The 127,115-nt window shown below is 46.3% G+C and overlaps 1 protein-coding gene across 1 annotated transcript; it reads right to left on the bottom strand.

The window, feature by feature from the left end:
* Positions 1–27,223: 27,223 nt before the first annotated feature.
* MARCHF4 (membrane associated ring-CH-type finger 4) lies at positions 27,224–123,112 on the bottom strand. The gene is made up of 4 exons (XM_069021574.1): positions 122,654–123,112; positions 55,184–55,339; positions 46,071–46,263; positions 27,224–27,585 (listed from the first exon to the last, which is right to left on the bottom strand). Exons 1-4 carry the CDS (start codon positions 123,110–123,112, stop codon positions 27,224–27,226), a joined length of 1,170 nt encoding a protein of 389 aa, XP_068877675.1.
* Between the last annotated feature and the right edge of the window lie 4,003 nt (positions 123,113–127,115).

Below are 127,115 nucleotides of genomic sequence, written 5' to 3'. Positions count from 1 at the left end.
GGTTTGGGTTTGTTCAGCCTCACTGCCATCAGTGTGAAATAAGCAGTTAACTTCTGCTGTTGGTTTGTGACAGTGGAAAACACATTTCCACTAAACTTTCAGCTTTGCTTCCTTTCCACTTCCATCTTCATTCTGCTCTTCTTACTTTTACAGTAATGGAGCCCAGTGCTGGGAGCACTTGTGAATGTCACATGTAGGAAACCTCCAAGTTTTCTCGTGTCTCTTTTGAGATGCGGGTTACAAAGATTTTTTTAAAAAACCCAAAATGTTCTAGCAGGGGACTGGAGGCCCACCCGGGCTTGTGTTTCTAAAGGCTCTGAAGAACTACCACACAGAAAAAACAGTTCTTTCAGCAAGCCCTCACTGCTTAAAGGTGCTGGTAAAGGAAGGCAGCATTGACTTCTGCAAGAGATGATTTGCTTTTCTGGGGGCTGGAGTTCATGTATAGCATTTCTCTACACTGTTTTGAAGGCAGCTCTAGGAGAAGTTCTGCACCAGTTTGGACTCTTCTCTTCTTGTGATTACTGAACCTGAAAAGTTTAGAGGAATAGATTACCACATATTAAACAAAATAAAGGAAACCAGAATAGGTGAAGTTTTCTGTTGTAATACGGTCATAATCTGATACGAAGAACTAAAATAGATATATTTAAAAAGGAAAGGCTGTGGTTTAGTCTCTCTTACCTTTCCCAAAGGATCAAAAACCACATTGAACTCTGCATAAAAATTTGGTGTAGAGACAGAGATACTCTTTACAAGAAAATCACTTGGAAAACATTTGAACAAAGCTTAGCTTGATTATATTTCATGCAGCAAGTTTTGGTAACTGGAAAGATTAGTGTCCTGTCTTCCCCCTTTTACTGTTTTGGAATAGTGTTTGCACTTATGAAAATAAAAGAACTAAACAGGAACTAGAAAACCTCTCCAAACCAGACATAACTTTAGTGCATCTGTGAGATGAGTGCCTTAAAATAGAGTCTTTGCTCATCTGACTCTGCACATACTGTACTTTTATGACTTAAGCTGGATAGAAGTTAATCTGCTTCCTCCCAATAAACTTTGTGAAGACAGCATGACTAAGACATAGTAAAATTAATTCTGTTCCTTCTGATGCCTTGCCAGTACAAGTCTCAACAGTTGACCATCAAAAGCACCTCTTTTGCCAGCACACTGAAATACTTAGAGTACTTTTTGCTGTTACCAAATAATGAATTATTCCACAGCACTAAAAAGTACTCAGATTTGGTCACATATATATATTTACTGGTACATTAATTCTTAGGACCCCTCTATATGCACCAAGTCAGCTGTATTGACTGCTATGAAAGTTTGGGGAGCCTATAATGGAATTAGTAGGTTGACCATGGAAATATATTCACTGTTGCTTTAAATATATCAAACCAAAGGATTGTTTTTCTTCATGGTCTTACTGGGTTCCAACTCTGTCTCATCCTTTCTTCCTATTTTAACATGCAGTAATAGGCAGTAATAACTGTCATTTTCTTTTCCTCCAGAAGGGAGTGAATCTTGCAGCTTTCAAGATATTAACAAAAAGCAGAAATGCCTCCAGTGTAGGGTATAACTAGAAACATTTTCTATCTGCTGTCTGAGACAATGCATAAAGGGAGCACAAGCCCCTGAGGAGACCAACTGTGGTGCAGGTATTTTTGCCTGAAGCATGTGGATCAGACATAATGCTAGGTAAAGAAAAGTAAAATAGCTGTTAATACCTGATTGTTTGGGTTTTATCTGACTCGGATGTATGAGAATGCCTTTTCCAGCAAGTAGTCAAATGGCAAAGGTTCTCTCCCCATGGAGTGAGTACACCTACAATGTGAAGAAACGCCCCCCTGGACTATGCTGACTTTTCACAAGAGTTACAGGAGCTATATCAGGATGCTTAGGGACCCTTTGCTTACTCAGAAAGGAGGGAGTGGGGTGGAGAGAATTTTTTTCTGTGGTCCCAAGCAGTCAAGCATTGAAGGCCCTGATCTGAATGAGAGCCAGCCAAGGGCATTTCCCTGTGATGTCTTAACATTGTGCATGTGAGTCCTGTGTGAGTTTGATCTCCTAGTCCACAGCTGTCCTGAATGTTGAGAAGGTGTCATTTCTCTGCCTGCAAAGGATAAAAAATGGATCAGCAAAGGTGCACTGAGAAATCATATGATTTTTGTCTAGTGATTGTGATGTAGATTCCTCCCTATTACTCCTTGAGATCTTTCAGTAGTTACCACCTGTAGGATCTCTACATTTCAGTTTAACACCAAGGTTTAGAAGGCTGAATCCTCTCCAAGAAGAGCACAGCATAAGTGATAGTAATCCACCTTTCACGGAACTGTGCTAGGCACTTTACAAATTTGTGTATCATCTGAATCCCACCTTTAACTAACATCTGATCTTCTAGCAGCTCAACTTGCTGATTCGCTTCATTTTCTTGGGCAGGCTGGGGGGAATTTATCAAAGCTAACATCAGCCAGCAAGTATATCCTTTCTGTCCCTGAGTGAGAGGAATAAAGATTTTGGGAAGGAAAGTAGGTTTGGTGATAGGAAAATTGCATGTATTTAATGAACTTGCTTTTGTTTTATGTGCTATCACTTAAAGTACCAGGACTATCAGTGTGTTTTGTAGCTATTAAGCCATTGCTTATCTGGTATGGGTTGTGCTTTGCAGACAGTAACATTATCTTTAGATAAATGCACTTACTGCAGAAATGCCTTGAAGAGACAGAGATAGGGAAAGTTTCTGTCTTTAGTACTTTTGCTGGCTAACAAACAAGGAAAACTTGAGAGCACCTGCACTTACAGGGACTATAAGAATAGCTAAGATGGTTGGGTTTGCCGCATGTTGTTTGTAAGGGGTCTGTGGCTTTGTCACAAGGGGTGGTTCAAAACTCTGTGAGATCTGGTGTTCAGGCTTCTTGGGAGATAAAGGAGGTATTCTAGATGAGGTGTGTTCTATCACAGGTGAATCCTCAGTGATTCCATCTAAATCAGCCTGTAAATTAAACAGAGAAACAGGCTGTCCTCTGTAGCTGCATTAAAATTTTTTCATTGTCTTCTTTCCTAAGAATGTAAGAGAGCTAATATGGTTCACTAGAAGAGGATAGCAACAGTAGGGTTTTATTCCTCGTTCTGTTGAAGGCTTATTAGGGGCCATTTATTCACAGTTCCACAGAATATCCTGAGTTGGAAGGGACCCACAAGAATGATTGAGTCCAACTTTTAAGTGAATGGCCCATACAGGGATTGAACCCACAACCTTGGTGTTACTAGCACCATGCTCTGACCAAAAATTTCTCTGCCTCTTGATTATTCTCCCTCTGCAATTGTGTAAATTTGTTTAGTTATGATGTCTCCCAGGGAAGGCAATTTAAAGTTTTTTTGGTGGACTTTGGTTGGATGAGACTTCATACCCAGAGGGTATGTCAGTGCAAAAGTTTTATGACAGAAGATTTGGGGGATGGGAATAAATGAAGAAAAAAAAGTGAGTTATTGTGATGTTCCCTGGGCATGAGAACATCATCATTAGTCTTGAGGAGAAATGGAACAGTGGGAGTTCCATTAAGTGTCCCACAGGCACCAGGAATATGTGAGAGGCAGACATTAAACAGACAAAGACTCAGGTATTCTGGAGAAATGGAGAAGTTGTTATTCCACTTAATGACTTTGAAAGGCAAGGAGAGGAAACAGATGAGGTTTCAAAGCTTATTATTGAAAAGAACAGCCTTTCTGTATCTCTTTTCACATTCCAGAAAGAATGATCTGTTTTACATAATGATCATTTACTTACAGTTCTCCCAGACACACACACACTGACCTATTTAAAAATGCAAATGGTCGCAAAGTTCCCTTCAGGCAGCAGTGACAAAATCAATGTAGGAGGAAAAGGGTTAGTCCAGCAAGACAATCTGTAATTGGGTTGTAGCTTGTATGCAAGAGATTTCTCCACAGTCCTCAGGAAATGGGAGCAATACAGGCTTTAGCATTCGAATGACTCACAGCTCAAGGTTTACACATGAGATTGTGTATAACCCCTGTTAACCTAAAGCTGGTGATGATTCAGAAGTAAGAACTGTGATGAGACAGTGGACATGTGAAAAAGAACAAACAAACGTGATGAGAGAAAAACATGCAGGAATGACTTTTTGCTACTAACAGGTCACTGTAACTTAAAATACAAGAATGACACATACCCAAGGGGACCACTGGAAACCAAGGGAACCAAATTATGGGTATATGTTACAGACTGAGTGTGTGCTGGAAGGCAGGACCAGCTTCACCTTCTAGACAGTTGTATACTCCTCAAGGAAAGATTATTCTGTAGAATCTAGTTCTTCACAGAAAAGCTGTGGGCAGTTTCAGAGATTTACTGAGGGGTAAAAAGAATTGAAATGCCAAGTCGCAACTACATAGAGAAACCTATGTTAGGTATCCAAAGCAAATTATTTCCTTAAGTTTATCTGCTGGAGTTTTGTGCAGGAATTTCCTTGTGGTGGAATCTGGTCTTTAGGTTGCCAGTATCTGGTCTTGAAAAATTACTCTAGGCTGGCTGCAAATGATTTGTGACTGGTACAAAAACATCCTATGGGATGAGGACAACTGAAGAAAATACAGTTCTATCATTCACTCAGTCGCTGCAGAATGGCAAGAATTGTTGGGATGTAATTCTATATTTTGTTAGGCTTTAAGTCATAGAATAGTTTGGGTTGGAAGGGGCCTTGAAAAATCATCTCGTCCAGCCCCTGTGCAATGTTTCTTTAAAGAAACAATCAACCCCACTTTACAATTCCTAGAAGAGCAAATGCATCTGAAGATAATGTACCATTGGCTGTAGTCTTTGTTGTACAAAAATTTCCTAAAGTCTCTGAGGATTTCCTGTGCTCTCAGAGACAGCACAAAACCAGGCAATGGGGCAGAAGTTGATGTCTTCATTGCACTACAGTTTTCCTCTGGATAGCAGTGACTGCACAGATGATACTGAGGCAAAATCCCCAGGTACGCCTAGAACTGGCAACCTGGTTGCTCAGGTTCTAAATGCTCTGGTGGCAGGGTGCAGGGAAGCTTGCATGACTGTGGTGAATGCTCTTCCTCTACACTTTTGGGATTTGTTTGGTACCCAACAAGCCAGGCATGTCTGTGGAGCACAAATTGTTCCCTGCATGAATTAAAGGCATCAAGGGAGCTGAGAGAGGAAGAGAAGGGAAAGGCAACTCAAAAAGCATATACAGTTTGAGATCAGATGTTAGCTGAAAAAACAGTTCTGCTAGGTTGCAGCTCCAGCCATATAATTCCCCCTCCAGCCTGTTTTGCGGCTGTGCTTCATTCCCAGCTCTTACCTTCAGATAAAATCACCAATGTGTGCTACACTTCCAGGTTTGGGAGTCAAAACTCAAAATTCACCTCTCCAGAAAGTACCAGTGGGGTTCCAAGGCACCATTCTTTGGGGTCATAGCTATTTCTCCAATGCTGCATGGTAGACCTCCTGCCAATCTGTTGTGCTAGGCTGCTCCATTATAGTTTTTCTTGTTCCTGCTGTACAACTAATCTCTGCTTTCTGAGGCCAGTGCCAACCTGATGACCTACAATTATCTCTCCCTGAGTTTTCTTGTGATGACTAGTTCCTGAAAGTCATTTTGGATAAGGTGAGAAAACTTGCATTATGGTTCTGCTATATGAGCAATTATGGTGTTAAGCATATGTATTCAATTCATGTCCAGAAACTTCTATGAGTAATGAACCAAGGATTCAGGTTTCCCTGCTGCTGAATTTCTAGCATGTACAGGTGGTAGGGCTTTTTCAGTGAGAATCTGCTAAAAAGATTTCAGGACTTTGTGTGTTTATTAATAACTTAGTGGCACAGAGAGTGCTGTAACAGCTTACTTTCATCCTGAGGTTTTCAAAAGAACATTAAGTGTTGCTCCTATTTTTCAGCTGAGTGGTTTATAATGTAGAGAGGCAGTATGCACAGAGATAGGTCAGTATTGGTAGAAATGCAGATGTAGGCAGGGCAAGATTGTTCCTGTGGAGGATTTTGAAGATGCCCATTTTGGGCTGGGGCACAGTCAGTGGCAAAGGCTGTGCTCTGCCTGCATATTCTTTGTGCATGTTACAGTGTCCCAAGGCTGCATTGATTTCCATGCAAAATTAACAAAGAAACTGTTCTTTACCCACAGGCCTCAAGGGTAGGTGTCCTCAGATGATGTCTGCAAAAATAGGTTAGATCTGAAAAAAATCTAGTGGAGGCAGGCTGGTTGTGCTGTTCCCTTACCATTTTCTGCCCTACTCAGGAGGCTAAAGCATTTTCTAGCAATAACAGAGCTTCAAATTGAAATCCTTCCTCTACCTGATTCCTCTTGGATGTTTAATCTGTGTCTTTATCACTAAAGATGTGCTCTTGTATAAGGGTGTATTAACAGGGTGATCAGCTGGAAGCTGCATCTATGAGGTGACTATGAAGTACCAACCTAGAGCTGCATTTTCTGGGACACTCACAGCCTCCTTTGCAGGCCCCATCCCCTCTGTGCCACCAGCTGCTTAGAAAAGAGCCCCTTTGCTCTGAGGAGAGTGTTTGTTTGACCACACTATAAATAAACAAACCCTTTGTTTTGCACTGCAGGAGGGATGTGTAATAGGTAGGTGGAGGGAGGTGGACTAAATAAAACAGAACATCATTTTACAGTAAAGGAGAGCCAGACTCTACTCTGGGTTCTGCCACAGATACTCTGCACCTTACATTCAATGTACTCCTCATTTTCTCCCTGTACCTGACTGCAGAGTGCCCATTTATCTGTGCAGTGGATAGATCCTCCATCTGAATCATGGTGGAAGTGCTGTGTTTACTTAGTGACAGCTCCTCTTGCAGTTGCTCTTTGGAGCTGAACTGTGCTCCCTGGGTTACAGCGAGTCATCCAGCCTGGCAATTTTCATCATACAGTTTGTATGACAAAGGAGTGATTTTTTTAGCTCAGATAAGATCAAGCGTAGATGATCTTTAATGAAGTGATCTTTGTGCCTGATTGTATTAACATCACAGGGAGACAAATGAGCCTGAGCTGCAAAGAGCCCCCCTGCAGCTATAATTAGATGAATAAAGAGGTTCATATTGATCTATACATGGGCAAGAGGAAGGAAAGAGCATCACCCATATATGCTTTCAAGACCAAAAGCTGGTGCAGGCTGCAGAGATGTCAACTTAAAATCGTGATCCTAAAGCAAAAGCTTCAACCTGCTTGTATGACACTGCTCCACCTATTCTGCAAAAGAAATGGCCTGGAGCAGAATCCATGCCACTGGAGCTTTTGGGGTCACTGTTGCCTGGGGGGAGCTGGGTCTGAATTTGTGTAGTGTGACTAAGAGAGCAGCTGCCCTTTCTAGCAGAGTGTGGTGGTGGTCTGGTATCCTAAGAAAACTCATTGTAGGACTTTCCTTCTTTGTTGGCACTGAGTTGGCTTGTGCACTACTCAGTGCCCAGTAGTTCCTGACCACTGATCAGTGCCTTCTGGCCAATTCCCCCAGTTTATATACTGAGCATGAGGTTCTGTGGTATGGAATATCCCTTCTGTCAGTTTGGGTCAGCTGTTCTGACCATGCTTTCTCCTGGCTTCTTGTGCACCTGCTCGCTGGCAGAGCATCAGAAACTTAGAAGTCCTTGATTTAGGGTAAGCGCTACTTAGCAACAGCTAAGACATCAGTGTGCTATAAACATTATTCTTATAGTAAATCCAAATCACAGCCATGTGCCAGCTACTAAGAAAAAAGTTAACTCTCTCCCAGCCAAAACCAGGACACTGCTGTAGCCCAGTGTGTAGTGTTTGCTGTCTCATGCAGCTGCCTGAGATCCTTGCTCCAAAGGGAACATAATCCCTTTAAACTAGGCCTTCACTCCCTTGATTGCTTTTCAAAATGTCTCAAAAAACATTTTCAAAGCTATCAAAGGAAGCTAATCATCTGTTTATGCTTAATTCCGTAAGAGTTTGCAAGAGGGCTCCAGACACAATTGCTTCAATTCAGGGGGTTGTTCATGCGCTCTTTGCTGTCAGCTGCAGCTTGGCTGATGGAGGAGACAATGCAAGAATGTGTCATTGGAGCTGGTGTTGCTCTCTGCTTGGCAAAACAAAGCATATAAAGGTATTTCAAAGATCTTACGTGCTAGCAAACATCCTTATGTGCTGGTGGCTAATTGGTGATACTTGTGATTAGGGCTTATGGGATTTACTTGTAATTTTGCTGATTTTAACCCTCAGGGGAGGTGGTTTACGTCAATTCTCTGAGCAGAGCTTTGAGCAGGACTTTAACCTCAGTTTTCAGTGCTGCTTATCACATAAACTCGTCTTTCAGTGCTGGTACACCCTTGGCTTTGCTCAGTTTTCATGCTGGAGGGACAGTGCCCTTTCAGTGCAGCTTTGCTTGAGAGCAACTTACTGGGCAGTTCTTGAACCCTTTGGTAGATTCAACAAATCTTTTACAGTTTCTTGGACAGCCATCCTTTCCCTTTCTGTGCCTCAGAAGGAATACCTGGCTCAGAGGCCACCTGTGAAGGAACTGTGAAAATGCAGTGTTAAGTACATGAGATGGAAAGGCCTGAGAAAAGTATGATAATTTTATTGAAGAGGAACATATTAAAAAGTATTTCCCCTCACATGAATGAAGGGAAGATCAGGTCAAGTTAGAGTTGAGCTTGAATAAAAAATTATCTCTAATTCCTTCAAACCTAAATGGTATTTTTGTCTCTTGAACCAATTTTTTATCAGCTGAACCAGACCAAACTGCTCAACTCCAGCCATATGTGGATGGTCTGAGACATCAGTTGTAATTGCAGATCTCAGATCAAGATAAAAATGCTAGAAGCAGTGTGTTGTGTTTTGATTTTATTTCTGCTGGTTTGCATACCAATACAGTTTCATTGACTTCATCAGAGAGATGCTTATTTTGTATATTCTTGTGGATAAAATAAGTCCCTGTGCATATCCAGATGCATACATGGGTCTATGACAAAAATAAGGCAGCTACACTGCAGTAACAAGTTAGTCAAGAGCTATGCTTCATCAGAGGAGTTGGTTTTGCTTTCCCCTCTTCCTCCTCACACAGTTTCTAAAGGTACAAATGAGGCATTCTCCTGACACTGAGAACCGAGAATGTAATTAACAAGTGTCTATTGTGCCAGTCTAATTAGCGCTTCTCTCGACTGTCCATGACAATAATGCTGTGTAACTGAAGGTATTAGCTGATTTATAAAATAGGAGTTAGAATGTGATTTTTTTTTATTACACTTCTATTACATGCCTGCTTGTGGAAGAACAGGACAGAAGTGTAGTAGAGAATCACTAATTCAATATGACACTTGTTTTGCAGTGTGGCAGGTTACACCAAGTTCTTCTGTAGCACCTGATCTATACAGTGGATAAAAATAACATTGGGGCTTACCTTGAACTGACAGTGGTAAGAAAGAAATTTGAAGCTAATGTTATACCCACATTCCCATCTTACCTTGTAATGGCCAAATGCTGCAGGGAGCCTGGAACGATGGTTCTGTTTTCAGTGTGCAGTAAGGTTTTAATGTTGTTATGAGAAGTGTTTCTTCTAACTTGATTTTTTGGAGGGAGCTAAGGCTTTTAATGTTAAAGTCAATATGTGAAATGGGCTTAAACCTAAAACTGGGAAAAAGGAAAAAGAATCCCTGCCCTTGGAGCATGGTTTCTCCTACATTTCCTGAATGTGCAGTCTTTAGGGGCTGGACAACAAGGGAAGGGCTCTTGGAGAGTTCAATGAGTTAAATATGTGATACTTGGAAGGGGTAGAAAGCAAAAAGATGTGAAAAACCCAAATCCCCACCCCATCCTTGCTCTCTGGTTTTTTGAGTGGTCTTTAGTTGAGTTGCAGGTGGAGTCAGAAAATCTGACCCAAATCTTAGGCTGAGTAATGGATTCAGTCCACAGTGGATGCACATGTCTGTACCTATCTGTCACGTCAGCTGATCTGCAGAGACATGCCACATTATCTGCTTCCTGAAGATGGCTTAAAATGCACCGGTGGAAGATTAACCTCCTCTTGCCCTTAGGGCTCAGGGGAGCACAGTGTTCTGAGGAGATACTTACATGGCTCTGACCTAGCTGGCTTTTTTGAGATGCCTAGGGCACTTCTGCATGCTTCTGTTCTGCATGATACAGACATACCTTGAGGCAGCTGGGGCTCACCTGAGCAGTAACAGCTCCTTGTGTGTTTCAGTTACTCTTCAAAATTTTTTTAATCCTTGAACATCTGGTCTGTCCTAATTTCTCTTCCATTCTTCTCCTGAGAAATACAGGTATGCATGTGGCATCTGTTGCTCACCCTCCTTTGTTTAGATGGAGATAAGAGTGTCATTACTATTTGCAAATGGCCATGGCATCTGTTGGAAAGTGCCTTCCCCCTTTCAGATCTGTTTCTTTCCTTGACTATTTTCCTCTTTTTCTGTAACTGGAAAAGGGGCCTGTTGTTACTTTACTTGTATGTTAGAAGTTCCTTTCTGTAGCGAAACCTTTTGAAACACTATAAGAACCAGGTACTGTAATTTGAAACAAGAGCCCTGTGAGTAAACCTGCTTTGTTCTCCTCTGCTAACTGGATCATGTCTTACCCCTTGATATGTGGTTCCTTTTCAATTACTGAACTAAAGACCCAGCAATAAGCAAGAGCTATGCACCCTGGATATAACCACCCTCTCTCTAATGTGGGGGTGGCGAGTCACCGGAACAAGTTGCCTGTTGTGGATGCCCCATCCCCAAAAATGTTCAAAGCCAGGTTGGATGGGGCCTGGAAGGCAAAGAGGTTGAAATGAGATGATCTTTAAAGTCCCTTCCAACTCAAACCATTCTATGATCATAAAGCAATGGTCTCTGTGTTTACTTCAGCATGTCTAAACTCGCTGTTTCCTGTCCCATCCAGCCTGGGAAGCTATGGAAAGTTGCAGCTGCATCATGCTGAGCTGAGCTGGGGTGCTGCAGAGGACTGTTCTCTTGTCCTCAGGAGTGAGGCAGTGTTTAATGAGAGCAGCTGTCATGATCCAATGCACTGATACCTCCAATTGACTGACAGGCAGTGGGATTGTTGTATTATTATGGCCATATTAACTAATCACTGCTGATAATTGTTATTCATCATTGTCTTAGATCTGTAGTATGAAGAAGCTGTAGTTCCTCAATTATTACTGTTTGAGGTGAAATGCAAGAACTGCTTAACAGTGTGTAAGTAGGATAAAAATGAAAGGAAAGGCTCTTTGTCCCCATCTCTCTGAAAAAGCAGCACTTTTTGCAAGGTCTCCAAACCACATGTGTGAGCTGCACTGGCTTTGGAGATTATCTGGTATCCTCTAGCTCTGTTTGTTGCACAAGAAAGTGGTCTTTTGTGGTGTTCCCTCAAAATCCCGTTGTGTTGTAGTTGTGCTTAGTCTGTAAAACTTCTGTGCAGACAGAAGACAAAAAGTGAAAAGCACTAATTCCTCCCCTCTGGCTGTGGGCATTTTCTCTGCAGTACAGTGACAACATTTTTTGTGTTTAAATGATTGTGCACTAGGACCCTCCTCTTTTCCCTTCTTCGGAAAGTGATTCTGGAGTCTAGGATTTCTCACAGTAGAAAGTGCCTTGATCAGCTTCATCTTGTTGGACTTGATGATCCTTGTGGGTCCCTTCCAGCACAGAGTATTCTATGGTTCTGTCATGCCATCTTTGCTCTGATGGAATCAGGACACATGGTTTGTGTCTGGTTTCTCAGAGTCTTTCCATGACCTGCCCACAGGTGCCCAATTTGCCACCACTTTCTGAGCAACTGCTGCTGATTGTTGTCATTCTTTGATTGGCCAACACAGGAAGCATTGGAAGAGTTTGGCTTCTCCAAAGTTCTGCATTTCCAAAATCCCTCTTTGTCAGGACTGGTTACAACTAGTCCAAGGAGAACAGACACTCAAGAGCAAAAATGTAATCCATTCATTACAGCTTGGAGAATCTGGACAAAGGACAAAAAGAGCCAAAACCTCCTTAATTTCCTCAGCAATTCATCTCCTTTACTTAGACTACCCCTTCTGATGTTGAGAAGAAAGAAAAGGGGAGAGAGGTGATTAAACAATAAGTTAAAATTACTAGGTCCCAGCTCCCAGCGACACCAAAAGATTAATGCATCATGTTGGGGACGCTTCAAACTCCATGCTATGCTCTGCTGCCTCTGTTCTGGGGCTGTTCAAAGTGGACTCTTCTGCCAGTTCAGTCAGTGATGCTGTTAGATTTATTGAGGACTTTGGCAACTAAGTGCTTTCAGACCTGAGAAAGGCTTCATTGTTGTCCATCAGAATTTTAATTAATCAAAGTGGCAGATGGGTAGTATCAGCCTCAAATGCTGGTGTAATTAACTCATTCATTATCATGTCCTCTAGCTCTGTGACGGTTTATAAAGGACATCTTTAATCTAGCTGTCATGATGCTGTCCCCATAGTAGGAGTTAAATGATTTTCATCAGTCTTTACTGTAATTACTCTGTGTCCAGCATCCCATTAGGCAAAAAAGCTGATTTTTGCCAATAAATACGGAGGTTCTCCTTGGCTTTAGACAGGTGAGTAGAGTTTGGCCTGCAAAAATGAGCAGGGCTGGTGAAATTAGAGATCCCTTTGAAAGTGTCCAGAACACACCTTTTTAGGCCCTCAAAACTGGATGTGCAAATTGCTTCAGGAGGGTTTTGCTTGCAGCTGACCACTCCTTGTTGGGGTATAGTGCCAGCTTGGTAGGAATTTCTTGGATCTTTCTGAATATGCCCTGCCAAGGTCATTTGAGATGTCCTCATCTCGAATGGACGCCCAGGAAATGCTCCCAGGCTCATCTTGGTAAGTTGTTAACACAGCTTTTGACAGGCTTTTGGCCCAGGCTGTCTGCATGAGGGTACCCAGCAAGGTTCAGGAGTTAACACAGATCAGGAGCAATAGACAGTTTGGATGGGGCCACCCTTTGGCCTTTTTTGCCCTGAGGAATAAGTTTGGGCTTGGCTGAGTCTGTACCAATTGACATTGACACCAGCAGAAGGTCCTGAGCACACTGGAGTAAGTGTTGCTATAGATATACTTATCATGCATGACATTAAGAGTTTGAAGTAGAACCAGAAGTAAAAGAACAAAGAACTTAAATTCTGTGTATCTGAAATATAACCAGTACTCCTCCTCAATCATCACGTGATGCCTGGGAGGATTTCTGACTGCCTTGTGATGGCATCTGCTTCAGGAACTTTGGAGTGGCCTGTACAAATGCCTACTTGCAGCCTGGTATGGCTGAAATGGTATTTCCCAGATTGCCTGAAAGGGATGTAAAAAAGCAGAGACTTTGGCCTACTGAGGAAACCTTTTGTCCTGGATGCTCTTCCTAAGAAGTGGAGGGAAGGTCACAGCTTTATCTCAACTGTGGCCCCTTACATGAGGATGGAGGCAATCTCTCCATGGCACTGTCCATCCCAGCTGTGAAGCCAGTGCTTCTCCCCAGCACTGAGGCATCCTAAATAATGAGATCATTCACCTTTAATGTGGTGTTAAGAATGCAAAGTAAAGAGTTTGTATCTCTGACTGTTGTGTGAAGACTTTACTGCTGCCTGCATGGTTGCTTTCAAAACATTTGTTAGGAACAAAAAACCCATTACAATTTAGACCAAAAATCTCAGCCAAACCAATACTGTGACTTTATTAAGCAAAAGGTTTGGGAAAAGAACAGCTTGGCTGTTCTTAATTAAGATTGTCTTTCCCTGGCAGATTAATTACCCAGAATTCATTGCAGATTCCTGGCACCATGGATGTTATTGATCCAGTCAGGCTGCTAGTTTGTGCTTGCAGGGATCTGCCTGTGATCCTCCTTCCATGGGAATTTGGAGAGGGAGGGATGGAGGGAGCTGGCTGGTAGTTATTAATAGAATTTGGAGCAGGTTTTTTTCCCGTAGCTGATTAAATCAAAATGCTAGACAGTTGCATAATCTCGTGTATCTCAGTAACAGCAGCAAATACCACCACCACCACAAGGCAGAGAAAAGTGTGGAGACAGATGCCAAAAGCAACAGTGGATTTTTTTTTTCTGGAGAGGTAAAGTAATGGGATTTTTTACACATGTTCAGAAACAGAGTGCTGAGAGCATACTGTGGGTGTTTCAAATGCCTCCTAGGCTGTAGTTTTAGTGTAACATGATGTGCTCAAATCAAGTCCATGGCAAGGAACAGGGTTGCTGGTGCCCTTTGATGTGCACATGCAGGTCAGGGCTGATCCCACCAGTGCCAGTGCTTGTGAGCTCAGCCCATGGCTCACTTGCTGGGGGGAATGGGAAGTCAGTGACATTTGCTCCTGCCCTGCAGGAGAACAGCACATCTTGGCTTTCCAGACTGGCAGGCTGAGACAGGCTGCAGGTCAAGTGATGGGAGAGGAGCATTGCTGTTTGGGTAGCTGAGAAAGGCAGTCCAAGGAATGTCTCCTGGGTAGAGACATCAGTTCCTTGTTGTGTGAAATCATGAGTGATTCCCTTTCGCAGATTTGTTACTTTGGAAAATTTAATGGACACCAGCAGCTTTGGCTTGTTGAGCCTCTGATCTCCTTCAACCTTGCAAATAGTATTTTAAAGCCTCAACACACCTTCATGTGCCTCTTCTTGTTTGCTTTGGTTGTCAGGCAAATGCCTTAGTTAAACATTTTCAGGCATGATTTCTAATCCAGGGGCTATCCTTTAGCATGAGGCTGTGCTTTCCATCAGGCCAGCTTGTTGGCTGTGGTGGCTTTACTTGCTCCATTTTGCCTGGGTACTCAGCCTCTTTCTACCTTTCCTTTTCTGTTTTCTCAGGATTTTTTGCAGGCTTTAAGCAAGAAAACATCTGAAAGATGCTTTTGTTGCAAGATGTGCTGTAATGATGAGAGTCACAAATGGTGACAGGCATAGGACTATCTGCCTTGCTGTTTAGACAACAGCTTTTTGCCAGACTTCATCTACAGCCTTGAAGAATTTGCTGTTTAAAAATGCTGGGTTTCCCCTGAGAGTTTAGAAATTCAGGCCTGAATTTTCAGGAGGTAACAGTAATTTGAGGCCCTAAATTGGCCGAAAAAGCTTATTTTTTTTACTTTTAGGAAATGTTGAACAGTATTTTACTTAATGCTTTTCACAAATTCAGAACATAAGTTGAGAACAGGAGGCAAGTTGCAAGCAACAGATGTAATGAGCTGTGGACCCTAAGCACAATTAACTGCAGGGCTGAGAGGTTTGCTAGCTCAGGTCTCATACTGACTGTGGATGGTAGGAGAACCTCACAGCTGCCATAGGTTCCTTCTCCCTTTTTCAGTAAGATAAGTGAAGAAACAACTGCTTTGGGAACCACAGCTTGGGCAGCCTAACTTGCTCCCTCTGATTAATAAAGTCAGGGAAAAGATGACTGATGCAACTGCTGGATACCTGGTACATGCAGAAGAGGGGTGGGTGCTTTTTTCCCAACTTTAGAGATAAGTGTCAGTTTAAAATTGAGACAGTGGAGGCCAGTCAAGCATCTCAAATCATACTAGACAACTGTGTAGGCAGTTTGGTGCTGAATACAATTGGGATGAATAATCCCTAGGAGGCACCTATTTTTCTCTGATAATTACTGAGGAAGCTTAGAATTTGACAAGTGGCCTTTAGATGTATAAATTTGGGTGAGCTGTAGCTGTAGATGACTACATTAAATATGTACAAAGGCAGGTGGAAATAGATGGCCTTAAGCATTGCTCAGCTTGCAGAGGTGGTTACTGGAGATTGAGGACAGAGAGAGCTTTGAGGGTCACTCCATGTGCTGTTAACAGAGACAGCTCCAGATCTGGCATCTTTCACCACCAAGAAACCTTATCTGAATGGAAAAGAGAAACACATGGATTGTATGTTAAAGTAGCACTCCAGTGAAATGATTTTGCTTCTCTGTACACCAGCTGTAGCTTTGAAAATGATCCATTATGCTCTGACCTGAGACTGCTCCAAGGTTTGATAAAGCTTTAGTGATGCACTAAGGTTCACAGCATTCACAAATTAGAGAAGGCTTGGGCATTTAAAAAAAAGTATATAAAATAAGTGAGTTTATGGATGCCTGTTGTTATTTAATATAACATTATTTATTATTAAATAACCAGGGCACTGTTTACATTGAATAATCAGTGCTTGTTGCCCCAACTAAACCTGAAACGAGAGTGAGCGGAATATTTTAATTATTCTTTCTAAGGTGTGCAACTCTGTGACTGCCTCTTGCCTGGATGCATGGGGCTACTTTTGGCTATTTTTGAGGATGTAAGGCCTTGTTTACAAATGTAACTGACCTTGGTAAGAACTCACAACATTTCAGCTGATCTACTGTAACTGCCTGTCAACAGGGCCTTTTCCCCTGCAGATGCAGGTACCTAACTATGTTTCCACTTTGGCTGATGCCAGTTCATGGGGCAGTAAGACAATGCATGCTAGGAGTCATCTCAGGTGGCCTTGCACTGACTGTGTGTGCCTAAGCAGTGCCACCCCTCACAGGCACATCTTTACACACACTGGCATGACTGGACATAACTATGCCAATTCACACAAGTTGTTTTTGCAAACATGATGCTTTAAAATTAAAGGCTATTAATTAAATGGGAGGCATGGGGGGGGTTTTGTAGGTTGTATGGTAAAAATAATAATTTTTACAAATCCTGCAGCAAGACAGGCTCAGTTGACCTCACAGAGCTGATCCACTAACTGCTCTCCTGTGCTTTTGCTTAAGGATTGCAAAACCAGAAAAGTACTGAGTACTGAGGAACTGGGAGTACAAAATGCCCCAAGGGCACAGCCCTGATCTTATGTGCCCACTCAAGCCTGAGGAAAAATCCTGCTGATTTCAGTCAGGTTTATGTCAGCCCCTTAGGTGATCTCATTTAAAATTAATAAACTTGTTGTCTGATAGACTTACATTACATAGGGAATTTTATGACTTAATTGCACAGTTGTTTGCCACCTTCTTTAGAGATTGGCATTCTCTGGCCATTGAGTGGACAGCTGTTGTACTGCCTCTAGGAGTGGCCAGTAACTTCGGGATGGGAGGCACTGACTTGCTGCTTGAAATTCTCAAACCAGATTATTTCCTCTTTAAGATTCAGGTAAATATATTCCCATTCAGATTATACCTAAATTCATTGTAGTATAGGTTTTGAAATCTCCCCCCACTTCTAAACCAAAATACTTTCATATTTCCAGGGGTTAAAACATCACCTTGCCTCAAAGGCTTTTTACTCTTGAGCCTGTGATTTTTGCAATTCTGCTGTGAATTTTGCAGCTTTAGCTCAGATCCCAATGTTTTGGCAACACTGCTGCCTGTGTGTGAGGGAATCCAGGCTGCAATATCACTCAAACCTCTTAGTTTTACAGACTACCTTACATCTCTGTAGTGCAACCCAGTGTTTCAGTATCCCTCTTCTCTTGAAATCCACTGAGCTGGCAAAGACCACAGCGTGTAACAGCTGCGACAATTCACCAGAGCCGTGGTTGGCTGGTATAGGAAAATTACTTTTGGTTTGAGCAGGTGCAGGGCACACGATGGCTTTTAGCAATGTAGCTGTGTGCACTGAATAAAACTAGCCCTTGGAGGCCACCTTGAATTAGGAACAATACATTTTATTAAGAATCATTGGGTTAGAGGTAAGATGATGTGTGCAGTAATTTGTGTTTGTCTAGCCTGAGTGATGCAGGTTTTTGTTAATCAGGGGATATGATCTAGTAAGAAGGTTGTTTGTCAGGCTGCAGTCTGTGAAAGAACCAGTTTTGGTACTGGGCTCAGAGAAAGGCTGGTTGGAGAGGGCTCCTTGAAGTCCAGTCTGCCCGTGTTTCATGGCTTCCTCATTTCCCTGAGGATCCTCTAGGGCCTGTCTTGTCCTCTTTATTCCAAACCATCAGTGTTACTGCTGCAGTAATTGATAGCTGCCACCAGCCTCTTCACTCCACGTATCTTCCTTCTCTCTACCAGTCCTACCCATCTCCCACTGTCATATTCCTTCTTCTTCTGTTTAGTCCCCCATTTCTGATTAGCACAGCTGTTTCTTTACAGGCACCTCCTTGTCCTGCCTATTTCCTTTTCTCCATTTATTCCTTTCTCCCTCTCTGTCTCTCTCTGCATTTCAATAGACTTACTGAAATAGACCTGTATTTAAAAAAAAACCAAAAAAAAAAAAAAAAAAACACAAAAAAAAGTGAGAGAAGAAAAGGACTTATCTGGTTCCAGGGGAAGGATGAGGAACAGACTCTGCCTAACTCTCCAGAGTAGTATCCTCACATGTGCAAGCATGGGAAAGTTCTGTGATCTTTTGGCCCAAGTAGAGTTTTCAGAGCTTCTTGTGACCATCTTCTGGTGAAACATTGCCCCTGCTTTCCTCCTGAGATAGGAGGGCTGTGTGGCTGATGGCACTGGGCTTCTGGGCACATCACCTTGACAAGTGATGCTCTAGGCATTCACCTGGCATCTCAGAAACAAGGGGCAGCCTCAGAAGATGTCCTGGGGTACAGCTTGGCTGCCACATGCACTCAGGAGAGGAGCTGTGGATCTAGCCTAGCTCCTTACCATCCCCTTCCAACCTTGTCATTGGTGATTGCTTCCACTGTCCTCCCTTTCCCTGTGCACGCTTGCTCTGAGCATTCCCTATGTCCTGGTGTTCCCACAGCAATCTGTAGAAGATACAGCCCTGGAGCAGAAGCTGACTCCAGCACTGCTTGGACAGCAGATGTTCTCTGTTGAGGGCAGTTCTGTGCAGTCCCTGGGAAGGACACAGCACATCAGGGTGGGTACTCTGAAAATAGCTGCATGTACTTACCATGCTTGCCTCAAGCTTCTCTCTTGAACATTGAACATAGGGAAGACACTGCACAGGAACTTTACAGTGATGTTTGGTAAATGATTTTTGCTGTTTAATGCCATAAACAAATGGTAAGTCAAAGTGCTAACACATTGTGCAATGCATGCTGAGCCCTGGAATTTTGTTCAAATCTCCTATGTGAAGTCTTGGCCTCTGATGTGTAAAGAGAAGATGAAAGTTTACTATGTAAGACCCTGTGTGGATTGTGACCAGAAAGAAAGAGCTTTTATTTGTAGCAAACAAACGAGAAAGAAGGTGAGTTTCACAATGTGTTACAATGGAAGAGAGGAAAGGAAAAGATTACCAAGAGTCATGAATTTTATTTTTTTATTATGTATATTTTCATTAGAAAACAATCTTGAACACCCAGGAATAGTTTTCTAATAAACGAAAGCTCATGAAGAGCACTTGGAAGTTTCTGTTCTGGGTTCAGGAGAATGACGGGACAGTAACACAGTCGACATGGTCATTCCTCTTAGTCAACCCCTCCCTTGTGGCTAATTTTTTCTTACATTGCAGCCTTCCCTTCCCCGTGCTTCCTGCCCTGGAGAAAACCACCCCCTCCCTCCCAACCCCACAGACATCTCTGTAGTAGTCTCAAAGAGAGTATTTCTGCATGGACACACCACTGACTCATCTCAACCCTCAGTGAACATAGTGATTCTTGCAGGCCTGAATGAGGACCTCAGCAACAGACCTGGGGGATCCATGCAGAGACACTGCTTCCTCTCCTGGGCAGACCCTGTAGTAGTGAAGGAGGCCTTAGGAGTGATTTCAAAGGGGACTCACATGTAGAAATGCAAAATTTGCCCACTGGGGATGCAGATCCAGGGACGTGTTCTTGCCATCCCTGGTAGCTACCTCCATTCTTGCACTCAGCCTCTCATGGGCAAAAGTCCTGAAGGGGTTGATGCATAGCTATGGGCTGGTTGTGCTTCTGGAAAGAGGAAGATTTCCTCCCCAGGCCTGGCCTGCATTGCCTACAAAAGGGTTTGTTTATAATGGAGAGCTGATGTATATGAGCTAAAAACACAAGGGAACAAGGCCATTTTGATTTGCTACTGTATAAAGCTGACAAAGATTCTTGCTCTCCTGTCATCAGAGCAAGCTTCACCCAGGTTTACCACCATCTAAAACACAAGTGCTTTGTCCTCACCGTGTTTTTGGCTCAGGTACATCATCCACTGTAGCTACCCTGAGGCTAAGAAACAAAGGATTCCTCATGCCATTATCCCACAGCTTGACAGCAGTGAAGGAGATGCTTGAAAGCAGCTGCTCTTCGGGATCAAGAAGCGAAACTCCATGAAAAAGGCTTCTGCTGGCCACATCAGTCTAGAGGGAAGGGAGGAAGGTTTGTGTGCCTATTAGCAAGGAGTAGAAGGGCTGTCCCATCTCAGAGAGATGTTCTACCATTTGGTAGCAATGAATCGCCCCTTTCCAAAGGAAAGAGAAGATTATGGAGCAGTGAGTGAAAGGGGAACGGGAATATAATCTTGTAAGAGCACAGGTACTGAGATCAGCTGGTCAGAGAACATTGGTTTTTGTCTCTCTAGCTGCAAAATAAGATCAGGTGGATTAGTTAGAAGTCTGTTCATCCTTACAGGAAAAAGAACCTCTGTAAAGTGTAGTAGAAAAACTCCCAGAGAAGTGTGACAGGCTGGATTTTAAAGAAAAGCTGTCCTGTGATGAAGGCCAAAGAGCAGAGTAGCTCTCTCACCAACTTGAGCTGTGAAAGGGTGAGACAGGTCACTTGCAGGGCCATGATGGGCATGTGCAATTTTTGTGATTCTTAGTATCATAACCTATATCAGCTGATCAAAGTTGCCCAACAGTGACTTGCTAACAACAGGTGGTGATCCTGCCACAGAGGAGTGCAGCTGGAGGCAAACAGCCTGATGCCAGCTATCCCATCCAGAAGGGAGTTCTGGTCCTCTGGAGAAGGCTACACTCTAGGAAGTCTCCTTGAGCAGACTCAGTCACTGAGACTTCCTTTGAGCAATCAGGGAACCGAATGTGATGTCCTAATTCTGTTCGGCAAAGCACATCTTGATGCATAATATAACATATAAAGGAGCATCTTCCCTTAGTACCTCTTCTCTACTGTTACTTACTTCTTTAAGACTTGGGTATCAGAACCCTCCTTTTTAATGTTTTTTTCTTCCTTTTTAAAATAAGAAATATGGGAAAAATACTGACAATGTGGCTTGGAAAAGAATTTCTGTCTGGGTTCTTGTCCCATTCAGAAATCCATCTCTTTTCAAACAGTTGTGATGGCAGGTGTTTGTGCTTTTGCATCATTGTGCTTGTTTGAGTATGGCTCAGATAAGTTTGAGGGGTCTTAAGTCTGTTTCCTGCTGCTGGAGCTGAGTGTCTGCTTTCCACATACTTCTGTCTTAATTAAATGCTACACTATAATGAGTGTGAACCAAAGATAGCCCAAAAGTAGCATAAAAGCATTTCCCTCTTCTGTCTCCTCTTTGCCTGAAGTAAAACCCTAAGTCGCATTTTCCACACAGCAACTCCCTAGCTCCTGTCAAGACTTATTAAAAAAAGTATTCTTTCGGGTTTATTTAGGTTTTTTTTCTCTTCTTTATGTTTTCAGGATAACATTTATAAATATATATGTATATGTTTACATATATTTTATCTTGCAATTCCAGTTCTGGAAGAAAAAAACATCATTCTTTCATCAAAGGAGAAATTCACCCACTGACCTGGAGGTAATTTGAATAATGAACTAAGATAGTGTTAGATGTTTGTGTAAACAGCACAGAACCGTCACATTCTGCTCTCCTTGCATCCAACATGATAGATGTGAGATCAAAGACTGCCTGCAGTAACTGCTGCATGTCAGATTTGCAATATTGAGGGAAATATTCCTAGAGCCACTGGTCCATTGCTGCCAAATGGAGGAAACCAATTGGTGTTTTCACCATATTTCCTTCAACATGTAAGAAATGGTGAAGGTCAATGCAACAGGCTCCTACACTTCCTTGTCCCCTCAGGATTCGAATGTCATTGTCTATCAGTGGAATGAATTTGCCTGTCTGGAAACATGAAGGATGTAGAAGACTTAAAAACTAGTCTGGGAGGAATTCTGTGTCTGCTCAGGAGATCTTCAGGGCCAGGAGTCTAGGGATGGCAGAGGGGATGAGGCATCTATTGCCTCAGGAATGAGAAGGAGCAGTCACAGGGGAGGTGATAGTGGAGGGGAGATCAGGACACTCAGCCAGTAGTCACTAAGGCAATTGCACTGCTGACTGTTCTCCTCCAAGTGCTTGACCAACATAAAAGAGTTAAGAGGAAGGAACAGATCTTCTGACCATGCGTTCTCACAAGGAGATGGGCAGGAATCCTGGTGGATGAACCACAGGCTGGAGGTAATAATGGTGCAGCCTCATCCTACACTGAAGAGCAGTAGTGCTTTGCTAAGTCAAAACAATCTTTTTCTCTCAAGGAAAGCAAAGAGAGGATGCTTGAATGACTGACCACCACTTGTGGACAGAGGATGGTCTTCAAAACTGGAAAGCCTTCAGAACTGTCCTCCAGCTACAGCCATTGGCTCTGGTGTTTTACTGCTGCCAGATCAAGGGCTTTGAGAAGGGCCAGAGACCTGGCAAGCATGAGTAGTATTTTCCTGTCTCCCTGAGTGAAAACAGGACAGCCGACACTTCTCTTGACTCAAATCTAAGGCTGCTGACTTCCTCTTTGGGTCGCCCATTTCATCATAGTAAGGTAAAACAAGGACCTCTTCACCATCTTGCTTGGGAAACCACAACAGGGAACACACCCAATTTGGTTGAAAAACAGCCCATAATTTCTTATATTTTAAATTGGAAATCAAGTGTTATCTGGGTTTATGGGTTTTGCCAGCATTAGTGGTTTGTTTGTAGCAACCAGTTAACAGCAGGCACTGAGATTGGCAAAGTAAATATATATCAAAGACTGAGAGTTATAGAGTTTGGCTTATTGATAAAGACTCTTAATGGTCCCTGTGTTCTCTGATGACCCTTGGGTTAGAGCATGTGCTTGACCCCTTGCAGGCACAGAGGAAGAGGGTTTGAACTTGGCAGTGAATATTTACCAAGAAACGGGATGGCAAGAATGGAAGAGCTGTGGAAGCTGGAGGCCAGCACTGATGTTTCGGTAGGCAAGAACAGCATTGGCAACTGACACAGAGCAAAACACCTCTGAAGAGCATAACTAGAAAAGCATTACCAGAAAGACCTGTCAAAGCTGACAGAAAATCAGGGGACTGGCAGAAATCACAAGATTGAGCAGGACCATACACACACAATTTCTGATGGCTGAACACAGTCCTCCACACTGACCACCCCCAAACAATGCTGGAGGACCACAAAGCCCAAGAACTGAGGGGTCTCCACAGTGATAGGACCCAGAATTTTCTCCACTGGGAGAAACAGCTGCCAAATTCTGCAAGCTTTGTTTGTCAGTGGAAGGTGATCTGACAGCTTTGTAACACAGTACAGAGAACGTCTCTTCAGGGACCCAGCAGACAAGACCAGAAGAAAGACATGGGGAAGAAGAGATGCCTCTGTAGCATGGCTCTGCCCCATCTCTTCTATCTGCTAGAATCACCAATACAGAACTTATTTTTCATGTCTCGGGAGCGTACTGTCTCCATTTGCACCTTTGAAAGTCCTGCATAGTAGCACAAAGGGGACGGCACAAGGAGATTGTGGGAGATGAGAGAACTGTGCTATGGAAGGAAGAGATCCTCATCAGTATTTCTGCCATCAAAACGTTGGGGAGGAAAGAAAAAGGGAATTCAAAACCCCAACCCCCACACTAAATTTGCACTTGTTCTCTCAGGCTGGCAGCCTAGAAGTTCGTAAACTCAGAAGTACCTTGTTCTGGAATAAACTGCTCTGAAAACAGTTTCCAATGGCTTCCCCGAGTTTGCTTTGCTGGTGGCAGCCCTTTGGCTCCATGCTGGCACATGTATGAAGCTCTTTGAACAAGTTTTGACCTTCCTTTAGCCCCTCTGCCCATCAAGCCAGCTAATGACATGCTTCGTATTGCACAGAACACATACAATTGACAAGTTCATAGTGTTGTTTAAATATTAAACAGTCTAGACAGGCTTTTGAGTCTTACGCCGCTGTGAAAAGGCTCAGACCATGCCCATCTCTGAAACTGGGCTGCGGGATCATTTGCACAGTAAGACAGACAATAAGACTTGTATACATTGCCATGCAACAGAATAGACCCCAAACCGCCAGCCCTAAGTGGAAAGTTTATTTCTAAGCACAATATATGGAAAAAACAAACCAACAAACCCCACAGATATAGAAAACGTTGTAGCAAATCCCTGGTCAAGTAGGACTTCATGTCTGTCACTACCCTGCACCTCACAGCCGCTTAAAATGTCATGCAATGGAGGAGAGGGCACTCGGACGACAGCCTCCGCTTCAGATCAAGGAGGGTCTCCAAGCAGGAGAAGGCCGATGGAACTCCCGCTGTGATTCAGACTGTAACCAGCAAAAGGGCAGCGCTGCTCACCCCCACCACACACTTCGTGGCTACCGGTGGTAGACTTAGCACTTCAACAGGCTTTACCAACGTGGATTCTCACAACACCCCTGTGAGGTAGGTACGTATTGTTATTCCCCCTTTGCGTGGAGGCGGGACTGAGCCAAACAGCCCAAGGCTACAGAGTCAGTGGCAGAGCTGGAGTGAGAGTATGCAGAGTCCTGTGTGCTCAGAGTACACCACTCTTCCACAGCAAGTTGTGCTTCTGACCTCATAAAATTTTATCTGTTAGCCAAATTAAAGGAATTTGACTTCTCCATTTTAAATGAGTGGAGGGCAGGGAGGGAAATGACATCATGGGTGACAGCTGTCCCTTCATCTGTGTATGCTTCCCCCTCCCCAAAAACACTATTATTACTCATCTCTTGGAATGAGGACAGCTTCCAGAACAGGCATAGGGGTGAGAGGCTGCTGTGATTGCTCACTTTGGCCAGGTTTCTCTCTACTGAAGCAGTTCTTCCAGAGATCACTCATTGTAACACCTTCCTTCTGGGGGTAGCTACTTTCAGAGATGACTGGAACTGCCCCTTCCCTCTCCCTCTGCCCACCACCATCTCTTTTCTCCCCTCTGCCAAAAGCACTCTTTGGTAGATAGTAAATCTGGTCAGATAAAGGTACAGTGGCCTCAGAAACCATGCTGTTTCCCATTGGTCCTCAGCAAGGTGACTTTCTTGGACGGTGTTTCACCTCCCACATTCTCTGCCAGAGAAGTACCTGTTCTGTTGCATTCTGATATTTAAAGGGACACTGTCAAGTAATCGAGGTGAAAAACATGACCTTGCCTTAAGCTGCTAACCTGCATCTTAAACGTTGCAGAATGGCTGCCGTGTTCAAACACAGAGGCTGAAGTCTGACACCTTCTCCGGTCCAGAAACACCTGACCTGTGACAGCCTGGCTGCCATAGGAGCTGGTAGCCCACATTTTCCCTGTCTCCACAGAAGCTGTGAGAGGTGCTGGTATGATGATGGAGGGCAGCTGCATTCAGCCATTGTGCAACGTTGCTTGGCACTGCTGCTAAATGGATGCAGTTTGGCTGAAGTCCTTATCTTGATTTTGGGGGGAGCTGGGTTCAGGCTTGATCACTATGGGGTCATTCTTTTGGGATAGCTGAGCTTTTGCTCCTCAATTAGCTAATCTCCATATTTTTAGGGGTCCTGCTCTTATACTTCCTTTGTGGCAGCTGCAAAATAACTCAACCCCGTAGAGTTGGGACATACCCTCCATAGAATGAGGACAGTCAGCAGGAAATCAGAAATATGGATTTCCTTCTGTCACAGAAGAAAGGTGGGGAGGAGGACAGGGATGGTGAAAGGAATGGGGTGAGTGGAGAGAACCATACGTGCCCAAATGGAAAAGGACAAAATCGGTAGGGAAAGAAATTTTATTTTCAAGCTTGTAAGAGAATATTACAAACAATGGAGAGTAAAAAAAGCCCAAACCCTAAAAACTATTTAAAAAGTACTTGACAGTGTCCCTTTAATATCCACAAATGATTCAGCCATTGTGCATTGAAAGAGAATGTTCCTGAAGAGCAACCGATACCTTCGAGGATATATCCCAGAGAAGGAGGCTTATTAGAAGTGCTACACAGTCAGTCAGCAACTGTGCTCCCTCTTCAGACTAACTCTCTTTTGGATGATTGAATGGAATAGACTCTGTAATAAACTAACAGACTGGATGTGAAAGGATCAGCCTACAAGACTGAGTGAGACTGTTGCAAATCGAGCAGCAGGGATACAGACACCAAAACAAAAAAGTACATCTCTAAATGCATGAGTGTCTGAATCAGCAAGGGAGCAGAAACCCACCAAAGATGGGTCAGCTTCTTGTGATTGGAGTAGAATGGAAGGAGATTAACCTGGAATGTCTGCATGGAAAATGATGTGTGTGGGTGGCAAGGTTTAGATGCTGGATTTGGGGTTACGAAGGCATGAATCACACCAGTACTTGTGCTTGAAACACCTGCGGAACGTTTGTACAAAATTTGCCAAAAATGCTTATACGTTGAATAAAGGTCATGGAGCACCCTCCCCCCTCCCAGTTCTACCCTCACAAACCCCTTGTCAGGAACATTATGAAAAAAACAGGCTTTTTGGTGAAATTTGGGTATGCCTGGATTTTGTTAGGATTTTCTTAGTGAGATGATTCAATCTCTCTTCTGTAAATCAATACTGAAAAATCCCCAGCCATTTCACTTCAGATACCCCATGGTAAATCAAACAAGGTTCCAGTGACTCATGAAACAAAACAACTCATAGCCCTGGTTAATCGGAGTCTGGAAAATAAAAACACTCCAAATATTTCGTTCCCTTCCACGTTTTCATAAATCTCACACTACGTGTGTGTTTGTGTGCGCGTGCGTGTGTGTACGGGGGGTGTGCACAGAGCGTTACCTATTCCAGGTAATAGGATTTGTAAGACATGCTAAACTGTCTGTTCCTCTGCTTCCCCAGAACTCTGCCTACTCAGTTTGTAGTCTGTATTGCACTTGTTTTGTTGGTTTTTTTGTGATTTGTGTTGTTATTTTTTTTTCTTTTTTTCTTTTTTTCTTTTTTTTTTAAACAGGCTGGAAAACATTAACCTCTTTAGCATGAGTGTGCAGCTCTCCCTCCACCTGCTTTTTTTCCTCAGCTGGCCAGGTGCCGCCTCTTATATCTTGTGCAGTTACTGAAAAAAGAAAAGGAGAGAAGAAAAAAAAGAAAAAAGAAAAGGAAAGAGAAAGAAAAAGGCACACCATGCTCCTCTGCTTTATGAGTTCTTTGTCTCCTCCGCTTCGTGTTAAGGCCTCCTGAATTCCTCGGCTCAGACCGTCGTGACTCTCATGACGAGCTCTCTGTTACTACTAGACTGACTCCTCTGTTCGTGAGGCCTCAGGTGGCTGAGTATATGCAGGATGGTATAAGCACAGTGGTGGTCAGAGAGGGTGCCTGTGGCATGGCCGGCAGCCCGTGCCCCGCTGTCGGCTGGAGCGGAGTTAGTGGCTGTACCACCAGTGGAGGACGAGTGGGTGGTTTGGGAGGAGGGGCGCTGATTTGTCCTGGTCCCTGTTTTTTGCTCCTCCATGTCCTTTGTTTTGTCATAGTTCAGCACTTTCCACTGCTGATTGACCGCCTGCCACCGTTTAAAAATCCGGTAAACCGAGGGCCCTTCGTGTATTATTAGACCTGGAGGGAAGGGGGGAAGAAATAAACATAAAACACAAACAAAACTTTAGAAAGAACCATAAATCTACCCCAGCATCTTCCCCCAGTTAGCTGGTTAAGCTCAGCTCTCCTTCAGCCAGTGCTTTTTCAATGATAAATCCTGTATTTTAATTACTTACAGGCAGAGCACTGGTGCTCCTCCTTTGCTGGATCCCCTTTTCCCTGAATTAAAGGGATTACAGTTTTATCTCAGCCATCGATAAATGGATCGTAAATGGAGCACAGTGAATTATGCTCTTACAGCAAAAGAGTATCTGTTTACCAACAAATGCCCAAGGTTTATCTCTCACTGGGCTAATTTTGCATGCTGCATAGGCATGATTCACTGAGCCCAGGCGTGTGTTTGGAGGGGGTGTAACTGGAGCTGACGTGGCAGTGACGGCTGCTGCACCCGTGCCGAGTGTGTGCACAGCCCATATCTCTCCCCACACATACAGCAGCAGAGCAGACACACACGTGGAGGCCAGAGGCAGCAACTGAGTGGAAAAAAAGTCTGTCTATACCCATAAGTAGTTTGTTACTCAAGAAGAAGTTTTGCTCACCTGCAGAGCAGGTACCTCATCAAACATCATTGCCTCCTTTCAAGGGGGAGCTCAGCACGCTTGACAGAAAGGGCAGAGGAGCTCCCAGTGTGTGCAGAGTGTGCAGGCAGTGCCTGTGTCCTGCTGCCCACCCAAATGCACAGAGCTGATGTCTGGGGATGGCTCTGGGCTGTGGGACACCGCAGTGCTAATGGTCTCTGTGTTCATAAGGGAAGGAGCAGCTCAGGCCCTTCAGCAACCCAGCAGTTACCTTGTCTCCCAGCTATCTCCCTCATCCTCCCCACCCTTGCAAGAGAGCTAAGGAATTGAATAATTTTAGTTGCTTGGATGATGACAGTACTTGAGTATTAAGCTCTGCTATTATTATTGGAGTTGCCAGACTGTGGCTAGACCCTTTGGAAGCACTAGTGGCTGCAACACAGGTCTTCTCCACTGGCTGGAGGAAGCTGGAACATCTGTAGACTGGCTTAGCTGGCACATTGTAATGTATCTCACAAGCTTTGCTAGAGAATGGGATTTATGTGCAATGAGGGGGGTCTGAGTGTCCTTGCTTTGCAGCCATCTGTCTCTTAGGAAAGTGCCTTTGTGTCCCACAGAACTGAAGCCAGACCAGAAGGTAGGACTGGGTGAGCTAGCACAGGGATGGCTTCATTGTCCTTCATGATGACGGTTTCACCATTGTGGGTCTGGATCATTATCAAAAACATTTCTAAGAAGAGTAGCTCTCTTGCCTTCCTGTTGCAAACATAAAAATACAAGAACAAAAGACTCACAAGAATCAAAACTGTGCCTAAACAAAGGGGCTGACTTGACCAACGACGTGTAGAGAGATGACGGGCACCACAGAATAAAGTGGTTTACAGCTATTTCTGATTAATCAAATGCTACAGATTCACCCATCACCTACCTTTTCCAGATAGTTCTAGTTTCTGGTGGCAGATAATTACTGGAATAAACCTGTGCTTCATCAGCACAGACCCCACAATATCTGAAGGTTATCTTACCCTTAGGGCTGATCTCCCCATCATTCACTGATGGGATGAAGCCACTTGGTTTCTTAGGGTCAGCGTCTGATGTTAGAGTGTTTAAATCACTGCTTCAGTACAGACTGAGTTTCCAGCCTCCCTGGTTTAAGGCATAACTAGGAGCCCTGCTGACCTGATCACAGATGAGCTTCGGGGGGACTCTCACATTCACTGAAATGGGGTGCTGAGCCTGCTCGCTGGCTGTAGAAGTAACTCCACTGGATAGCTTGTATGCAGATCTGACTATTTTGGGATAGGGAATGATGTAGGGCACTACAGTATGAGAGAGCTCTACTCTGTATCCTACAGGCCACTGAGATTGCACAGCTGTAACCCTGCAGTGGTGCTGGCTTTTCATAACCAAACCCTGTGATGTCATAACAGAAAAATGTGGGGTTTCCTCCCTGCTTTGAAACACGGTTGAGAATTCTGACGTGGTCTGATCAAAGCATCAACCATAAAAAGCAGGACTTAGAGAAAGCCTGTATGCAGATCCAGCCATGGAGACGGAGCTTTGAAGCAGGCCTGAAGCAGATCAGCCCATGACAAGGGACATTAGACATATATTTAAATGAGCTGTCTGATCTGTAATGAATGAAATTCCACTCTGATAATGACAGAGCCAGTGTTTCTCAGAGACCACTTTAAGCCTGGGATAAAAGAGCCGAAATCAAATGTTTTCTCTTTGGCTGTAGAACATTCTCCATAGAATCAAATCCATTCTACAAAGTATTAAACACCGAGCCAGGATTGTAAATCTATTCTTAATTACCTTATCACAAATATTTAACGCGCAGCCTGATTCAAGAGGGCTGTTTATAAAATTCTTGTTTGTTTGCCTTCTAATTATAAATGTTTATGATCTTATGCAATTAACTGTGTGATACTGATGGATGGGTTGCTGAGTCAACTGAGCAGCTGTTTTCTTAGATAGTTTTGGTTTCCAAATATTTATAAAAGTACAAAATAACTTGTTTTCATCAGTATTTACTGGGCTCTAAATTACTTATCGATTTCCCAGTGTCAAGCTCAGGAAGCTGTAAAATTAAGAAGGAACCAAGTGGAGGGGTGGGCATGGAAGCGGAAGTAACAGTGATTCATTTACAAGAGGAAGTGCCAAGAGCAAGCAAGAGTCTATCAGTTAATATCAAGCTTCAGGATGCTTAATGCTCTCATCAAAACAAATTTAGTCTGCCTCAGATAAATTAGATTGGAATTCCTACACTCAGCTCTGTGCATCCCCTAACAAAAACACCCCTCCCTCAAGAATCATTCTTGTTGACAGAGGTGAAGTTTTCAATTTAAAGGCCAGAATTCAGTGGGAAATCCTTCAGGAAGGACTGTATTCAACTCAAGGTGTCCATTTAGAAGCTATTATTCCATAAGCCAAATCCTCTGAGTGTGTAAGACTGCATGTTGGTGTGAACTTCTCTCTTTGTACAGTTCTAAACAGAGAAATGTCTATATCACAGCTTCAGATGAATACTGGGAGTGTCCTGGTCCTTTTCCACTCCTCTCCATTTTATCTCGCCCTCTTCTGCTTCAAAAAATCAGTTCTCAGTGGATCCTCTGTGAAAACCATCCTCTTCAGAAGGAAAATTTCTATGAGTTGTACACAAAACTTGTTAGTCCAGATTGTTGCCTCGTTCATGAAATCCCTAGTTTGTGGTGCTGGTGAAATGAAACTCCCATGGAATGTGGGCACTGATGATGTGCTGCCCTCATTCCCATCTTCTCATGTAGAGATCTGGCTGGACGAGCACTGGATGAAATTCCTTGATCTGAAAATTGCTAAAAGCTGCAATCTCTTGGGATTAGATGAGACAGAGGTGAATTGGGTCAGTGGGGTTGTAAGAAAACTGATCAAGAGAAAGGTCCTCAGCCCAAGGGCCAGAAGAGCTGTTGGAAGAACACTGGCAGATGTAACAAGGGAATTGGGTTCATGTCTCTGGATGGGGAAGCAGGGATCAGTTGCTGTACCACCATCCTGTGAGATTAACCCAGGGGGTTGTGAGCCTCTAATTTAAAGTAACTTTGGAGCAGCAGTTTCCCAGAAATGACATGCAGTGAACTCCTGAACATGGTCAGCCTATGCGGCCAAGTGATATTTCCCCCAGAACTTTCAGCCTCAAATTAACCTTCCTCTTATTCCAACACTTGCCATGCACTCTCTTGAAAGAAACAGGTAAATTCTTGGGGCAGGATCTGTTTCACCTGTTTGCCAGTAAAGAAAACCACCAAAACAGGGCTTCTGCTGACAGTGGGTGGCACATCACCCCTGCACTGACACTCATCTACAGGGGGAAAAATCACAGTCCATTCCAGCCAGTTACCTTCTCAAAAAGCCCCTGTCCTGTCACCTCGTTTCCACCTTCAGCAGGACTTTGCCTTTTTGTTTTCCTTTTCAAATGCAATTTCATCTCAGCCAGACAGCTGCCATGCTTCAGCCTGTTTCTGTTGCTTTCATTATTGGGTGTCAGGGGAAGATTATGGCAGCTGTGATCAAAGCTTAATGTTTGCTTCCACAGCAGTGGTGACTCAGGCCAAGGTAAACCAAGCTTTCTGGGAGATAATACTTTCATTGCCAGGCTTTCTCTCCATTGACATCATTGCATACACAAGCCCTTCCCTCCCTTTCTGTGAATTCTTTTATCTTCTGTGACAATCTCAAATTTCTCCACTTTTGTTTCCAAAGCTCCACCAGCTCAGCCCTCATTTATCTTTCTGCCTTAATCTTATCCTATTTGCTCCATCCTTGCTCACCTTTTATCTTGACCTAAGAGCAGGAAAGTGGCTGATGATAAACCAGGAAAAGAGAGCCAGACGGATCTGTTCCAGGAAATACAGGAACAGGGGTATCTAGTATCTGGCACCCCTCACCATTGTGCCCAGGTCAGTTCCAGCTGAATATGACAAGTTCTTTGAACAACCTGGCATACTTAGATGTTCCTGTGGCTGACACTCAAGGCTGCAGAGCTGTGCTCTTCAGGAAAGGAGGAAGAGGGTGAACTGAGGAGCAGGGAGAGGTAGTTTCATAATTGAAAACAATGTCACAGCATCAATGGGACTCTGCACTAGGGCTGATGTGCAGGAGAGTTGTGAGCCCCGGAGCTGACCAGGCTGGGAATGAGGTAATGTCCATCTTCTCCTCAATCCTGTTCATCATCTCCAGAACCTCTTCATTTCATTCCCCTTTTTCTGCAAGTGAGCTCCCCAGCAGGGTGCAGTCCCCAGACCAGAGAGGCACAGAATCAGCACTGTAACACCCCACCTGCCTTTTGACTCCCCGATGAAATAAACTGATATGTCACAGAATTGCTGTCTTCAGCAGTGTGACTGCCTGGTCTAGCTTGTGTTTGGGATTCTGATTTCTCATTCCTAAGGGTAATGCTTTGCACTTTTCTTTATTCAATTACATCTTGTTGATTCCTCCAATTTGCCAAGATAATTTCAAATTTGAAATGCTGATCTGATCCTCCAAAGTGCTTGCAGCCTTTCCAAGCTTAGTGTCATCTGTGAATTTCTAACAGCACATCCTATTTAATTATCTAAGTCATTAATAAAAATATTGAAGAGAGCAGAGTCCAAAAGACTCTCTGCTTGAAATGTGTTTCCAGTTTACAGCACACCACTCACAACTAGTGAGAAAGCAGTTTCTCCATTGGCTGTACACCTGCATTAGAGTTATTTAGAGCATGCTTCTCTGGTAGGAGAATCCAAAGGCAAAGCACCAAGAGCATTGTCCAAGTCACAGCATAACAAACTAACAGCTTCCTTCTTAGCCACTAGTACAGTTACCCTTCCAAATTACACCTGGTTATACTCCTGTGCTCACCAATTGGTTAGCTAAAAAATACTCAATATCCTTCTATGAATCAGTTAAGCTGATTTGCCCCTGATCCTCAGTGCCTACCTTCATTATCTGTGAGAGATTATATCTAAAGCTAGGTACTCTGCTTGCATTTCCCCAGCTGCCTGGCACCTCCTGCATCCTCCTCAAGTTCCTGATGATGAAATGCTCATGGGTCAGCCACTGTTTCTGCAGCTTCCTCTGAAGTTCATTAGGACGTGCTGACAAGGACAGAGCTAACTCATTTGAATATTTTTGAGGCTGTTCTTTCCTGATTCTGCCCTGGGCTCCTTTCTCCTCATTAAAATTATTTTAGTTAAGTTTTGAGGACTGAAACAAAAGCAACATTTAACTATTTGGCCCTTTGTGTATCAAATACTATTTGAGCTCTTAGACTTGCCTTGTTCTTCTTCACATATGCTTATGCACCATTTCTTTTTGCCTTTTGAATCTCTGGATGGTCATCTTGGGCTTCAACTCTGACAGGTCCCCATGCACGTGGGATTTCTAGAGGCTTTTCATTAGTTGAAGGTTATTCTTTTTTCCTTTTGTGTGATTGCAGCTTCTGATTTTTGGTCCTCAAAGAGTTCCTGATGCAGCCTCAGTGCTCTCTTCCCACGCTTCTGAGCGTTCCCCTGCACAGGCACAGTTTGCTGTTGTGCCTTTAGTATCATCCCTTTTGGCAGCTGTGAGCTGTTCACAGCTCTTTTATCCTTCAGATTCTCTTCCCAAGAGACACTCGCTGCTCTGCTCCCCTGGGGCTGTTGCTGCTGCTTTTCTGCAGCCCATTATCCTCATATCTTACTTTTTCTTCAGCTCAGGAATGCTTTCAATAAACAGTCACATCCCATAAAAACTACTGATACATTCAAATTTTCAGGGAGTCTTTGCTTTCTGGGGAAATCGAATAGGAAGTATAGATTCCTTCATAATTGTCATCTCCATCCTCCAAAATAGAATTTTTGTCCCCAGAATGTTTCAAGAGCTGAACAGTCTACCCTGCATACAGGAGTAGTTCATAATGGTTAACCTGGAACATCTGGTGCTGTCTTTTAGACATTTCTGGAAGCCGCAAGACACCAGATGAGCGATCAGGATTTCTCTAGTCCACAAGACATCTAGCAAAGGTCTGCTATGAATAATGCTGGAACTGTACTAGGAGGGTGTGCAAACTTAGCAACTGCCAGCATTGAATGAGATAAAGTATAAATTGAAAATGTATTCATAATGATTAGAGCTCGAGTGAATGCTTAACATATGGAAAAATAATTAGCTGATTATAATCAGGCATTTTCTTATCAATCATTCTGAATGCACATTTTTTTTAATGTCTAAAGAACTGATTATGTATTAATCTGAACTGTGTTTTGGCTCAGCAGAACTGGGATGTCTGGACGGACATCTGCATGGCTGGACTCTGCTGAGTGCAGTTGATCACTAGATGACATGGCCATCATGGAACCCATGGATCTGGGGAAGACAAAACAGTCCTTCTGCTAAGTGCATTCACTGTAGCGAGGCTTCACTGCCACACAGCTTTTCCAGCAGTGGGATGCCATGCTTGGATCTCCTAGGCCACAGGGCCACGACTCCAGCAAAACTGCAACTGAGCCCCTCAGAGACTGAGACCTCCATGGCCAGGGAAGAGCTCCTACCAGTGTACACAAAGAAGCTGTTCCCAAACTTGAGCAAGTATTTTATGGAGGCTTGGACCCTTCCATTTTGGATCATTACAGCACAAACAGGCTAGCCCTTAACGTTCAACTGCTGACTAACCAGAAAACCTTGTGTTTATTACAGCTCGTCTCCCCTCGCTCAAAGGCAGCTGTGCCTCAAGGCTTCCTCAGCCCCTGGTGGGCCAGGACCCCCCACAAGTGCAGCGAGAGCCCTTCTCCTTCCCTGCTTCCTCCACTCCATCTGGCAGAGCCACGGCAGCAGCAGGTCCCGCCTGGGTAGGTGATTATGCTGTGTCCCAAGCTCTCTGCAGCCATTAACACCCACCCCCAGAGGCAGCAAGAGCCCTGCCGGGTGGGAGATGGATCCAGCATGCTGGCACCTCAGAGAGTCCCCACAGGTGAGGGATCCTGGCGCAGAGTGTGGGGGCCAGGGAGAGTAGGCAGCACTTTCATTACTGCTGGCAGTGCCTGGTGTGGAGCTGGCAGCATCCCTCCCCCAGGCAGCAGTGTGATTTTGCAGGATGCAGCCAAGCTACAGGGCAAGAAATAATTTCCAGGTTGTGACACTGCAGCATCTCCCTTCATGTAACACAAGTATGCAGCAGTGATTCCTGTGTGCACAGGATGCCATGGGCTCCTTGTGGAAGTGGGAGCAGTCCACCCCACAGACATGGCATTTGTAGCTGTGGGAGGAGGAAGGCTTTATCCAGCAGGATGAATTGAGTTGACTCATGGGAGCTGGGGGCAGGGTGTTGTAGGAGCATTTGGGGAGCTTTTATGTCTGCAAAGTAATGCATCTTCTCTCTGAGGTGCTGCGCCCATCCCAGGGCAGCCCTGCTCAGCCATGTCCCCCACAACAGACAGGCTGGGTCCTGTAGGGCTGAGCTGGTAAGACCCAAAATGAGGAAATGCTGGCAAAATTAAAGAGCTCACAAGACGTGTCCAATGGAAATGAAGTTTCATTTCATTCAGCATTCCCACGTGGTTTGTTTGCAAGGGGAAAATAATATCAGGTGTCCTGTGGAAATGTGACAGAGGAGCTGGACTCACCCCTGAAGTTGCACACAGCAACACCATGGTCCTGGAGATGCCACAGTACTTCCAGCTGTAAACATACAAGCTACCAACCACCACAACTTCCTCCTCCTGCACTGCCCAGACCAGTACTTTTTTACCCCTTGCCTCAAAACAGTGATAAAAACCACCCTAAACCAAAATAAGTAATAACAGTGAAAACAAGTAAAATGAAACCCAAAGAAATCCTTGCTCAGGCAATAGAGAAAATATAAACTGAAGTACTCCTATAAACTCAGCTGGCTGTGGACAGCTACAGCAAAATGGATGTTGTGCCCTAAAGGACTCTTGTACTCCTGTGGTATTTAATTCACAGTGCACGATAAAGCAGAGGATTAAAGGGCAGTCTCTAGTTATGCAGTCAGCAATAAATGAGACTCTTCTTGAAAAAAGCAAGTAAATAAATAGAGATGGGAACTCTACCAATAGAACAACCCCTTGCTTCTGAATCATGCCTCTCCAGCACCATTTCCCACTTGTGAGTCTGCCCATAACTGTGCCAGGACAGGAGGGATAGAGCTTGGAGGCAGTACTCACACACCCTCTTGCTCTCTTAAATTTTCCCCTCCTTGCTTTGTAGCTAGGACTGGGTAGATCCTCTTGGAACCATTTTTCTCCTAATTTAAGATGGATATAACAGCAACACTCCATATCATGAAAAGGCTTTGTTCAAGACGTGAAAGATACTCATTGTGTGTATGACAGATACTGCAAGGTCTTTAAAAGAAGGGAGTAAATTATAATTTCAAGCTAGGTTGAACAGAGCACTGGCCAAATTCACTGGTCTCACCAGTGAATCACTAGGTGATAAAATCACTAGGTGATTTTATGGGTCTTTTCTACCTTCAGATTTCCAGACATTTCCTGCAGAAGTCCATGGAGTTGAACACTCATGGTGAGAAGAGAAAAGGCATGTGGCTTCCACTTCATTATGTTTGCACAATGGAAATCATTCCTCCAGGTCTGGGTCCTGAACCTTCCTATGCCATAGCTAATGTTACTCTTACCAAAGCACTGCCTGTGCAATCATGATGATCCTCAGTCAATCCAGGGACACTCCTTTAAAAGGAGAGCTGGACAACACCACTGTGCTGTGCAGGGCTTGGGACTCTGCCTTCACACTTGCTTGGAGTGAGACCTGAAAAAGTCGCACTGTTCTCCAGAATGGAGGAACACACTCTTATTTGCAGACAGGTGAAAATGTTTCATTTGGAACTGAATTTTTTTAAATGTTGTATTCCAAATTCTGACACTGAATTTGAAATACTCAGCATGAGCAGTCATCTCTAAATGTTAAATCAAAATGCTTTGTTCAAGAATGATCAAAACATGACATTTGCTTTTTGAAGGTAGAACTAGTGCCTCCCTCTCTGCTTTTATTAGCAAATGAAATTCTGTAAGGAAAAATGAGAATAGTTTCACAATTCTTTCATTTTCTAAAGGATGCAGGTCCCGTCTGAGCCGAATTCCTCCAGACTACTCCAGTCACCTAAGTGCTGTTCCACTAAGAGGAACAGGAACCAATCAGAAGAGACACAGAGGTGAGTACAGATCACCCTTGCCATCTCCCAGGGTAATGTAGGGCACATGGGCTAAATTAATAGACCTGAGAGTGCCTCTGATGTCACACATTGGCATGTGCATTGTGATTCCTTCTACTGCCTCATTGGAGTGAGATGTGGGCATCTTTCCCCTCCAACGTGCAGGAAGGCATCCCAAGGATGTGAGGCAGAAGGTGTTCATGGTGCAATTTGGCCAGCCTTTTGTTGGGATAATGTCATCCTGGGATACAGCATGGTGCAACCTGTCCTGTGCTGCTTTGTTCTCCACAGCCATGACAAAAAAAATCTTTCATTGCAAACCCAGGATTTCTGTGAGATTTCCAGAAGCCTTTCAGCTTGGGTGCTGCAGCCTCTCTCTGCTCCCTGACAGTGTCCCCACAGGTCTCACCCCACTGTCTCCCCTGCAAAGGCCTTCACCTCTCCCACAGAGGCACTATTCAAAATTAACGAAGGTGGTGGGAGCCAAGAGGACAAGGGTGTGTTACTTCTGGTCTATTACTACCTCGGATCTCGAGGAAGGCAAAACTTGATCCTTGCTTCTCTGCATATACAAGGGTCTTTGACCAGAGCTGAAGACCTTCATGGCTGCAATATCCAGATGAGTGAATTCTGATGGAGGCTGAGGGGCAGGTAAGGGTTTTCCTGCACCTATGGGATCTGCCAATGCTGAGCTCACAAGTATGACAGCAGTAAAAGGAGCCGAGAGGGGCTAAGCCTGCAGCAAAGGTCTGGAGAAGAGCCTTGGAGAACAGAGAAAAGTCCTTGATGTGGCTGTGGCTGAGCAGAATGAATTGTCCCACCTGGCATAGAGTGGATATTGTGGACCCCGCTCTGCCACAGGGCAGATGGACTCAGGCTGTGGATGTCATTGGTGGGTCTTGGTGCAGGAAGAAAAGCACTGCTTCAGGAAGTAACTTTCAGGAAGAATTAAGTTTAGCAACTTAGCCCATGGGCCTGGTTGCAGTATTCTTCATTACAGCCTATTGTATCTGGGCTGAAAGATGGCTCTGCTGGTAGGCAGCCATCATCAATCAGTCTCTAAGAGGTGATCCCAGAGCTTGATTAATGTGGTTTCATATTAATATCTTCTTACCTCTGCTTCTGGCTTCCCACTGAGCTGGGGATACACCAAAAGCAGCCTCATTCACTATTCATGGGGGTGACCCTCCTGTGGTCTCATCTTTGTCCATGGAGTTGAATTCTCTTGCTACAGCCACAACAGCCTGCCATGGACCACAGCTTCCCACCTCCAGGAGTAATGTGTCTGTGAGGATGCAGGCTGTAGTAGGAGGAGCGATGGGACAGAAGGCAGTGGGAAAAACACAGCCTGGCACAGAGCTGAGGACTTTTTTCATCCTTTACTAGATAGCACAATTTGTGCAGCTGGCATGAGAGATCCTACCAGATGCCTACAAGGGAATTTCCTGCCATAGTGTAGAGGTTGTGGCAGGCAGGTGAGGGTTCGTGCCTCTGCCCACATATGGAAACTTAACTCAGGGACACCAGGCACTTGATTTCGGCAAGGCATTTAGTGACAGGGAAGCACCATTCTGATTGTAATGCATCACACTTGAAAGCACAAGATGCAGTTCACAAGGCAAAAGAATTTCTTTTTTCCCTCAAAAAATGTTAATTATGTTGCCCTCATTAAATGCTAAACACATTGATCCACTGGAGCAGACAGCACCATATGGTTATTCACGACAAAATACATCTCTGGAGCCCTGTTGCAACAGTGGGACCCTGCTGGAGATGGATGTGGAGAAGGAGTGTGGAGCTGAGCGCACACGTGTGAAAGCCCAGGTGCTGCTCTGATGGTGCTGGAAGCCAAGTTCCTTCCCTGCAAAGAGGGAGAGGGTTCAGAGCCAGAGGGTCCAAAGCTGTGTCTCTTTGCTCAGCAGCGACACGCTGGCTCTGTGGAGAGCGGCCGGAGCTGCGCTGGAGCCCTGTGGGCACACGGAGCCCCTGCAGCCCTGCCCGCTGCTGGGAGCACGCAATGCACACACGCCGGCTGCCCCTCTGCTCTCTCATGGAACAATCAATGCAACACTAGATAAAAATAGGTCCCATCTTTCAGGGGCAGAGGGGTGGCTTGTCTCAATTTTGCCGAGCATCCGCTGTTCCTGGATAGCAGCCAAAGAGTCGGTGGTCAGATCAGCTTTGCAGCGCTGCTCCTCCTGCTGCTGGCCCAGCTACAGGGCCCACAGTGATTGCTCCCCAGGAGGAACCTGCCCAGCTGGATCGAGAGTCCCATAACATGCCCTGTGGGGACCGTTCCTGTCTACACAGCCTCTGTACAGCTGATAGATCAGTGATTTGCTCAGTGGTTTTTCAAGGGTGCACACTGTGGCTGAATGTCTGCAAACTGGGGTTCACGGTGAAGAAAAAGTGACTTTGTTGCTGAGCTTTATCCCATTTGCCTGCTCTGAAGATAGGACCTGGATCTAGCCACTCCAATTAGCTCCTGACGGGTCCAGTTTACATGCAAATTGGGTAAGAAGTGCATGAAGAGCATGGCAAGCAGTGCATCAAGCTGAAAGGCACAGAAGACTTCTGTATATTCTCACGGATCTCTTCCAGGTATGTCAAAGCCACACACATATGCTCTCCTTGCTCTCCTCCAAAGACATTTGCTGAAGTTCTCTGCCTTGTGCTCTGCCTTTACGGTGCCATCAAGCCAACATGCAGGTTTGGTGCTTCCTCAAAACTGATTCCCTACTGCGGTAGTGATTCCTTCTGCTTTGTACTTTGGGGGACTGTGTCGACCTGAATGAAAACATCTGCTTTCCTTTTGAGGATTGGATCAATACAGATGAAGACCAAAACCCCAAAGACACCTCATTTCTCAGTTTCTCTTTATTTCACTGTGACTTTGACTCCTAAATCCTTTAAATGGCCGAGGGCCCAAGTGACCTGGCTAGATAACACCCCAAGGCTACCTCAGCCCGGCATTTCCTCTAGGAAGCAAAGCTCATTTCAAACAAAACCCCATTAGTCTTGGCAGGAAGCTTGAATTGTCACTGTTTCAAGGAAGCTCCATTAATTACTATTCCCACTGCACTATGAAAGATCAAATGCTGTGGATCAGTTTTAATTGGCTATTGATTTCTTATGTTATTACCTATGGTTGTGCTGAGATGCTGTCAGACGTGCTGGATGCTTCTGATTATTCTTTCTGGCAGCTAGGATTAAAAACAGCAGGCAGACATTTCCTGATCTGTAATGGATTGCCATGGTGTGCCAACAAGAATTGTCGGCTGAATGAATGGCCCTGCTCTGCCTGCCTTGTGCTGCTGAGCTGCAGTGCAGTCATGAAGGCAAATACCATCAGGGACCAGCCAGGGAAAGAGTAGGAAAAGCTTCAAAGAGCACGAGGATTTAGTGCTTGCAGAAGTGCACTGCTGTCAGCACCGAGGCAGGGTGAGGCAGGGAGCAGGGACCTGTCCACGGACAAAGCAGGAGTGCCCATCAGTCAGTGATCCAAGGAGAGGCAGATCAGATTACTTTGCATTGCTGGGGATAACCCCCCAGCATGCCAGCCTCACAGCCTGCCTGTGTGATCCCAAGCAGGCCAGCACACACAGACCCTCTCGGCACAGCCTGCTAACAGCCCTCCTGGGACACGTTTCTCCCTCGGAGCCCATCTGGGGATGCCTGAGCCTACTCTGTGACATGCTCTCATTAACTGGCAGAGTTCCTCCTTGTTTAACAGGAGATGCTTTCCTGTCCTCCTGACCCCAAACGACACCTTATTCTACAAATGTCGACTTCCCCTAATTGCACCTTGACAGAGAGAGGCAAATCCCTCCTTTCCCCTCCAAGGACCGTCATTTAATTAACCGGCAGGTATCTCTCAGGATTTACAGCCCAGCTCTAAGCTGCTACTCTCTCCATGCAGTAACTGAGTCCTCATTCCATTTATCTGTGCATTTCAATAACTGCATTTCTGCTAATCTCTCACTATGCCAGCTTCCTGGATTTACCTCTCATGGACCATGGAGAGAGCAGTTAATCAAATGAACAGTCCCCATCTCACTTCTCATTCCCTTCATGGTTCCTGATCTCAGATGTCTGTGTTGTAGATGACTTCATAGCAGAGCAATACCTATGCTGGCACCATCACCAGTTTCTAGTTTAATCCAACTCTCGTATCTGTCCTACAGACATGACGAGAGATAGCACAGATGAAAGAGAGATCAGAATCAAAGACATCGAGGCTGGCTGGATATCAAGAAGCATTTAATCTGTTCCTCCTTCTCAAACTGGGATCATCTCTCTGCAACCTGTTCTTGACATATGTTTTCTAACAGGTTCTTAAAAAAATCCAGTACTGGAGGTTCCCACAAATCTCAAGCAATCTTTTCCAGTGCTTCCTGCCCTCCTGTTAGATGTCTGAGTGCAAGGGGGAGAACAATGTTGAAAGGCCATCTTACACATCTTGCCCAGATGGACGTAGCTTCTGGTGCTTGGGGCCATACCATCTGTCCCACTGGTCATGAGGAGCAGACTGGTTTTACTTTGGTTGTGGTTTTTGTTTTCATCATGGGTGAAGAGGTAGCAAATGGTGTCTGTCCCTTCCAACTGTTTTTGTGGAGCATGCTAGGATCTAGAAAAGTCCAAAGAAAACTAGTATACTGAAGGTTAGTGACTGAGGGTGAAATCTAGACCCCTGGATTTTGTTGCATGGATCAATAGTCTCTGAGTTAACAGACATATTTTGAGAGTTCAGCTTGGAGATGATCTGAGCATTTCAGAACAAATGAGGACAACAACAACCAAATTATCTGTGCTGAGGGAAAAATACGTGTGAGGAAGCAATCATGTCTGCACCTTTGACTCTGCACTGGTAAGATCAATGCTGCCACGGGATTGCCCATGCAAATTGCCACGGATATCTCTATCTTAGAAAATTGCTACCTAAATCCCTTAATGACTTGGTAGAGAGGACATCACACAAAACAGCTGGGCAGTTGCTGACTAGGTGTGTATTTCCTGTCTGATGTCAGTCACACCTCTGCAGAGTTGGTGACTCTCCAGCTTTGAGACTCCCCAGTGCCAGAGGAAGGGTCCTGCTGAGCACCTCCAGTGACAGGGTGTATAAACCAGCCTCCTGGACAAGAGTCACTGGCTACCCAATGGATGTGAGACATCCAAGTACAACTGAAGTGCAAACTGGCAGGAACTACAGAGGAGCCCTCTTTCAGCATATCTGCTCTTCAGTAAGTACCTTGTCTTTCAAACCTCTGCTCCTCTGCTAGTGAAAGAAAAGCTTGGGGGTCAAACTGGAGGAAAAAACAATTGAAATTCATACAGTTACTGTAGGACCTATGGTATAACATTCTGCTAGCTAAGGCTGTCCAGCCTGTTACCAAAAAATGTATGGACAGTGTCTTACATTAAAAAAACCAGGTGTGGTAGAACTGAGTGCACCTAATGTCCTGCCCTTTCCCCAAAACTGAGCATTTATTAGATCCTAAATCTTTCCTACCCACCCACAGGCTAGGTAACAAAAGAGGAAAAGGTCTCTACCACAGAGGAGGAGACACTGAATTGCACAGACAGCACTCCAGTATTTCAAGATCTATTGCCACTATCCATGAGAGGTTTTATTCTGAACTTGCAGAAGTGGAACTAAAACCCAGGGAAGAATAACAAGAGGCTTTGGGCCATGTTGGCAGTCAGGAGCAGAACTTTCAATCTCCAGAGCTGCCTTTCACCATCCGTGATCAAAAGACCCTGCATGAGGCAGCAAGGTTTGGAAGAAGATTAAGGAGAAAAGCTGTTCCACAGTGAGGAACTCACTGCGAGCCTTCTAGGGAGACACTGCTGCATCCATCACAGTTGCACAGTTATAATGAATGAGGAATTCACCTCAGTTGTGGTGTTCATAGAATGGGTTGGGTTGGAAGGGACCTTAAAGATCATCTCATTCCAACCTGCCTGCCTGCCTTGGGCAGGGACACCTCCCACTACTCCAGGTTGCTCAGAGCCCCATCCAGTGCGGCCTCAAACACTTCTAGGGATGGGGCACCCACAACTCCTCTGGGCAACCTGCTCCAGTGCCTCACCACCCTCACAGCGAAGAATTTCTTGCTAATATCTAACCCTACTCTCTTTCAAATTAAAGCCATGACCTGTGTCCCATCACTACATGCCCTTGCCCTAAGTCCCTCTCCAGCTCTCTTGTAGGCCCCTTTACTCACTGGAAAGCTGTATCCCCAGACCCTTCTCCTCTCCAGGCTGAAAAACCCCAACAACCTCAGCCTGTCTTCATAGGAAAGAATTCCCTTTGATCACTCCTTTCCCCTGGCCCAACCTGCCCTTGCCTCTCAGTGGAACAGACCAGCTTTTTGGCTACTGCTTATGCAGCCCCCTGAAATCTGCAGGGCTGAGGGGAAGTCCCTCAGAAAAGAGAGCTGACCCCATCAACAGCCAGGGCGTCACAGCTCCCGCTGAAGATCTCATTGGTCACTGAGTTTGAACTGGGCACAGGAGGAGGATGAGGTGGGGAGGAGAGCGAACGCACGCTGTCAGCGTGTCAGTACTGCTCAGAGCTCATCTCTCCACTCACTGCTGAGCCAGGAGCAGCAGCAGCAGCAACAGCAGCTGGGATTGCAAAGAGCAAGAATTGCACTATACAGGCAGGTTTTACACTGCAGGGTGGCAGGGGCAGACGGCTGGCAGCATGTGCATATGAGCCTTTCTACAGGAATGGAGACAGAGCTCATGTGCTCTAGAATATCCCCTCTCCTGGACGAGCATGGGTGGGCTGCCTGGCAGCACAGGCAGACGTGCTGCACACAGCCCAAGTGGAGCCAGCTCTGGGTAGTTGCTGAGTGCTGGGCAAGAGAACCCACGTACAGACATGTTAACTCACTGCATCTGTAATGCTTCCCACTGGTTTTTGAGTTTGTGGGAAAGCCAGCATGTCTGGCACCCCAGCTGTGCGGGAAGGAACATGAGACAAGGGGATGCCCCAAGTCACGACTCCGAAACGTTCCTGGGAATGGGATGTCTGCTTGTTCTTTGGCTGAAAAAAAAATCAAAGCTCCCAGCTGAGGGCATTACACTTAATGGTGACATCAGTGGAAATGCAAATAAACTTATTTTTCCATCAGAGAAGGTGGAAAAGAGAAACAGAGGCAAGGTCCTTAGACAAATTAACAAAAAATTTTGAAAAATGAACCTCAAATCTGAATCTGTCTGCCCAGTTCCCCTTCGGTTCAAGGCTGGCATGGTTTGTTCTCTGCTATGTGGGAGGATTTAGTTCCTATTGACAGATGAGCTAATCAGTTCCCCTCAGCTCTTGAAGCTTTATCAAAGCCAGTTAATCATGTTACTGATGTCTGCCCAGGCCAGAGCTCTCCACTTCTGTCCCCTGCCAACAAGGTGACAACATGTGCACACCACACATGCATAGGGATAATTTTTTTCCATTTTCAATTCCACCAGCAAGAGGACATCGCCTATTGTGCCAACATGTGGGTGCTTCCCACCTCTCTTTCACCCCCTTTGCCATCCTTTGATCTTGCAGAGATGTGGCAGCTCCACCAGCATCTCATGAAGGAGCAGGATGATCTCTACAGGCCAAGCTCACATCTCATTGCTAGCACAGTGATGGCAACAGTGGGAGGAATTGTCCTTGGTCTTGGCAGGACCAAGTTCTGTGCTGGAAGGCTGCTGAGGCCAAGAGCCATATGAACCTGGATACCAGGGTGTGCAGTCCAGAATTCTGTCCCTGCCACTGGGTCTGTTTTACTTCTGTACCCAAATTTCACCAGTTGCTGCTCTGTCTTGCTTCTCCTGAGGGTGAAATGGAGGCTGCTCTTCTTCCCTCTGGAATGGCTCTATCCACACATACACATACCCACCACGTCAAGAGGACTGCCTTTTCCCACTGAGTTTTGGGGGGCTTCTTCTAACTTCATACCAGTGATGGGAGGACCCAGCTTTCTGTTCCCTCTTTGCTTCCTGTCAGGGTCACTTGAACCGACAAGTTACCTCATGGCCTGTGCTCGGGTGCACACTGCTCAGGGGCACGTTTGGAGGTGGCTGGTGTTCACCAGAGTGTTTCAAGAGCTGCTGCAGGTATTGGCAGCTATGTCCCTCCATCCTGCAGGCCTGCACTGGTCCCACAGCATGAGCTCCCAGGGACACTCTACTGGGGTCAGGCAGCTGCTGTGTTCTCTGGGCTTGTGCAGCGTGAGTGAGGCAGCTGCATCCTCAGAGCTGCTCTGTACCAGCAACCTGACAAGGACCCCAGGCTGGCCCGTGACCTGGTTGGGACTTGAGCTCCAAGGTGGGCCAAAATAGGGGAAGTCAAGGAGCTGCATGTGGAGAGACCCTGCCATGCCCGCTGTGGGGTGGTCCCTAAATTAGCTACTCCAGGAGGAAAGGAGTTTCTCTAAAGCCTTACATTCCCCAGCCTCCCCACCCACTAAATACTCCCCACCCACTTCTTGCTCTGAAGAGACATCTGTTTCTCTCTGGCATTTCTGCAGGTCCCTCTGCCAGCCCAGCAGAAGAAACACTCTGGGGCTGCCCAAATGAGCTGAGATAACAGTGAAAAATGGGCCACAAAAGCAAAGAGGAGGAAAAGCTGTGGACACTCAATCCAAGCCAAACTGTATGGGCTGGCTCTTGATGCCATCTCCCACTCCTCTCCACAGGTGAGTGAGCCGGCGGCCGTGGCCGCGCTGTGTGATGCGATCACCCACCTATACAGACAATGTCCATGAAGCCGTACATTCCATAGCAGATCTGGAAGAGCAGGTCCTGGCGCTGCCACTTGGCTGAAGGACTGAAGGTCGACCAGATGAGCCACGAGATACTGGCGATGAGGAAGAGGGAACCCAGGATGGCCGCTGCTATCTGAACCTTCTCAATGACTGTCAGAGAGATGGCTTGCCACTGCATGGGGAGGGGACAAGAGGGAAGGAGGAAGGACAAAAGAGTAGAGATTAGTTACTTGGAGCACATTGCTGCTTTACACCATTGTGGTGGCTTTGGAGATCTCAAAGAGTACCTATGGGCATAGGAGCTTTTACCCTGTCCACATCTGGGATAGAGCATGGCAGTTGTTCAATAGTGCATGGCCTTGGGTTTCTTGACAGCAGTGCTGAAGAGGCAATGGAAAGAAATCCTGCCTCTCACCAGGAAAGCACAACAACCTGAGTGAGGCTGGATGGATGAGGGCAAGACACCAAAAATAACATCCCCATGACAGTAGATCTGTGATGGCCATCACAAACCAGAAAGTTCAGCTGTTCCCTCAAATAGAGGCCAGGCAGAATCCTCAGCCAGGGTATCCTAGTACCATAAGAATAAGTATCTCAAAGATCCAAGCTTTCTTTTGAAGGCCTCACATGAGCTGGCTCTGAGCCACTTTGTGAGATCTGACATGATCACAGCCCTAGGTGGGATCTCACAGTGGCAATGCACATCCCACAGAACCCACTACAAACAACACAAGTTGCTGTGGTCAGGACACCCTGCATTTAGATGATGACATATTCAGGCTGTGTTCCAAGGTAAACGTCAATGCTTCTTCCTCAGAAAAATTAAAAAATAGAAATAACTCCCCCAAATCCATTCACTTTGTCAAATAGCTTTCTATAAGCTATGTTATAAATATTCTAAGCCCGGACTCCTCTCTGTCATCCAGAATAAAACCTCCCCACTCAGATTTACACTGCTGAGAAAACTGCCCTATAAAACCAAGAGCAGAAATTGGTGTCTTTAACAAGACTTGGGGATGTGGTCCATAGCATCTCCTGCAAATCAAAAATCAAGCGCATAAACAGGCTGAGGAGAGAGAATCTCTCCTGGCATTGAAGTATATAGGCCACCTCTAGCTGTGAGATACATGCCCTTGAAATCACAGTGGGACTGGCAGGAGGATAAACAAAGATGGACTTCAGCCTCCTGCAGATACAGAGGATTCAGAGGAACTGAAAATCTTCAGCCTAGATTCAGTCCAAATTCAGTGTTCCCATGAAGTGACATCCTTGTGAGACCTCAGCGCCCTGCATGTTTGTCAGACACATCCTAGGACGGCAAGCTCACCCAGCAAGCCTTGTCCCATCCTTCTGCAGTGCAAGAAGGGAGTTCAAGTACTGGGTACCTCTTTAATGCCCAAGCCAGCCAGGAGTTAGCAATGTTTTTTGCAAGGACTTTCAAACCCTGACTGAAGGGCGAGAAGGAAAGAGGTGACTTGTGCTGGTACAGGCATTCATGGCACTGATACCAGTCCAGTGACCAAACCCCTGAACCGAATGCACTCCCCTGATAAAGGCTGCATTTGGAGAGGAGCAGACAACAGCTTCAGCTTGAGGCTGAGGTCTGCAGGTTGCAACTGGAAGGAGATTGCTCTGCCTCTGCCAGCCTTGCTCCCTGGCTTACATCCTGCAAGGGCAGACAGCCCTCAAATTGTCTATCATGGATGTGCAGCATGAGTGAGGTGGGTGGTACCAGCTTATTTGGTAGTTGGCCACAGAAATGGCCACAGAGCTGCTGAGCAGAGAGAGAGCTTGTTCCCCACTGAAGCAGGACTGGGCTCAGCTAAACCCAGTCTCCTCCCTGGGCGCAGCTACTCCAGTCCCCTTCCTGCCACCTGCCCCAGCAGCTGGCCCAGCCAAAAGCAAACACTGAGCACTGGGGACACTCAGTAATCTTTTCAACAGCCCATTCCCACTCTGCCACAGTCTGACCTGCTCCACGCCTCCACCAAATAAAGCCACACATCTGACCCTTTGTGCCACTGAGAAGGTCACACAGTGAACAGCTGGGAGGTCTCAACACTGCAGGAGTGCTGGAGTCCACAGGAGAGGCACAGTGGTGCAACTCCTCTCCTGACATAAAGCAGAGCAAAGGCCACCTAGCACCCATCACCCCCAAATCTGGCTTAGGAAGGTGGGATCAGCAGCTCTGCCATCCTCCCATCAACTCGTCAGCTTTGTTCTCAACAGCACCATAAGCCAATGCAGGACGAATCTGTAAGCAGTGCCATTAGCCCAGAGCTCCAGGACTAAATTCACGTGGGGGGGAGCGAGCTTGGCTATTTGTGTGGGGTTGCACTTTTGTCCCTGCAGCTTTCCCCAGACCTCATTTCCCCTTCCACTGCACGTGGCTGACTCTGAGGGAATGGGAGTGCCGGGAGCTGGGTGCACAGCCTGGTGCTGCGTGCGAAGGCTTTACTGCAGGCCCCTCACACTGACCCGCGTGCGCCTGTGCCAGCCAAATCATTCTGCATCATTTCTCTCTCTTGAGGAGGTAATGGACTGGCTCCTCACCATCTGTCTGGCACACTGCAAGGCCTCTGGTAGCAACAGGTCCTTCCAAGGTAGCAATTAGAGACAGGATGAGAAAAAGGAGCTGTTTTCTACAACCAGAAGCCATGTACAACCAACACTACTGCTTTGCAGAGAAAGGGAGGCTTAGGTGTAACACTAAATACACTGTCAAAGGGGATGGGGCTCAGACAACAGAAGAGTTATACCTGAAAGCAAATATGCAAACCTCAAGCCCCGCTCCCCTTGGTTGGGAACAGAGCAGCTGAAACACTGGCAGGGACAGTGCCTGACACTTCTCAGCTGGCAGCCGCTGCCAGGAGGTTCACTGTGGTGATAATGAAGAGCCTGGAGCCTGTCAGCTGTGCCAGGGGGTAGGAGGCTCTCCCCCTGCATCTGGCACTAAGTGACAGTGACACACACAGCAGCAGTCCTGACTCTGTTCAGAAGGTGGCACTGGGGTGTGATTACCCTCTGGCAAGGAGGCAAATGGGTCAAAGCTGAACATTGGGGAAAACAGCCAGCTTGCAGAAGAATTTAATATTTTCCAGGAAAAAAAAAGTAAGTAATAAATGTTGTATTTTCTCTCTAGCAACCCTGAGAACTGCAATTTAGCATCCTACATCAAGCTTGAGCCACTAATAACTAGTTATTATTTTTCATCTTTTAATTTCATTTTGCTACACATCTTAGCGTATGAGGTTTGCACAGAGAAGAGAAAAGTGGGGAGACAGAAGATAGAGCCTGTTACCCCCATGAGTGCTCAGACAGAAGGGTCCAAGAGCTGTTCAGAGCTGGAATGTGCTGATGAATTTCAGCTGCAGGAGCTGGGCTTGATGTGTCCCTGCACTGGTAGCCTTAGGATCTCACCTCAATCACAGCACAGTGTCGTTCAGATTTCATAACAGCCCTTAGAAAATCACCCCTTTTCCTAACCCCTCTCCAACTTCATTATGGCCAGCAGACCAGGGATTTGGCAGGTGACCCTGTCATCCTTGGGTCACCACTAGAGCTGTAAAGAGAGGTCTCAGCAACTCTGCAGCCCCTTTACTGGCACACCTGAAACTCCCAAAGCTCTTTGTCTGAATGCCTGGCAGCAGACACAGCCCCCTCCCTCCACATCTCCAGTTCAAATGTTCAAGCTCTAGCAAGATCACAATGTCAAGCAATCCCACCTTGTGGGGTGAGACCTAAAGCTGAGCCCTTCTCCCCTCAGCTGATAATGACTCAAGCTCCTGGTAGCCACTTGAGCTGCACTGAAGTGCACCTTTAAAAACTCAGCTCACCCAGGTTGTCAGTCAGGGATGTGACCTTTAGGCAGGTAGAAAGCTCTACAGATGCTCTGCCAGTGCTGAACAGAGCAGAACTAAGGACTTGGTGGTACCAAGCTTTAAAAGCTCCTGCAGGATAACAGGAGCAGCTTTGTGAGCTCCAGACTCACAACGGCTTCAGGGCATGCCCAAGCAGCTCTTTGTGATGTTCTGCCACCCGTGCTGGAAAAGGGCTCTAATCCTCCAAACCATTCCGGAGAAGATGTCTGGAGCTGTCTGTCTGTCCTCTGCTACCACCCCCCTTGGCAAGTGCTTTGGCACACAAGCCAGGTCTGCAGGTGCAAAACACCACTCTCAGACTGATTTCTCCAAGTTTCCCCATTTTGCCCAAATTGCAAAGCTCTGCAACCCAGATGCCTCAAGAAAGGGCTTCTTAGGAGCCCAGGTCTGACATTTGTGATGACTTTAATCAGGGTCCAAGCTGGGACCGGCACCTTCAAGTCATGTCACTCATTCTCTCGCACTGTTTCATAACCTGCAAATCGTACTTGAAACAAACCTGTTTCCCTGTTTGCTTCAGTGTTTCTGCTTGGAGGCATTTGAGTGAAAACCTGCTAATGTAACACAGATGAATAATGGCATTACTATAGTATTTAAGGCCTGATCTGTATTTCTCTTTCTTTGGCACCTGCAGTCTATAAAGGTTCCCAAGCAGCAGCATGAGCATATCCAAGGCAGATATTGCTTGTGGAAGATGTTTATGTCTTACTGCAGCAGCTTGCAAAGAAGTCTCGTTTGCTGGAAAAGCCTTCCTACACTCCCCTGAGAGCTCCTCCATGCCTGCCTCAGGCAGTTCAGTTTATTTTTATTGCTGTATCTGACACGTCCCCTTAATACGCATCATTAACATCCTGAGCTGTGCTAGTCAGCAATTTAATTCTCAGACCCAGGTCACAAGCAAGAGGAGGCTTTTCCTAGAAGGCTGGAGAAGATCATTTCCAGCACTGCTTAGGTGTGGCTCTCCCCTTGCTGCTGTCCCGAGACCCTGGCCATCCTCCTCAGTTATCTTCTGGAGAATGGCTTTTTTTTTTAATAAATTTGCCCAGCAAAATTAAGCCACTGCTGTGGCATAGCTTCCCTGCTGTACATTTACAGATGCTGTGGCTTATTCAGATACTAGAAAAGCAGGAAGGAGGAGGGAGGGCCCACTAGGGCCATGCAACGGAAATGTGCAGTGATGAAAACCCCCCTCCTCCATGTGCCAGAGCATCTGGTGAGACTCAGGCTACAGCACTGGTATCCTGGAAAATTCCCGTTATAACGCACAGGCCCTGAAGTCCCTCTTGCAGTGACTGCACCCATTGCTTGCAGGCTGCAGCTGAAGCTCAGCAGGGACCAGCAAAGCTCATACTCAACACAACTAATTCAGCAGGCTGGGACAGCCAGGAGACATCAGTAAACTTGCCTGAAGCTTTATAGCTCAGGATCTCAAGCTGAAGTTCAAACACCCTGTGAGCTCAGCCACTCTTGCAGATGTGAGTGTCCTGATGAAGAGGCCATATAAGAGCACTCATCAGCTCCTAAAAGAGCATCACCATGAACAAAACAGAGCCAGAGGAGAACAGAGACCAGATCCCAACCCCAGCACTGGATAACTGGGGATCTTTGGAGCTGAAACAGCCCACAGTGCAGGAAGAGTCAGAGACAACAACTGTAAATCAGAGTTGAACTCCTCAAGACTGCAGACAGTTGTTCGGAAGGTTGTTTCAAACAGATTTTCTATTTGCTAAAATCAGAGCATGAGAGTGGATGTGGCTCAGGAGTGACTACAAAGGAGCTGTAGAAATTATATACACTGCAGAGTCCCATCAAGGCAGATACCTACTCCACTATGTATCACCACCAGAGTGCAGGCAGTACTATCACGTGCTTCTAAACCCCTGTGCCTTCAGGGTCTTTTAAAAATGGGTTTTACACAAGTATTACAATGGAGGTAGGCATTTAAAGTCTCCAAGCCCATGAGTCCCATCTTGGTGACTGGCAAACTGGAGAGCGGGAGAATGGATTGGTGGATGGATGGACGGATGAATGGATGGATGGATGGATGGATGGATGGATGGATGGATGGATGGATGGATGGATGGATGAACAGACAGACAAAAGCTCTGGATTTCCTGGTTGCTCACAGCTGATAAAATATTTTTGCTCATTTGCTGCCTGGCTGCTGCTTGGAAGGATACCTGCTGTGTTGTCCAACAACTTTAATCCCCCAGTCTCAGCAGGTTAGCAGTGTTGCTGCTTTAAGACCTTTGCTCTTAAATGCCTGCAATCCAGGGAGCAGGGAGTGGGGAGGGTTAATTTATAGAGATTAATTCTGCCAAAATAGCCGACTAAAGGTCTCTCTCTGATATGAACCATCATAATAGCCAGGAGGCTGGAAGGAGCCTGTGTTAATTATGCATGAACCCGGCTGTAACTTCTCTGCCCACACCATGAGTCTCCAGACACATCTGGCCCATGCTGTGCTTCTAAGCACTCCAAAAAAATGTGCAGCAGATGTCAAAACAGGCAGAGAAACATGCAGGTCCCATGTGGGTGTTGGATGTGCTGCTCTGCTTGGACCAACTGGACATGCTTCAGGGAGCCCAGGGTCTGCCAGCTGCCTGGATTTGGCTTCCCAGAATCCTATCAGATGAGAGGACACAGGGGAGAGGTAGGCCGTGTTGCTGGTTAGAATGTAGCCCCGCTCAGAGAATCACCCAAACAGGTTTCATTTGACAGGGACATGAGGTTTGTATGGTCCTTGCCTGTAATATGGTTGGTCTGGATAAAACAGATGATGTTGACTTCCTACAGCATTTGCCCTCCAAAAACTGTGCTTGAGAAATCCAGAGACTTCTTGTAAGACTAAAGCTGGGCCCAAGTTCCACATGTGGGGTGAAGACCAAGCAGAAATGACGCTCTTCCCACCTGCACATGCTGTGACTTGTTATGGGATACAGTGTTGGGGTGTCGTAACTCCTGTGTCCTCTCTGCCTCCTTTTCCCAGCACCTCACCAGATGGTGAGAGCCACTGAGGCATGAGGCATTTGTAGTGATGGGTTATGGGGAGCTCAAGCCCTTAGTCCTGGTGGGAAGTCCTGGCCAGGTGCATCAGCCACTTCCCACAGGATTTTGCAAATTAATGCCAGTGTAGCATCTGCTTCCAAGCAGTGCCTTTGTGCTGGCACCAGACAGGGCACCCAGGCATGCAGCTGTAACTCTACACACTGCATTTATTCCGGACCAAGTGGCTTTTCACTCCAGTTGCTTCTTCCCATCCTCCAAATCTCCCAGTGCTTCTGTGAGAAGTGCTGTGAAGTCTAAGCCAGCAATGTGAAGGCTCCAAGCCCCAGATCTGCACAGTCCTCTGGGACCCTTCCTCCTGGAGCTGAGCTCTCTAACTCAGCTGTTTCTGCCACTCAGTTTTTGTGTTCATAACAAAGGCCAGCAGATCAGGCCACTTTCTGACAGGGAGCCCAGAGAGAGGGAAGCTTTGCACAAGCTCTGAAATGTGTGTGGGTGAGGTGGGAGCATGTCCATGAACAGCTCCAACAAATTTTAGCTGAGTGAGGAACAGGAAGAAAACCATTGACCCATTGCCCTGAGCCACCTGAAAGTGCAGAGCATTTTGAAGTCATTCATTAAAGGCAGCTCTGGAGACACAAGTGCTCACAAATTTGTACTCACAAACCTTCAGTGCTGCCTCGCATTGCATCCCCAACCTGAGACACAGGAAGCATTAGGGCGCTCATGGAGCAGCTTTCCAGAAATAAACAAAAGCTGCTTTGTCCACCTCTCCCCTCCTGTGTTTCAATCTGCTCTGAGGTACTAGAGCCAAGAAATTAAAACATTCTGGGTCTGAGGCTTGGGATGGAACTACTGATCTCTCCAGCCCACGGCTCATGAAAAATTGAATCAGAAGCTGTAGGGACTCTCAGAGAGCAGTCAGGTTTTTCCTTCCCCTCAGCAAAGTTTCCCCATGATGTCCCCCTAATTTCACTACTTCATTTAAGTCTGGAGTCCTAATGGGTTGTCCCTTTTCCCTCAATGTGGTTAGTGACCTCAGGCCTAGAAAAAAACACACAGAGACCACAGTTTGAAAGAGAGAGCAGGAGTTTGTACTCCCCCACACCCCTGTATAACTGGGTACCATCACCAGCACTGTCCCTGCCTCCTGGTAGAGAGTGACCTGCAGAGGGCCAGGTGCTGGACAGACTGACATGACCGTGATCTCTAAACCACTGTAATGCCTCTCCAGTCCAGATGATGCTGATTAAGCAGTAGTGCCTGGATGTAATGTGCTTTCTTATGACCAAGGCACTAATGGTGCTCAGCAAAGGCATGCAGCAATTAATGCATCTTCAGGCATTGCCCCCGCAATAAATCAATAGCTATTAAGGATAATTTATCCCATTTTTAATAGTCACACAGGTTTCCCCATTATGAATCCTGATTTTAAATCACCAGTCTGTACTGGGACTTACTCAACTACAATGCTTTTGAACTCAGATAAGAAAGAAGGTGGGTCCTTGGATGACTTTCACAGCCACTTACATCAAGATGTGCTTTACCTGTTGTGTGCACATCTGCAAAAGTCCATAAAGAATCAGGCTTGGAGAGATCAGAGTATCAGAGTCAACACCTCTTGTGCCATGCCATGGTTACGGAAGAGCAGTAAAGTAAAAAAGGTGGCGAGATCAGAGAGGAGAGCTCTAAGAAGCTTCCATCTGCCTCCTCCATCCCTCATGCCAACACAGGAGTCTCAGCAGGAGGAGATAAGGATTAATGGTGCAACTATAAACACATGGAGTCTCAACATACTGCTCAGTCACAGATTGCATGCTCTGTTGCAGCAAATCCCACAGTGGCTCTGTCCCTGCCTGCCCCTGGAGACAGAGGCATACCTGTGGTCTCCAGTGGATGAACACATTTGAATGACTGTGAGGTGTTACAGCACTGTTGTGGAATTTTCAACAGGAGGCAATATAGGCAGAGAATATAGGAATTTCCAAGGACAGAAAGGGCAGACTCCCAAGGGATGCCCCCAGAACCACTGAGTAGAACATGGGGCCTCTTTGGACCAGCCCCCTGCAACCCTTTCTAAGTGTCTGAGACATATGGATCCCTGTGCACAGGGAGGGAAAACCACATAGGTAAAATCCACTTGCTCCCAGAAACAAAAATTGAAACAAGAATAAATAGACTTTGAAATGTCTCTAGTACCTTTACCTGCAGAGGGTTCTTTGTGCTTATGGCAATGACGTGATACTTGTAGTAACACAGTTCACAGCTCCAGCAGCCTCTCTCGCTAATCCATTTGATCAGACATGGCTGGTGCGTGCACTTCACAGATCCATCACATCGACACGGGCTCAGCAACTCCCCCTGAAAGAGACAGACAGCATCAGTGAGGCTTCCCTCCTCCCACAGGCACGGCACAGCACGGCACACGTGGCGCGGCACGGCACAAGATCCCTCATCCACCCATGTGAACTTTCTTCCTTTTTACCTGGTTTGGCTCAGGCAATCATGCTGCCTCCATCCCTTTTCCCTCTCATAATGCTTGGCAGATGTGAGCTGAGACTGGCAGGGATGTAGTGGTCTCAAACACTGGGGTCTTACATGCCTTGTCGCCACTGAAGGAAAAGCTAGATGAGCACAGCTCTTACCAGACTCCAGAGAACCCACACTGACCCCAACCAGTGGACATGCCAGTGGTTCACTGCTCAGGTTTCTATCTCTCTGCTACCAATTTTAGAAAGTGAGGTTGGTGGTGGGGATAGTTGTGAGACCATCTGCTGCAGACCGATGTCCTGCTCAGACCAGGGCAGCTTCCTCAAGCTCAGTCAGGAAAAAGGTCCTTAAATTTCTCCCCACTTCCTCCATGGTCCACTTTCCCCAGACAGCCATACTGGTGAATAGCTACAGGGCTGGCTATCTGCACCCAACAAATCGTGTCCTGGCTTGTGACACAGATGGTTATGAGTGGTGGCCGAAACACTGAACCTCCTGGCTTGCTCCCTTGTTTCCCTTTTAACAGGGTATCCAGGAAAACCCCATATTATTCTGATCCATCTGCTATCATCCTGTTCACCATGGGACTAAATGCCTCTCTTCACACAAGCTCAGAAGCACTTTACAGTTGTTTGCCATTGTTTATTTAGGTTAGAAAACAGCCATTACATTTTAGTCCTCACTGTTTAGTGTTTAAAAGCCACAGTATAGACTGCAATAGTGTATTTAGCTGTGCTCCAAGATTAAAAAGCTTTTAAAGGAAGAATAAGAATATATATGGGACAGAGGAGGCTGGATCATACTTTCAGCACTGGGGAGAAGATATTTGCTCTTATAGCCCCAGATCAGCTTCATCACTACCATGACAGAGCACCAGGATAATAGACACTGGCATTGGACACTGCTGGATATGGTAAAAGACATCCATGCCTTGGGTTATGAACCAGTTCCTGCTCTTGCTAACCCTGGGGGAAACTGTCTCAGCTTCTAGGTCACTACATCAGGTCTCAGGACCTGAGGAACTGAGGAACTGAGGATCACACTGGGCAAGAGTGGTACTTCTTTTTACGAAACCTAATGCGAACATGTTAATCATTTCATTTGTTTCAGCTAGGTGACCTAAAAACGTCATCTTTCATGAAATTTTAGCAAAACTGTAAATAACTGTTTATGTTACAAACTGAGCCTTGGCTCTACTTGTTACTTGTTTTCATTACATATTGGAGGGGATACAAAGGGAGAGGGGGAGAAAGGAGGGTTGTAGGCTTCATGAACCTTTTCCACCTGGAAAGGGGTGACATGACAAACCAGAAGAAGGGAAGCAGGGAAGGATTAGATGGGAGAAAGGTGCATGTGGGAAGGAGCACTGACATTTGGCATTCAAACTCCCCATGTGAGGTCTAGTTTGAGGGGCTCTGGTTTGGCTGTGTATGTTTGTGCCCTTTGCTGAGACTGGGGTGGGGCATCACCAGTGTGATAAGGAGCCCAGAAGAGCAGGTACTGCCAGACAGGATGCAAAAGGGGAGGGATCAGAGCTTGGCACAGCTCCTCTGCTTCCTTGCTCACCAAACCTCTGCCACACCAAGAGCCAGCCTGGTACAAGGACTGCTGCTCTGTGCCTCTGCTCTGCCCTTCTCATCTCAGTCCCTAGTGCCTTATTTTCTCAACAGCTTCACTCCTCAGCACACAAGTGTGGCCCCAGCACCAAGGAGGTTATGCAGAAACCTCCCAGCTCTGCAGCATCCCTCCCTTTCCACCTCACTGCACACCAGGGTCTCTTGCAGGGCTCAAAATGGTGAGTGCAGGACCTGGGCTTTGTCTGACGAGCAGCTGGAGGCATTGATGATGAGGGATCAGGAATGGAGCAGAATGGAGCAGGAACTCAGAGCAACAACCTCCAGGCAGAGGCAGAGGGAAAACGCTGTAGCTACAGCCTGGACTCATGTTGGCTTCTGGGGCTCTGTAATAAATGAATCTGAGCTTCTCTCTTCAGAGCCAGGAGATGTTCATAGATGTCCTACAGCACCATGGGGACCCAGTCTCCCTCCCTAACCCAGATGCTCAGACAGTCCTGCCAGCTCCTACAACCTCAGGATTCAACGGTGGAGATGAATCCCCCAGTAACTTGATTTTAGCAAATCTAGCAAAAACTCGATTTATCACATTTTCTCCAACCGTCTGAAATATTACATCCTTGTATGTAGCTCACAGCTATTTTTGCATACTGTGAAGCCCAATTCTGTCCACAGCAGGCATTTGTAAAACACTGCCACATGCACACACATGCACATGCACTCCTGTACCAGCAGAAAAACAAACACCAGGGGCATATTAAAGGAATAAATCCTTTGCACAGCAAAGGAAAAGGAGTCTCATTGCTGGCTGTACAGAGAGCTCAGGACAGCTGTGATACACAGGAAGGTTTTACTGCAGAGTCCTCTGCCACTAAAAGCTACAGGAACACAAAAGCAAACCTGAAGTGGGACACAGATCACAACAATTAAGAGATGGAAATTAAATCCCCACGCCCATTTCTGCAGGTTTGTAGAAGACGGCTCTGCACAACATATTCTCCAGTGCTCAAACAGCAGCATTCCCACCAATTCCCTTTGGGGACTGCTCTCCAAAAACCCTTTGAAGGAGCTATTTCCCTACTTCACAACACTTATTTTTGCAACTTCCCTTTGTAGAGTTATCATCCCTGGGATGAGCCTAAGCAGCATTTTTCCTTTGACAGCAGCTAGTGAAGAAATGCTCCCCAACTGCAAGCTTCCTCCTCAGCTTGCTCAGTACCATCTTGTTCTTCTGAAACACTCAAGTGTGCTCTGGATTCAGGGCACCTGCCTTTTTTTTTTGCCATTATTCAAAACTAAATTAGAAAAATACAGAGTTAACAAAAAGGAAAGGGTGCTCTAACTCAGCCACTACCATTTCAACATATGCATGTAATACTCTTCCCTACTTCTGGAAAGAGTAATACATTAAGAAATTATATATAATATTCTTCCCTGTTTCTGGCTGTGATGGGAGCTTGTCTTGAGGAGCAGCAAGGGCAAGGCCAGGCTGAACTGGCTTTACCCTGAGGAGGGCAATACTGCTGGAGATGCACCGGTAGTGCAGCTCTGCTCCAGCTCTGTCCTCTCTGTTTGGATTCCCAATCTGTACCCGTTGCAATACATCCAAGTGGTTAATGATTATCTGGCCCCTGCTATTTAAAGCCTACTGGGAGGAGTGCTGAGAAAGGATGGAAAAAAAATATCGCTGGTACGTGCTTGTGGTGCTTGGTATATCCAGGGAGAAAATAACCACGTCAGGAGCAGCATCACCCCTGTTGAGTGCTGGTGGCAGTGTTTCACCTGGCTTTTATCTGTCATTTATCAGTGCTGGGAGTCCATCCACACATTGCTACCACAGCTGCAGCTGCTCACCCACCAGCAGGCAGATGTGGGGTGTGTTTCCCAGGCCTGTTCTTTTAACTGCAAATCAAGTACAGCAAATTTGCCCAGCAAGTCTACTTTAAACAGGGCAGGGCTGGGGATGAGGGTGTCATTGGGACAGGATGTGGTTGGTCTTCTGGGTTGGCCCAGCTGTGCCGACCTACATCTGGTGCCTGGGCTGCTCCTAAGCACCAGTTCAGCTGGAAATAGCCATGTTACCAGCATTCTGCTACCACAACCATTAAAGCAAACATTTTGAATGCCAGTGCAAGCTGTAGAGAAAACCAAGATAGCTGGTGATCTTAAGACCTGCAGTTTTTCTTCACCTGTGCATTTTCCCTGCTCAGGTATGCAAAGTAGCACGAGCATCAGTCACAGGAGCAGTGCCCTGGGCCAGAGCAGGTCAATGAGAGGATGCTGAAGGAGTTGTCCCATCACAAGGGCTGCCATCTGTGTGTGTGTGTGTACATGCAGCTGCTGCTGCTCACAGATCCGCATGCACACATCTGACTGCTAGCATTTATCTGAGTTTGTCTTGTTAGCAAAAGGAAGCCAGGGTCATTTAATTTCAGATCTTCAGCTGTGTCTCCTAAATATACTTAAATCTTCACACTGAGTTTAAATGCAATGGGAAGTTTTATTATGGCAAATAAATGCCAAATGATTTCTATATTAGGAACATAATTACGGACAAATTAAGTCCAATGGCAAAGAGAAGCCCATTGTTACAGAGCTGGTAAACTTCAATAAATATGTACTAATGACCACTCTGTCTTCACACACTGACAAGAGCTGCCCTTCAATCCTTTTGAACTAAACACATGTTATTACCAGCATCTCAAATGCTTCCTCATGCATGCAAGCACTGTGCCAGCCAGCAACAGGCAACAAGGGACATGGAACATCTGTGTGTATGTGTGTGTATACATATTTGTATTACATTGCATGAAATTCTCCAGCACTGGAGGAAATTGACACAGAGTGTGGACCCAGAGAGGACAGGACTTAGGTCTCCTGTGGTGTCAGGATAGCACAGGACATGGTTATGTATGGGGCTCTGGTGAGATGGCATTTCCCCAGGCACTTCAGCAGAGCTGGGTGCTGATCCCAATCTCCATCTTGGCAGCAACCAGGTGAGAGACTTTTCTTGACCCAGCTGGGGGAATACCCCAACTAGGTACCTCCCTAATATCTGGAGAACCTATAGGAAAATCTATGCAAGTGATTATAAAAAGAAATCACCCAGACTGCCATCTCTGTGACCAGGACTGGCTCATCTCACAGCCCCCCTGTAAGACCTGGTATCCCTGTGGCATGCAGAGGCAGCACTGCCCATAGTAGGCAAGATCTGTGTGCCCTGGGGTGCTGTGAGTACCCCCATCCCAACAGCAAGAGGAAATGCAGCCCCATAAAGGACTGGAGAAAAATCCAGCTCTGGACAATTGTTTCTGTTGCTCAGCTGTGATTTTAAGCCTGTGACTGCCTGGCTGAAGTCTTTGGTGTGTGACCCTGGCAGCTCCGTGGGTCAAGATCACGTCTCTGCAAGGCTCAGGTGTGGTAGAGGTGTGGGTCCCTCTGTAGGTCCCTCTGTCCCTTGGCACTACAAGGAAGCAGCCACAGCTGGGCATGTCAGGCTGGGGGCTCTGAGATGGGTGTGGTGGGGGCACAGCTCTGCTTTTTCATGGCTTCCTGCAATTCTTGATGGGTATTAGCTGTTCTGACAGCCCAGTGAATGGGCTGTCATCTCACAGGACGAGAAATCCAGCAACAAGCCTCAGGCATCTCTGCCTACAGGCTGGGTGTGAGCAGGCAGGGATCTCAGCTTTAGTGCACCCAGCAAAACCATTACACACCCCTCCAGGACCACCAGGGGTATTTTGGTGATGTCTGGGAGTGTGGGCGCTGGTCGGGAGAGGGATGTGTCTCACAAGGTCCTGAGCTGAAACACAACATTTGTTCCATGGTGAGTCTTGTCTGAAAAGCCATCACGTCTGCAGAGCTCCTGATGCTCCAAAAACAACACAAATTGCCTTTCCGCCCACGGAGGCTGCTGCTGCTGCAGCACCTGCAAGGAGCACCGGGGCTGCCACCCTGTTCAGGCTTTTTCTGCACCTCTCCGATGAAAACATGAAAGGCTGCAGCCATGGCTGCGAGGAGGGCAAGGTGGGACCTGCTTCGCATTCTCCTTCTGCTGGAAAACTCATCCCGCCACTGCCACAAGAGACATGACTTCCCAGCTGAGCAGCTGATGCCCACAGCCTCTGGCTTTACCACAGACAAGGGAAATTTTAAGTTTTCTCTGCTCTTTCCCGTCTGCAGTGTTTTGTGCCTGTCACCACTGCTGAGACAGACAATGACAGAGGTGTCAGCTCAGAATTTGGGAGTGGGATGGAGAAGTGGGAAGGGAGACTTTCCATTTTCTGAGCATTACCATTCCCCTTGGGGACTCTTTTGTCACTGCAGAGCTGAGGGACCATCACCTCATCTGGCTGCTCATCGGGGTAGGAATGAAGCTTGCCCATGTTTTAAGTCAAAACATGGGTTTTTTTTGCTTGAAGCAGATGACTCAAGAGTCTCAGCTGTGCTGGAGGCAGACAGCAGGTCAAATCCCTGCACCCTCACGCCCAGCAACAGTGCAGGGATGTGGGGGAGAAGCATCTGACTGGTCCCATCTCAAGGCTGTGCCCTGGTCAGCAGAGAACAGGAAAGTCCCAAGAGGGCCCTGAGCTGCACCACTGCACCAGCCCTGCTCCTATTCTTGCCACCTCTGAGTGGGATGTTCCAAAGCAAGACCCCTCACTGCACTGTCCATGTGCCCCCAGGGAATCCCCATTGCTTATTAACAGGGATGGGTGCCACGTCAGAAAAGCCTGAGGGCAACCTCCACACTCCACCTTTCCCACAGGGTAAGCAACGGTGCCACCGACTCAGCCAGGCAGGAGCAGCGATGGGTTTCCTCTGCACACAGATCATCTCTCAGCTCTGGCAGGGAGCAGGAAACAGGATGGCTTCTTTTCCTCCCATAACTGCTAAAACCTTAAAGGAGTTCTGCAGGAGGGTGGGAGAGAGAAATGAAGACGAGGAATAAAATCTCATGAAGAAAGAAGGAGGAAGAGGCTTGAGAAGTCCTGGGTGCAGAAAGCCCAGCGCATTAGAGGTGGCTCTGGCTCCCTCAGACAGGAGCCTTCGCTGTGGTGACTCATCCTGGGAGCAGTCTGGAGTGGTGGCTCTGCCCTCGCTCCTTCACTGATTTCCAGGGGAAGGTGATTGAACACAGCTCTGCTGAGCTTAATGTGAACTGTCAAGGAGCTGGGGCGCATATGACTTGGTAACAGAAGAGAAAACAGGAAAGTTGTTGAGCTTAATATAAAATATTTGGACATGACCCAATCCCATTTCATGATAAAAAACAAAAAAAAGGACTTAATCTAGGCTGGGGCTGTTTCAGTATTTATATGACAGCAACTTAGTCATGTGTTTGCCCGCAGCCTGGTACTGTCCAACAGCTCTGAGTGTTTCTTTGCCACCACTGGCAAAGGCCAAAGGCAGTTGGTTCAGGAAGGGCTGGGTGTCTCATGGCTTAACACCAATTCCCTTCAAAAGCGCAGAAAAAATGCATTTTTGTGAGAAACAGAGAATCACAGGGCATTTTATGTGCAATGAGCTATGGAGTCCTTTAACACCTGGTTTCAGGCCAGTGGAAGGTGAAGGGCAAAGAGCCATTCGATTTAAGTCCTGCTTGGCCAGCAAAGGGAGACAGGACAGAAAGGGATGCTGGGGATTGGTTCTCACCTGAGTCAACCACTGCAGCGCAAGTGAGAGGGAAGGACAGTCCCTAAGTCCCTGTAACTGAGAGGAAAGACGCTGAACTCCATCTCTGTGTGTGGGTCTTGCCAACAGACAGGCCCTTCTCAGAGGAGATTCCTCTGAACAGGAATCCAGACCCATCAGTTTTCCTCAGAGCAAATGAGCAAATGAGAGCAAATCAGAACCAGACAGTCCTCAGAGCAAACCAGCTCCTCAGCAAACACAGGGACCTGCAAGCACTCCTGCCATGTTGTTGTTGCCACCAGTGAATCCATGATGAAGAAGCTGAGACTGATCCTGAAAAATTGTTCCACTAGAACAAAGTCAAACCTTACCTGAAATCAGGAATTAACTATCAACAGCGCAAGGAGCAGAGAGGTTGCAATATAAGATATTTATTTGCTTTATTCTCTACAGAAAGATTTTCACAAGAAAAATTACTTGACTTGTGTGTTCTACAGCCCACTTCATCCTAATGTCATTGAACATGTTTTTGATTAGCTGATTGAAGTAATTCTTACTAAATGTTGCTCAGTTGCAAGGAATCAAAAGGCAAGTGTCTCAAATATCACCTGCTGTGCCTCATCAGGTGTGATAATAGCACGATTAAGTGAAGAGCCTTCAGTGCATAGAAATCACAGTGCTGCACATGTGAAATCAGGATACCTGAATACCCCACAGCACTCCGGTGTTGCAGCGAGTTCAGCTCCAGACTTGTCCTGAATACAGAGTGGAACTGTTTCAGCATCCCAGAGAAGAAATGTCCTACTCTGTAGCTCCTGGGCTTTCACCCAAAGTACTGTGGGCTTTAAGCTTCTGGAGATTTACCATAGACCACAACCCTCTCGTGAGCTAGAGCACTCTAGTTACTTCTGAAAAAGAAATCCACTGTTGTTTCACTCTGGTTCTTCTTAATTAAATTTAAAGTATTTCAGACAATACTTAGATTTATTCTGTGTGAGATACAAGAATGAATTCAATTTTTCTCCCTAGGATGCAATGCTGGGATAAATCTGATGCGATACCATGAAGTCAAACAACTCTTCAGCACAAATCAAGTACCCTTAAGTTATAGCTTCTTGCAATAAATTTTCAACCAATTAAAGAGGGTTTTTTGGTTGGGTTTTTTTTTGGTACAAATGGCTTTTTCACTAGAGAAAGCCTCAGCTAAATAAATTTTTTCTAAATATACTTCTTTTTTTCATGGAAAAAAAGATAGCAATTATTCCTTATTATCTCTAAGTTCAAAGTATAAAGTTAATGCTTTCAGAATGCGAGTACCATACAATGCAATTCTTATCAGAGATGTGCTCATAATTCAGCAAATTGAACTTTGCAGCTACTTCCCTGGGAAGCTGTTCATAAAGATATTCAGCTAATGGCCATTTCAGGAAACATTATGCCATCAGCTGCTGAGGAGCAGCCATGGAAAATCCACAGAAATGGATGCTGGTTTGACTCTCCACATGATAGACCCCACTTGTAAAGACAGTGAAACAAACAGAGCAAGAGGCTTTTTGTCTTTTTACCTTTTTTTTTTCAGAGAAAGCTGAAAAAACCCTTCAACATTAGAGCTGAGAAAATCTTTACTCTGTAATATTTGCCTGATCTTCCTGCTTTCTTCACGAATGAGAAAATGGCCAGGTGCTATTGGCAGCCTTACAGCAGTGAGATGCTCCTTCCAAAAGTGAAGCAACTGCTAAGGAGCTACTTCGCCCTAGTACCAGCAGCTCATCAATGGAGGGGAGCAGAAAATTATGGCAGCCGGGATTTGAGGGTTGTCATTTGCCATAATACCCTCAAGTGACCCCAGTCAGGACTGAGGGAAGCATGGTGGGGAACTGGGGGGGCCATGTGCACATTCAGTAAGTGAAAGCCAGTAATAAGGTGCAAACAGAAGCACAGAACGCATCTCCACTACTCAAAGGCAGTGTTTCCCAGCTGGGAGTGGAGATGAGGACATGACAGGAGGGACTGTCCCAACAGGTCTGGATGGGAATGGTTATGCAGGAGCTTTTTCTGCTCCTTTTGGGATGGTCAAGACTGGCAGCTCATAGATGGAAACCCTGCAAAGCCATGTCTGTCTCCAAACTTGTTTGTGTCTCCTGTGGCATGAGGCAGAACTTGAATGTGGGCTGCTGGCCGCGGATGCACCTGGGGTGAAGGCTGAGGTCAGCCTGGCAGGGGGCTGAAAGCAGAAGTGAGGTGGGAGACAACACAACACACACAGGGCTGCTGCAGTGGCTGGGGAGCTGTGATATAAAATAATGAGCATGGTTTGTTTACTTTTGGCTTTACTAGTGGTGCGGGACTGAGCTGTTTCATTAAGACATGGCCTGATCCGCTTTTCCTTTCTGCCTCTCAGACTCAAGGAGAAGAATATGCAATTACAAAGTTCACTCATGTAGAGCCCTTCAATTACTGGGTAACTCTGTTATGGCTTTTCCAAATGTTACAGGACTCGTGCAGTAGGACATGACATCTGAAGTAATTCATTCTTCATCTGTTGATCAGCAGAAATTAAAATGGTTCTGAGGACATCCCAATTTATGTGAGACCAAGTTCCTTATTGTCTTAGTGGTGAAGGCATTTCTTTTTATTGTCTCAGGCAACCCTGCAAGCAGAGATGTTGAACAAAAGTACATGAAGGAGGCAGCAGACGGGGCAGCAGAGGGGAGAACAGAGGCCCACAGGGTCCGCAGGGTGGTGGAGCTTCAGAGCCTTGCCTTCCAATCCTGCCATAAGGTCACTTAAATGTTTGGCAGAAAGTCAAAATGCTTGCTGGAACAAACGTGCACTGGAGGCAGAAGCACTTCCTTTGGAAACAATGCCGCTACGGAGTGAAGCTGAACTGCCTTTACCGTCAGTGAGCTAAAAACCAGCCATAAATATAAAGGGTTTCTTCTGCAGGTGTCTGCCAGCAGCAGCAAAGCAGCTGACTGCAGGATGCACTTGTGCCGTGATGATGGATACCACTCAGGAGCCCAACAGGCAGAACTGCCAGCAGCACCTCTCCCGTGGGATCTAGGGAAGTACTCATGGGGCTCTGGTGGGGGTGTTTGCAGGGCTGGCAGCTCAGGGTCACCCTGCGGGACTCAGGGGGCTGCGAGTCAGATGGAAGAGCAAGAGGCAGCACAGAGCAGCCTGAGTAAGTGATGGGATAAGGGAGAGGATAAAAGCAGCAGGTCTCACACCATTTGGTCATGGCAAGAGTGGTCACATTACCCTTTCATTTGCTTTCTATTTTCAAGGCATCCTGAGAAAGTAGGTGAAGTCCCCTGGGGAAAGGCTGGGATTAGCAGGCGGGTGAGCACACTCTTGCTGACTCTCAGAACCACCACAGGAGCCTGGTCTAGAGCTCATAAACTCACAGGCTCACTTAGCTGAAGTGCAGCAAAAATACACCGTGGGAAAAAAGAACAGGCAGCTCAATCCCCAAATCCCTTTGCCTAGTGTGACAACTTTCCAGTCAAGAGCAGTTCAATCGGATAGAGCCAGAGGTACCAGTGGCACCAGCTGCACTGTTCTCAGGGAAGCTGCACAACCTTAATTATGATTTTTCCAGGGCTACCCTGGCAAAAGGCTTCCTGTATATGAAACTGCATAAATCCATGCATTTCAGTCTTTGCCTGCATACGCCTCCTGGAAAGCTATCCTGTGTTCTCCTACTTCAGCTGGGGAATCCAGCTTTCCCTTTCACAGGCAGAGTACGAAACAGAAAGGAGAGAAAGTAGAAATAAATGTCAGAATAGCTGCAACATTAGTCAAGTGGGCTATAAAGGCCATTTTTTTAATCAGTCTTTTGCACAAGTTGAAGACCACGTTTATTGTGTGTGTAGAAGTGAAATACACACACACAGATGTGCATTAATACAGTGCCAGGGCTTCGAGATTTCAGTGCACAGATATTAAGCATTACATAGGGCTGACTTATCTTCAAAAGGTTATTGCTGAGTCAGATGATACACTGATTGGCAATTTACATACTAACAAATACATCAACACTGAGGCAATGTCAGATGCTATGCACAGTTATGCTCACTCCAGAGGTGGCTGAATTTCAAATAGTGGCTGAACCATTTGTATCCCTCAGCATGAAAGATGCCCTATTGAAGTATGAATTATTGCCTCTCTGTTATTGGTCTTTATTGTGCTTTGTCAAATTGGTTCTCCTGCTCTTTCCGCATGGGATTTGCTGCATCAGATACAGAACCTGTTTGTGCCAAGCAAGATTCCTCCTACTACACCTGATTAGCTTAGCTCGGTGAACTATGTCCAGTCAGACGGGGCTGTGGCCTCCCAGCATCGTCCTTTGCCTTCCTCTGAAACAACACATCTCCTCTGTAACAACTCACAGTTCTCTCAGCTAGTTGTGTGTCCACACAGGAAGGGTCAAATACCTGTTCCTGAGTTCCAGTGGTGGAGATTTTATTCTTTCTAACCTGCACTCAGCTTTTGAGACAATGAGATTGTCCTTTACATCCGCCCAGCTGCTCTACTCCGCTTTCTGGTGCACCAAGCCAGGAACAACAAGAAAATGCCCAGCCCACTTCCCTGATAGTGACCTGCTGTATTCTGGCAAGAGTTGTTACTCCTTCCCTATTGTTCATTCTGCAAGCAGCTGGGATGGGAGAAGGTCACTGGAGAGAGAGGCACCATGCTCTTGGTGCCATGGGTACAAAGGGGACAGGGCTGAAGTCCCAAGAGCTGAGTTCTTTTAGTGCAACATTCCTGGGCTTTGTTACGCCAGAAAGATTTTAAGAGGTTTTTGAAAGCTCCTAGGGTTTTTTCTTGCCTTTGCAGAACTGAGGTTGGTAGAGAGATGAGCACAGAAATGATCACTATCCACACGTGTGTATTACCTGGAAGAAGTCCCACTAACGATTGATTATTTGTGTTCAGGGCAGGGTAGTGTGTAATCACCTACTCATCTGCTCTTTGGTGTCAAACACTGAGAAGTTGAGTCTGCAGAGCTGAGAGCATTCAAGCAAGACTAAAGAAACTCATTACCCAGCTATCACCCTCCACAGCGATGTGCCAGGAATGGGAAATACCTGCAGCAGCCACAGATGCTCCTCATGGGCTGCAGTGTGATGGGAGCACAGCCATCTGCAGCTGGCATGGGCAGAGTGGGCCCTGGCCCCAGCTCTCCCTCCTACAGCTCTGCTGATGTCCTGCTGCAGGGTTTGGGGAAGTCTCCATGTTGGGACCCTTGCTCTGTGCATCAGGGTAATGACTCTTAACCACCACCCAGGGAAAACTGCAGACTTAATTTATCTGCATGTGTCCAGGGGGTGTAAACATCTTAAAAAAACAAGGCCGCTGAAGAGAAAATTATTGAGCATGGCTGCCCCCCTGTCTGCATGGACATCGATCTTCACTGGTGTGTCTTTGTTGCTCTGGCAGTCAGAGCATGTCTGAGCCTAAAGGACTGGGGCAGCCAGTTCTGCTCTGGAGGCAGGTCCCATCCCTGCAGCAGCCCTGTTCACCCGCAGAGGTGCTTAAGTGGAACCTGTTTTTCAGAGGCCCTGCCAGTGTTCTGTGACAGCAAACTGAACCTTCAAGGAAAAAGCAGTCTTTTACTACTGCACAGCCTCCTGGTAGGGGCGTTTCGCTTCTTCTGTATGTTTATACACAAATTCTCAGTCTGACTTCTGCATCCTAGGGGAAACCAATGGGCAGTGGCAGAGGATTTTTTGTTTCCAAAACGAGTACCTCCAGCTACCATGCAAACCTGTGAAGGGCCAGTGCTCAGTGGTCCCTCGCTGCAGGGGTAGCAGAGCAGGGTCGAGGGGCCCTACCAGAGATACAACACCTGCATCCACAGCTCTTGCCCAAGCCATGTCTGCCTTCATCTCTTGTATCGACACATTTCCACAGGCAGTAAATACACTTCAAGGTTTTCTTTCTGAGGGGCAGTGAGTATGAAATGAAAGCAGTGGTGCCTCCGGCAAGGGTATGGCAATCATCCCAAGAAGCTGGAGAACTTCTGACAGCCCCAGGGCCTGGAGGGTGAAAACACTCCATGTCCTCCAGACCCTTTCCTTGTGCTTGGCCACATTCCTGGGCTCTGGTAGCCGCCAGGGAAGCTGAACAAGATCTCTGGGTGGGACCTGCATCCTGGGCTTCACTGTTCAGGATCTCCAGCTATTTTGCCCTCCTGCTGCTGGGAGGAGAGCAGTGGGTTTTGAATTTTTAATTTAATTCCTTCTCTTTATTTCTTTGGAGATATCGGAGATGAAAGTCTGCCTGGTAACAGTGCTGAGGAACACAACCACACAGGGGGGAAGGTCTTAAAATGTGCTCTGCTGCACTGCCACGTGTTTTAGGGCTGGCTGTATTACAAATTGAAAGCAGGGTGTCCAGGTCCCTCCTGACCAGTTCATTTTTTGGTTAAATTCATTGCTTAATAGGAAAAAAGTAATAATCCAAGCCTGCAGCTATTAGGATTGCCCATCATTACAGAGGGGAGGTTGCCTCCCTCCTTACCTGATTAGGTTTCAAGGAAACGGGGACATAAGCTGAATGACAGCTTCCCCAAGGTGAGCCAAAAATATGGGCATGTTTGTCACCACGGGAATGGTTTTATTTGCACAGCCTGCAGGTAACTTAGGCACGTGAAGGCAAGGCTCAGTGTTTGGGCTGGAGCACAGGACAGGGAAGGCGGAGGGGAAGGGGTCACCTCGGTGTAACGTGATGTGATGGAAGGGAGCGAGGTGTGAAACTGCAAAGGACACTGAGCCGCGGGAGCTGTGCTGCGAGCAGTAAAGGCGGGCTGGCAGCAGCGCAGAGCCCGGCCCGTGCTGCCGGCAGTCGATAGCGGCCGGCCGGGCACCGAGAGCCGGCCGGGAGCCTGCGGAGACTTGTTATTTGCTTTTCCCTATGAGGCAGGGACAAACCACTGCTAGGACTGAACGTGTTAAAGGCACACCACCTCGAGACTGCCGGCAGATCCAGCCCTGCCTTAACCTGGGTGAGGCTTGGCTTCTCTTCTTGGGGGTTTTGGGCGGAGGGATCTCAGGGCTGATTATCTGCTCATCGTCCCAGGGCACGAGCCCTTCCAGCAGGGCTGTCCCGGGCTTCGCACTGTCCCCAGTTTTGCACGGATCCTTGTACACTGTTTTCCAAGCCCAGAGCATTCCCTGCATTAACTATGAAGCAAACTCAGATATGCACAGGCAGTCACTCATACCTGCCTCACTCTGCCATAAGCTTCCCTTTCCTCCCTGTCTGCTCTTTACATCGCCTCTCTACACGCACGAATTTCTTTTTTCATTCCAGACTGTCAGGAGGAGATGGCAACAGACAGCTGCTTATCCTATGTCATGTCCACCAGCAGTGTTGTCTCAGGAGGAACACTGTATATTACAGCTGTGAAAGATGATGGGACAATATCTTGGGACAGACACAGGGAGTGAGGGCCAACAAGGGAAATGCCATTATTCATCATTGGTGTGGGTTTACTCAGGCTTTTTACACACTGGTAGTCAGTTATGGAGATTGTCACACATAGAAAAGCTTCCCAGTTCCCACCAGGAAGCAGAGGGAGGATCCTGAAGTGCCCTAGAACATGAAACAGTCCTACTAACAGTCTTTAATTATTAATAAAACCCTAAAAACATCCTGTCTAAAGTAAAAAATATTTCCAGGTGCCTAACTTCCAAAAATACAGTTCGGGGAGACCCTGGGGCTCCCCCAGCTCAGACCTCTCCCTGCAAGGACCACAGAGCATTTTTACAGCCTACCTGCAGCTGCTGCAGCATTCCACCTCTCCAAAGACTGACCCAGGAGAACTTCTGCCCAAACCTTCTCTTCACATTGGTTTTGAAGACCCCTGTGGAAAGCCATTGGGCCCATTTCCACAGTGCTGGGGGCATTATCAAACACACCTGAGTATCCTGAGCACACTTTTTAAGGGTGGAAAGTGAGGCTGGTATAGGGTTTGGAAAAGGCAGTCTCTTCTTTGGCTAGTGGCCAAGAGCAATCCCAGGGTCCCCAGGAGGCGAATGTCCATAGCTGAACTGCTTCTCAGAGCAGCTGTGAGGAGGTACTTTTCAAGCCTCTATTAAAGCAGAGAGCTTGTCGGGGTGTGGGTTTGCTATGGGTCACACAGGAAGCTTGGGAAGGTTTTGCTGGGTCTGTGGTGCTGCTGCTGCTATTTGGGTGGCTGTGTCCATGACCAGCTCTGCTGAAAACCAGCCTGAAATCTTGAGTGAGGCTGGGGAAGACAGAGATACATAGAATGGAGCCTGTCCCTAGAAGCAGGATGGAAGGAGACTGAGCTCCCTTTTAGTCAGCAATGCTATGGCCTTTGTTTGGCATTAGTGCATTGTGGTATGTTTCTCTGAGCCATGCAGGATTCGTTTCCCTGGGACAGTGAAAATGTTAGGCTGCACCTCCTTCCTAGGAGGATTTAGCTCACTGGTCTTGCTGCTTCATGGGGAGCAGGTACCACTGATTTTTCTCAGCCTCCCCTTTCCTGTCTCCTCTCCTTGTCTTCGTGGACATGCAGTGCTCGCATGTGCTCTGAGCTCGTTCCCAGGCATGGATTGGAAGTGTTTGATAATGAAATGCAATCCAGTTTTATTACTAAAACACAGCTATTGTCATGTAGAAGGAAAAAAAGAAGAAAAAAAATCCTCTGGCAGCCTGTGGTGACCAGAAAACACGTAAAACCTCTTCTCATGAAGGAATTTGCCCCTGCCCCAGGCTGGGCAGCCCCTACAGGACTGATTTGTCCTCAGTGCAGCCAGGTACAAATGGAAACGTGAGCTCTGAACTGAGCTGACAGGGATTCCTCCTGCATCCATCTCTATTTCCTCTGGACGCTTCTCAGGTAACAGAATTTCTCAATAGCAGGTTAATGGCTGAATGCGAGTAGGGAGCTGGCACGAGCTTTTTAACCTGATGCTAAACACACTTCATCTTTAAGCATCTGTGCTTCAGAAGCCCCTCACAGAAGCCCCTCACAGTACTCCAGTCCTTAGAGGAGACTTTCAGCTCTGCACAGTGCAGGACTAGAAAATGAGACTGCTGTAGATGTCAAGATTGTAGGTTATGTCTCACATACCTCACCCTTGCTGTGTTTTACACTCCAGACTTGTTTCCTCCATCATGAACCTGAATACAGACCCTCAGCCAATGGGGAAGGAATGTTTTTCACCAGAGAACTGATAGAGTTCTGATAGATTTTTTTTCCTTTCTTGAACTTCAAGAGTTTGATATGGTCTTGGGTCTAAAAATAAGTTTTCTGTTCATGAACCAGCATTTTTCTCATGTTTAAGGACTGAAATAATGGGTCTGCTCACATACTTTTTTGTTGTTTTGGTTTTATTTTTCCTGTGGGTCAGGCCAATTTTTCACCTGTATCAGGTCAGCTGATGGAAGCTCTCTGCAAACCTTGCTGTGGACTATGGGACTGCACCTACACCTCCCTGCCCTATCCCTAGGCTCACAGTAACATGCCATTGCAACCCAGCAGCCTTTCAGGTAGGCATTTACTTATTTCTGTGATTTTTCTGTAATTCTGTGGGTTTGTGAGTTGTGAAGTGGTTGTTGGGAGTGCTGCTACTGCTCCCTGTGTTGCTGCGAACCTGTGATCAGGCATCACTCACCCCTGACCTGTTCTCAGGCTCCCTGCAAATGCAGGGAGCAAGAATCCATTCTCCATAATATGTCTTTAACAATCATTTTTGCAAGTGTGACAGGATAAGGTATGGTGAAATTGAAGACTGAGACTCTGGGGAACAATTATGAAACCAATATTCTAAAGGCGCTGATTTCCTTCTTGCAATTCTGTTTTCATTTATACTTTAAGAAAACTATTGTAGCTTGTGTTTTCTGAGAGACAAGCACTGCCAGCAGCAGGCTGGAGATGCTGTTGAGTTCTTTGGGATGCTTTTCCTCAGGCCAAAGACTTTTTTTTTCCCTCTATTCTACTGAATGGCTCATTAGATCCTATTTAGGTGGAAACAGTACTTATTTCACTTGGGAGATACTCAGAGCTGTGTGCCAGGCAAGCTCTCTCCACCTGGAATTATTTTGAAGGATGCTCCTCTGCAATACTCCAGTAATTGTAAGAAGATCACCCAGGTGTATTAGCAAACTGGGAGCTTTGAGTGATAATGTTAAATGAGTGATAAGCTGTTTACTAATTTGAGGTTTATTTGTTCCCTCATGTGTGTGTGAGTTTGGAGCTGCTTGCTTTCAATGATTGTGGCTGGTTTCAGAATTGCTTGTCCTGATTTAGATTTGCAACACCCAGAGGGGGTTTAGCACAGGGGAATACCCATGCTAGAAACAGCAAAAGATGTTGGAGAGGCACAGGTAGCCCTGCTGTGTGTGTGGCCTGATGGAAGCCACAAGGTCAGGAGGGAGAGTGATTATTTAGCAAAGCTCAAAGAGAAGCAGTGGGAGAAAATGAACAAAAATTCCTTGTGTGGCAAGGGTCCGCCTTAGCCTGGATGATGCTGTTCTGGGCTGGGAAGGGTTTTCCCCTCACACTGACTCTGGCCCAGCCTCCATGTGTCATGAACCACAATGCTTCTACTGTTTTTGTGGGTATTAGGAATAACACACCTTTATCCTTGCAGTCAGACAAAAAAAACCTTCAACGTATTCAACGGAGGCTCTTCCAGAAAGAGAGCCCATTTGGGTTTGACTTCAGAGGAAGGAGTTTTAGTGCTGCAATTTTGTTGCCTTGCACAGTAGCTTGGCAGTATCTCCTTAGGGAGAGCAAGCAGCTCTGGGATGTGGGGAGAGGCTCTGATGCTGGTGGCCAGCCACACATCTGCCCTTGCTAACTGAAGTGAATGCCTTTGTGTTCGGAAATTGGAGCTTGCTTTGAGCAGAAAGATGTAAGATTGAAGAGATCACTTCAGTCACCAGCTCCAGCCTCCTGTTATTGCACGTCATAAATTTGCTCTCAAATGTGCTCTGCCTCATTATAAAATCAGTTCAGTTTAATGACCCAGCTCCTTCTGGAATGCTCCTCCAGTAGCTCCCTACTTGGTCAGTTGGAAACTTGTGAGTTTCACCCTAAATTCATTCAAGCTCTATCTATATTAAATATTCCTGTTCCAGAATAATTTGGGGGACTTGAACAGCTCTTTTCCCTACCCACAGTACTTCTCTCCTGTGTATTTACAGGGACAAATCAGGTCCCCTGTCAGCAGTTTATTTTTTCCCTGGGCTCCCAAGCTCCTGCTCAGGAGGCCACCCTTGGGTTTGTGTGTAGCCTGTTTCTGCCCTGTTGCTGGATTGAAACAGCCCTCCAAGCACGGGTGGTGTGCTCGCTGTGCTATCTTGGCCCAGCCTTGCCTGCAGCCAGACACAGGTATCAATACTGCAGAGAACGGTAGGGAGACCCTGCTTTCCACTGTGTTGCAGGATCACATTTGTCTTTTTCAGCCCAGAAGCACTCTGGTCATGCAAAATCACTGTATATGCAGCAGAAACACCAAGTCTGTGTTATAGACACACAGATCCCAGACTTCCTTAAGGAGCTCAGTTACCTTCTCCCTTTTCCAGGGGTAGAGATATCAGACACAAGGAACCATCATCTTTCTGCTTTTGATGTGTGCAGGACTTAACAGCAGCAAGTGCAGGAATATTATTTGTACCAGAAGGCATATACTGGAGCCTTGTGAGACCAGCCTGTTTGAGGTGGAAGCCTCACAAGTTACTCCTAAAGCCAAAGGGTCTTTAAAGGATGGGAACCCCTAGCTACAAAAAGCCAAAAATATGAAAGAAAAACATGAAGGAGCACAGCAGCAAAAGCCCAGATGAGCTGAAGATTTCCTTCAGCAAAGCAGAGCCCTCAGTGTCCCTCTTGCATGTGTTTCCCTCCAAGGCTCAAGGCACACAGTGATGTTCTAACCCACAGAGCTGGGAGGGGGGAGTGCTAGGAGAGTTCCACTTCTTTCTAATGGCAGAACTCCTATGCTTCCTGCTCATCAGTTCAAAAGTTGCATTGTCCAAACAAATCATTACAAAAGGGCATTAAACAAACATCTCCTTTCATTTTCCACAATAATAGTTTTATTCCTGAAAAACCTTGTTTGCTGCAAAATAATTTGATGGGTGTAAGACAAATATACTGATTAACTTTCTAAATTTACTCACTTGGTGCAACAAAAGGGAGCTTAATCTTGCAATGATGTGATTTGAATAATGGGTACCTTTGAGAGGCAGGTCAGGATATGAGGTCAAATAAGGAGTTGTCCTGGGAAATCTGCTGCTCTGTTCCTCTATGCCTCCAGCTGTTCCTGCATGTGGGGCAGAGCACTGAACTGGAGGCAGAAGCTCAGACCTTTAAAATACCCTCAGTGCCCTTCAGTACAAGGCAGTCCTTCTCCTAGGTGTGCTCAGGCTGGCTGTGGCAATGGCAGAGTCACACCATGACCTCAGGTTCACAGGATGCACAAGAGGGAAGTCTGGAGTGTGTAATTTCTGCTCGACATTTTTTGAAGTCTATGGCTATTTTCAGACCTCATCTTGTGAAGCCAGTGGGAGATTGCAGGCAGAGATCTTTAAGAGCTTTCTGGACCCCTATGGTGTATCATCCCTCTGAGCACATGAGCAACAGTACTCAAATAATAGTGCTAGAAAAGCAATGAGGGGGTGAATGCATTTCCTAGCACCTTTCTTCTGCTGTTTTTGCAGAGGAAAGGCACAATCCCCCATCTGATTTTTGAAAACCCCCATGGCTTGGTGAATTTGGCCCTTTGGATTTCAGTGTAGCCCATGAATGTGGCTGGTGGCCAGCTTGGTGGCTTATTCTGCAGTGAGACATCTTCAATGCCCCAGCAAGGGAAAACCCTGAGTCATGGTGATGCCTCATTCAGCTCTGATGTCTGGATTGGATTAATAACCTGGTCAGCTTCACACAATTGTACAGAGGGAGGGCAAAATCCAAGGGACTGCCACTAAAACTAGTTCATTCAGGCCTGCAGCCAACATTCCAGATGTTCTGAATCTTCTGGGATGTGTGGCAGAAAGGATAAAAACAAAACAAAAAAACCAACCAGCTCTTTAACACTTAATTCACATAAATTTTTATGCATTTTCTCATCCATGTTGCCATGGCTTGTGAGAGTATGAAAGCACTCTAGGGATGCAGGCAAAGATTTAAGACATAATCCCTTCAATTTCAGACATTTAAAAAATATGAATGCACCACAAGAATAACGGCTTCTCCCAGGTCTCAGAGATGTTAGTAGTATGTGAAAGGGAAGGTCAGAAAGGATAAAAGAAGACTCAATCTTGCTCTGCAGCAAATTCAACAGGAAACCTCTTTTTGACACTGCTGAAATTGGGACCTTGAAGAAAGTGTCTCCTGCTGAAACATGCTGGGGATATTTTAAAACCAGATTAATAAATAATTGGACCATCTGCATCAGAGTCTGTAAGTGGAGTGACACATGGAGGGTGTCTGTAAATGGAACAGCTTCAAATATGCAGAGTAAAATACACAGTGGAATGGATTATTTTTTTTCTAGAATAGACATAATTATTGCCCATTTGCGTCTCTATTGCAAGCACAATGAGAGGCACTGCCTTAGAGATGGGCTGATTTCTCCCAAGAATGGAACAGATAGACAGTAAAAGATTGTGCCTGCCCTGCAGAGGTGACAATCATATTACCGAGACAGAGCAGAGTCAGGAGAAATACCAAGGAAATGGTTTTCCTGAGGCTGTGGAGCAGATCAGCTTCCCATTTCCTAGAGTCCAGCTGGGCCCCTTTGCTGACAGAAGATGATATTGCCTCTAAGGCCACCAATATCTGTTGAATCTCCTCCCATCACTCCTGGGCACAGTTTGTGCTGCACTGGACAAGTGTTTTAATTAGTGTTCCTCTTGGGGCTGCAGCAGTGGTTGGGGTTAATGTTTCACAGCCACAGCCTTCGTAAGAACAGGGTCAGAATAAGAGCTCACTGAAAGAAGCTGCTTCTGGACCACTGAATTTAGTAACTCCTAATCCCTCTTTCAGGTGTTTTATTGGGTTTTTTCCTCCTGCAACATCCCAAGGAAGTGAGCTGCCCAGCTGATGCATTGTGCTTCCTTGTGCTGCTTTTCGATCTGGTAACTGGGCACCCTCTGGCTCTTGTAGTGGAAGCAGTGATGAGTAATTAACTGTTCCTTGATCTTGATGCTGGATTTTATAGCTTTCTACCCTAAAGTCCCCACTACCATTCACTTGCTGAGCCAAGGTGAACTAGCTGTTTAGCTTCTTGCTTTCTAGAAACACACCAAAGGAAGGTGGTGTATTTTTTTGGGAAAAATGTCTCATTTGCATAACCTATAGATAGTAGCAACATCAGCCTTTTTTAAAACCTGAAATGGAGAGGAACATTGAGAAAGGCAGTGACAGCAAGAGAAACAGTTTGACTGAGAGACAGAGTGTGGGATTTATCATATCTAGTGTGCAGTGCTCCCGTGCAGACTCTCCATCTGAGCTTGGCTCCCTGAGCTCCTGGTTTAGGGACAAGTCAAAACAGGTAAGAGAGGACCATTAACCATCCACAGCAGATGAGTTAGTCTTGCCACTTCCTCTCTGGGCTGTATCTCTTATTGATCCATGTGGATAGTGCTTGGGTTCTCAATGTTTCTGAAGGTATTTGGGGTGCAGTGTGCTAACCTTCCCTTGAACACCTGAAAATTTCTGATCTCAGTGGCAGAAATTATGCCTCAAAAAATCTGAGATGTGGTTATTTTTAGTCTTTTTGTGGCACAATCATGCTGACTAGAATTTAAATTTTTTATAAATGCAAAAATATTTTTGATCAGTTGATGTCTCATTTACACTAACAGAATTAGCTTTTATAGGGATAACTCCTTATTTTTAAATTGTAGTTGAAATTGCATTATATGTATGTAGAGGGGAGACGGTCTTCTGTTTTGGTTGATTTAAACGTATCTTTACTGTGGATAATGCACTTCATATTTTTTAGAGAACAAAAATGAAAAATCTATATGTCACTTCAGCTCTTCTTTTAGTGTCCTCATGAGCAAAGAGCATAGCAGCATTAGCATGAAGCAGATGCTAAATATATAAATGCATGCCAAAGACCTAGAAAAGGGTCCTTACTCATGGTAGCAATGGAATCTATCTCTAAAAAAATATATAAAGGAGTAGAGATAATTATACAGATATAAAGATATAAATAAAACTATACAGGAGTAGAGCATCTCCTTGAAAAAGGGGGAAGTTCCACTTGGGTGGTAGAACAGATAAGGCTTCCAGGAACAGTCAGGCCCTAACTTTAGGCAGTGTGTGACCTAAAGAATGGGACAATACCAGGACTGTTCTCATGAGTGCACAACTGCAGGGGTAGCAGGAGAAACAAACCCTGTAGCACTTCCCTCCAGGCACTGCCCTGCAACCAAGGCAAAGCCATGACTCAGGACCCCACCTGAGCAGGTGGTTAAGAGATGATGGGACCTAAAAATGTGGGACAGGATGGAGGACTGAAAATAGGTGTTGCCATGTGGATCTCATCCTCTCCCTTGCCTCTGTTTTCCCTAATGTGAATGTCTAAGAAAAATTCATGATGAGATGAATCAAAAGAGGTGTTTTGGCCAGGATGGACATGACACATCCACGCTGCACCATCAGGATAACCCATGTTCCCTGCTTCCACATGAGGCAATCTAAGGCCAGTTTCTGCTGGCATCAGTGTGTGCTTGAGCACAGCTCTACACTCAGTCCCACCAGCCCTCACCATGGAAGATCCTCTGGTGGAGTCTCCAGTCATAACCTGTATCCAGACCCTTCAGCTGATGGGATGGATGGCAAGGCAACATTTGTGAAACCTTGGCTGCCTGCTATGCTCCGTGGTCTTATAGTCTTAACCTTCAAGGGTAGGAAGTTGGTTTTCATGAGCAACTTTCAACCCAAACCACCTGACCATCTCCTGCTGAAATTCATGACTGTGGGCTGGGGCAAGGTGGCTGTCATTCTCTGTAGGAGATTTGGGACAGGAGACACAGAGGCAGCTCCAGTTTGCCACTGCTGGCAGGTTTGGTAATGGTTTAATCCTCGTGCAATGTCTCCTCTCTGCATCCAGGTATTCAATAAATGTAAAGCAGAAATAAAAGAACTGCCTCATTAAAATCTGGTCACAGAGCTGGAGATAACACCCGTTTTTGTCAGATATGAAGTCACGCAAGCCCCAGCAAGGCAGGGAAATGATAGATGGAGTAAAATGTACCTCCTGTCCCTCAGACACCCCCTGCTCCTTTGCAGCCCCATCAGCAGCTGCAGTGAGCATGTAACATCTCTGCCAATAATGAATGACTGGCAGCGCTGCACAGGTCCCTGCTGGAGAGCTGTCAGCCAGGGCCTCCCAGGAGGAAAGAGTGAGGAAATGGGAGGATCCTGATTGAAAAAATAACCCCTGATGCAGATCTCCAGTGACTAACTCCCCATCCTCATCAGAGGATCCAGATGCAACCCTGGGGGCTGATGTCTGAGTTGTGTCAATGTGGCTCCTTCTTCCCTGCTCAGCACTGACACCTCTATCCTTTTGGCTTTATCACTCCAAACTCCGGGTTGAAGGCTAGTTCCCTTGCTCCTGGCCTTTCCTTGAGCACGGCCCATGCTTGGAGAGTCACCTACTCTCACCTACTTACCTACCCTCTAACAAAAACTCCCTGACTCCAACCCAGCCCTACTAACCCATAGCTGTGAGGACATCTCGACATCTTGCTCCTGCAAAACCACATCATTTGGGGCTATGGCCCAGAAACCAAGTTCAGCTCTTCTCCTGACAGAACCACCCTCCATGGGTGTTCACTGACCAGGATTTAGACCAGTGATGTAGAAAGCAAGAGCATTATTTTTTTCCTGATTCCAGTCCCCTGAGCACTTGGATACTGTGAATGCTCTGTTTTTTCTAAAAAGGAAGCAATACCTGACCGCACTGGGAATAAACTCCCAGAGAAGTCAGGTAGCACTGAAGCTTCAGATCTGAAGAAAGGGAAGGGACACAACATTAATCTAGATCTTAGAAAAACCTTTTCAAAGAGCCTCTGAAAAGGCCCTCTCCCCCTAGATTTAGTTAGCACTTTTAAATGCATCGAACTCTAGAGATGTGCCCTGGGCAGTGCCATTAGAAAAAGCTGAAGATTGGAGCTGATCTGAACCAAAGTGACCCAAAAGCTGAATTCAGGTTTAAAACCTCCCCTGGAGGGTTGCCCTCATTAGATCAGTCTGACTCTCAGACTTCAGTCTCTCAGAGAGATGCAGACAGGTGCAAGCAGATAAGATTCCATGTGGAGTACTGCATCCAGCTCTGGGGTCCTTAGCACAGGAAGGACATGGATGTCCTGGAACAAGTCCAGAGTAGTTCCCTGAGGATGATCAGAGGGCTGGAGCACCAGTCCTGTGAAGACAGGCTGAGAGCTGGGATTGCTTAGCCTGGAGAAGAGAAGGCTCCAGAAAGACCAGACTGCAGCCTGCCAGTACTCGAAGGAAGCCTTTAAGAAAAACTGGGACTTTTTAGCAGGGCCTATTGTGACAGGACAAAGGGTAATGGTTTTAAACTAAAGAAGGATCAATTTCTATTAGATACAAGGAAGACGTTTTTATGGTGAGGGTGGTAAAACAGTGGGACAAGTTGCCCAGAGAGGTGGTGGATGCTCTATCCCTGGAAAAGTTCAAGGTCAGGTTAGATGAAGCTGAACAACCTGATGTAGGTGAAGATGTCCTTGCTCATTGCACAGGTGTTGGACTAGCTGACCTTTAAATCCAATCCAAACTATTTTGTGACTCTATGACATCTCCCGGCCTGGTCCCAGCTGCCTATGGAGGCTGATCCAACGCTGCCCTTGGGATGTCCCCTCCTGCACCACTGTGTGTGTGAAGTGTGAGGACACCTTCTCCCTGTCATGGCTGGGGACAAGGACGAAGCGGTGATGCCGCACTGCTGGATGGGGCTGTCTTTGGGGCACAACCTGGTGGTCCACAAAGCTGCTCCAGAAACACCATCTCATGTTCCTGCAAAGAGCAGTTGCTTTCAACCCCCCCTGCAGCAGTGTTGACTCAACACTGTGAAGCCCTGAGCACCCAGTATGTGAGTACTGAAGGTGCTCACCTCAGCACTGCTCCCCACAGAAACAGGCGGGGGGCTCAGCAAAGCAGGCAATCAACATTTTTCCTTTTCCCCCCCAAATTTGCACACCGTAGTGACAGTTCAGGTTGGTTCTGAGTGATTCACCAAAATCCCTCAGGAGGTCTGTGGCAAAATTTGGGTTCTATCCCCATCTCCTCTGAAAAAGAGAACACTGAATGACATTTTATTTTCCCTGTGCAACACATATATTTTGGTATGGGCCAGTCAATAGATTTTCAGACAATTCTAGAGAAGAATTAATGTTAACATAGGACAATCACCTCCAAAACTGACCACTGCAGAGCTAGGAGCAAGAGAAATAATACAAAAACAATGCATTTGTGTGCCATAAACTGGATTCAGTCTGTGATAACAGGACCAGGATGCAGATCATGCAAATGAGGTCATTGCATGGATCTGGAGCTGAAATGTTGCAGATCTCTAGACAGGGGCTGGCTTTCCATCTTGGCAGGTTTTCATAGACCCCAGTGTCAGCTGGACTTGACAATTCACTCACAGCAGCATCCCCCTGTCACCAAACAGTTCACAGAAGTGTCCAGACACAGTGTCTTGGATTGCAGCATCCCTTTGGTCGATTGGCGAAAAGAGAACATGCACTCGGTGGAAAATACAGTGTACTGTGACTGTAAATACTACGTGAATTATTAATTTGCTTTTTACTAACGTCAATATTTTTCTATTCAATTATTCTCTACAGATAGAGCAAAGGACTGCTCTGATTTTTAAATAATACGCAAATTATTTTTTGCACATATTTGCAGGAAGAATTTTTGCACATCTTTTTCTTTGAATAGATTTTGAATTATTTGTTGCATGTTTTATTAAAGCAGCTGTTCAATAATTAAGGAGGGTATATAATTATATGTAAGGCTACCGAATGATGCGTATTGCAGTATTTATTAGCAACACATTGAGAGTATAACCCCTCCCATATGAGTTGTTTTTCAGGATTCATAGGTAGGGAGACCACTGTCTCCAATTTACTGCTAAGGAAACTGAGGCATGGGAAGGACAGATGGTTCAGGGGACTAAATGTGAACGTAGGAGTTAAAGCCAGCACTCAGGACCCACTACAGAGCTCCAGCCATCACGCACTGCATCTTCCTGTCATACTTTGCATTCCCCTGTAAGAACCCCAGCCATACTCCTGTGAACAAATAATCTCCCCGCAAAAGGAGGGAGTGTTAGTAACTAAAATCCCTGTTGCTTTGTGGGCATTCTGTAGGCATTGATTGACCTCAGCATTCAAAAGAGAGCGTCCCAGGTCCTCTGTGCAGATGATATTTAAACATTAATGGCCTTAAAAGTTAGTTGGGAGAACTCACTGACTCAGGAAAAGGAGGGCTCATGTTTCAGCCGGAGCCAGTTGCACACACTGTGATGTAATTTATTCTTCACAGTACACAACTCATTTAAGGCCCTGAAAGCTGTGAACCATTTAAAGCAGCAATAAGGTGACTTTGAATGCTGTTGCTGAAACATGGTGAAAAACCCTTCAGCTTAAAGGTCAGGGAATTTGGAGATGTCCTGTTCCTTTCCAGCCATCAGAAAATTAGTCCAAAAGGGAGTGTATTTCTGCTTAAATGCAGGGATCCCAGCCCAGGTTTGCACTTATTTATTAATAAATTGCAGCAGTAACCCCCAGACTGGACTGGACAGGGGTATAAATCTAGCCGAGAAATCCCACATAAAACTGTAACCACTGATCTCAGAATCACAGAATATTCTGAGTTGGAAGGAACCCACAAGGATTATTGACCGAGTCCAACTCTTAAGTGAATGGCCCATACAGGGATTGAACCCACAACTTTGGTGTTATAAACATCACACTCTGACCAACTCATCCAAGGCAACATTTGCTCCTAACTCCTGCTTTTCATTAGGTGCAGTCCCAGCCCCTCAGCTGAGAGCTGTGAATCAGGCTTCCACCAGCACCTCGTAAACATGACATAAGAGGTCCAGGTTGGAATGGTGCAGGAGCAAGAACTGCACAGTCCAGTGTTGGCTGTGGGCAGAGATTTTACAGTGCAGCCTGGCAGGAAGGTGGGCACATCAGGAGCTGGAGGAGATTTGCTTTCCAACTTTCCTTGACAATAGGGAATAAACCCCCTCTGACAAACTGCTCACCTGTGTTGTTTTTGTTTTTCCTGTTAGGCCTTTGTGTTGGCTGTTCTTGCTATGAGTTTCACAGTCAACAAAGAAAAAATTCTCTCCTAAACTGATTTGACACATGGACCATGGAGTCACCATGCCTTGTGGACAAGGCAGTGGCAGAGGTGGGCAGATGCCTGGGGCACTGCCCCAGCCCTGTACATGGAGCCCCTTCAATTCACCACACTGCTGCCCTCACTCTGCAGAGCTTCTTGCATGTCATGCAATCTTATTCCACCAGATGCACAAACTGGCAGAGCACATGGCTCCACTGAGTTTCTCACCTCCCCTCTGATCTCCTTCTCCTCTGTCCTCAGCAAGAAGCTCAGCAAAGCCACAGTTACCACAGTTTGGGGGTAAATACCGCGGTGGTTACTGGCACATAACTTCAAGCCCTGTGACCTTGGCAGTGACAGTGATGTCCATGTTGGATGTGGATTCCAATCCCCATCTGGAACTACTCAGGTTTCCTCTAGGAGCCTATGTGACAACTGTCCCTTAAAATAATGCCATTCCCAAGCTCTGCAGCTCATTTCTTCTTCATCCTGAAGAGATGCTGTGGGGTGGGCTGGATAAGGCACTCCAACTCTCAAAGCTGTGCCTTCCCCGTCAGCTGGGAGAACTTATAATTACAATTCCCATTATTGTAAGTTTGTGCACACAGTCTTGTAAAACATGACACTTTAAGCCTATTAATTGCCGTGTTTTGAATTCTTGCCAGCAATTTACTCTCCCCCACCCCCAAAGACCCAACCCCCAAAAAAGAAGTTATTCAATCAAATCTGTAGCACAACACCACAGCTACAAGAGAACCCAGACTGCTGCGGCTGGGTTTGGGGCTCCCAAAGAGCTGTCCTGAGGTATGGTTCACATATGGCTGTAAGGTCTCTCTCCCAGTTGCTGGCAAAGTCTGCTTTTCCCGTGGGATTAGTACCTCCAAGACCCTGGCATAACCCAGGCTCATGGATGCCAGCTGCTTCTCCCCCTTCCCAAGACGATGTTTGAGCTTAATTAGTTCAACCCCTTGATCTTAGACCCTTTTCTGGTCCCAAATGCTCAGGTCTACATCCTGGTAGACTCTCAATCCAGACCCTGCAGGCTGCCAGCAAAGAGTAAGCTAGCCTGCCAGGAAAACTGGGGTTCAGCACCCACAAAATAACATCCAAAATAGCCTAAAACCTCTCTGTGTAAACTTTACATAGGCATAGGTGGGTTAGTTCCTGTTTCTGCCCAAATTTCAGCCTTCTTCCTTGGAAGAAGTCCCTGTCCTTCAGCTCACCCTTTTCCAGAGCACTTTGAATGTCTGGCCCCATATAAGCTGTTGCACCTTTGGTGGCAGTGACTTTCTTCTCTTCCCACCATGAGTTCCAGCAGCAGGATCCCAAACCTTGCCTTTGCACACCACTTTGGACCCCTTTAAGTGAAAATAATGTCATAGAAGCAAAAGATCTGTCTGCAGCAAAGACTGTGTGGATTTAAAATACTAATACTTTTTCTATCTGGAGCATATGTGAGGACCCAAAAGCGTTTTGGAAGCAGTGGTGAGACTCTGACTGTGTTGTGCCGTGGGAAGGCAAAGAAACCATGTACAGTCAGAAATGAAAGCAAATGGAGATGGTGAAGAGCCAAAAAGGAGACAGGGGTCCGGTCCTGTTTGCCTTTGGCTTCTCCTACACATGGGACATCTCACTGGGTTCAGAGGGGAGGAAAGGGAGCACCAGGGCCCCAGCTCCCCTTTAAGGGAGCTGTTCTCCAACCAAGCAAGAAAGACCAGAGTGGAGCACAAAACAGCACAACACAGGGATCTTCCTCAGAGCCAGGCTCTAGCACAAGAGCCCCAAGAGCTGCATCTGGCTCTTTTCTAATCCCTCACCAAGCGGACTTTCATCATACGTATAATTAGGGATAATAATTTAAAGAGATAGTTGAATAACCAAATCTTCTAATCCTTTAGTGGAGCCTCTACCCTTTAATCTCTCTGGTTCACTAATGCATAAAAATGTAGCCAGGCACCCACTGCCCTCATTAGAGGGAAACTTTACCATCCTCCTCCCAGCCTCGGAGGCCTGCCAGCAATGAACGGAGGGCACAAAGGCAGCCCTCTGACTGCTTGAGACATGCAGGAACTTTGAAAACATCAGCCTGAGCTTGTTTCAAGACCGATGTCACAACAGAGGCTGGTTGTCATGGAAACAGGTTATCAGCTATCAAAAACCATCCATGAGAGAAATGTCACAAGGAGAGATGGCAACTGGGGCTGTGAGGCCCTGCATACAGGCAACTCTGACTTCTCCAAGCCTCTTGCTCCATCTGACCAGACAAACATTCTCCCCTTTGCTATAATTTCTGCTGTCACAAGCCACCCTGCTCTCTCTGTGACAAAGCTTCATTTGCCACCAGTGGGGTGCTTCTGTGCATCCCCTCCAGCCCTCCTGTTTGTACCCTGGCCACAGGGCTCCCGCGGGGGGCAGTGGGGAGCCCACTGGTGGGATGAACAATACCAGTGCCACCATCTGCTGGGTAAGAGATGACGCAGTTCTGGGCGAGAAGCAGTCACAAGTGGGAAGCCATTGTTAATTAATCAGATACACCATGTAATGGCATTAATCACAATCAATATATTAGATAGGGATGATGAAGATGCTGTGCAATCTCTGTCAGATAGCAAATACACCCACACATTCCAGCACAGCCACACACAGTTCCTGGGATGCCCATGCTCTTCCCCTGATCCTCCTGGCTTGATGACAGTATCAAACTCTCTTTTTGCCTCTACTTCTAAGATCCGACCACTCTCCTCTCCCCTGCCTGCCTCTGGGCTCACCCTTCCAGTTTGCCTGCCTCCCCCTTGCCTCCATCCTGCCTGTATTCCTTGTTTTTCTCCCATGACGTAATTTGGAGAGCTGCTCTGAGAGGCACCATCTCATCCACACACGCCTCCATCTCCAGAGCTGGCGAAGACTTTGGGAAAGGATGGGATTGGGACCTTGATGTGCTGTTGTGTAGGTGGGCAGTGCGGGCTGTGCTGCTCCTCTCGGAGGCCCTCTGCTCCACCAGAAAAGCATGTTAGTCTTTGCTGGAGCTGAGTGACAGCAGAGTCTGCCTAAAAATGCAATGTGCTCACACCATTCATCTCAATAGCTCTTCCCCATGTTTTCCTGAGTAACAAACTCCATCTTCTCTTCTCCTGGTGTCCCTCATCCCAGGAGCAGAAATTCTTTGATGGAAAGGCATCTGCACTTGGATAAAGGGTTCTTCCAGAAAAAACACTCCTCCCTTCCCACACACAGCGCCACAACCTCACTGCACAAGCTGGAAGAGTAATGCATTTTCTCTGGCAGCTGCCACCACAGACGTAAGAGGCATGTTTGAGATAACAAGACTTCATTTCAAACAGGAATGGTTTTCATGGCAAGCACAGTAAATAATTGTAAGACATCTATTCTTGCTTCACGTCCTGCTCTCCCTAACACATATGGAAAAGAAACCCCAGACACACCAAATACTTTGACAAAGCTACTGACCAACACAGATTTAAAAACAAAATAATGCCTTAATCTTGGGTTAAAAAAAAAGAAAAAAGAAAACTAAATGCAATCCATTAAAAGCAGATGAGAGGATGTGAAAAATGCTTTTGGAATCTAAATAATAGTAAAAACATTTTAAAACCCCCAACAAACTGGCAGAAAAGCCCAGTGAGCCATTTAATGGTCTCGTGCAGGTGACATTACTGGCTAGGTAATCTATGCATCTTCACAGCATGGTCTCAGAGCAGGTTGCTCAGGGAGAGTGTGTTCAAACCCACTGTGGTTTTGGCTCTGAAGAACTAAAGGCCCTCTCCTGGGCTCACTCGGACTGGAGGGAGGCTTTCTACCTCCACTGTGGCCATGACAAAGCAGGTTGGGAACTGGGTTTTGATGGGGAACCAAGCAGCTTGTGCATGAGGTCTGCTGTTCCCCAGGAAGGCAGTGCCAGCAGGGCAGGAGCAGGCTGGAGAGCCCCAGCAGGAGCTTAAGCACAGTCTCTTATGACCAGGAGAAAGGATGTCACACAAGAATAGTGAGTGAGGAGCATTTGAAGAGTCCTATTACATGTGAAGGCTGAAGGAATAATTGTGTACAAAACTTGCTTTGGGGCTGATGAAGGCCAGCAGCCTCTTCTGAGTGAAGGAGAAATGTGAAGCAGTCAATCTGCGATGGACCAGCAAGCATTGCCAGACTCCTCCTTGCTCAGCTGCCCTCCTGCTACCTTTTCCAGATCCTAATTTGTGGGGCTGTGGACATTTCTAGGTGGAGAGGTCTGACAAATAGTGTGGGGCAACAGGGGACTGTTTTTCATAGAGACCACGCACCCCAACAACAATCTTACCTTTTACTTGCCATGTTTTCAAGAGATTTCAGGAAAGCTGAAGATATCCATTCAAAGTGGACCTTGCAATTTCTCAGTGGAAAAACACAGTTGCTCTAAGTCCTTTGAACACCAGCTGGAAAGCCTGTTGTCCCTCGGTCAGGCTCAGGAGGAGAGCCTGATTCCCAGCTGCACTTCCTGGGAAGAGCCTTCTCCTAGCAGAGAGCATTAAGTGCATTGGTAACTTCGGGTGCTGGAGAGGTTGCAGTGCCTAGTACAGATGGCTCAGGTATGATGTGACTGTCAGTGCCTCTGAGAAGCCTGCACTGGCTACAGGTGATGAGCTACAGCCAGTGCCAACCCCAGTTGCCTGCTGATCAGTTGGATTTGTCCTCACATAGCCATGTTGGACAGCCACCAGTTGGACAGTGAGTGGAAGTTTAAATACTGACCTGAATGACTGATATCTCTTCTCTCTCATCTCACCACAAGGCCGTGAGAGATGAGACAAAACCAAGGTCAGCATGTCTGTTCTTGCATCTTAAGAGAGCAGGAACTGGACCAGAGCAAATCTCCTCTCTCTGCCTCCTGACAGAGGACCTGGCTACTTAGGTGGGATGAAGAATGTGTGGGGAGATCTAGACCTTGCCCAGATTCGATATTTTGAGTTCAAAGGAGGCTTTACTCTGATTAAGATCCATTTCATCAACTAGATGTAGATAAAAGATGAACTGTCTGATTTATAGATCTAGTTTTTGAGCAGGGAGAAGAAACCAGAGATGATGAAATAGTCATAAGTTCAAAGTTATTTTTAGTTTGCTAGTGAATGAGTCTCAAATGACTAAAACAAACAAATCCAGCTGGGGTTAACAAACTGTACATCTAGAATTGTATACCTACTGGTGGAATCTCAAGTTTTCTTCCAGCTAAAGTTTCATGCCACCTTCTTCTTACTTGTAGCCAGCTAATTTATTATTTTTGGAAAGTAAGTTTTGAGTGTGTAGGGTTACAGATTCTGGGATATAAAATGGTGGCTGATTTACATAAAACTTTTCTGAACTGTTTTTATAGGGACAACTTTGAACTTGGATAAAGTTGCATGACTCCAAGGCAAGCGTCAATCCCAAGTAAAGGACCCAGGCTTTTAAAAGCAGTTTTTCTCTTCACATCTTTCCTATTGAGAGGTTGTTTCTGAATTTTTCTCTTTGAGAACCATGCTCACTGCTAGTGGACATTGCTCCTTCATGCTGTGGTCTCCCATCTCCCATCCAGAACAGCCAGAATAGCCAAGCATCTCTCCTTCAGACTTCACCTTTTTAAGCTAAACACATGGCTGGTGTCTTCCTCTCATCCAATGGGTCTCCAAACTTGTGACCATCCCAGAAATCCTCCTATGCCCAGGCCTCCCCAGGAGAGCTTGCCAATGCCACAATCATAATTTTCCTGTCTCTACATGAAACACCCAGCCTGCTAGGCCCAGCACTGCCCTTTCCAGCTGCAACACTGAAAGTCCAAGTTGTTATTCCCTGTACCTCTAAATACGTTTCATGTAATTTCTTTTATGCAGAGCAACCCAAAGCTGAGATTCTCATTTTCCTCTCCACAGATGATGCCTCTGAACCTCATGGCATCAGCAGATTTCCGTAGTGCGTTCCAGTAATAGCCCACCAAGCCACTCTGTCCTTCCATCAGGCTTTTCCTGCCCCCAATAAGCCAAATCCACTATGCAGCAGCCGTGGCTTGGGCTCTGCTAGCAGTGTGGGGACTGCAGTTCTGGAGCTTATTCTGAAAGTGTTCAGAAATGAAGAAAGCTGAAGAGAATGCAGGTCTTCCTCGGTTACACATAATTCTGGGATTTTTTCCCTTTTTTCTTATCCTTCAGTTTTATAGACTATATTTTCCCAACCTTCTCAAGTCCTTTGTTTTTTAAGGTACAAAAAGAAATGTGAACCTGTACATGTATATTGTGCCCAGAGAAGTTGTGAATGCCCCATCTTTGGCAGTGTTTAAGGCCAGGTTGGATGGGGCATTGAGCAACCTTGTCTGTGGTAGGTCTCCCTGGCCATGGCAGTAAGGTTGGAAACCTGAAATCTTTAAGGCCCCTTCCAACCCAAACCATTCTATGATTCTACGCAGCAAATACCCATGATTGCTGCATAGAAAAGAATCTTTGCATGGGAGATTTCCTCAGTGTTGCACCGTTCCTTTTGTAGTCTTGGATGGGATTAGCATTCTTGAGGCTTGAAGTTATCACCCATGACTTTACGTACAAATAGTTTAACATCCTGTCCATGTGTGTTTTGTGGAAGTTCAGGGGAATATTGAGGGGACATTTTAACAACCACAGGGGCACTGACTTCAAAAGGTCAGCACTCTGATCCACTCTCCCTGCCCAGCCAGCTAATAATCTCCTTGCTTGCTAAGAAATGCAGTCAGTGTTGTGTGTTTGATTGACTGGTGAATGCATTTAGCTAGGATTTATAACCAAAAAGACAGGAGTCTCCTTAAACTCTTTCTCAGCATTCTTAAGGATTTATTATTTTTAGTCTGAACATTGTAACTGAGTGTATCTGCTACCTAAGACCTAAGGACAGAAACTACTTGCACAATTTCACAATTCATATGTACCCTTATCTGCTAAGCTTCATCATCAACCACCACTGTATCACCTTCCTGGGAAAGCAGATTCTTCCTCTGGACAAGTCCTGCTGCCCTGCAAAGTCTGGTGCCACATAAAGGCAACAAATGTACTGCTCAATGCACAACTCACCTACCTGACACATGGAGAGGAGGTGTCTGTATAGGTAACTGGAAATGTGGGAGATTAGAGCCCAAAGCAGGGAGGCATTAGACTGCCACTGAAAGTAGTAAATTACCATCAATACCACTGGTGTTGGCAAACCTACCACAATTTCATAATTCTGGGGAGAGACCTAGGCAGATGACAGAAGCAGTGATTTCCCCAGCCTGGCGAGTGGCCCAGACACTTGTTTGGTTGCCCTTTCCAGAAGCACCATGAGAACTTTCATTCCCACCAGTGGGAACAGTCACTGCCATTCTGACTGAAAGCAAGCTTCTGGAGATAAACACTTTTCCATCACTTTTCCATCACTCTGGGGACCAGAGATCCTTAACTCAGCAACACTGCTCCAGGCAGTCTGTTGGGTCTGGACTGGAAGGGTCCCCAAGAAGCAGACAGACTGTGGTGACACTGGGGTAATTTCCAATAATTACTTTTCTTTCTACTCCCCCTAAAGCTTGGAGCTGTTTTCTACTCAGTCTTGTCCCACACAAAATCTTTCTGTGTCCCATTGAGGGTTTCCGAGTCTTAAGGACTCTTCAGTCCTTGGCAAAGCTGGACATCCCTTTCCTTATTCCACAAACCAGAGAAAAGAGGACAGGAAAGGCTTTGGGAACCTGACACAAAACAATCTGAGCACATTAAACCAAATCAGCTACTAAGGAATTCATGCTTCACAGACAACATGACAAAGCATCATGAAAAGATACAGGATTGAGCATCCTTCAGTCCCCAACTCAGAGGCCTATCCCACCCACTGCTCCTGGGTGACAGCAATGACAGAATGTTCTCAGACTGCCAAGATGAGAAACTGTGCATTTACACTGAGGGAGGAACCGATAATTGAGGAGTATGGCTTGGCCAGAAATCCAGAGGCAGAGATCCTCTTCAAGACTTGGCAAGTCTGGTCAGGCATAACATGTCCTGGCTTTAGAGCAGTTCTGTTATGTGGAAATCAGGTCCCAGTGTTAGCAAGGTAAGAGATCATGAAAGCAGCAATAGGAACAGTTATGTGAAGCTGCTCAAACTTACAAACTTCCAGTAAGTTTCAGGCTGAGCTTTGGATCAATTCTTATTCCTTCCAGATTGCTTCACTCCTCCCTCCCGGGTACTCCTGATCAAATCACAAAAATGCTGAGCAGATTCTTACAGCGTACTTTCTAATAAACCATTTAGGAAAGCAGAGTTGACAGCATCTTACAGTTTTTTCTCCTTTCTTCTTTTTTAAGCTAGCTCCCCAGCCTCTGCCAAATTCAAGGATGCCAAATATGATCAGGCTGTGGATGGCACCATTCGTTTGTGTCAATCCTCTTCATACTAGATAAGAAGACAGGGCATATGGGCCTATCCTTAACGAAGTGCACACAAGAAGTAAATGGGAAATTTCTGCAAATCAGTAAACTTCTAAGTGCAAGATTAACCCAAGGACTGCCAGATGCAGAGAGGAGCTGCTCTAAGTTGAGGAAGTTGAGAAATGTTCTTCCACCTCCAATTCCTGTAAATACATGCTGGAAGAAGATACAGCAGAGAAGAGAGGTCTCCAAGACTATACTGTACTGTGCTTCATCTCCATGGACCAGAGTCTGGAAAATCAGCACCTCAGAAGTGAGTTCAGCCTCTCAAACACAGCCTACACCTTATCCTCGTGTCTTGAGGTTAGTCTGGTCATCTGAACCATCTGGAGAGCAGCCTGACTGCACAAACCTCCTACAATTTCAGAGGTGAAAAGTAGAACTGTGAGTCTGTGTTTGGGAAAACTTGTCCCTCTAGTGAGTAGAGAGAGAAGTTTAATCTTCTTAGCTTAATGAAGAGAAGGTGAAGACGTGACGCGACTGTAATCTGTTAAGTACTACCACTGGGAGAAGGCTTTTAACAGTGGAGGGCTTTTTAATCCAGTAGACAGGCAGAATGAGATCCAGAAGATGGAAGATGAAGGTGAGCAGATACAGTCTAGAAATAAAGTGCATTTTTTTGAAGCAGTGAAAGCAATTAGCTATTAAAGAACTTATAGAGAGATGCACTAGGTCCCCCAACTCCTGAAGTCTTAAACAAAACCTAGTTATGTTTGAAATTATAGGTGTCACTGGGTCTGAAATGAGGAAAACCTGACAGAATTTCACACCAGAGAAACCGGGAGCATTGTTTTATAAAAGAACTGCTTAAAGAAATCCATGAATTTATCTTTGTTTCCCTAAAGGCTTCTGCATGTCTGTTTAATAGCTGTCACATTCCAGCCACCAGTTGTGCATCGTGCAGTTACACACATTCTCCAGGGGGAAACGTTAATCAGGCTCTTGATCACCTCCTCTCTCACTTCCATTTCCAAGTGTTCTGAGGTACTCATGACCTCAGCTCCATGACTATATGTGACCAGAATAACCTCCCTCCTCTTGCAGCCGACTCCCCTGCTCTCTTCTTCTACTGTGTTCTCCCTGAATCTCTGGAATTCCCTGTCTCTCCCTTGGATGCTCTCAGAGGCTGCAAATGCATCTCAACCCAGCCAGAACATCTGGCTCACAGTTTAGAATGTGTTTCTCCCCGTTTACATGCTTGCTGGGACATGAGGAGGATCTCTGTGCTGCTCAGGCTCACACTGAGTCCCAGATGCCTTTCCATCCCCCACCTGGATGCAGTTCTTCTGCCCAAGCTGCTACACTCTGAATCACAGAAAAAGTTCCACATGCTAAAAGGTCTCACTGGCATCCATCTGGTGGCTAAAAGGCAACATGGGCACTGTCAAGAAAAGCAAGGACTTTCTCTCCTAGTTACTGCAGGGGTAACTGATGGGGATGACCTGTCCCATGGGCTTTTTCCATTCTCATTGGCACACCGAGCACTTGCCAGAGACCTTCTCGTCCAAACCCTTTGAGACACTTTGGCAGTCCAGCCCTGAAGCCCTTCCCTGGGGCACAACAACCTTGTGCTCTAATGCTGGCAGAAATGCATGCACCAGTTTGTACCTGCCCCAGTTTTCCCAGGCACCCCCAACAGTCTGTGCAGTTCTCCAGCTCAAACTCTGTGAAATACACAAGCATGGAGGCATTCAAAACAATGCTCAGCCACACCTGAAGTATCAACGTTTGCTCAGAACTGCAGTTTTTTGGATCATCCCAGCACATGTCAAATATATCCAATTGCTTTAGCAGCACTGCTGAGTGTAATTCTTTCCTCTCTCCTGCAGTCAGAGCTACCTCCCCTCTGCCATCACTGCCATCTCTATAGTGTTGCACCTTCCCCCACCATGACTAGCTGCACCAGGTTTTGCTCTTCCCCTTTTTAGCCTGATTTGTAATGGGAATGATGCTTCCAAGACTGCATAGCTGGTAATACATGGGCCTGTGTAAAACCCCCAATAAATAATTTTTTAGTCACTAGCCACTTTCAGCCAAACTTGGCAAGGACAAGAGAGTTCTAAGATAAAATTGCTTATGTGTCTTGAAAAAAAGTGAATGCATAGAAGAGAGAAACCTTATTAAAAACTGTCAGAGTAGGAAAATCAATGCACTGACCTGAATTCTTTATTAGACTCTGGAGTACCCACACAAAATGGAGAGGACACAAAAACAGGGTCAGAAATGCCTTGGTATCCTGGAAATTGCTTTAGTTCACATGGTTAGGCAACAGAGAATTTGACTGCAAGACACAGAGGACAGCAGTCTTCATCAGTCTTGATCCACCTTTTTCTTCAAGACCTCCCTGTAGACCCCCAGAAACCACTCCTGGAAACCACAGAGCTAGGTGGAGTGGCCAGCATGGGAGACAGCGTTTGCCAAGGCTGTTGGTGGAGGATCCTCCCATCCTGAAGACATATAATGAGCAGGAATACCACATTTTCCAGGCTTCCCTGGAGCTCGCTCTCTGCCTGCAAAGCAGCTAGGTCACTGTGTGTGACTGGGTGACATGCTGAGGAGCAGAGAAGGCAGAGGCTTCACCAAAAGACGGCCTGGAAATTTTCCCTCCACAGGGAACCTGTAGGTGTCTGAGGGTTCAACTACATGAGGAAAGCCCGTCTGCCAAGAGCAGAGGGAAATCCAGGACTGAGGATTCCTGCCTTGTGCAAAGCAACTCCAACGGGACAGCACTCTCAGGGCAGAGCTGGAGAGCTGAGCAATGGGTCCAGCAACAGGTAATACAGCCAGTGGGACTTAGAAGTCATGCCAAGAGGGTCACTGCTCTGGCACTAGATCAGATGTGACTGTCCCATGCCCTGAGTATGAGTGGGATGCCAAGAGCACAGAGTGCTCCGAGACACACAGCTCCTACTGCGTGCAAATATGCTCTGCACAGCTTGGGCAGCCTCGGGGGTCCTGCTCCTTCCTCATGACCTGGTGTTATGTGTGGCTGTAACATGGCTTCTGGCCACATACTGTCCCTGCTTGAGGCCAATCCCTGGACTCCCCCTTGGATTTATCCAGATGCCCAGTAATTCACTTGTCTTGGCTGCTCCTGGGATGGTGTGCTCTGTGCTGTCATGCTTTCCCAGTGCTACTCCAGGCGTTGTCAGCCACACTTGCATTTAATCTGTGCAAAGCTGGGGCATGCCAAAGAGAAAAGCAGTGCCAAAGACTCTGCAGGTGACACCCATAGAGGAGGAGAGGAAAATAAACAGGTGTGAGAGCAAGAAAACTTAAGCACTGGGCATTGCTGCATAAAGCCCACTTCTGCTGCCTCCTTCCCTCAGTGTGACAGCCTGTCCACAGACTCCCTCGCCAATATTCCCATCCTGTGCTGGAGCAGCCCCAGCCTGGACACTTCAATGTCCCTATCCTTCAGATGAGCTCTGCCTGGGGACCATCAAATCTGCTGGTGCTGATGCTGACACCTATCAACAGCAACGGCGTGGCCGAGGCACTGCTGGGATACAAATCCAGTGATGGGAATGCATCGGCAGCCAATGCTGCTGCGTGGGAGGGGTCGGTGTGTGAGGCTGCATCAACGTGCATTTTGCTGGCACAGGCAAATTCCCTGTCTGTGCAGAGAGTAGCTAAGCTCTGGGCCTGGTGTGTGAACCAGAAATCACCCAGCTGCTTTTAGCTCTGCTGAAAACCTATGTTCCCTTCTGTTAAAGACTGCCACTGACTCCAGATATAGCCAGAGCCTTTGTCTCAACCTGCAGAGACCGTAGCAGTGTCTGGGAGAGGCACTGGTGTACAACCCTGTGCGTGGAACCACCAGACAGAGACTCGGAGTCACTGCGGCAGCGAGAAAGCATCACTGCTTGATCCCCAGGGCCTTTGAACTCCATTGTCAGTCTGTGCTCTGCGTCCTCCTGCTCACAGAAAAGAGCATCAGAGGGTGTAGATGGCTACGTAGGCAGAGGAGGAGGAAGGGCTGGGAAGCAGAGAGTGCTGAGGCTCCCAGCACAGCGGGAGGAACAGAGAGGGGGATGCTGGGGACATAAACAGCAATGACTCTCAAAGGGAAACTGGCAGAGTATTGTGCATGATTTTCCAGCTTTCCCTACCTCTCCCTGTTCACTCAGTGACACTTAGAGCTCTCTCCTGGAAAGACATTTTTGCACAGAGTGCTGCTGCCTTTCATGTTTTCCAGGGCCGTGGCAGCTGCAGTGGGAACAGGAGGGGAGGAGAGCCACAACCAGGTCAGTGCTGGGCCCTGCTCAGTGCCCCAGGTAAAAGCAGTGGGGAGAGGAGAGAGGTTTCTTTTGGTTCTCCTGATGAAAGTCCAGCTGGCTTTTTTTCCCATTACATTGTTCCTCTGAAATGCCAGGCTGCACACATGAATTCACTACTGTGGGGCTACTCCTCTGGAAGAGGTGGCTACATAAATGCATTTATTTTAATGAGAAACCAAGTGCTATGGAAGGATTTGTTCTGAAACACAGGGAGATACAGGAGCTTGTCAAAGAGGCATCCCATGAACGAGTGCTATCCATCCCTAGTTGCCAGTGGGTTTGTGATCAAAGTGCTGGGCTCTGCCTGCTTTTACAGACCAGGAGCTGGGTCTTCAGCTTCAGGTTCCACCTGGTTCTCAGCTCTGGGTCTATAACATACCTTACCGTAACCAGGTGCCATCAAAAAACAGGCATGAATGAACTTGTGGGCACCCATACTTATTTGAAGATAATAGTTTGAATAAAGCTCCAGGACACAATGAAAAGTCAATGTCAAGAAGATTATGATCTATTGGACAGTGAGGCTCATTAAACGGAAGGGCTGGCAAGCTAGAAAGAGTGAAAAACTGCATTTCCTGAAGCTAAACTTCCTAAAAAGACCTATATCTGAAGGCAGCACATTTTCCTTTGACAGCCCTTATAGGCTAGGTTGTAAAGCAGAGGATAGGGGTGAGTCATTATGACCTTTTTCTCCCCTTAGCAGATAAGGAAACTGAGGCACAGGCAGCCAATTAAATGGAGATAATCAGTGCATTTCTAAGAGCTAATGTGGAGACACCCAAACTTCTCTTCCAGGCCATAAACATCTGTAGTTAATGACAAAATGTTAATTACTGGCAATCAGCTAATGAGGGTAAAAGCTGAACTAATTTTCTGCTGCCTGTAATGCTGCTCTAGACTGTGTTTTGCCCATCAGCTGAACTGCTATTTAAAAAGAGGATGAAAAGGAAAAAAAAAAAACAACATTTTGGCACTTCACTCTGCCTCCTCTGCCAGACCAGATTAGTGCAGGGGGGAAATTCTCTGGTGCAGACAAGCCCCAGTTCATTTTCCTGTGTCAGGCAGGGAATCAGCTATAGACTGAACACAAGGCCCTGCTACCCAGCCCTGCTTCCTACTGAGATCAGCTCAAATGACTCTATGCAAGGGTGGGAATTCTGGTTCTTCCTAATGCTCAGAAAAGACTGCACAACTGTGTTTCCCATAGCCAGACAGGGACAATTTGCTGCCCCTCTTTTTGCCCATCTAGGCTATCAGCCCCACTCATCCACGGCATGGGGCAAATCTCCTTGCATTTTGAAGAGGCAGCTGGAGATGACCCTCCTGGAACAGTAAGCCAGCACATATTCCTGCTGTGCATGAGTAACCAGCAGCCATTCCGGAGGAGGCTGTGCACTACCGCTGGGCAGAATGATTCATCTCTATGTCATGGACATGGTAGCAATAGCCCTGTAACAAAAGGCAGAGCCATGGGGTAATTTGTCATTATGGTGACTATCAGCCTTGGACTGATCAGCCTGGGTGCTCACATCTCTGACTCCTGCAATAAAACCGCTCCATGGCACCAAGGAGGGAAAGACACCAAGCTGCAGTGACTGAGAATCTGGCCCTAGTGGAGACTCTGAATCGTCCAAAGTGGGTTTGGGGTTACGGAGATGAGCTGTGGGGTTGGAGATTAGCTGTCAGTGTTGCCTACGACACAGTAAAACCAACTTTAACTGGCACTGGGCTTTACCCTGCCCTGGCACAGCAGGTTCATGGTAGCTCCATGCTTGGGGAGTAGAAATGCCAGGCTGAATCTCACACAGGATGAGCAGCTAAATGTCCCTTATCCTCTGACTTAGTTGCCAGGGACAGCTACCTCTGAAAATTGCTAGCTCCAAAATTCACTTTTAAATTTGGTATTTCCAATCAGTCCCAAGCCCTCACTTAGAGCCCACATCCCAGGGATTTGTCTGTGGCTGCTTTCCTGTGATCACATCAAACCAGCTTTCTCATGCAGCACATCCCAACTGCTGTCCTGTGAGCCCTTCTCTGCACCCCTGGGGAGCCTGGGCTGACACACAAGTGACTGCCATGGTCCTCCACACCGCTCCTCCAACACAGTGGATGCCTTCAGGCACTAATGCCAACAGATGTGTTTTCTGTCCAGCTACCAGCTGAAGAAAACTCCTCCTGATTAAGCTGATTCCCAGCTTTTTGATAAAGCTCCCCCTTTGCAGACTCGCTCCCTGCTGCCGCGATGCTGACTGCCAATCAACTGCTACTGCTGGTGCAATTAATTCCATCTCCCTTTGCAGCCCCAGTCCACTGCGTGCAGGGACAGCTATCACATTTCATGCTCTAAAGGGCTTAACACCCCACTACACACACATACATCCACACACTAGCTGGGTGGCCAGGAGGGTGAACAGACTAAAGGAATCGGAGGCTGCAGAGACGAGGCCACCATAAATCAGGTTTAGGGGGTGAGAGGACAAAGCAAATGTGAGCTGTCCTTGTGCAGAGTGACACATGCCCTCCATAACATAACTCTTACCTGAGTCAGGGTTGTATCCACCCCACAGCACCGTGGGTTAGGGTCACCTGAGCTCAGCATCTTCTCACTTGGGATGCAGCAGCAGCAGCACCCTGGTGATTCCTTCCCCAGTTAAAAGCTACCTGCCTTGCAAAGGGGCCAGGTGGAGAGGTAACTGGAGGGCAGCAAATATCTTTAGCATTTGGCTCCATGCAGAGCATCCCCTGCCTTGGCACCAAGGCTGAACTGAGCTGGGCTGGGATGGATACATCCCATCATGCAGCATTTCCACATATGGCTGTGCCAGCCCTGAGCTCAGGGAGCTACAGTGAGTCCAGGGATAGCTTAAAGAGGGAGACCATTTTGCTACAGAGCCTGGGACTGGGCACTAGCACTACCATAAATCCAAACACCAATTCCTCTCCATCTCCTGCAATATACTTCCAAGCAGCTCCAAAGCTTCCCAAATTCAGCACATTTCCCAGCAATGCCACCACCTCTGGGCTGAAGCCATGGAAAAATACTTCTGGATTACTGCTGCCAACAGCTCCCCAGTTGACTGTAGTGTGAAAACCCTACAGGTCACTTTAGCTTATGATATTCAGGCTACATTTTACAAACATGGTCTCTCTGGCTCTGCTGGGCAAGAGCAAATGAGCTGTGTGACTGGCGTGCAGGGGTTCTGCACCTCTCCCTTCTCCTGCATTAGCACAACATGGCCGGCGTGCCCAATGCTGCAAGATTGAGTCGATAACTACTATTGTTATTATCTTTATTAATCAATAATAATATCCTTATTTGCTCTTGTAGGGCTTCTCAGCACATCCTTTCTTATTTACCCTCTTATTTCCGTCCCGAGCTTACAGTCAGATCTGGGCGAGCAGCTGCCAGCCCTGACCCAGCTGCTGAAACCCAGCCACACTCTTGCAAAGTCCCTTTCAGAGCAGGGACAATTCGACTGACTTCAACCAGCCTCCCTGCAAGGAGGGAGCCTCGTGGAGCTGGGGCCAAAGCCGTCAGCTCCTGTAGGCAGCTCTGTCTGAGCTGAAAGGGCTGTGAGTACCTAACGTCCCTCCAGGGAGACACCGAGACATCTGCGGCAGCTGTAGAAATATCTAAAATGAGGCAAGGTGAATAGTGGCTATCTTGGGCATGTACGCCTGTGTCTCCTTCTTTCATACTGTCTGAGGGGGTATAATTGTCAATGCTTTCACCCTGATGGTCTCCCTGGGGAGAAGGGACAGCACAGTGTCCCCCAGCAGGAGCTGGTGTGTGGGCAGAGGCTCACTGGAGGACACACTGGCAGAGCAGAGATCTCTGCCACAGGCTTCCAAATGCCAAGTGAGAGGTTTTGTATTGGCACCATCCTTCCTTCCTTTAACCAGCCTGTATGCCCCTCTCTGGCTTTGCATTCAGCCCCTTTCTAATGAAACCAGCTGGTCCTACCCTGCCTGGCAACACCCCTTCAAAAGCCATGGCAAATTCCTGAGCTGAGCCACGTTTTAGCAGCGAGAAGCGACTGCTCCATGAGAGAGCTCTTGCTCTTTGGGAGAACAAAACTCGTTCTCCTTAATTGCTCCTGGCAGCACACTGTGCCATAATGAAGGTGGGAGCAGGGTGGCAGGGAAAGGCAGCGCTACTTCTTTGCACTGAGCCTCAAAATCCATCCTTTTGTGCTAAAAGCACAATACGAGGCTGGGCTCACTCCTTCAAGTCACTCATGCTGGGGAAAGCAGTGCCTGCATTGAGCCCAAAATCCTCCCTGCACACGTCCCCAGCTCCGAGCGCTGGGAGGAGGCTTGTCTTGCTTTATTTTTAATCCCATGAAAAACCCAAAGTACGTCACAAGTGAGAATTTGCATTGTGGAAAGGCTTTTTCATAGACCCTTTGGACTCTATTTCATGCACCCAGAGGGCTTTGCAATAGTTAATTTTGCCTCCCAGCTCCCGGGAGGGAGGGATGGAGGGAGGTGTTACTATTTGCGGTTTGCTAAGAGGACTGTGAGGTGGATGGCTGAGAAATAAAGTCTGTGGCCTGATGGTGCTTCTCAAAAGCATTAACACACTTTCTTCCTTCTCACCCACAGGCACAGTGATGTTTCACACTTCTGCTTGGGTCTGGCTCTCTGGAGACCTGATAGCTGTTCCCTAATGCCTCTCCTTTCACAGCAGCTTCAATAAGAGCGAGAGCCAGTGCCACAATCAGGAAAATGGCTCCTCTGCAAACCAGCAATGTGATACCAAGCCCCATGAGGAGGCTGGGAAAGCCTACCCTGTCCAGCTATGGCACCTAATCCTAACTCATTGTAGGAGAACAGGAGAGAAATTTTAAAAGAGGAAATTAGTAACTAAAGGAATATGAATCAATTATTTCACATTTTTGGAGGCCTGATTTTGGTTAAATAAAGGACTTTGTGGACACAAAACCAAACAAGTCTCAAGTAGCCTGGACTTGAGGGCAGGCTAGTAATTGGTCAAGATTTCCTGGCCATCCCCAGTGCAGGGGTTCTCTAGCTCTGTCCCCAGCAAAAGCAGGTAGGGAAGAAAAGTCCTTCCTGCAGTTACTGGGTGTGCTCAGGGGACACAGGGCAGCCAGACCTGACCAGCTGAGTCCATCTGCCTGTCCAGAGCTCCCTATTCACCTGGCTCCTCCACTGGGGCAGGCTGCATTTTATCATCACTTTCTCCCATGGCAGAACAGCACCAGATTTAAACCTTTCATCTACTTCCTTGAGAGAGAAAATGAGCAGCATTTCAGTGCATGAATCAGGTGACCACACTCATGCCTCTTGACAGCTGAACCCCACAGACAGAAACAAGCATCCAGAGGCAAACAGGGAACGTATTTTCCCTTGAAAGAAGGTGCTGTATTGAGGCAGGGATATTTCTCTTATTTTTCATTCTTTGAACGTCATAAATGAAATCCATTAAGCAGTGATGAGCAGACGGCACGGAAAACAAACACCAAATTAAGCACACCCACTCTAAGGGAGAGGTTTTGCCTGCCTTCTCCTCCCACACTCCTGCCAGCGAGGAAGGTGAAGATGAAGGGAGGGCACCTGCAAGGACCATTTCTAGAGGCTGGCCTGGGAGAGCTACTGGAAAAGGGGAGTGGGGATGTGCCATAGGAGAAAAAGCCCTGTGTGATGGTGGTCACGAGTTTGATGCAGTACTGAGCTTGGGAAGGCTCTGGGAAGCGGGGGCGTAAGAAAGGTGCTGCTAAGTGGGGATCTGAGGTGATAGTCACTGGAGACAGGTTGCTGGGGTGCCTCAGCAAGATGGGGTGGAGAACAATATTGAAAGTAAAGAGGCTGATATCTGGGGAGCAGGGGTCTGATGTCACACTGGAGGGACCTGGTGTAACCTACAATAAACCAGGTTGGTCAAAAAGGGGCTTTTTCATTCCTGGCTGCTTTCCCCTCTTTGCTCCCTGATGAAAAACAGGCAGCAGCAGTGCTGGGACAGGCATGGGCACACAGCTTGTCGCACTCCAGGGTCCCACGAATGACACAAGAATGGAGGACACTGTTTCCATCTCTGCTGTGTGTGAGGGGATAAGGAAAAAGAGGCACCAAATGTGTCCTCATGCTTACAAGAGGGTGGTCTCACTATGGGATCTAAGTGGATGCCAAAGTGAGGCTCTGCTGCTGTTTCCAAGGAGGACAGAAGGGATCTTCTGTCCGTGTCAGAGCACCAGGTCTGAGGGAGAGAGGATGAAAAATGAGTCATGCCTGTGAACAAGTAGAAAAGTGAGAGATGGGGAACCAGCTAGGGGCTATGGGGTGGAGAGAAGCAGGATGATACGGGAGGTTGGGGGTTATCCAGGGAATAGAGCAGGAGCCATGTCAGAGGTACAGGTAAGGCAGATGGTGGGCATAGACAACACGTCTGTCCAGCCTTTTCCAGCCCAAATTTTCACTAGTTAGACATTAATTTGATCTCAAAGTGCATCAAGTAAAGGATGGCAGTACCAGCCCCTGCAACATGAGTGAGGAGCACATGCACCTCCTGGGCATCAGTCATGCACTGACTGCTGCCACCAGTTCAAGGGGCCATGGCTTTGCTGTGCTCATTAGGACAGGCTCTCATGCTGGGCCAGCTCAGTTGTTCAAAGGTCAATCAGACAGAAGTTGGGACACACTGAGATGGCTGCAGGCACTGTCTGAAGGCAGGCAAGTGGGTGAACTCACATCTGTGTGTGTAAGGATCTTCTCCCTGTAACACCATTCCCCAGAACAAGGAGGCTAAAACCTGTGAGCAGTGACATTGCAACCACTTCTCAGTCCCCTCACCCACTGGTTTTTGTAAGGCCACAGAATTTAGGTTGGGAGGTCCCCAGATTTCTTTAGTTCAACCTTCTGCTCAAACCCAGGCTAGCTTCAAGGCTGCTCAAGGCTTCACTTTGCCAAATCTTCAAGATGTCAGAGGACTGAGATTCTATCATACGTCTGGGTCCTTGTCTCAGGGCTGCTCTGATCTCACTGTGAAAGTTCATTTCTGTATATCCAATGGGTGCCTCCCTTGCTGCAACTTGTGCCATTGCCTCTAGTTCTTTGCTGTGCCCTCTGGCTCTGTGGTCTTTATACTCTGACTTTAAGTAGAAGAAGTCAGCAGATTTCCCCTTTCATCTTCTTGTTGCCAGACTGAACAAGTCCAGATCTCTCCACCTCTCCTCACACATAATGTGCTTCTGTCCCTTTAGCACTTTAGCATCCTGCACTGGACTAGCCCAGACTGTCAATCTCTCTTTTGTGCTGTGGGAGTCTTTGGGCACTGAGAAAGAAATCTCTGAAACCACAGCCTGCAACCACCTCATACAGCCCTAGTACAGCCCTTCTTCCCAGGATGACCAGAAGACATTGCATCCCTGAGCTGGGAACGACTTCAGTGTCACTTGGGAAAAACTGCAAAGTGTGTAAGAACAAAAATGGCATGGGTCCATGCCTAAAAGTGTCACTGGCTTTCTTTTTCCTTTTACAGAGGTAAAAGGGACTCCTTCCTGGGACAGATATTCAGATGTCAGGCCAGGCAAGGAGCTTGTTTTCTTCAAGAGCTGAGCTTGAAGTTTGCTTTATCTCTGGGCTGAATATAGAATAATCCCCTTGAAATTGCTGCAGAGTATCTTCAAATGCCTTATACTTCATTGTTGCTAGAGGGGAGTTGCTCAGTTCTTGGTACTGGGATGCACAGTTTATGCCTAAGTCTGTGCTGCCATCTCCCCCTTCCCACTGCCCTCCCAGGTGTGCTGCCCTGCCCCTTTACCAGTGCTTTACTGGTGCTAGAGCTTGGAGAGGGCAGAAATGCAGAGCTGAGGTTGCTGCTCATTATAGCTGCAAGGTCTTGAACTGGCTCAGCTTGCTCACAAACACACATCACTAAGACACTGGACAGTCACCCTTACCATGAGGAAAGGTCTGTAGATAAAACTTTACCTTCTTTCAGTGACACTGACTTCTCTTTCAACTTCAGTGACACCCCTTTCTTTCCCTTGGGAATGTCCCTGCCGTTCCTGTCTGAATTGCTGTGCAGGGAGACACCACGTTGGGAAGACACGTTTTCAGAACTGGCTTTAGCCTGACTATGCTCACCATGGACTTTCTGCCTTCCAGCACTGCATGTCTGGTTTGATGCAGCCTTTATCCAGTGCAACTCATTTGTGCCAACCATTCCCCTCCTCATCCAGCCTCCAGCAAGGTGTCAGTCTTCATTGGCAGAGGAGCGTGGGGTTTTGCTGATACAATTTCCCAAGTAGTGTGGCTGAATATACAGCTGTAGTGGAAAAAAGGCACTCCAGGCCTTTGCTCAGTGTTGTGGGCTGGGGCACCCATGCTGGCACTGCCAATCTCAGCTGGGGTAGGGGTTCCCTGAGGTCTGAGCTCCTGAGGATTTTCTCTCAGGACAGATGCACAGAAATACTTATCTCCATACTATGATCTGTTTCAGCTCCTGCTCCAGAGGGGAATCACTGATTTAGAAGCTTCAAGGACATTAACTCTTCTTTATTATAAATATCCAGACATATCTGCGTCAGAGGGAGATGCATCCCTCTTAATCATTCCCTCTTAATCACTAATAATTAATTATTAACTAGACAAATAATGAAGAAATTAATTAAGCAAAAGAAAAAACAAACTGAATACCTGGGGAAGTGTCTTGACACTGAGTTGCCTTATGATAATCTCTTAGGGATTTGGGGAAGGCTGTGGTACTCCTGGCATATGGAAACAGGTGTAGAAAAGCAACAAGAGAAAGCGGTGGGAGCAATGTGTAGATGCTGCAAGGTATGAATCAGGAAGGAAACAACAAGCCTTTGATATCTATGACACAGCTGGAAGCCTGATAGATTCAGCCAGCTCAGATTTTAAAAAATCTCAATAATGTAAATTCCTTAAGTACAAGCCAAGCCTATGAATAAGATAAATCTCTTAGTCACTTTGCCACTGATATCCTTCTAATCTCATCCTTCCTCAGAATGCTGCTCAGAGAGTGGAACACTTTGCATAAATGGGTTTGCTGCTCAGAGCAATCACTCATGCTTCCTGCTCCAACCCCAGGATTTGAGAAGTCCCCTGGATTAAGGTTGTTACTATTTAGAGTCAAGGGTGAATCAGCTAAGCAAGGGTTCAAGGGAGCTTTCAAGTGATTGCAAGAGAAAGAGGAAAAGAGAAGAGAACAGGAGGCTACCACTGTCTTGGAATTGCATGTCCTGGTGTTGAACTGTACTCAAAATGCTTTACACAGAGAAATGACCCAATAACAAGGAATTAACAACATGCACATGGGAAAATAATGAACAGTAACTCGAGCACCAACCAAGCCAACTTTTTCTTTAAAGAAATAAAAATTACATTGAACTGATGGTGCTGTTTCCAGAGATGCTGACTGCCTTGCTCCCCAGCAGACATCTCTGTCTGCTGAGTAGGCCCAGCAGCTTGAAATTCAGAGCCAAGGTCTGCTGAACTGTCCCTCCCCAAACAGAGATTGGAAACGACCTGCTGAAGGATAAAAAGTGATCTGAGAACCAGAGACACATCCCCTGTGCTTCCATGCCCGAGAAGCGTGGTGGAGCCACTTACACCCAAATGATGAGAGCTTCAGCACCACCAGATTTCAGACTGACTTCATGCCACTTTATGAAGGTGAAAAGATCATTCTGGATTCCAAAAATAGGAAAATCATGCCGCTTCATCCAAATTACAGCTAAGACCACCATCAACCATTTGCCTTTTGCTTACTATTCCCCTGTAGCACAGACACATGTGAGAACTGTTCCCAGTATTACTTAGGTAGCATATACTGTAATAAAGTATGTAATCCCTTAAAATACAAGAGCTTTCCTTATAATCCATGCTTATGTAAACCCAGACAAATATTTAATACATTCTTATCACACCAACAGGAAATAGTTTCATCAATTCTGACAGACACATGAATTTTCAGAAGTGCCTGTCACACATGTATTGCATCATTCCCAAAAATTGCTCCCTTTCACTATTTCTCTGTGGACACCCCTTCTGCTTATGCTCTCCCCTCCCCACAGGAGAGTTTCTGGCAGCAATTACAGTTGGATACTGTAAAATGGAAAACAATGACTTTTCGGAAGCCACGGGATTTTTGCTGTTAGCAACATCAGACTGGATTTTCAGTGTTTTGCCAAGAGAAAGGTGTCCTCATGCAGTTTCTGCCTAGGTTTGCAAAGCAGCTTTTCTGGGCCTTGGTTAATTAAAATACAGCACGTCTTGCACAACTTTTGAACTCTATTTCTGTAAAAGATATGTGAGGCTGCAGGCTGTCTGCCACATTATGCATGTCCCTCATGCCAAGACTGTAGCTTTCTATTTGACTGTAAGTCATCCATTAGATGTAAGACAATTATTGTTTTTTAGTGAGTCATTTTTCTCTCAGTAATTAGTAGTTGTCAGTTCAAGTCAGCCCAGTGCTGGTGTCACTCAGTGACTTCAAGGCTGTATTTAAAATCTCTTTTCTCCCACACAACAGCTCACCACAAACAGTATCACTTTTCCTGCCTTGTCCACTGGAGCCATTTTGCACCATGATTATCCTGATTAGACAGGCCAACAATGAGGAGCACTTGCTGCCTGAGCACAGAAGGGACTGCCCAACACGAGAAGAGCTTGGCCAAGAAAAGGCAGCTCACCTCCCTGATCTCATTTCATTGCTATATGCTTCAAATCCTGGCTGCGTCTGTCTTGCTATAAAAATGTCAGACTGCCTCTAACACTTATTTTTGCTCATCGCTTCAGCGTGGCCTTACTTGGCAACTTCTCCCATCTGTTTACTTCTCTTCAATGTTGTGCACGCATTTCCAAATTGCTGTTTACTTATAATAATGTGAACACTCAGCATTTGCATAGCACCTAGCTTTGAAGTGGTTTCAGTGTTTTGTAGATGAGCAAGGATCCCTTAGAGCATTCCTAGAAGTGAAGGTTTCCAGTGTGCTTTATGGAGGCATGAAAGGGTCCTACGTACTGTATGTAGATGTAGCAGCTCTGTGTGCACTGGATGCCCTTGTTCCTGTAGAATCGATGAAGGTCTAGTCAATGATGACAGCTGAGCCCTGGGAGTGAGTCAGCTGAGCAAATGTAGGTGTCTGGCTCTCCAGCTCCACTGCCTGCATTCACTAGGGGCACAATTACCTACCTCAAGATGTTTTCCACTAAGAAATCATTGCGTGGGCATGACTCAAGCTCTTGATTTTTCACTGCCTAGACACCCAGTCCACATGCAGACACCTACATTGTGACACTCACATTGAGGTGTCTGCCATTCAGAGCTGTGTCCCACCTTGGTGATGTGCCCAGAATCATAGCTTGTTTATAAAGCTCAGAGGAGAAGCTGAAATCCTTGGTTGCTGCTCATCCACTTTCATTCACTTGAACTAGAGGAGGAACCTCCTCTAGTCAAGCCATCACAGTGGGGGAAATATTCTAAATGTGTCCTCTCAGAGGCAGAGACCAACCCTCTACCTGGGTTCGGACCTGTTGTCCAGTGACCCAGCTGCCACATTGACTCTAAAATCTGGGGTTTGCTAATTCTGATCTCCCAGGGTAACTCTCATCTGAGAGGACTGTGTTAGCTGCTCAGTTCCCCACACTTTTTAGTCTACTTCTTTTCCTTTAGCAGAAAGGCAAACCCTGGCTCTGCAGAAAGCAGAGGTGCCCTCTCCACACACTCATGGAGGCAGGCCATGTGGTTTTCCTCCATATCACAGTGTGCTGTTTGCTTAGTGATCTTCTGACATGAGCTAAATGCTGCCATGCCTGTGGAAGTTTTCTTTACTACTTGTATTACCCAGCAAGGGCTCACTACTGTTTCACAGTCACAGCCCTGACACCCCAGTGTCAGAAAAGTACTCAATCCTAAATCAAGTTCTGAGCCATCTTCATATCCTGAATCTTTCCAGGTCAGCCTGCTTCCACGACCCAGTGAACTTACGGCTGACCAGTCAGACGGAAAGATCTTTTTCGGTGGATGGACACAGAACACTGGTAAGTGGATTGAAAAAACATGAGACATGGAGGCCTGATCTGTGAGCCATTGTGATTCAGCACAGCTGTGATACACTGCAGATCACCACACTGCACTGGCCATGCCACGCACACACTACTGGAGAAACAGGTGAAGTGCAGATCTCTCACTACAAATGTACCAATAACAGCAGAGAGCAACCACCTTCCAAAGGATCACTTTCTGCACAGGGACGTCCCCTGGCTGGGAGGGCTCTTGGCTGGTGTGTTGTGTTCCCAACTGTGTAGTGAGCACTGCAGAGTCTCCAGGAAAGTGCCTTGCAGCAGCTGAAACTACTGCATCTGCTCCACAGCCCAGATGTGCATCATGGCATCAATCTGCCCTCTGCAGGAAAACGTGACCCACAAATGACCACTTAATCTCCTTCTCAATCCAATTTGGCTCAGCCACGTGGCATCTGCCTTCTCCCACACTGCCACAAACACACGTACAGCCAGTCCCTGCTCAGTGGTGAGCGCTGGGATCAGCACACGCTGCCGCAGTGCTTGCGGGCTGGCTGCTGCCTGGGAATCACAGAGAGCCTCTGAAGACAGAGAGGTCACGGAGTGTGTTAATGGGAGCCCGCGTCCCTGACTCCCATGGCCCTCTGACCATCTCATGAGAGCCCCGAAGGCTGTGCAGTCCAGAAGCAGAGCAGTGCACTGGAGATACCGACCGCCGATGCTGCTGTGCACATTTCAGAAGGGAAGAAAAACAGCTCAAGGCAATGTAGACACAGTGATTTAAAAGGAAACAGATTAAAGACAGTCACGTGAGTGCAGCTGTGTCCCAGCAGCTATGCCATATGCATGTATAGGTAGATGGATATCTGGCAAAACCCTCTCTCTCTCTCAAGGATATAAATCACAGGAAGGGCTGTTATTCATGCTGCAACCCTCCCCTGACATGTGAAGCTGTATCCGAGGGTACCAAACAGTGCTGATCAGGAGGACAGGGCAGTCTGAGAAAGGGGACTCGGGGTGAATATTTGTTCTAAGGCAGGCCAAATGGGGGGGATCTGGATGGTTTTCCCTATCTCCATGCATTTGTACAGCCTCTTTTTGACTCGTCAATATCTCTGGGATACAAATAACTAAGGGCTTTAGGAGCATTTACATAGGGGTAGACCTTGGCCTGTACTGATGGTTGTACAAAAATGCAAAGCAGTTGTCAGTCAAAGTGAGTTTTGAACTCAAAGTGGTTTCATTTCCAGCTGAGCAAATTTTCTCTTATTTTACAGGATATAGAGAGAACACACTCTCTTGTGCCTAAGCACCACTCCTCGTCTCTGCAATACAACAGAACAAATAGCCTAATCAGGCCAAAATGCAGAGCATGCTGAAAAACTGGGAACATTCAGGATGTAGTTAGAGAAGGTGAAAATCTCCCCTGTAGGCTAGGAGGGCTGGTATTGCTGTTCCAGTCACAGTGCTTAGGGGCAAAGGATTATCTGGTAAGAAAAGACAGTTACACTGCCCTGTTGGATAGACACCAACTGGAGAGGGATGAAGTTATAAATGCTGTGGAAGGAAACACACAAATGGGGCAATGCAGAATCGGGATGCAAAGAAGCAAGGAGCTGATGAATGCCATAAGGCTTTTTTGGTGGGGGATTGCAGGTGGGGGATTGCAATGGGATTGCAGGAATGAATGAGGCTCCATCAGGTGCAAGAGAATCTTGTGCTGATCAGAGAAGCAGAGCACGTGTTTAGCAGCTTTCATCCATCCCAAGATCATCCCTCTCCATCTTCTGTTTCATCACAGAAACCCAATCTCAGAGGCCCTCTCACATCCATTACAGGGAAAAATAACTGGATCCAATACAAACACGAAGCAGAGCCATACTATGGTAGAAAACCTCCTGCCACCTTCAGAGATCACAACATTTGCTCCATATGTTTCTGATCCTCCTAAACACAGGCAGAGCAGCTCAGTTACACACATATACACATTTGTATGCCTTGTGTTTGCAAATAATCTCTGATGCGGAGCTTCTTGGAGTGCTCCGTGGAAATCCATAAGCCCGTAGCAGCCTCTGCATCCCCTTTGGCTTACTACAGCAATAAGAACTTCTGAACAGTCCCTGCAGCTTAGTTTGCTTTCCTACTGACAGACGCACTTCAGATGCCTCTGATCAAAGTTCCTCCTCTTGTTAAGTTCCGCAGAATTATTTCTGATATTCTCCCTGCCATTCACGATCACTTAACTACAGTCCTTCCCCTGACCACCTAGCTCTCCACTCCAGCTGAGTTTTCTACAGTCATGGAGTGACACATAGTGTTCTGCAGGCTTGAGGAAGAGCTGCTGCCATCAGCCAACTACCAAAGGTGCTCACTCAGGTTTTCAAGCAGTCCTAGGTAGTGCTGCATCAACATCCCTCCCTGCTCGTGCTGCCTGAAAGGCAAGTCCCCCCACTTGGCTGTGGTGACCACCCTGTTGTGAAGTGCCCTTGAAAGAGGCCATCTGAAATAACAGATCCTGGACTAGGGTTAATGGAGAAGCCTCTTGATCCTTTACTATACAGTTCCCTGGGTTTCCTAAATGTACAGTTTTCTGAAATATTCCAGTACTGACTTCAAACTTGCTAGTTCCACTTCTGCTAGCAGATGGATCTTTTTCTTGCCTTTTTGTAAAGAGAATTAAAAGCAAAGACAACAGCAAAACCAGAAGTTCTCAGAGCAATGAAGCCAAACAGTGTGTAGGCTCCCCTGAATTGTGCCTGGTAGTAAGGTGGCTTTTTTGATGTCTGGTAGGGGTGGGCCTCTTATGACAGCTCCCCTCTGTGACATCACAAACCCAGTGTGGGGAGTATGCCCCACCTGGCCACACATTTTCAGGCAACTCGTAAGAGCTTAGGAGTTCTGCAGCCTTTATTTATTAAAGGTGGCTGGGTTTGGCAGAGAAGTTTAAATGTCACTGAGTGTATCCTGTGAACTTATAAACAGAACTGACCTGGATAAGTACTGATGGGGAGGGGAGGGGAGGGGAGGGGAGGGGAGGGGAGGGGAGGGGAGGGGAGGGGAGGGGAGGGGAGGGGAGGGGAGGGGAGGGGAGGGGAGGGGAGGGGAGGGGAGAGGAGAAGAGAAGAGAAGAGAAGAGAAGAGAAGAGAAGAGAAGAGAAGAGAAGAGAAGAGAAGAGAAGAGAAGAGAAGAGAAGAGAAGAGAAGAGAAGAGAAGAGAAGAGAAGAGAAGAGAAGAGAAGAGAAGAGAAGAGAAGAGAAGAGAAGAGAAGAGAAGAGAAGAGAAGAGAAGAGAAGAGAAGAGAAGAGGAGATTTTTCATTTGTATTAAAACATATCTTGGGACAGGTTTTGAACAGCTTTCCAGGCAAATAAATTGAAGGCAGAAAGCAAAAATGGCCTGTAAAAGGGAGAATTACTGTAAGATTCCAGAAAGCAGCAATTGTAACAGAATGCTTTTGTTTGTTATAAAGAAACAAATGGCTGTTTTGGTAGCAATAAGACAACGTATAATAAATTTCTGCTATATTGCATATTTTTAAAATTCCTAATCTTTCAAAATCTGCCTCTGTAAAGTTGAAAACCTTAGTTACAGAGTTCTTTTTGCTCATCCTTCTGTTCAATTTAAACAAAAATGGTTCTTGCTCCATCAAGCTTTTCTACAACTAGTATTTCTATAAGACTCAGATTTGACATAGTATCACCTCCTTGAGGTTTAGTGATTATTGGACCAAGAAACGTCCTGGCTTTGACAAAGAGAAATAACTGAGCCTTTGCTATTATTAGCAATGTTTGTTCTCATTCTTCAAGCTATAGATGGGCAGCTATTTTCCCTTGGTATTTATCTGACTACCATTACAAAAATCTCAGCCCTTGTCCAAATCCACTCCAGGGAGTTAGAGCAGACATTTAATCCTTCCTTTTGCACAGCTCCTCCTAAAATCACTGTAAAAGCTAAGGGGAGATCTTACTGCTATGTTCAGCCACCTCATGGAAAGGCACAGCAAAAAAGTCAGACTCTTCTCACAGGTGTATGGTTACAAGAGGAAACATACAATTTGAAACACAAGAAATTATGATTATAAATCAAAAATAACCCCCTCACACTTTCACTGCAAGGGAGGTAAAATATTAAACCTGATGTCCAGAGATATGAGTGGAATAACTGCCCTTGGAGTTATCCAGCTCTGGATATCTGGAGATCTGATTTGGTCAGATCTGCTTGAGTAGAAGTTGAACAAGATGCTTTCCTGAGGCTCCCTAAAATCCTAAAATATTCTGAGGTTGTGTGATTTTGTTTGACCTGAGTTATTACTCTCAGAATTGCCACCATCACCTGACATTTGCACCACATGCCTGAGCACACCTTTAAAGAGATGAAACTCTTGTCTGGCATCACCAAGAAAAAGATGAGAGAAGAAATCTCATGAACAGCTGCAGGATGGGAAGGCCAAGAACTCTTCCATAGGTTTCACATGTCTGTGATAAGGGCAAGAAATAAATCATAAGGAGTGGGAAGCGGAATAACGACGGCAGCTGGGCCAGGTCATGACAGTTTAGCAAGCTGGACTTTATGAAGGAGTCCTTACTTCAGGCTATGGGGGCTCTAAAAATGTTTTTCTTAGAAATGATGTAGCCATCCAGTCTATGAAGAAAAATTTTCCAAATGTGGGTTAAATGTAGGTGACAGCACTTCTGCTCTCATATGTCAGAGGAGGCTATGAACTGCTTTTTTCCTAACTAGCTGAATCCCGTGAGTGCTTTTCCAAGCTGAAAGTTTCTTGCTTTTAATCTGATGTGGAATAAAACTGTCTTCAAACACAGAACTTTTTCCATGCAGGAAATCTTTTCTGCCAGCTAGCCCAAGGGTTTTTGAAGCTGGTTTCTAGGGATGCACACAGTACACAGTTCTTTCTGTGACAGAAAAGACAAAAGGTGATATGCAAAGACAGTTTCAGTTTTCTGTTTCCCCAGATTTTCTCCTTGGGCACTGCAAGGATTTCCCATTATTGGAGGTCTGAAAATCAAGAAGGAATATTTCTTCTCCAGTCCTTGCACAGCTATTAAGCTTCAAGCAGGAATTTCATTGAGGAAACTTATTTCACTGCTATTACAGAGAGGTTCAGAGTAGACTAACCCAGTAACTCCCTCTGGCCCTAAATCTTGTAAGAATGCCTGTCTCTGCAATGTTAAGGAAATGTTGGGGGTTTATGTCCTAAAATGTGAACTCTGTAGGGCAAGAAAAGCCTTCACTTCTTGGTGCAACGCTTGACATATTGACATCCTGTAAAGGTTACCATAGTATTAAAATAAAGAATGGTCAGGAGGCCAGAAGCACCCATAACTCTCCTTCTGCCTCTTGTGGAAACCCTCTCTTTAATTACTTAACTGCTATTTCTCTCTGATACAGTATTTTATTATTACCTATTTTTCTTGAATGCTCATCTGATCCATCTTAATGTTCTTCTAATATCACTTGGAATGGATAATAATATTTTTGTACTTCTGCAGCACTTTAAGCCCTGACAGGTCCTAGAGTGCTTATAAAGGAGAAAAAGGAAAGGGAAGCGCTTAATTCATCAGACAGTGCAAGGTCATGCAAGACATCAGACAGAGAAGAAGACCTGATAAAGCTAAAAGCACTGGGGTGTTTGGAGGGGCAGGTTTAGCCCATGGCCCTGTACTTGCAGGAAGGAAGTGCAAACCATCCATTGAGCTTTAGTTCAGCACCTGCAGGAAATTGCCAGGGTAGGTGCTGATGTGATGTGGGTGAAGTGCCAGCAGGATTCCTGCACACCGCTGCTGTGTGTTGTCTTCAACAGATCCTTCCACGTGGCTTTTTTTAGCTCTCCCAAACACTGAGAATTGGAGTAAAAAACTACACAGGATCTATCTGGGTAAGGACAGGGAACACTGAAGGGGGTGGAGATGCACATGGAAGTTCTTAGAAAACCTCTTCTTTCATCAAGATACCAGTCAAAGAAGTGAGCTTCTTGGTTTTGACTCCACTGAAGCAGGACAATGCCTGTGCTGGGAAACTGGAGAGGAAGGGATCACAGTAATGAAAGCAAGAAATGAGGATCTGAGCAAGTGTCTGTGCTACCCTAAAGAAAGCAAATGAGTACACTTTTGCTGGGATGTGAGAGAAAATAAGGCACTACATGACTACACAGCTGGGATAGGAAAGAAAATAAGCTCAAGCTGGGCGTAGGGTTAATGCCCCAAGTGACAGTGCTAGCACAAGAAGGTGGAGGAAATGTGAGCCACCCCATCCATAAAGTGAGTGTAGAAGCAGGAGAGAAGTGGATAGTGTGGGCAGCATTTCAAGCAGGACTGGCTAGAGGCCTGAATCTGTCAGGAAAATCATATTCAGCCTTGCTGAGAGTGGCTTTAATTGGGGCAGAGAGCAGATACCTGAACTGAAGTAATGAGGATCCATTTGCGCCTCTCCCACATGGCTCTAAGTGGGCAGTGACCAGCCCCAGCCATAAGTCTTATCTATGGCAGTCAAGGGATCCTTAAAGAAAAGCACAACTGCTCCTCCAGCCTTTTCCTCCCAGCTCTCCTCAGGAGGCAAGGCAGAAGAGCTCAAGTCATTAATGACCTGAAGATTCAACAGAGTTAATGCTTACTGCATCTGCAGGCCCTGCTGGAAGGGGCTGCTACTGGGGAAAAATGGATGCAATTCAGTAAGGCCAAATGCAGCTCCTCCATCAGTGCAGCAATGCCAACTGCACAGAGCCAGGATGGAGGACTGGCCAAGAAGCAGCTCCGAAGGACATGGAGATCATGAGTTGAGTAATAATCAATAATCATCTGCTGCTCCCTAAATAAATGAATAAATAAAGAGGGCAAACATTAGCCTGGAATGGATGACTTCTGCTACCCGTTAAACAGGATTGAAAACCTTTCTGCCTGCTCAGAACTGAAAAGGATTCAGCTTCCAGTGCATTCATAGCAAAATATGGACCATTTGGTAAGAGTCCAGAGGATAACACCAAGGATGATTAGCAGCCTAGAAAACACGTCATAAAAGCAAAGGCAGAATTGGGATTGTTTGGCCTAGAGAAGAACAAGGAGTGTTATGGCTTCAGTTGTCACTTAAACTTGTAAAGTCCTGAAAGGATGAATTTTCACTATATTTACATGCAACTACTGGAAAACATTTTCAGTAACTTACTTCTTGGAAAAAAAAGGAAAGGGCAAGAAGAAATGAGCTGCAGCAGGAAAGATGGGTTCTCCAACTATGCCCATCCTTAAGAACTGGTTAGATCTGCCTCTGTCAGTATTTTGGATGGGTAGATCTTGGCACTGCCCCATGCTTGGGCACGATCAGTGCATTCATTAATGAACAGAAGCTAAACCTACACAGTACCAGAGGTTACAATGGCAGTCCCAGGGAATGACCTGACAGAGACTGCAGCCACAGGACTGTCTGCAAATGGTGAGGGCAAACACCTCCAAATGCTTAGTGCACTATAAACCTTAGAGGTACCTCTAGCACTGCCCTCTTGGCTAATAGCACATACTTTTTGCATGGGAAAGGTGATCTCATGGCCCCACCTTTTATGTGAACACAGTGTCAGTCGAGCAGTCCTTGGTAAACTTCTGCTAAGAGCAACGTGGCAAAGACACCACAAAGTCCATAGCAGTCCTTGATCTCCAAACTGGTGGAATATCAAATTTATTTTCTCTGTCCTGTTCTGCAAAGTTGTTTTGTATATGTCTGTGACTCCATGGAAAAAAGTATGTCTGACAGTCCAGTTGTCCAACCAAAATGGAAGTTCCCTATAAAGTGCTTCTATAGAGGAGACAAAACCTTCTCAGGGATCCTTTCAAGACAGAACTACCCCATCCTCTATGGGGTTTACACAGTTTTCCCCAAGCACAGGCTGGTTTCTTTGATAAACATGAAGCACTAGATGTAGGAAATAATAAAACAATATGTAACCCCTTTTTTTGGTTATCATTCTCCCATTCTGTACCATCCCACCCCTCACTCGCCACCCAGGGAAGCAAGTTAAACTTGTGTGACTGTTGTGAGTGATGTCACCACTGTTCCAGGTGCACAGAGAGGAGGCTGGGATTTGATGGTACTTAGGCCATAGGAGAACCTGTGCAGATAGAGCCAGATAGGATGGGTGGGACCAAGCTCTGATGTGTCAGTTGACTTTGGCCAAGAAGAGAAGGAAGAGGAGGTGAGATAAAACCACCCAAGACTGTAAAGAACAAGAAATGACATGACAGAAGATGTGTGAGAATTTCAGTATAGGGGCCTTGTCACTGGAACCAGTCTGCCCACCTTGATTTTGCCTTATCTCATCACTTTTCACAGAGGGGCATGGGGACAATCCATTTATTATCTACATAAGTTTCCAGGTCCTGCTGTTATTTTCTTCACCAGAAGAAAGTCATCACTCATCACTCTCCACTGCCAACAATGTAATCTGTTCTACTGTAACCAGTGATAAATCAGAAAATGATAAAAGGTAGGTTGTGAAAAGATGGGGGAAGATAAGAAAGTCTTCAGCATCAAGCAATTCATTTTAGGTAAGCAATCCTGATTAACAAAGGAAAAGGAGAAAGATAAAAAGTTAACAAGCTATTCTGTAAGTCTGGTTTCCCATGGAAACCATATCATGATGGGGTTATTCTTTTTTTGCCTAATGGGATACATGTTCCTATTACAGCTGCTCTTCCATCTGAAGCTCTGTCCTCCATGGACTCTGCAGTGTCTAGCACAGACAATGCTATAATCTTTCCCTCAGCAGGACATTTCTAGCTCTCCTCTTCTTCATCCAGCTAGTTTTCATGAAACATATAGGAATTTAATGCCTTTCAGATCTCCACTCTCTGCCAGCTGTGGCTGACATTAGCCAGTAGGTCTAGAGGAGGGCTGATGAGCATAACCTGTAACAGCTAACACCATCACATGGCTTTATTCCTTTGGCAACCAGATAATAAAATGATGGGATGGCCACAAATATGGACCACTAACAGTACATCTTATTGTCTTACTACAGGCCTAGGAGGAATGGAGATGTGCAGCAGACATATAGGACATGCAGTATCATGGATTTTTGGCACAACCATTTCTGACTTCTGGACTGGGCCAGCCTTGAATGGAAAACCACCAACGTGAGCAAAAGGCTGCCACAGAGGAGGTCCTTGCTGGGAATGAATTTTTGCTTGAAAGACAACCTGAATGCAATTCAGTTTTGTATGAACAGAGCCCTTCCAGAAGCAAGCGTTGCCTTTGTGGAAATAACAGTGACTCTACAGATGCAAACAATGGAGCTACATGCTTTTGCATTGCTTGTTCTGTCACTAACTGACATCAACCACTGTTATCATGGCCTGAAATGTATATTTAAGAAACAGTGACACAAACATAGACAAGTTCCTTCACGAAGCCTTTTATATGGGGAAAAGTGAAAGAAAAGAAAAACTGCTGCTCAGGCTAGCTAGTGGCACTGAAATAAACGGGTCAGGCATCAGAGTTTCAGCAGGCACAAAAGGTGAAAACCTTGTCTTCCAGAGCAATTAAAAGTCAATGGGATTAGTGGCTTTCACTATTATTTATAGAAGCCCTGCTGTGTGCACAACATTATTGAAATACAGGGGTCAGGTCCCTGCTACTGGATGCCTACACTTCTGCTGTTGAAGTTAATGGGAGCTTTGCCAATCAACTCTGTGGCAACGGCGACTAAATCTAGAATAGATGACATCCTGGGCTCCATTCAGTTGATGGCTCAAACAAAGCTTTTGCCAAAGCCAAGAATGTTCTGCCTGCACAGTACAGATTTGATCCTGGCAGAGGTGAAACAGGAGAGGTAGCTACAGAGCTGTTAAGATTCAAAGATTGGGAGGCAGAAAGGTGGACTGAATGTCACAGGAAGCATCCTCTCTTCCTTTCTATCATAAATTACAACATACTGATTGAAATCTGAACAGCTGCAGCCCAGTATCTCCTATTCTTCGGTTTTAGCAGGACTGGCTGTTTTCCAACACCAAGTAAGTGAATACTGAGGGAACACACCTATGAAAATGACTGCACTGTCATTATATGATTCAATATGTTTGAAAACAGTGTCCTGATGTTCTAGCTGGTTTGGACAGACCCCATGAAATACCAGCACCTCTACTCCCAAGTTCTGGGCTTTGGATGTGCTTGTGATGCTGGCTGCACAGTTGTTTCTTCTGTCACTCATCATTATCATACTTGTGCCATGAATTCTGACACAGACTGCCTCTTTTCCTCTTTGTCTCACGCTAGTACCTCATTTTCCTCACTTTTGCAGAAATCAGACATCCCAGACACCACCTCCACTCCTCTGTGCTGCTGAGAGACCAGTCTGTAAAGTAGCAGTATTTCCTGACCTTAGCTCACGCCATCTCTGCACACCCTACCATGCAGGGAGCTGATGATGCTTTTTGCCTGTGTCCATACCAGGCAGGGGTTGAGATTCTCACTAGTTATGTCAAGACACACATGCTAATGGCCAGCCTTTCAATGGCACTGACCATTCCCTGATCCTACACATGGCCCAAAATGTGTGTTATTACAGACTGAGTAATTTGGGGTAGCCTTAATTCTAGAGAAGTCCTGAACATGGCAGGTGCCTACACACTGAAGACATTACCTTACGTGAGCATGAAATCCAGACATGCACCTGCAGGGGTGGATCTCACTGGTCAGGCACAGGAGGCTGGTGAGCTGTGGGGCAAGACACCAGTCCCAGGGCCCTGCTCCTAGCCAGTCTTACCTGGATCTCTGGATTGGCTTCAGATGTGAAGCATGAATTTCACTTTCAGAAGTGTTATCATTAATTGTGATGACTCTAAATGTCCATAATAATCACATGGCTTTATAATCCTTCATTAAACTTTAGCTCTTTGTTTGTCCTGCAGCAAGGAGCTCCACGGCCCAACCACATCACATAGAAATGAATGTCTTAATATCCGTTATAAGTTGTCTTCCCTTCCAATTTTCTTGAAAGTCTTCATGTTCCCATATTAAGGAGCTGGTGCCCCAAAAGTCTAGAGGGGACTTTGGTGGGAAGAACAGTCTACGTTCAAGCATTTCTATCGAATACTAAGTCCAAGCTATCAGCCTGCAGGTTAGAGTCCACAATCTGTTCTCTCTGATCCTCCATAGCCAACCAAAACTATCCCTACTGATTTTTCAAATCTCATCTTTACAGTATCTTTCCCCAAAATGAGAAATAGAGAAACGCAGACTGAAAATGATAGGTAAGAAGAGATGTGCACACATTCTAACTGACAATATAACAAGCAAACCTTGAAACATATGGCTTTCCAAATTATCTCAGTTTCATTTAAGAATGTTTTTCTATTTATTTCTAGCACAGCTAGCACCACTTCTGAGATCCTAAACTCCACAGTACTGGTAACTCCTTGTGACGTGGGGAGACAGTTTATCCCCTGATGCAAAGGGACTTTTCACCCATGTCTTTTCCTGCTAATCCCCATGACATGCTTTCAGCTTGGAACCATACCAAATACTGTAAAACATTTGTGAGAGAGGAGCTCATCTTAGTTTCTTTCTCTTGCAGAACATTGTCAGAGATCCAGGAAAGCAGACAAAATTCTGCAAACACTAAGCATTAAGCAAAACAGAAGAAAATACTCCAGCATTTCTCTTTCTCACTTTCTCTCCAGAGCTTTACTGCTCAATCCAGGGTCTCAGAATTTGCTGACACAATGGTGCAGGACGTTCAGTCATTGAAACCTTTGAAAATGCCGAGCAAGTCCCCGAAAGGAAATGCTATTGCCAAGCGCTGAGTTCAGTCCCTCAGCTTTCACGATGTTTAGCTCTCATTTTCAATGAAAGCAGCTGCCTTTTTCAACTGTCAGACCTGAGCAGTTTGCTCTTCATGCCCTCAAAACAGGAGCCCAGATGCTGCAATCCCCTGGTCATCAGATCCACTCTTTTCTTGCCTGCATCCATGGTTTCTCTTGACTAACATGCAAGGATCAGAACAGTTTCACAGTAATGAGCTTTCCTCCTTCCTAGGGTGTTCAGTACATTTTTAAATGAAAGAGTCAGCTTACCCATAAGAGCCACAAACCAACATGAGGAGCTTAAGATATAAGCAATTCCATAGCCTGAAGTATCATGCATGTTGGGTGATCATAAATTTAAAGCAAAAATCCCTACCAATTTTATTTTGCATTAGATATTAAATAAAACCTACTTGCAAAGCCAGACTACTAAGAAACCTTTTTGGCTGTTGTTTTGGTTGGGATTTTTTTTTTACATCAAAACAGGATTAAAACATCTTTAGGAGACTCACTGTCATTTTATCTGAGTAAATAAGCTTAGAGTGCCTAACAGTCAATTTATAATGAAGGCTTTTGTTCTTGTTACTGTGATGCAGCCCTGCAAATTTGCCCACAGCTGCAGCAAATTCAGATGGTTTTGACAGGTAAATAAAATACTGTTTAGATCTGTCATTGTTATTAATCTGCAGAGTAAAGAACTAGCAATTATATTTTGTTTCCAAGCAGATAAATTTTCATTATGGTCTTGGCAGGGGTGGTATAGAAGAATGTGCATCTATGACTTTTACAGTTGTGAGGGTCCAAAACATGGAGAGTCTTTGGTCAGCTGTTGAGTTATAAAACAAATGGGAAATAAAGGCAAAATCAGTAATAAACACGATAACAAAAAGGAACAAGGAATGTGGGATTTAGCCCTGTTGGAGTTTTATTGACGTAAGGGCCAAATAAACCAAACTGTGGGTCTTGACATCAGCTGCACCAATTCAGTGCTCAGTTATTCTGAACTGTACTTCCAGGAAGCTGTGTCAGGATCTCGCTGTGCTTTAAACTCCACAATTTGGGCTTCCATAATGACTTGTGCTTCCCAGCTGCTGCAGGGCAAAAGGTTTCAAATACTTCTCAAGCCATGCTGATGAAGAAAAAATTATTTGTGGAATAAGCTACTGCTCAAGGACAAGTAGCAGAACCCAGCTGCAAGCATCTTATTGTATTGGTCAAGATCTGTGAGAATCAAAAAAGAGAAATCCTGGTAAAAGTCTTATGAGATGCCAGTCACGTCTGCTCAGCTCCTCACTCAGGTACACCGGCAGATGGTCAGCAAATAGTCTCAGTTTTACAATGCAACCTACACTGGTTTTCAGTGTGAAAATTAGCATCCAATTATTTTCAAGCATTAGTGTTCTCCAAGGAAGCAAGCTACCTCTATTTTAATTCTGCTTAGGCTCTATTTGCTCTGACACGTAAGCCAATCTCGCAGGTGCTACGTCTTGTGTACACAGGCAGAATGGCAAGCCAGGGAAGGGTACTAGAAATGTGAAATAATGCAAATTCCCAGGAAGTGAATTGCATGGCTTCCAACTTTTAGAAGAGACAAGACAAGCAAGAGAGGAAGGTATACAGTATCTCCAAAAAAGAATTATTTCCTCCACTCCCATCTGAAAGCCTATGGTGAAAACTGTGTTTCACAGCTATCTGCCAGCTGCATAAACCATTAGAGAAGGCTACAGTCCATTTAGCACTGAGCTGTGACCTATGGAACCCTTGGTATGACACATCCAGCAGGGCTGTGGATATTGGGATTGGTTGGTGGCAGGCCCCGCTTCTCCCAAGGAAGAATGGAAGCCCATTCCCCACTTATCACCACTATCCTCAAACTAACATAAGGGAAGGCACAATCACTGCATGACAGGCGTAGGCAACTTTGGGAAAGGCAGGATGTGTGCCTGAGCATAGCCACTTTCAAATGAGAACTGGCTTTCTCCTTAGCAGAGCACACAGGTCCACGAAGGGGAAAGAAGACCTGAGGTAAAATCCATTTTGCATAAGATTTCAATGTACCACCTTACATGCCAGAATCTGTGCCCAAAATGGAAATAGTCAAGTTGAACTTTGCAACCCTTTCTTATGCAAGGATCCCCTATTATGACAGGTAATGGAATTATCCTGAGTAATAATGGTTATCTGCGCATATGGGCTTGATCCCACAAGCAGAGGTCTGCAGCCTTCCTTGCACCTGCAAGCTGTGTCATGTCAGGTACAAATGTTGCTGCGTACCTCACCATAAGGAAGTTGCCAGCCTGAAAATACATGAGATGCTTTTAATTGTCATTAAATATGGAGAATAATGCTCCAGGGTAGCATCTTATGTTCTATTATGGTTGCATTTGTTTCATTCTCCTGTGTGGTGAAGGGAAACTTCACTGGCCTAACCTCAATCTGTACCACGGTGCATCTCAAGGCTGCAGCTTCAGCAGGTACAATTGTAGCCAGCCGTGTTTCTCCTGCAGATAGTGCAACTGGGAGCATGGGAGCAGTGGAGCACCTGCACAGCTCCTACTAGCCATCCCCCGGGAACCACTGAAGTGGGGTTGTCTCCTGCCACGTGTTTTGTACAGACTGAAGTTGTATTTTTAAAAGCAAAGAGCACATTAAACTCCTCCTTTGCATCACTTTTGGAATCATCGCAACCGGGTACTCACAAAGCACCAAACAGCCTCCCTTGCTGAGATGTGCTCTGCTCCATGAAGGTGTCAGCGTGTCCCTCCTCCCGTGCCACAGCTGTACGGCTCTGAGGCTGGGCATGAGTGCCCGGGGCAAGGCTGCCGGGCAGCAGAAAGAATGGAGCACGCCTCCACCCCACACCTATTGGAAAATACTACCGAAGTGCAAAATCCTGGAGCCCGGGGCCTGGGCAGAAGGCAGAGCCCCTCTGAGTTTGGGGTCCCGTTCCGGGCAACAGGGACACACCCCCGCAAGCACCAGGCCCCGGCTCCCTCAGGCTGGAGCATCGCTGCCACCGGGCCCGTCGCGGCCCCCACCCCAGCGCCCACCGCCCGCGGTCGCTCACCTGCTCGGGCCCCTGGAAGCAGATCCTGCAGAGCGGGGTGCGGATGCCGCTGTCGACGCTGCTGCCCAGCGAGTAGCGGTCCTCGGCCTTGCCCTTGCCGAAGTCATCCGAGGAGGTGCTGCTGGGCAGGGAGGCGGGCGGCTCCCCGGCGGGGCTGCCCCACTCCTCGGCAGCCGGGCTGCCCGCGCCGCCGCCGCCCGCCGCCGCCCGCCAGCCGGGCCCGCGCCCCCCGGGCGGTGCGGCCCCCGCCGCCGCCTCTGCGCCGCCGGGCATGGGGAGCGGCGGCGGCGGGGAGGGCGGCGGCGGCGCGGGGGGTCTCCGCAGCAGGAAGACCTTCAGGTCATTGAAGAGCATGCGGCAGCGGCACTTGAGGAGGCCTTGGTTTCGCAACATCTGTCTCGGACGGAGGAGCCCGCAGCAGCAGTAGCAGAAAATGCCCGCGCCGGGTGGTATTAACATGTGCCTTTCCTTGGCAGGCGGGCACGGGGGGAAAGAAAAGGGCAGGAGCCGGGCGCCCCGCGGCCGGGGGGGCTCCGCGGCGGCCGCAGTGCCGGGAGGGCTGCGCTGGCCGCCGGGGAACGCACAAAAGCAGAGCCGGAGGGCGAGGGGGCCAAGTCCCCGGCAGCCCGCTGCAACCCGGCGGGGACGGCAATTGAAAAAAAAAATCCACACCAGAAAAAAAAACCCGACTCTGTGCTGCCGGGGGATCCTTCCCCCCCCTCCACAAGTTTGCTTAGAAATCAGCGGGAGGAGGAAATAAATCTCCCACGCCCGAGGGTCCAGGGGCGCAGGCGGCGGGCTCGGGAGAAAGCCCCCGATCAGCTCTCGCAACTCCTAAGCCTGTAAAAACGAAGGGTCCACGTCTCCGGTGGGTGTGGAGAGGAGGGAGAATATGGTTCTCTCGACAGTATTTGGCATCTCAAGTAATTTTCCTTTTTCTTCTATTTTATAATAATTTTTTTTTCAATTAAAAAATAAAACCCGATCACAAGAATCCCGGTGTGCATCCAGACAAAATAGCAGCTGGTCTGGCTATCAAAATGCAAAACTGGTAGCTGTTGTTATTATCAAAATTGCCTCTTTGACAAAAAAGACCTTCACATTGTTTGTGGGAAAACACCCTACGTTTTCAACACTGTACTCCCAGGTGGCTTCAGATTTTACCGTTGCCTGTAAAAGATTTCATTGTAAATATTAAAAGTCCGGAAAGAAATGATTAGCATTCAGCGAGCTTAATCCCAGATGTACTGAGACAAATATATTTCTATATATATAATATATATATCATATATATTTTATATATATTTATATATTCTGACCTTCTCTATTCCAGCAGCTGTCTGGACCACACAAAAAAAAAAAAAAAATCAGAGCGAAATTGATGAGGGAAGGCGGCTGTATTATTTCCTAAGCTGTTACCATCCTGGACCAAAAACCCACGTCGAAATCGGATCTATTCTTCGCATGTAATTGACCGGGGAAACGTGGATCTTACATGGTCACGTTTCCTTTCCTCCTTTCACAAAACAGGAACGTCATCAAACGCACTGGCAGCTTGTACAGACCATTGTGGATGGCGAGGCGGTCAGGGCTCTATCAGCAATTGCAGGGACCTCCTTTTGATGCATTGGACGAGGCTCCTTCTTTCTCTCCACCACCGTCCCCACCTTCATTTTCCTCCCCTTCTGTCCTCCTCCTGCTCTGACTGTTGCTCTCTCTCACAGGCATTGACATTCAACCATCGCAAGTCTGTCGCACTCTCGCTGGCAGGGAAAAAAATCCGAGCAGATAATTCTCTTCTTCCTCCTAAAAGGCTCGGATGGAGCACAATGCGCCAGACACATGGGGCAGCATGGCTTATTTTTCGTGCGGTTCCTACCGCTTTGGCAACATCGAGCTGGTGTGTGCGTGTGTGCCTTCCTCCCTCAGCAGCAGCCTCCTCTCCGCTCTCCCATCCGGCTTGCCGTGATGATGTTGCTGTTGCTATCTCCCTTGGATGCAATGGGGAAGGCAGATTGTTTGCAGTGCGAGCGGGGATTTGCAGGAAGGGAGGGGTGGGACGTGGCCGCGCTCTTCTCCCTCCCCCGGCTTAAAAAAAAAAAAAAAAAAAAAAAAAAAAAAAAAAAAAAAAAAAGGAGAGAGAGAAAGAAGAAGCAAACAAGCGGGGTGAGAGGGGGAGAATCAAAGCGAGGAATGGAGCCCTTCCCAACCTTTGATGCCCCGGGCTGCCGGCTGCCTGCGAGAGCCCACGCCAGGGAGGAAGGGAGGAGGGGCGGGGAAGGGGCTGGGCGGGCGCTGCGGCTTCAGCACCACGGGGCGCGGACAGCTCCGCCGGGCGGGGCGGGGCGGGGCGCGGAGGCTCCGCCGGCGCTGCGCCCGGGCCCTCCCGCCGCCCCCTCCCTGCCCCGCCGGGCCCCGCACCGGCCCCGCGAGCCCGGCCCTGCGGAACGCGGCCCCGCCGCCGAGGGGCAGCCGGAAGGCGGCGAAGCCTCTGCGCCCCGGCGTGTTCCGGGCGGGTTTCCACCTCCCACCGGCCGCGGCGGGGACCTGTGACACACGGGAAGTTCCAGGGGCAGGAGGCAGAGGCCGCGAGTGCGGCGATGTCTCCGGCAGTGGTGCGGGTTTTACAGGTTCCCAGCAGGAAGCCGAAATCCCACCAACAAACTTTTCCCTAGCAGATTAATTTGTTGCAGAGGATTTCACGGTCTAATAGCTATGATATTATTATTACATTTTACTCCAGCAGCATTTTTTGCTGATAGATTTGTTTTGTGTCAGTAGCATGTATTTCAGTAGAAATATGGGTTCCTTGTAGCCCAATGGAGGGTAAATATGACTGAACACTATTGCTTAATTAGAGTTTTGCTGCAAGTAATGAATGGATGCCAAGGCCAATAGTTTTTACTCTCTCAGCCTGTTTGAAAATTTTAAGTAGCAGCTGCTGGAGGCCATTAATTTTTCTCTGCAATCATCAGCAGAAGTGGCTTTCCCCACACCATCCAACTATATGTGTCCATGCAGACCCATGCAGCCTCTGAATGCAAGGGGATACTTAAGTCTCCACTGGGGCTTGCTATTTACCATTCCAGCTGGAACAGCTGACAAAGGTGCTGAGTTTGATGTGGACCACAAGTATTATTGATACAGATTATCGATACAGTCTTTGCAATATAGCTAATGTCAGTGCAATGTCTCAGCTCAGAGACCAGTGAATACCTGTGAGATGGGACACACCTCTTGGTGCCTGGGTCTGACATCATGTCAATGCCACTGAAATTTCAGTCTCCTTAATTTGGTTTCTTCCTTAAACTTCTCCCTCAGGAGGCCATTGCATGCACCAATGTGCAGTCTGGGTTCTCTAGCTGGTCTTGTACACAAGGTCTTCATTGGCAGTGACCCAGGCAATACCACTGATAAATAATCTCACATCTCTTAAAAGCTGTGCTGGACCTTGGACAAGGATTTGAAATTGTTTCCCGTAGAAAAAGACACGATGTGCATAAACCACCGTGTCATGATTAGAAGAGGAATCTATGTTGTTACCTAATTAAAAAGGAGCGGACTGATTATTTGCTACAGGAAAATGAAACCAGCATATACAATTGATTTCCAGGAAATAAATTGCACATTGGGATGCTTTAAAACATTCATCAAGGCAGCCTGTCCTTCCTCAGAAAAGCTGGGCAGATTTGCCAGTGTGGCTGTCTACAATATATTTAAGGCTTCTCAGAATTTTGTATGTGTCTAATGGGGTCATTAGAGAAATAATAATGGAAAGAGCATTTTAGAGACTTCCTGTGTGTGAGACAGGCTGGCTAGAGGCCGAGCCTCTGTGTCCATGCTACATGGCTGGTGGATGGCTTTCCACCACCACCCCCCATGCTTTTTATTGCTCTCATCTTCTTGTCTTGGTGTCACCAACATTTTCAGAATGGTTCCATCAATAACAGAATTGGAGAAAAAGATATTGTTGTCATCCTTTGCTTGTGTAAAGCATCTTTCATCCTTTTCTCCTGCCCATGCCTGGTTTTACAGAAAGGATATTCTCAGGGTAGAGGAGATCTCTGGGTTTTAATGTATGGGCTGTGTGCCCAGAGAGTTGAATGGCTGATAAATGTGACAAAATAAATAAAACAAATAATAAATCGGAGGTGCTCCTTATGCTTCCCAGAGGTGAGTGGGTACTATTATTACTGTTTTGGTAAATGGGACAGCTGCCAATGTTTTCACACTTGGATGCTGCACTTAGGCCCCTTGGTATGGATCAAGGTGCCTTGCTTAAAACGCTTGCACTGGAAAGAGCTGGCCCAAGGCACTTTGGTGAGATCCCAGTGAGAGTCAGGAGTTGTTAGGAGGCCAGCTCAGCCTTCCTCATTTTGCTCCACAAGAAGCAATGTGCAGCAAATGCTGGGCAGCAGCTTCTTTTGCAGAAGGGCCTATTTCTGGGAGTTTTGATCCATTG

This window comes from Aphelocoma coerulescens, chromosome 7, assembly GCF_041296385.1.
Source record: "Aphelocoma coerulescens isolate FSJ_1873_10779 chromosome 7, UR_Acoe_1.0, whole genome shotgun sequence".
NCBI lineage: Eukaryota > Metazoa > Chordata > Aves > Passeriformes > Corvidae > Aphelocoma > Aphelocoma coerulescens.
This window is presented reverse-complemented; position numbering and strand designations above follow the sequence as displayed.

Coding starts and splice junctions, on each gene's coding strand:
- MARCHF4 (XM_069021574.1), bottom strand. CDS start 123,112: ATGTTAATACCACCCGGCGCGGGCATTTTCTGCTACTGCTGCTGCGGG. Junction 55,340..122,653: donor GCTTCCAGGGGCCCGAGCAG/GTGAGCGACCGC, acceptor TGTCTCTTTCAG/GGGGAGTTGCTGAGCCCGTG. Junction 46,264..55,183: donor GCACAAAGAACCCTCTGCAG/GTAAAGGTACTA, acceptor CTCCCCATGCAG/TGGCAAGCCATCTCTCTGAC.